Source organism: Balaenoptera physalus, assembly GCF_965194825.1.
Source record: "Balaenoptera physalus genome assembly, chromosome: 3".
In the NCBI taxonomy this organism is placed as follows: domain Eukaryota; kingdom Metazoa; phylum Chordata; class Mammalia; order Artiodactyla; family Balaenopteridae; genus Balaenoptera; species Balaenoptera physalus.
This window is the reverse complement of record NC_138890.1, coordinates 164,458,520-164,602,698: the sequence shown is the minus strand read 5'-3', so window position 1 is coordinate 164,602,698 and position 144,179 is coordinate 164,458,520.

Genomic DNA, 144,179 nt, shown 5'->3' with positions numbered 1-144,179 from the left:
TTTATAGGGCTGTTGTGATGAGTGAATATGGTAAAGCACATGATACAATTCCTAGTGCACAGTAAGTGCTCAAGCAGTACTAGTTATTATACACACAGACGTGCCCTTTACTTTATCATAACGTTTACAGTACCTTTTCTAACTGCTTCTTTAGTTACATCTTTCTTTCTTGACCATAAGCCTCATAAAAGCAGAAGTCACATCTTTTCTCATTGTAGTAATTCTAGCATCTGGTACTGAGCTTGGCATATATGAGGGTAGTCAGTAAATATTTGCTGAATATATGAATGAATAATTTTGGACAAAATCTCTCAATTATTTTTAACATGGTATGGATCAAATAAAACACATATGAGGTCTACATTTGGCCTATGGACATCCAATTTGTGATTTCTGCAAAGAGTACGGCCATGATAATTTAGCATAGACGTTTTTCAGACATGTGTTATCAATCTTCTATATAACTCTAGAAGACTCAACAAACATCCACAGTTTGTCTAATTTTGAACAATAAAGATGCTGTTGAAACCGTGATATTTCATTAGCTCAGATGATTTCAAATGTTTCTCTCCCAAAGTGAAAGAATGATAAAGTTTTTATTCCATCTCCCTTTAAATTAAAAACAATTCTCCCTGTTTTAAAAAATGGCATGTGTCTTGATCGCTCCATTGTTATGGCTTATAGCACTTTGCTCTTTCTTAGGGATGTGGTTCCTCTGTTATTTCTTTTTTTTTGAATTTTATTTTATTTATTTTTTTATACAGCAGGTTCTTATTAGTTATCCATTTTATACATATTAGTGTATACATGTCAATCCCAATCTCCCAATTCATCCCACCACCACCCCCCTCCACTTTCCCCCGTTGGTGTCCATATATTTGTTCTCTGCATCTGTGTCTCAATTTCTGCTCTGCAAACTGGTTCATCTGTACCATTTTTCGAGGTTCCACATATATGCGTTAATATACGATATTTGTTTTTCTCTTTCTGACTTACTTCACTCTGTATGACAGTCTTTAGATCCATCCATGTCTCTAAAAATGACCCAATTTCATTCCTTTTTATGGCTGAGGAATATTCCATTGTATGTATGTACCACATCTTCTTTATCCATTCATCTGATGATGGGCATTTAGGTTGCTTCCATGTCCTGGCTATTGTAAATAGTGCTGCAAAGAACATTGGGGTGCGTGTGTCTTTTTGAATTACGGTTTTCTCTGGGTATATGCCCAGTAGTGGGATTGCTGGGTCATATGGTAATTCTATTTTTAGTTTTTTAAGGAACCTCCATACTGTTCTCCATAGTGGCTGTATCAATTAACATTCCCACCAACAGTGCAAGAGGGTTCCCTTTTCTCCACACCCTCTCCAGCATTTGTTGTTTGTAGATTTTCTGATGATGCCCATTCTAACTGGTGTGAGGTGATACCTCATTGTAGTTTTGATTTGTATTTCTCTACTAATTAGTGATTTTTTTTTTTTTTAATTAATTAATTTAATTATTTATTTATTTATTTTTGGCTGTGTTGGGTCTTCGCTTCTGTGCGAGGGCCCTCTCCAGTTGCGGCGAGCGGGGGCCACTCCTCATCGCGGTGCGCGGGCCTTTCACTGTCGCGGCCTCTCTTGTTGCAGAGCACAGGCTCCAGACGCGCAGGCTCAGTAATTGTGGCTCACGGGCCCAGTTGCTCCGCGGCATGTGGGATCTTCCCAGACCAGGAATTGAACCCGTGTCCCCTGCATCGGCAGGCAGACTCTCAACCACTGCGCCACCAGGGAAGCCCTAATTAGTGATATTGAGCAGCTTTTCATGTGCTTCTTGGCCATCTGTATGTCTTCTTTGGAGAAATGTCTGTTTAGGTCTTCTGCCCATTTTTGGATTGGCTTGTTTGTTTTTTTAATATTGAGCTGTTTATATATTTTGGAGATTAACCCTTTGTCCGTTGATTCGTTTGCAAATATTTTCTCCAATTTTGAGGGTTGTCTTTTCGTCTTGTTTGTAGTTTCCTTTGCTGTGCAAAAACTTTTAAATTTCAATAGGTCCTATTTGTTTATTTTTGTTTTTATTTCCATTACTCTAGGAGGTGGATCAAAAAAGATCTTGCTGTGATTTATGTCAAAGAGTGTTCTTCCTATGTTTTCCTCTAAGAGTTTTATAGTATCCAGTCTTACATTTAGGTCTTTAATCCATTTTGAGTTTATTTTTGTGTATGGTGTTAGGGAGTGTTCTAATTTCATTCTTTTACATGTAGCTGTCCAGTTCTCCCAGCACCAATTATTGAAAAGCCTGTCTTTTCTCCATTGTATATCGTTGCCTCCTTTGTCATAGATTAGTTGACCATAGGTGCTTGGGTTTATCTCTGAGCTTTCTATCCTGTTCCATTAATCTATATTTCTGTTTTTGTGCCAGTACCATATGGTGTTCATTACTGTAGCTTTATAGTATAGTGTGAAGTCTGGGAGCCTGATTCCTCCAGCTCCGTTTTTTTCCCTCAAGAACGCTTTGGTTATTCGGGGTCTTTTCTGTCTCCATACAAATTTTAAGATTTTTTGTTCTAGTTCTGTAAAAAATACCATTGGTAATTTGATAGGGATTGCATTGAATCTGTAGATTGCTTTGGGTAGTAGAGTCATTTTCACAATATTGTTCTTCCAATCCAAGAACATGGTATATTTCTCCATCTGTTTGTATCATCTTTAATGTCTTTCATCAGTGTCAGAGTTTTCTGCATACAGGTTTTTTGTCTCCCTAGGTAGGTTTATTCCTAGGTATTTTATTCTTTTTGCTGCAATGGTAAATGGGAGTGTTTCCTTAATTTCTCTTTCAGATTTTTCATCATTAGTGTATAGGAATGCAAGAGATTACTGTGCATTAATTTTGTATTCTGCAACTTTACCAAATTCATTGATTAGCTCTAGTAGTTTTCTGGTGGTATCTTTAGGATTCTCTATGTATAGTATCATGTCATCTGCAAACAGTGACAGTTTTACTTCTTCTTTTCCAATTTGTATTCCTTTTATTTTTTTTTCTTATCTGATTGCCATGGCTATTACATCCAAAATTCTGTTGAATAATAGTGGTGAGAGTGGACATCCTTGTCTTTTTCCTGATTTTAGAGGAAATGCTTTCAGTTTTTCACCATTGAGAATGATGTTTGCTGTGGGATTTGTTGTAAATGGCTATTATTATGTTGAGGTGGGTTCCCTCTATGTCCACTTTCTGGAGAGTTTTTATCATAAATGGGTGTTGAATTTTGTCCACAGCTTTTTCTGCATCTATTGAGATGATCATATGGTTTTTCTCCTTCAATTTGTTAATATGGTGTTTCATATTGATTCATTTGCATATATTGAAGAATCCTTGCATCCCTGGGATAAATCCCACTTGATCTTGGTTTATGATCCTTTTAATGTGTTGTTGGATTCTGTTCGCTAGTATTTTGTTGAGGGTTTTTGCATCTATGTTCATCAGTGATATTGGTCTGTAATTTTCTTTTTTTGTAGTATCTTTGTCTGGTTTTGGTATCAGGATGATGGTGGCCTCATAGAATGAGTTTGGGAGTGTTCCTTCCTCTGCAATTTTTTGGAAGAGTTTGAGAAGGATGGGTGTTAGCTCTTCTCTAAATGTTTGATATAATTCACCTGTGAAGCCATCTGGTCCTGGACTTTTGTTTGTTGGTATATTTTTAATCACAGTTTAAATTTCATTGCTTGTGATTGGTCTGTTCATATTTTCTATTTCTTCCTGGTTCAGTCTTGGAAGGTTATACCTTTCTAAGAACTTGTCCATTTCTTCCAGGTTGTCCATTTTATTGGCATAAAGTTGCTTGTAGTAGTCTCTTAGGATGCTTTTTATTTCTGCAGTGTCTGTTGTAACTTCTCCTTTTTCATTTTTAATTGTAATGATTTGAGTCCTCTCCCTCTTTTTCTTGATGAGTCTGGCTAATGGCTTATCAATTTTGTTTATCTTCTCAAAGAACCAACTTTTAGTTTTATTGATCTTTGCTATTGTTTTCTTTGTTTCTATTTCATTTATTTCTGCTCTGATCTTTATGATTTCTTTCCTTCTACTAACTTTGGGTTTTGTTTGTTCTTCTTTCTCCAGCTCTTTTAGGTGTAAGGTTAGATTGTTTATTTGAGATGTTTGTTGTTTCTTGAGGTAGGATTGTATAGCTATAAACTTCCCTCTTAAAACTGCTTTTGCTGCATCCCATAGGTTTTGGATTGTCGTGTTTTCATTGTCATCTCTCTCTAGGTATGTTTTGATTTCCTCTTTGATTTCTTCAGTGATCTCTTGGTTATTTAGTAACGTATTGTTTAGCCTCTATGTGTTTGTGTTTTTTAAGTTTTTTTCCCTGTAGTTCATTTCTAATCTCATAGCATTGTGGTCAGAAAAGATGCTTGATATGATTTCAATTTTCTTAAATTTACTGAGGCTTGATTTGTGACCCAAGATGTGATCTATCCTGCAGAATGTTTCGTACGCACTTGAGAAGAAAGTGTAATCTGCTGTTTTGGGATGGAATGTCCTATAAATATCAATTAAATCTATCTGGTCTATTGTGTCATTTAAAGCTTCTGTTTCCTTATTTATTTTCATTTTGGATTATCTGTCCACTGGTGTAAGTGAGGTGTTAAAGTCCCCCACTATTATTGTGTTACTGTTGATTTCCTGTTTTATAGCTGTTAGCAGTTGCCTTATGTATTGAGGTGCTCCTATGTTGGGTGCATATATATTTATAATTGTTATATCTTCTTCTTGGATTGATCCCTTGATCATTATCTAGTATCCTTCCTTGTCTCTTGTAACATTCTTTATTTTAAAGTCTGTTTTATCTGATATGAGTATTGCTACTCCAGCTTTCTTTTGATTTCCATTTGCATGGAATATCTTTTTCCATCCCCTCACTTTCAGTCTGTATGTGTCCCTAGGTCTGAAGTGGGTATCTTGTAGACAGCATATATATGGGTCTTGATTTTGTATCCATTCAGCAAGCCTGTGTGTTTTGGTTGGAGTATTTAATCCATTCACGTTTAAGGTAATTATCGATATGTATGTTCCTATGATCATTTTCTTAATTGTTTTGGGTTTCTTTTTGTAGGTCCTTTTCTTCTCTTGTGTTTCTCACTTAGAGAAGTTCCTTTAGCATTTGTTGTAGAGCTGGTTTGGTGGTGCTGAATTCTCTTAGCTTTTGCTTGTCTGTAAAGCTTTTGATTTCTCCATCGATTCTGAATGAGGTCCTTGCCAGGTAGAGTAATTTTGGTTGTAGCTTCTTCCCTTTCATCACTTTAAGTATATCGTGCCACTCCCTTCTGGCTTGTAGAGTTTCTGCTGCGAAATCAGCTGTTAACCTTATGGGAGTTCCCTTGTATGTTACTTGTCATTCTTCCCTTGCTGCTTTCAATAATTTTTCTTTGTCTTTAATTTTTGCCACTTTGATTACTATGTGTCTCAGCGTGTTTCTCCTTGGGTTTATCCTGTATGGGACTCGCTGGGCTTCCTGGACTTGGGTGGCTATTTCCTTTCCATGTTAGGGAAGTTTTGACTGTAATCTCTTTAAATATTTTCTCGGGTCCTTTCTCTCTCTCTTCTCCTTCTTGGACCCCTATAATGCAATTGTTATTGCGTTTAATGTTGTCCCAGAGGCCTCTTAGGCTGTCTTCATTTCTTTTCATTCTTTTGTCTTTATTCTGTTCCAGAGAAGTGAATTCCACCATTCTGTCTTCCAGGTCACTTATCCGTTCTTCTGCCTCAGTTATTCTGCTATTGATTCCTTCTTGTGTAGTTTTCATTTCAGTTATTGTATTGTTCATCTCTGTTTGTTTGTTCTTTAATTCTTCTAGGTCTTTGTTAAACATTTCTTGCATCTTCTCGATCTTTGCCTCCATTCTTTTTCCGAGGTCTTGGATCATCTTCATTATCATTATTCTGAGTTCTTTTTCCAGAAAGTTGCATATCTCCACTTCATTTAGTTGTTTTTCTGGGGTTTTATCTTGTTCCTTCATCTGGTATATAGCCCTCTGCCTTTTCATCCTGTCTATCTTTCTGTGAATGTGGCTTTTGTTCCACAGGCTGTAAGACTGTCGTTCTTCTTGCTTCTGCTGTCTGCTCTCTGATGGATTAAGCTATCTAAGAGGATTGTGCAAGTTTCCTGATGGGAGGGACTGGTGGTGGGTGTTGCTCTGGTGGGCAGAGCTCAGTAAAACTTTAACCTGCTTGTCTGCTGATGGGTGGCGCTGGGTTCCCTCCCTGTTGGTTGTTTGGCCTGAGGCAACCCAACACTGGTGCCTACCTGGGCTCTTTGGTGGGGCTAATGGCGGACTCTGGGAGGGCTCACGCCAAGGAGTACTTCCCAGAACTTCTGCTGCCAGTGTCCTTGTCCCCACGGTGAGCCACAGCCTCCCCTGCCTCTGCAGGAGACCCTTCAACACTAGCAGGTAGGTCTGGTTCAGTCTCCCCTGGGGTCACTGCTCCTTCCCCTGGGTCCCGATGCGCACACTACTTTGTGTGTGCCCTCCAAGAGTGGAGTCTCTGTTTCCCCCAGTCCTGTCAAAGTCCTGTAATCAAATCCCACTAGCCTTCAAAGTCTGATTCTCTAGGAATTCCAACTCCCGTTGCCAGACCCCCAGGCTGGGAAGCCAGACGTGGGGCTCAGAACCTTCGCTCCAGTGGGTGGACTTCAGTGGTATAAGTGTTCTCCAGTTTGTGAATCACCTGCCCAGCAGTTATGGGATTTTATTTTATTGTGATTGCGCCCCTCCTACCACCATTTTGGCTTCTCCTTTGTCTTTGGATGTGGTGTATCCTTTCTGGTGAGTTCCAGTGTCTTCCTATTGATGATTGTTCAGCAGTTAGTTGTGATTCTGGTGCTCTCGCAAGAAGGAGTGAGAGCACGTCCTTCTACTCCACCATCTTGAACCAATATCTCTTTTTTTTAATTTATTTATTTTATTTATTTATTTTTTGCTGCACTGGGTCTTCGTTGCTGTGGGGGGCTTTCTCTAGTTGTGGCGAGTGAGGGCTACTCTTCTTTGCAGTGCACAGGCTTCTGATTGTGGTGGCATCTCATGTTGTGGAGCGTGGGCTCTAGGTGTGCGGGCTTCAGTAGTTGTGGCACATGGGCTCAGTAGTGGTAGCTTGCAGGCTCTAACGCAGGCTCAGTAGTTGTGGCGCACAGGCTTAGCTGCTCCGTGGCATGTGGGATCTTCCCGGACCAGGGCTTAAACCCATGTCCTCTGCATTGGCAGTAGGATTCTTAACCACTGTGCCACCAGGGAAGCCCCTGTTATTTCTTTATAACCCAAAGTTGCTGCCCTTGGAGGAGGACCAGAAGCTATATGGAGGGAGTCTTCTCAAATAAGTCCTTGATGTCCATGCTCTATGCTCCCTACTGGTCCTTGAAATGCAACCTTTCCATCCAGTATTTCACTTCATGTCATCTGGTACTTTGACACTATTTGAAAAGAAAAAAAAAAAAAAACTTCAGTCAAGGTAGCATTAAAAAGATTCCTTGGATTAAGAATTAGTATAGAAATGGTGAGACACATTTCCCAAGGCATCATTTAGGGTTTACTATGAACAAGTGTTAAGTGTAAAAAATTTACATAATTAAATACTGCAGTTTCAATAACCTTAACACGTTCCTTATATAATTATGTGCACAACTATTTTAATCAATATTTAGTGGCTGTCTAGACAGGCTGGTAGAGTATCTTGATCTGGAATTTAATTAAATAGAGATTAAAAAACTTTAAGAGGAAAAATGCTGTATGACTTTGGTGTCTTTTTTTTTTTTGAAGATGTGGTTTGGAGATGAATAAACATATAAAGAGGGAAAGAGAGAATGTTGGTTTTAGAAATGAGATATTGGGTAAAAAAGAGTGAGAGAAAGAAAAGGGTTAGAAGGGTTAGAAGCTGTTATATTTGTGAAACCACTATTAGGGATTATTCTGTAATTCACTGGAACTGGTCCATAATAGATTTCATGTATTTGGTGGTAAATAACATCAATGTTTGAAAAATGGCTTTTCCCTTTCCTGTTCATTGTCTCATGATTTCTGTGTTGTCTTTTCTGCTGTTCTTCCAAGGAGGTCTCTGCAATTATGCCCTATCTTTCAGTTTTTACTCTATTAGTATGTTTCTAACCCCAAATTTTACATTTTAGAATGTGGTTTAAATAATGGACCCAGTAAGGAAACAATCCCAGCTTCAACCTGGGGTCTGGAAGAATCAGACATGGTTAAGTAGTCTGCAGAGAGAAACTGGGGGAAAACCCTAATCAAAGTGTAAAGTTTTACAGTTTATGGTGGAAGGGAAAGTTTGTAACTCCTGACATGCGGCCATGAGAACATTTTCACTTCTGTCTGAATCTTCTGGAACCCATTTTCTGGAGGAAACCAGCTGTCATGGAAGGAGACTACCCTGAGCCTGCCATGCTGGGAGGAAGACCAAGCGGTCCCATCCTTTCCCATTGCTTCACCTACTGTGACAACTTCCAAGTATATACATATGCCCCCTCTCTCTGAGCCTCAGAGTCATGTGCCCACAGGTCTACTGCCCGTCTCTGCTTGGAAGTCCCATTCCACAAGCATCACAGTGTTAATTTTGGAGACTGCATACTTGATTTCTAGTCCCCCCAAATCTCTCCCTTCTCCAATTTCTCACCTTGGAAAAAATTGGTTCCAACATCTACCCAGTGCTCTAGGCAAAATCTGAGTCAGCCTTCATTTCACCTTCTTTCAAACCCCATAACTAATCTATCCACAAGTACTAGTGATTCTGCATCCACCAGCGTACCTTGAATTGTTTTCAGGTTTTCTGCATCCCCACTGTCTGCATCATCATGTCTTTCAGTAACTCCTTAGCTGACTCCTGTCTCCTTTCCTGCTACCCTTCTATCCATTCTACCCTCACCAACTACAATCACATTTAAAAATGTTAGGTGGATCTTCCTGGGTCCCTGCATCAACACTTGAATGCTTTGCTAAGGCATTTGAGTACAATCCCAGTCACAGAATGTGACATGTGTGGCCCTACATGGTCTTCTACTTAGTCTTGTTTCCCTTCCCCTCGCTCAGTTATTCCAGCACATAAGCCCTTTCTGAACTAAGGACCTTGGTAATGATTGTCCTTTGCCTGGACCATGCCATAGCTTGTCACATTCTCAGCTTAAATGTCAGGGAGGCCTCTCATGATGGCCCCATCTAAAGTGGGTTCCCCCAGTATCTTCGATCATGGCATCCTATTTATTTACCATAATGTTTGTACCCACTGTAATTATTATTTTTTAATTATTTATTTTTATTGAAGTATAGTTGATGTATTATGTAAGTTACAGGTGTACAATATAGTGATTCACAATTTTTAAAGGTTATACTCCATTTATAGTTATCATAAAACATTGGCTATATTCCCTGTGTTGTACAATATATCCTTGTAGTTTATTTTATACATAATATTTTGTACATCTTAATCCCTAACCTTTATAGTGTCCTTCCCTGTTTCCCTCTTCCCACAGTAACTATTTTGTGTTTTTACATTTAATATCTATTGCCTAGCTCTTTATAGTATCCTTTAAGCACCACACCCTCATGGCCCATGTCTATTTTCTATACACCATTTTGTCCTTGGTACTCAGCATAATGCCTGGCACATATGAGGTGCTCAATTAACTATTTTGTTGAATAAATTAACAAATACAAAAGGCTTGGGAAATCTCAAGACAACCATGTACTTGGTTTAGGGGAGAGATTGTGAGTAAGTATGCACTTCCACAGTGAGAAAGAGTGGAGAACTAGAAACAGAAGACCTGTTTTGAAGTGTATCACCTCAGCATTATACCAGGGAGACCTAGTCCCCACACATCTCCTGTTATACCTCTTGGACTAGTTGCCCAGCCTTTTATCACTCAGGTTCCCATCTTTCCCCTCATCCTAGAGATCCAGATCCCAGGTCTCATTCTCAGCAGCCCTGCCCTCTTCTCTCTCATCTCCACCTGTGACTCCACCCTACCTAAGATCTGTCCCCACACCAAAAATGCCCCTACCAGCAGCTTGAAACCACAAGTCTCCAGTTCCACAACTCAGTGAATGGGGGGGGGGGTCTGGGGGGGGCCCATAATCCTCAGTTCCTACGTCCTACAACTGTGCTCCCAGCTCCCAAATTGACTGAGGTAGAGATGACTGTGGAACTTTCAAGCAAATATGCCAAGTAAACAGGAGGATACATGACTCTGAGGCTCAGAGGAGAGTTTTAGGCCAAATGTATACTTCTGTGAGTCATCACAATAGGTAAAACCTTGGGAAAAGATAAGACCCATAGGAAAAGGCATTTGAAGGAGGAGGAAAGAGGATGGTTGACGGAAATAATAAAAAAATAACTGGATAACTGCTGTTACTGAACACCAAGTTCATGTGCCTGATGCACAGTGAGGCCAAACAAATTGAAATGTCAGAGTTTGGAGCAGAGAAAGGCTTATTGCAGGGCCATGCAAGAAGAACAGGTGGCTCGTGCTCCCAGATCCCTGACCTCCCTGAAGGGTTTCAGCAAAGCATTTTTAAAGGCCAGGTGAGGGAGGGGCATGGTTGGTTGTTGAAAACTTCTTAGTGTCAGAATCCTTTGTTCTTGCAGCTCTCCAGGTAGGTCAGGTCATGATGCTCTTGTAAACCTGCAACAAGACAAATGTTATTCTGTGTTCTGCAACTTTTTATCTCTATATGAATGGAAAAGTGTCATACCTTTAAAGGTCAGAGCCTTGAGAATGGGCTATCCTATATACTTCAGGCTCTAGGCAATATTTTTAACTCAAAGCAAAAGCAGTAGAAAAACAAAGGTTAAAGTAAAAGAAACAGATCTAATATGGAGTCAGATTTGTTCTTCCCTATTACACTGGGAGGAAAATAAAGGTTCTTCTTCTCCTCTGACACTTGGTCAGGATGGGAAGAGACTGTCTACAAAACATATCAGCTCCTGATATAATCTCTGCTTCTCAGACATCGACCTGGGGAAGCAAGGTGAAGGGACCTTAATGTATTTTTCTGGCTTTTGCTCCTAATATTACAATATCCCCAGTCTCCTACAATTTTACCCATTTCTTCCATGAAGCCCATGAAGGTTTTGAGAAGTGCTTGGGAACTGGTCCTTTTTGCTATACCATGTGGAGCTCACCGTTTCACAATGCCCTCACTTGGCTGCCTGGGCTCCTGTAGCCGGAGTGAAAATAGAGTTACTCCCCAGCCACAGGCCACCTTCTGCCAGCTCCAGGCCTGCGAGCAAAGCCCTGGGCCTTCCTGTGATGCCCCAGACTATCCAAAGGTTTTCATACCCTTTTCCTCATGGGTATGGCTTGTTGTGTCTACAGGAGGGAACGGAATGGGAACAACCAGGAGAAAATGTAATCTTGGGCTAGGGTGAGCAACCTTATCTGTAGAATTTTTGTGCCCCTTTTTTCAGCCAGGCCTAAGGTGAGCCCCACTCCTCTTTCAAGATGTCCTAGACATTACAAAGCCAATAAAATCTCCTGAGATTCTGTGAGCCACGTTGATCCCTGTTGCCTCTTTATGATAGTGTGTCCTCTGAAGGACCATGGTGACTGCATAAAAGAAGAGAATGGCACTAATGATGTAGTTTAACCTCAGTTTTGTGTTTTAGACCCTCTTGAAGGATACCGCCACTGCCAATACTGATCCAGACATTTACTACTGTCAATTGACCGGTCTCCAGAAAATTACTTTTAAGTTATAGGGGAAAGCATAATATTTTCTCTTCTTTTGGTGAATTTTAGCTTGTCAAGAGTTAGCCAAGCTACTGAGGAAGAGTGAGCTGGATTAACTCACAGAACAATACTTTACAGTGTAAAGAAAAATTAAAGAGGAAGAGACAAACATATAAGTATGTCATAAATCTTTTGCCAAGAATTATAAATCTAATTTATTTATGCATTAAGAAAGAACTGTCATTAGTAAAAATGGTGATGTTAGCCTAGATGATAAGAAATAATGCAATGAATAATCTGCATAGCAACTAGGAACCAAATAATAATCTCTGAGGCATATTATCAGGTTGCACTGGTTGCAAAATCGATATGACACTGGACTGCTGTGAAAGCTGCAATGACTCTGGAATTACGGAATTTGGGCGTTGTGAGTAGGAGTGGTATTTACTTGGTTTTCAGCTCTTGAAAGAGGCAGTTTGATTGGGAGGTGGGTGGCTTTGTGTACAGCATATGTGGCATATTTAATTCTACACAACATGGATAGAATACAATTGTTATATTGACTACTTTGTATTCCAATGCGTCCTCTCTCATCATATTTCTGTTTTGACTCTTGTTGCTGCCTTTACCTTCTATCCTAAAAATTTTACACCCCTTGGAAGCATGAAGAACCCTGATTGTTAGACTTAATAAGAGGATGTGCCACGTGCTATGTCAAAGCAGGTCCTGATTTTATTAAGTTGCATTAAACTTGACAATTGTTGGCCCTGAGCACATTCAACCTCTGTCTCCCTGTGGTCAGGAATAATGTAGGAATTTTAATATGATTCTCTGCGGTGGCTGATTTGAATTTCTAGGGCAGTAATTAGGGAAGAGGAAATGTTCTCCATTGAAGACTGCCTCTCCCAGGTGTTAGCTCAAATGAAACAGCTTCGGGGTGTATTTAAAATGCCCACTGCTGTAGTCTGTGAGAGCCTACAAAGAGACGAGTTTATTAGACTTGGCGTCCTTCTTTGCTAAGTCAAGAACTGTGCAACATACTGGCTTGCCTTCAGAAGTTGAAGGAAATCTACCAGCCTGGCCTTACCCTCTTGTAACACACAGTTGTGGGGCTTGTTCTTCTAAACCCCAGCTGGCAGTCTTTGAAAAGAAACCTATTTGACTCGCAGTCGTGCAAATCTGCAATTTCCTGCACTATCCCGATCAGAAATTCAAGTGGAATGAGCAGAAATAGCCACCTTTTTTTTTTTTTTTTTTTTTTTGAGAGTCAGAGTTAATGAGTACCTATCAACTGCTTATATAGATGATAATTTGACATGGTGAAGAGACTTAGGACAGAAATGTATGGGCTGGTGATATTTAAAAGTCAAAACTTCTAGATTAGAATCTGGGCTATACATATGCTATTATCTTGGTGTCTGTTTCAAAAATTGTATTTAGTTTCATTTGAAAGTTTAGTTCTAAGTTCCAGTGACCTGATATATAATAAACTACGTATGTATGTGTATCTATCCATATATACTTACATATATGATGTATATACACATATATACATAAAAGGATATAGATATAAAAAGAATATATAAAAATGATCCATATATGCCATTTTATATCTATATCCTTTCTCTCTCTCTCTCTCTGTAGACGTATGTATGTATACATATATAGTTTTTTCCTTCTTATATATATTCTTTTCTTTAGGGAGAAAACAATCTTTCCATTGGAAAGAAACATTGTTCATTTGTAAAGGCAACTGAAAAAGAAACAGAAACATTGGACTCCTGCGGTAGCTGCATCAATTTGCTGAAATTTCAGTCTTCTCTCCGCAAATTGGACTCTTGTTGGCCTTGAGGAATATGTGGGTAAATACCAGACACAGAAGAATGTCAACTTGGCCTTTTTTATGAAGATAATGTCTTGTAACTGCTTTCAGTGCTAAGAAAGTAGCTTAAAAGGATAACAGAATTACACCTGGTATTTCTTTTTCTTTCTACTATTTAAACAAAAAACTTCCTCTTTGGAGGAAGTGAAGGTTCCTGAGACCTATATTTACTGCTGATTTTTAACCATGACGTTTACTTCTTCATTCTCATGTTACATCTTGGTCATCAAAACAGTCTCATGTTGTACAGCCTCAAAAGGGCCCCCTTCATGCTCAGTGACCACTCTGTTCTCCCTCCCAGGATAAGACGTGTCCCTAGGGCCATCTGGGAAAAGATGGGCTCTCAGTTTCCTCCTCAGCAGTGGAAAGATTTGATCATTTTTCTAGTGTTCCACCATTCTGGTAACTTGGCCACTGTTTTTTAGTTTCTTCTGCTCCTACTGTAACAGGACAAACCTGACTCCATATTGGATCTTTTCCTTTAGCTCTAACCCTTGTGCTCTGTTGCCTGTGCTTAGTCATGCTGGCTCTGCACCTTCTGTAAAAGAATGTTGCCTCTAGCCTGAAATATACATGATAGCCCATTCTCAAGACTCTGACCTTTAAGGTATAACACTTTTCCTGTTCATATAGAGACAGAAAGTTGCAGAACAGAAAATAACAATCTTCTTGGAGGTTTATAGGAACATTGTGACCAGAGCTGCTGGGACAGCTGCAAGAACAAAAGATTCCTGCACCAAGAAGTTTGCAACAATGAGCCACACCCCTTCCCCTTTTAGTATAAAAGAAGCCTGAATTCTAACTCGAATAAGATGGTTCTTTGGGACACTAGCCCACCATCTTCTCAGTCTTCTGGCTTTCCCAAAAAGTCATTATTCCTTGCCCCGACACCTTTCCTCTCAATTTATTGGCCTGTCTGCAGTGAGCAGTACAAACTTGGACTCTGTACACTACTGCCACCTGCTGACCGACTCTCTCTCTCTCTCTCTCTCTCTCTCTCTCTCTCTCTCTCTCTCTCTCTCAAAGTCTCAAGTTCACATTCCCCAAGGAAGACCTGATCCTGTTAGCCAGTCACTACCTGGCCGCTGCACACGTGCCTGTTGGCATTGGATGAGACCTCCATGCCTGATCTAACCTAGATGGGATCAGAGCAGTGGGGTCACGTGGCAAAGCACAAAGTCACTTGTGCCTCCTGTATTGAGGGCAGGTTTCTCTCAGGAGGGGTTTGGACATTTCTCTGGACTGTACCTGACTCTGGCCCCATGTAGGAGGTGATAACCCTGCCTCACAGGGTGACTGTCAGGCCTGAAAGAGATTGCCAAGTGCCCAGCATGGTGGAGGCTTAGCAAAGCAACAGGCTTTCCCTGTGAAATTTCTCATAATTTCTTGTTTGCTTTTGCCTTTTTTATTTGTGTGTCTCAAGAGTGATGCAGATGAGTCATATTTAGGACACAGCAGTAAAATAACATATTTTATTTTTGTGTGACGATGGCGTTGATGATGTGATGATGATCAAGGCCACCCACACTGAATGTGGCCCATGTGCCAGGCACTGTGTTAAGTGCTTTGCATGAATTATCTTATTTCATCCTCATCTTAACACTACGGGGTAGGTTCTGTTTTTGTCCCTATTATATTGAGGGGGCCACAGAGACACTCGGGAAGATTAGGTAACCTTCCCAAAGTCACATGCTTGTGGACTTGGTTTTGAACTCCACTGAAGAACTGAACCTTCAAACAAGTAGGTTGAATTTTTAGTTTCTGGAAAGTTATTTTGGTGACTGTCTTGCTGTTAGAGGATCATTAGTAGTTTGTTAATTTATAATATTATACATCCCCAAAGTGGTTGGAATATAATGGTGCACATGAAACTGACTTTTAAAAATTACTAACCATCAGTTTAAATGTTAAGGATATCAGACAAATCAATGTTAAACTGAGACAAGAGTACTTTCTACAAGTGACTTCTGGGTATGTACATATAATAGAGAAATTGATAAAGTTATATTTTAAGAAAGCAATCAAACATAAAATCTGTAAGCCATACTTTTCTCACGGTGGTTATAGAAACGGATGCTCCGAATTTACTGCTAATTTGGATTGATGTATATTCCACTAGCAGCTCATGAAAAAAATGTTCTCCATGTTTTATTTTTAAAAATAAGATGTACAACCATTGCAACCAGCACATTTGATACCTTATCTTAAATATGGAGTAATTTTGAATAAACAACCTATTTTCATTATTTGATTCTGTCATCAATGGCATAAACACACTTTGTTTATTTCAATGTCTGGAGCTTCTGCTCTAAGGACATCTGTGAACAATTATATCACCCTACCATCTTGATCCACCTTTTTTTAAATAAAAAAAAAGAATAATTTGCTTTTTTCTCTCCTCTCTACCTACTGTTAATGTACTTATATTTATTACTTCTAAATGAGATGACAAACATATCAATAGTTCTTCTCTTTGAGAAGGTCAAAGAGTGTGACATTTGGATATTTTTTGAGGATATTTGAAGTGGATCTTTTAACATATTGGATAACAGCTTTCTCAGCTTTCATTGAAAGAAAACCATAAATCATTCTCTACATTTAGTAATTTAGGTAAACTTACAGCAAAGAAGTAAAAGAAGCATCAGTTTAGTAGTTCTGGAAATAGATGAAGAATGAAACTCTCTACTAAGGCTTAGTGTAGGTAATAAAAATCAAAAAGACAAGGGACAGAATTTTCATAATATTAAAATATGATCAGTGTGAAATATGCTGCTGTACCTTCTTATAATAAACTGCCATGGCAAGCATTATAAATCAAACCCATAAAGTTGTATAAGTAGAATTTACATACCTGTGTATACAGGCTTAAGTGATAAGTGCATATGGAGTGAATGAATGAATCTTAGAGATGGTACAGGATAGTGTTTAATTGCACAGACTCCACTACTTGGATTCAAATCCTAGTTTTGTCACTTCCCAGCTATGTACTCTTGAGCAAACTGCTTAATTTCTCAGGTTTTTTTCTTATATGTATAATATAAATAGTAGTGGTACCTACCTCATAGTATTGTTACATGGATTAAATGATTTAACATATAAAGGATTTAGACCTTCTCTGGCACATGTGTGCTTATATGTGTTAGCTCTTGTTATGCGATTGTTTTTCATTCTCCTTCTTCTAGAAAGAATAAAGTCGAAGCTAATAATAATAGGACTAATCCATACTGAGATGATGAAAAACACTCAAACATCACAAGGATAGACTTCTGAAGTGGGTCCAATCCTAATGAGTTAATGAAAATCTCTGATACTCAGAACAAGAGTGACCTACAAGCAGAAAACAGAACGTCAACTTGTCTGTCCGCTCCCATCAGTTGATGGTGAGGACTTGAAATGATGAACTGAGAAGTTGACGAGGTCAGTGTGAACGGAGCGGAGGAGCAAGGTGTGACTGAGTGAGGTTGCCAAGCACCCTGGAGCTGGGAGTGCCTCACATGCACCGCATATTTGCCTTCCTCCACCAACTGCAAGATCATGCACCCAGACCTGCTGATGGAGCCAAACCACTTCTGGAAGAATTCAGAGTGAGAGAGACAGTTTATCTCTGTCATTTTAGCCAGGACATAGGTCTCCATGCTTCTATCAGCTGAGGCCAAATGTTCAGCCAAGCACAGACAGGAAATCCTGCAGCTGCTGGCCAAATAGTCCTTTATCATGTGAGGTGGAACCACTTTACTAAAATTTCCTCTTCCTTGGCAAAGGCCTCTGTTAAATGCTCCTGGACAATATATTTGTGATGTCCTTTTAATTTTTTATCACAAAGTAAAAATTTTTATCATCTATGAAGAATTTCTGCACCACTACCTTCAAATTCCCAAAGGAGTCCCACAGAGTCTCTACCCACTGCCGTGTGGCTGACAGGGTCTTGGTGCTCCGACCGGGTGTCAGGTCTGTGGCTCTGAGGTGGGAGAGCCGAGTTCAGGACATTGGTCCACCAGAGACCTCCCTGCTCCACGTAATATCAAACAGCGAAAGCTCTCCCAGAGATCTCCATCTCAATGCTAAGACTCATCTACACTCAATGACCAGCAAGCTACAGTGCTGGACACCCTATGCCAAACAACTAGCAACACAGGAACACAAACCAACCCATTAGCAGAGAGGCTGCCTAAAATCGTAATAAGGTCACAGACACCCCAAAACACACCACAAGACGCAGTCCTGCCCACCAGAAAGACAAGATCCAGCCTCACCCACCAGAACACAGACACCAGTCCCCTCCACCAGAAAGCCTACACAACACACTGAACCAAACTTACCCACTGGGGGCAGACACCAAAAACAATGGAAACTACGAACCTGCAGCCTGCGAAAAGGAAACCCCAAACACAGTAAGTTAAGCAAAAGAGAAGACAGAGAAACACACAGCAGATGAAGGAGCAAGGTAAAGACCCACCAGACCAAACAAATGAAGAGGAAATAGGCAGTCTACATGAAAAAGAATTCAGAGTAATGATAGTAAAGATGATCCAAAATCTTGGAAATAGAATGGAGAAAATACAAGAAACGTTTAACAAGGACCTAGAAGAACTAAAGGGCAAACAAACAATGATGAACAACAAAATAAATGAAATGAAAAATTCTGTAGAAGGAATCAGTAGCAGAATAACTGAGGCAGAAGAATGGACAAGTGACCTGAAAGATAAAATAGTGGAAATAACTACCACAGAGCAGAATAAAGAAAAATGAATGAAAAGAATTTTGGACAATTTCAGAGACCTCTGGGACAACACTAAAGGCACCAACATTCAAATTATAGGGGTCCCAGAATAAGAAGAGAAAAAGAAAGGGTCTGAGAAAATATTTGAAGAGATTATAGTTGAAAACTTCCCTAACATGGGAAAGGAAATAGTTAATCAAGTCCACGAAGCACAAGAGTTCCATACAGGATAAATCCAAGGAGAAACACGTCAAGACACATATTAATCAAACTATCAAATATTAAATACAAAGAAAAAATATTAAAAGCAGCAAGGGCAAAACAACAAATAATATACAATGGAATCCCCATAAGGTTAACAGCTGATCTTTCAGCAAAAACTCTGAAAGCCAGAAGGGAATGGCAGGACATATTTAAAGTGATGAAAGGGAAAAACCTACCACCAAGATTACTCTAACCAGCAAGGCTCTCATTCAGATATGACAGAGATATTAAAACCTTTACAGACAAGCAAAAGCTGAAGAATTCAGCACCACCAAACCAGCTTTACAACAAATACTAAAGGAACTTCTCTAGGCAGGAAACACAAGAAGAGGAAAAGACCTACAATAACAAACACAAAACAATTAAGAAAATGGTAATAGGAGCATACATATTGATAATTACCTTAAATGTAAATGGATTAAATGCTCCAAACAAAACACATAGACTGGCTGAATGGATACAAAAACAAGACCGATATATATGCTGTCTACAAGAGACCCACTTCAGACCTAGGGACACATACAGGCTGAAAGTGAGGGGATGGATAAAGATATTCCATGCAAAGGGAAATCAAAAGAAAGCTGGAGTAGCAATTCTCATATCAGACAAAATAGACTTTAAAAATAAAGACTATTACAAGTGACAAAGAAGGACACTACATAATGATCAAGGGGTCAATCCAAGAAGAAGATATAACAATTGTAAATATTTATGCACCCAACATGGGAGCACCTCAATACATAAGGCAAATACTAAGAGCCATACAAGGGGAAATCGACAGTAACACAATCACAGTATGGGACTTTAAGAGCCCACTTTCACCAATGGACAGATCATCCAAAATGAAAATAAATAAGGAAACACAAGCTTTAAATGATACATTAATCAAGATGGACTTAATTGATATTTATAGGACATTCCACCCAAAAACAACAGAATACACTTTCTTCTCAAGTGCTCATGGAACATCCTCCAGGAGAGATCACATGTTGGATCACAAATCAAGCCTTGGTAAATTTTAGAAATTTGAAATTGTATCAACTATCTTTTCTGACTACAACACTATGAGACTAGATATCAATTACAGGAAAATATCTGTAAAAAATACCAACACATAGAGGCTAAAGAATACACTATTTAATAATGAAGAGATCACTGAAGAAATCAAAGAGGAAATAAAAAAATACCTAGAAACAAATGACAATGAAAACATGATGACCCCAAACCTATGGGATGCAGCAAAAGCAAATCTAAGAGGGAAGTTTATAGCAATACAATCCTACCTCAAGAAACAAGAAACATCTCAAAAAACAACCTAACCTTACACCTAAAGCAATTAGAGAAAGAAGAACAAAAAATCCCCAAAGTTAGAAGAAGGAAAGAAATAAAGATCAGAAATAAATGAAAAAGAAATGAAGGAAACGATAGCAAAGATCAATAAAACTAAAAGCTGGTTCTTTGAGAAGATAAACAAAATTGATAAACCATTAGCCAGAGTCATCAAGAAAAAAAGGGAGAAGACTCAAGTCAATAGAATTAGGAATGTAAGAGGAGAAGTAACAACTGACACTGCAGAAATAAAAAGGATCAGGAAAGATTACTACAAGCAACTATATGCCAATAAAATGGACAACCTGGAAGAAAAGGACAAATTCTTAGAAATGCACAACCTTCCAAGACAGAACCAGGAAGAAACAGAAAATATAAACAGACAAATCACAAGCACTGAAATTGAAACTGTTTAAAAATCTTCCAACAAACAAAAGCCCAGGACCAGATGACTTCACAGGTGAATTCTTTAAAACATTTAGAGAAGAGCTAACACCTATCCTTCTCAAACTCTTCCAAAATATAGCAGAGGGAGGAACACTCCCAAACTCATTCTACGAGGCCACCATCACCCTGATACCAAAACCAGACAAAGATGTCACAAAGAAAGAAAAGTACTGGCCAATATCACTGATGAACATAGATGCAAAAATCCTCAACAAAATACTAGCAAACAGAATCCAATAGCACATTAAAAGGATCATACACTATGATCAAGTGAGGTTTATCCCAGGAATGCAAGGATTCTTCAATATACGCAAATCAATCAATGTGATAGAGTATATTAACAAATTGAAGGATGAAAACCATATGATCATCTCAATAGATGCAGAGAAAGCTTTCGACAAAATTCAACACCATTTATGATATAAACCCTCCAGAAAGTAGGCATAGAGGGAACTTACCTCAACATAATAAAGGCCATATATGACAAACCCACAGCCAACATCATTCTCAATGGTGAAAAACTGAAACCATTTCCACTAAGATCAGGAACAAGACAAGGTTGCCCACTCTCACCACTATTATTCAACATAGTTTTGGAAGTTTGAGCCACAGCAATCAGAGAAGAAAAAGAAATAAAAGGAATCCAAATTAGAAAGGAAGAAGTGAAACTGTCACTGTTTGCAGATGACATGATACTATACATAGAGAATCCTAAAGACTCTACCAGAAAACTACTAGAGCTAATCAATGAATTTGGTAGAGTAACAGGACACAAAATTAATGCACAGAAATCTCTTGCATTCCTATACACTAAGGAGGAAAAATCTGAAAGAGAAATTAAGGAAACACTCCATTTACCATTGCCACAAAAAGAATAAAATACCTAGGAATAAACCTACCTAAGGAGACAAAAGACCTGTATGCAGAACACTATAAGACACTAATTAAAGAAATTAAAGATGATATCAACAGATGGAGAGATATACCATGTTCTTGGATTGGAAGAATCAACATTGTGAAAATGATTATACTACCCAAAGCAATCTACAGATTCAATGCAATCCCTATCAAACTACCAATGGCATTTTTCACAGAACTAGAACAAAAAATTTCACAATTTGTATGGAAACACAAAAGACCCCGAATAGCCAAAACAATCTTGAGAAGGAAAAACGGAGCTGGAGGTCAGGCTCCTGGACTTTAGACTGTACTACAAAGCTACAGTAATCAAGACAGTATGGCACTGGCACAAAAATAGGAATATAGATCAATGGAACAGAATACAAAGCCCAGAGATAAACCCACACAGATATGGTCACATTATTTTAGATAAAGGAGGCAAGAATATACATGGAAAAAAGACAACCTCTTCAATAAGTGATGCTGGGAAAACTGGACAGCTACATGTAAAACAATGGAATTAGACCACTCCCTAACACCATACAGAAAAATAAACTCCAAATGTATTAAGGACCTAAATATAAGGCCAGACACTATAAAACCCTTAGAAGAACACATAGGCAGGACAGTCTATGACATAAATCACAGCAAGATCCTTTTTGACCCACCTCCTAGAGAAATGGAAATAAAAACAAAAATAAACAAATAGGACCTAATGAAACTTAAAAGCTTTTGCACAGCAAGGAAAACCATAAACAAGATGAAAAGACAACTCTCAGAATGGGAGAAAATATTTGCAAACGAAGCAACTGACAAAGCATTAATCTCCAAAATATACAGGCAACTCATGCAGCTCAATATCAAAGAAAAAACAACCCAATCCAAAAATGGGCAGGAGACCTAAATACACATGTCTCCAAAGAAGACATACAGATTGCCAACAAATACATGAAAGAATGCTCAACATCACTAATCATTAGAGAAATGCAAATCAAAACTACAATGCAGTATCACCTCACACCGGTCAGAATGGCCATCATCAAAAAATCTACAAACAATAAATGCTGGAGAGGGTGTGGAGAAAAGGGAACCCTCTTGCACTGTTGGTGGGAATTTAAATTGATAGAGCCACTATGGAGAACAGTATGGAGGTTCCTTAAAAAACTAAAAATAGAACTACCATATGACCCAGCAATCCCACTACTCGGCATATACCCTGAGAAAACCATAATTCAAAAAGAGGCATGTACCACAATGTTCATTGCAACTCTATTTACAATAGCCAGGACATGGAAGCAACCTAAGTGTCCATCGACAGATGAATGGATAAAGAAGATGTGGCACATATATGCAATGGAATATTACTCAGCCATTAAAAGAAATGAAATTGAGTTATTTGTAGTGAGGTGGATAGACCTAGAGACTTTCATACAAAGTTAAGTAAGTCAGAAAGAGAAAAACAAATACCATATGCTAACACATATATGGAGAATCTAAAAAAAAAAAAAAAAAAGAAAGGTTCTGACGAACCTAGGGGCAGGAAAGGAATAAAGACACAGACGTAGAGAATGGACTTGAGGACACGGGGAGGGGGAAGGGTAAGCTGGGACGAAGTGAGAGAGTGGCATGGAGAAACGTAAAATAGGTAGCTAATGGGAAGCAGCCGCATAGCACCAGGAGATCAGCTAGGTGCTTTGTGATCACCTAGAGAGGTGGGATAGGGAGGGTGGGAGGGAGACCCAAGAGGGAGGAGATATGGGGATATATGTATATGTATAGCTGATTCACTTTGTTATAAAGCAGAAACTAACACACCATTGTAAAGCAATTATGCTCCAATAAAGATGTTTAAAAAAAAAAAAAGAAAAGAGGCTAAGCTTTTAATTTCTGCTTGTGTAGATGTGGCAGAATAGAGCCTCTGAGAGTAACTGCCAATCAGCAGAACTGTTCTCCACTGCCCCACCCACTCTGAAAACCCCAGAACTCTGAAAACCCCAGGACCCCTTGAGATTTGACAAAGACAGGCAAGTTGTTTAATGAGATATCTCCTGGTTCCTCCCAGAGGGACTCCAGTGCCCATCCTAGAAACGCACAGAAAAAAATTGTTTCATCTTTAATGAAAATGAGAGATGTAAGAGAGGGTGACATCAGCGAACATTGTCCTCTGAAATCAAAATATACGAACAAATTCAGAATGTTGAAAACAATATAGAAAATTGTCTGGGCTCTCCAGACACTTCAATGTCATGAACAACAAAAATGGTGATGGGGAGGAGCGATCTTAGATGGAAAGAGGCTGAAGAGACAGAATAATCCAATATAGCATGTGAACCTTGAATGGATCTTAGATCAGGGGAAAAAAAGGTGTGAAAGATGTTTTGGGGAACAACTGAAAATAATTGAAATATGGACTCTGTATTACATAATGTTATTGATTTGAGGTTAATCTTCTTCAGTGTGACATTGATATCCTCGTCATAGAGAAGACCCTTATTCTTGGAACATAAATGGTAAAATTTTCAAGCTGAGGTCTAATGATGACTTCAACTTGATGTCCAATCATTCAGAAGAAAACAAGTAGGTTGAAGTAGATAAAACAGCCAAATATTAACAGCTGGTGAATCTATGGGACAGGAATACAGGTGTTTCATGATATTATGTATTGAGGTTTTTTGAGGATTTGAAAATTTTCCAAATAAATTGTTGGGGGGACATGGTCCCTAATACAGTCCCTTTTTTCTGGAATGCCACGTACAAAGTTCATCTCACAAATCAGTAGTCGTCCTCTGAGTGTCCTCTGTGTGCAGGGGTCTTCTTGAGACATATTTTACTGTTTCTTTTTCTCAATAACTGCAGAAACAATGTGGGGGCAGTGCTGACATTGCTCAAATTATTTTATTTTTCTTTAACTGTTTCTTTCTTTGATGCTATTTTGTTTTTCCCAGAATGGTGCCTTGGCTGTGTACACAGCACTCTGGAAATAACTGTTATAATTGTTTAAAGTTAATTCTATTTTAAATAACTGTCACTTGTACAGTGAATCACCTTGGGTATGCTACTTCACATTTTGGGGGGTGTTATCTTCCCCATCCCCAAAATGCCCTTTTTTGAACACTCAATCTCCCAGATTTCCTCTCTTGGGTGATGGGTGTCTGAGGTGCCCAGGGCTCATGCTCTCTCTGGGAGTGGCCACAAGATGGCAGTGTTTCAGACATTGTTCTACTAGGACGGAAGATCTGAGAGTGTGGCTGAGGGCTGAAGGGGGCATCCGTGGCAGAAGGTTGGCAGATCTGATGCTGTGCTCATCATCCAAAAGGTTTAAAACAAAGACTTGGATGGTGTATTGGGGAAAAGACAATAAGAATTGTCTTTGTTGCATTCTTTGCCTAGAGCTCAAGCAGTTTATATAGCAATAATCCCATGAAACTCCAGGAAGTATTTTCTTGTCTGTACCAATGCTAAGTTTGTCGTTTCCTCTAGCTATCTATGTGGCAATGTACTATTGCAAGGGTGCCACCTAGCAGTTCTCTCTGTTAGCACATGACCTATTCAGTTCACTACTTAAGAACTGTAAACTACGTTCAACTCTCTTTTTGTGGCATGAATTCTAAACACAATTAGAATGTTCTTCCCTCCTAGGGGTATCCATAGAATTATGGGTGGATGAGTGTTTCCATTACACTTCCATGAACCTCAAAATCAAAGAAGAAAATGTTTCTCAATGAGAACCTTTATATAAGATATAAGCTTTAGTAAGTTCAGTCTTTAAAATATTGGGCTTTCATATAATAGTCCGTGAGGAGCTAATGATTGAAATGTATGATTCCTATGTTCCTGTGACAAAGAAAACCAAGGTCATTTTTGTCCGAAGTCCAGTGCAGACTCAGTAAATTCCAGAGGAGCCTCGTAGACATAAAAGTTGATGGCTCTGCAGTTATCTTTGGATGAGCTTCAAACTGAGGCTCTAGATCACTGTAAATGTCTAGGAGAGTTTGGGGTTGGTGAAGCCAAACCGAAAACTTGTGAAGAATTGAGGAGGCTGCCATGGGACCCTCTCAGCGAGTGTGGTCTCCCTGCTCCATAGATCTGCTTGTAGGCTCATCTCCGGTGTGGGTCTTTGGCACGGTCCCTTCTCAAATCTGCAGAGTGAGATCAACGTCTGGAGAAGCATCATTTGAGTTCTTTTCCTCTGACAGCCTCCTGATGAATTCTTCCCCCAAATGGACACTTGACCAACCATGCTTAATGGATTATCTTGTTAGAGCAGTATAACCTTAGGATTATCCAAGGCTGAATGAAGTGCAAACGTTTGTCTTTCACTTGATGGACCCACAAACTGAACGAGCCTCAGCTCATTGATCAGGTCAACTGACAAAATGGCTTTCTGGTGTGTAAGGATACAGTGATGTGCATGGCAAAGCCCATGCCTGGGATTATATCTATGAACCCAAATAATCATAGTCTGCCTAGTGGACAGAGTATATTTTGCTATTTCAAAATTATGGATCACCTTTTGTTTCTGGTTTCTAAAAAGCCCAGGGGTTAATTGTGGGGTCTGTTATTTTGCTTATAAACACCCTAAGTCAGTACTTTGCCTCCGATGACAGGACACACTATTGTTATCAAGATTTGATTCCTAAGATCTGCATTGATTGTAGGTTAGTATCTCCTCCCGATTGGAACTCACTTTATCACCCTGTAAAATAATGACTAGAGCTCAAGTTTTCATAACAGATCTTGTCTTTTCCAGTTTCTAGTAGAACTTTAACATCAGGAAAGGACCAGAGTAATTTAGAAATGCATTCAGGCAGCTATTTCTCGATTAGTTGCATGAAGTTACCACAGCTTCTAACATTTGTTCATTTCAATATGTTAGCAAATTGCACCATGGTAGATCATTAGGGCAGAAGCTGTCCAGGGCATCCCATTTTGTTTCTTCTGTTTTTTCTTAACATCTTTATTGGAGTATAATTGCTTTACAATGTTGTGTTAGTTGCTGATGTATAACAATGTGAATCAGCTATATGGCTATACATATACATATATCCCCATAACCCATCCATCTCACGTCTCCCTCAAAGCCTCCTTATCCCACCCTCTACGTGGTCCTGGAGCACCAAGCTGATTTCCCTGTGCTATGCAGCTGCTTCTCACTAGCTATCTATTTTACATTTGGTAGTGTAAATATCTCCATGCCCCTCTCTCTTTAGGTACCAGCTTACCATTCCCCCTCCCCGTGTCCTCAAGTCCATTCTCTACATCTGTGCCTTTATTCCTGTCCTGCCCCTAGGTTTGTCAGAACCTTTTTTTTTTCCTTTAGATTCCATATATATGTGTTAGCATACAGTATTTGTTTTTCTCTTTCTGACTTACTTCACTCTATATGACAGTCTCTAGGTCCATCCACCGCACTACAAATAACTCAATTTCATTTCTTTTAATGGCTGAGTAATATTCTATTGTATATAAGTGCCACATCTTCTTTATCCATTCATCTGTCGATGGACACTTAGGTGACTTCCATGTCCTGGCTACTGTAAATAGAGTTGCAATGAACATTGTGGTACATGCCTCTTTTTGAATTATGGTTTTCTCAGGGTATATGCTGGGTAGTGCTGGGTCATATGGTAGTTCGATTTTTAGCTTTTTAAGGGACCTCCATACTGTTCTCCATAGTGGCTGTATCAATTTACATTTCCACCAACAGTGCAAGAGGGTTCCCTTTTCTCCACACCCTCTACAGCATTTATTGTTTGTAGATTTTTGATGATGGCCATTCTGACCGGTGTGAGGTGATACGGCATTATAGTTTTGATTTGCATTTCTCTAATGATTAGTGATGTTGAGCATTCTTTCATGTGTTTGCAATCTGTATATCTTCTTTGGAGAAATGTCTGTTTAGGTCTTCTGCCCATTTTTGGATTGGGTTGTTCGTTTTTTTGATATTGAGCTGCATAAGCTGCATGTAAATTTTGGAGATGAATCCTTTGTCTGTTGCTTCATTTGCAAATATTTTCTCCCATTCTGAGGCTTGCCTTTTCATCTTGTTTATGGATTCCTTTGTTGTGCAAAAGCTTTTAAGTTTCATTAGGTCCCATTTGTTTATTTTTGTTTTTATTTCCATTTCTCTAGAAGGTGGGTCAAAAAGGATCTTGCTGTGATTTATGTCATAGAGTGTCCTGCCTATGTTTTCCTCTAAGGGTTTTATAGTGTCTGGCCTTCCATTTAGGTCTTTAATCCATTTGGAGTTTTTTTTATGTATGGTGTTGGGGAGTGTTCTATTTTCATTCCTTTACATGTAGCTGTCCAGTTTTCCCAGCATCACTTATTGAAGAGGCTGTCTTTTCTCCATTGTATATTCTTGCCTCCTTTATCAAAGATAAGGTGACCATATGTGCATGGGTTTATCTCTGGGCTTTCTATCCTGTTCCATTGATCTATATTTCTGTTTTTGTGCCAGTACCATACTGTCTTGATTACTGTAGCTTTGTAGTATAGTCTGAAGTCAGGGAGCCTGATTCCTCTAGCTCCATTTTTCTTTCTCAAGATTGCTTTGGTTATTCGGGGTCTTTTGTGTTTCCATACAAATTGTGAAATTTTTTGTTCTAGTTCTATGAAAAATGCCATTGGTAGTTTGATAGGGATTGCATTGAATCTGTAGATTGCTTTGGGTAGTATAGTCATTTTCACAATGTTGATTCTTCCAATCCAAGAACATGGTGTATCTTTCCATCTGTTTGTATCATCTTTAGTCTCTTTCATCAGTGTCTTATAGTTTTCTGCATACAGGTCTTTTGTCTCCTTAGGTAGGTTTATTCCTAGGTATTTTATTCTTTTTGTGGCAATGGTAAATGGGAGTGTTTCCTTAATTTCTCTTTCAGATTTTTCCTCCTTAGTGTATAGGAATGCAAGAGATTTCTGTGCATTAATTTTGTATCCTGTTACTCTACCAAATTCATTGATTAGCTGTAGTAGTTTTCTGGTAGAGTCTTTAGGATTCTCTATGTATAGTATCATGTCATCTGCAAACAGTGACAATTTCACTTCTTCTTTTCTGATTTGGATTCCTTTTATTTCTTTTTCTTCTCTGATTGCTGTGGCTCAAACTTCCAAAACTATGTTGAATAATAGTGGTGAGAGTGGGCAAACTTGTCTTGTTCTTGATCTTAGTGGAAATGGTTTCAGTTTTTCACCACTGAGAACAATGTTGGCCGTGGGTTTGTCATATATCGCTTTTATTATGTTAAGTTCCCTCTATGCCTACTTTCTGGAGGGTTTATATCATAAATGGCGTTGAATTTGGTCGAAAGCTTTCTCTGCATCATGATCATATGGTTTTCATCCTTCAATTTGTTAATATAGTGTATCACATTGATTGACTTGTGTATATTGAAGAATCCTTGCATTCCTGGGATAAACCCCACTTGAACATGGTGTATGATCCTTTTAATGTGCTGTTGGGTTCTGTTAGCTAGTATTTTGTTAAGGATTTTTGCATCTATGTTCATCAGTGATATTGGCCAGTAGTTTTCTTTCTTTGTGACATCTTTGTCTGGTTTTGGTATCAGGGTGTTGGTGGCCTCGTAGAATGAGTTTGAGAGTGTTCCTCCCTCTCTATGTTTTGGAAGAGTTTGAGAAGGATAGGTGTTAGCTCTTCTCTAAATGTTTTAAAGAATTCACCTGTGAAGCCATCTGGTCCTGGGCTTTTGTTTGTTGGAAGATTTTTAAACAGTTTCAATTTCAGTGCTTGTGATTGTTCTGTTTATATTTTCTGTTTCTTCCTGGTTCAGTCTCAGAAGGTTGTGCTTTTCTAAGAATTTGTCCATTTCTTCCAGGTAGTCCAATTTTTGAAACATGGTTGCTTGTAGTAAGTGCTCATTATCCATTGTATTTCTGCAGTGTCAGTTGTTACTTCCCCTTTTTCTTTCTAATTCTGTTAATTTGAGTCTTCTCCCTTTTTTTCTTGATGAGTCTGGCCAATGGTTTATCAATTTTTTAAATCTTCTCAAAGAACCAGCTTTTAGTTTTATGGATCTTTGCTATCATTTCCTTCATTTCTTTTTCATTTATTTCTGATCTGATCTTTATGATTTCTTTCCTTCTGCTAACTTTGGGGTTTTTTTGTTCTTCTTTCTCTAATTGCTTTAGGTGTAAGGTTAGGTTGTTTATTTGAGATGTTTCTTGTTTCTTGAGGTAGGATTGTATTGCTATAAACTTCCCTCTCAGAACTGCTTTTGCTACATCCCATAGGTTTGGGGTCATCGTGTTTTCAGTGTCATTTGTTTCTAGGTATTTTTTTATTTCCTCTTTGATTTCTTCAGTGATCTCTTGGTTATTAAGTAGTGTACTGTTTAGCTTCCATGTGTTTGTATTTTTTACGTTTTTTTTCCTGTAATTGATATCTAGTCTCATAGTGTTGTGGTCAGAAAAGATACTGGACATGATTTCAATTCTCTTAAATTTACCAAGGCTTCATTTGTGACCCAAGATATGATCTCTCCTGGAGGATGTTCCATGAGCACTTGAGAAGAAAGCGTATTCTGTTGTTTTTGGATGGAATGTCCTATAAATATCAATTAAGTCCATCTTGTTTAATGTATCATTTAAAGCTTGTGTTTCCTAATTTATTTTCATTTTGGTTTGTCTGTCCATTGGTGAAAGTAGGGTGTTAGAAGTCCCATACTATTATTGTGTTACTGTCGATTTCTCCTTTTATGGCTGTTAGCATTTGCCTTATGTATTGAGGTTCTCCTATGTTTGGTGCATAAATATTTACAATTGTTATATTTTCTTCTTGGATTGATCCCTTGATCATTATGTAGTGTCCTTCTTTGTCTCTTGTAATAGTCTTTATTTTAAAGTCTATTTTGTCTGATATGAGAATTGCTACTTGAGCTTTCTTTTGATTTCCATTTGCATGGAATATCTTTTTCCATCCCCTCACTTTCAGTCTGTATGTGTCCCTAGGTCTGAAGTGGGTCTCTTGTAGACGGTCTTGTTTTTGTATCCATTCAGCCAGTCTATGTGTTTTGTTTGGAGCATTTAATCCATTTACATTTAAGGTAATTATCAATATGTATGCTCCTATTACCATTTTCTTAATTGTTTTGTGTTTGTTATTGTAGGTCTTTTCCTCTTCTTGTGTTTCCTGCCTAGAGAAGTTCCTTTAGTATTTGTTGTAAAGCTGGTTTGGTGGTGCTGAATTCTTCAGCTTTTGCTTGTCTGTAAAGGTTTTAATATCTCTGTCATCTCTGAATGAGATCCTTGCTGGGTAGAGTAATCTTGGTTGTAGGTTTTTCCCTTTCATCACTTTAAATATGTCCTGCCATTCCCTTCTGGCTTTCAGAGTTTCTGCTGAAAGATCAACTGTTAACCTTATGAGGATTCCCTGGTATGTTAATTGTTGCTTTTCCCTTGCTGCTTTTAATATTTTTTCTTTGTATTTAATTTTTGATAGTTTGATTAATATGTGTCTTGGCATGTTTCTCCTTGGATTTATCCTGTATGGGACTCTCTGCGCTTCCTGGACTTGATTGACTATTTCCTTTCCCATATTTGGGAAATTTTAAACTATAATCTCTTCAAATATTTTCTCAGACCCTTTCTTTTTCTCTTCTTCTGCAGGGACCCTTATGATTCGAATGTTGGTGCATTTAATGTTGTCCCAGAGTTCTCTGAAATTGTCCAAAATTCTTTTCATTCTTTTTTCTTTATTCTGGTCTGTGGTAGTTATTTCCACTATTTTATCTTCCAGGTCACTTATCCATTCTTCTACCTCAGTTATTCTGCTATTGTTTCCTTCTAGAGGATTTTAAATTTCTTTTACTGTGTTGTTCATCATTCTTTGTTTGCTCTTTAGTTCTTCTAGGTCCTTGTTAAACGTTGCTTGTATTTCCTCCATTCTGTTTCCAAAATTTTGGATCATCTTTATTATCGTTACCCTGAATTCTTTTTCAGGTAGACTGCCTATTTCCTCTTCATTTGTTTGGCCTGGTGGGTTTTTACCTTGCTCCTTCATCTCCTGTGTATTTCTCTGTCTTCTCTTTTTGTTTAACTTATTGTGTTTGGGGTCTCCTTTTCGCAGGTTGCAGGTTCATAGTTCCCTTTTGTTTTGGTGTCTGCCCCCAGTGGCTAAGGTTGGTTCAGTGGGTTGTGTACGCTTCCTGTTGGAGGGGACTAGTGCCTGTGATCTGGTGGATGAGGCTGGATCTTGTCTGTCTGGTGGGCAAGTCCACGTCTGGTGGTGTGTTTTGGGGTGTCTGTGACCTCATTATGATTTTAGGCAGCCTCTCTGCCAATGGGTGGGGCTGTGTTCCTGTCTTGTTAGTTGTCCATCACTGTAGCCTGCTGGTTGTTGAGTGGAGCTGGGTCCTAGCATTGATATGGAGATCTCTGAAAGAGCTTTCGCTGTTTGATATTACGTGGGGCCAGGAGGTCTCTCGAGGACCAATGTTCTGACCTCGGCTTTCCGACCTCAGAGGCTCTGGCCTGACACCCGGCTAGAGCACCAAGACCCTGTCAGCCACACAGCCCAGAAGAAAAGGGAGAAAAAAGAAGAAAGAATGTTATTAAAATAAAAAATAAAAAAATAATGAAAAGAAAAAGAAAGAAAGAAAGAAGAGAGCAGCTGAACCAAAACACAAATCCACCAATGATAACAAGCACTAAAAACTATACTAAAAAAAAACCAAAGAAAAACGGACAGACAGAACCCTAAGACAAATGGCAAAAGCAAAGCTGTAGACTCAAAATCACGAAAAGAAGCATACACATACACACTCACAAAAAGAGAGAAAGGAAAAACAATATATATCTATGTATAAAGAAAAGGAAGAGAACAACTAAATCAGTAAACAAATCTACCAATGAAAATAAACTCTAAATACTAAACTAAGATGAATATAAAACCAGAAACAAATTAGATGCAGAAAGCAAACCCCAAGTCTACAGTTTCTCCCAAAGTCCTCTGCCTCAATTTTGGAATGATTCATTGTCTATTCAGATATTCCACAGATACAGGGTACATCAAGTTGATTGTGGAGATTTAATCTGTTGCTCTTGAGGCTGCTGGCAGAAATTTCCCTTTATCTTCTTTGTTCACACAGCTCCTGGGGTTCAGCTTTGGGTGTGGCCCCGCCTCTGCGTGTAGGTCGCCGGAGGGCGTCTGTTCTTCACTCAGACAGGACGGGGTTAAAGGAGCGGCTGATTAGGGGGCTCTGGCTCACTCAGGCTGGGGGGAGGGAGGGGTACAGATGTGGGGCGAGCCTGCGGCGGCAGAGGCCGGCGTGACATTACAACAGCCTGAGGTGTGCCGTGTGTTCTCCTGGGGAAGTTGTCCCTGGATCACGGGACCCTGGCAGTGGCGGGCTGCACAGGCTTCCAGGAGGGGAGGTGTGTATAGTGGTCTGTTCTTGCACACAAGGTTCTTGGTGGCGGCAGCAGCAACCTTAGCATCCCATGCCCGTCTCTGTGGTCCGCGCTGATAGCTGCGGTTCGAGCCCGTCTCTGGAGCTCGTTTAGGCGGTGCTCTGAATCCCCTCTCCTCATGTACCCTGAAACAATGGTCTCTTGCCTCTTAGGCAGGTCCAGACTTTTTCCTGTACTCCTTCTGGGTTAGCTGTGGCTCACTAGCTCCCTTCAGGCTGTGTTCATGCAACCAACCCCAGTTCTCTCCCTGGGGTCTGACCTCCAAAGCCCAAGCCTCAGCTCCCAGACCCCACCTGTCCCAGCAGGTGAGCAGACAAGCCTCTCGGGCTGGTGAGTGCTGGTTGGCACCCATCCTCTGTGCGGGAGTCTCTCTGCTTTGCCCTCTGCACCCCTGTTGCTGCGCTCTCCTCCTTGGCTCCAAAGCTTCCCCCCACCCACCCACCATCTCCGCCAGTGAAGGGGCTTCCTAGTGTGTGGCAACTTTTTCTCCTTCACAGCTCCCTCCCAGAAGTGCAGGTCCCATCCCTATTCTTTTGTCTCTGTTTTTTCTTTTTTCTTTTGCCCTACCCAGGTACATGGGGAGTTTCTTGCCTTTTGGGAAGTCTGAGGTCTTCTGCCAGTGTTCAGTAGGTGTTCTGTAGGAGTTGTTCCACAGGTATATGTATTTTTGATGTATTTGTGGGGAGGAAGGTGATCTCCACCTCTTACTCCTCCACCACCTTGAAGAACCCCTCCCCATTTTGTTTTTGAAGTGATTCCAGTGTCCTGCAAGATTTAAAGATTCCAACGTTTAATAAAAGCTGGTGATTACCTAGACTTTCAGAAACAAAGATTTCAAGACAACAGTTTAAGTGAGAAGACGTCCTCTCTTATGGTTCAAAGAATGTAAATTCTAAGATGGTTTAAATACCAAATGCATCAGAGTTGCCTTCATTTGAGTGGAAATTCAGCACTAAATCCCTCAACAGAGATTAGTTTAGTGTTGGAGATTTGATTTCGTCCCGATTGCTACGTCTTTCAAGGCACGGGTCCCCACTGCTGTTAGATGTGTTACCATCTTCTCTCCTTAGAATGTTAACTATTTCAGATTTTAGAAGACAGAACAGCTCCATGGGTCATCTTCTGTTTCTTTCTGTTACTTCTGATATTTAAAGAGAAAAATCCTTGGCATGTTCCCCCTTTAAGATCAGAAACATCACAGAGTAGGATCTGGGACAATTTTGGCAACTCACCCCTGTACTGCTAAGCCCTCTCTCCCCATCCTCCCCAACTCTGAGAATATAAGTGAATGTGGCAATGTCTGTAATAAAGTGACAGAGAGCCAGAAAAACATAGTGGATGAGACAATTTTTCCAAATGGGCTTACCCGGACTCTAATTCTGGATGACAGGCCATTTGATGCAGGCCTTGAAGGGTATGCAGTATTTTAAAAGGCACTTTGGCGAAAGTGGACCTTTAGTCAGCAGTGGCGTAAGAACAGATGTGAAGAATGTTTGGCAAATTTGATGAATGCCAGGTAGCCCGATACACCTGGACAAGAGTGTGCATGTGCCTGAAGCATAGAATACAAGGGAAACCTGGAAAGTTAGGTTAGGTCTAGAGCAAGGATGACCCAGAATGTCATGCTGAGGGGCTTGATTTCCAGTCTTTAAGCAACATGAGCCACTGGCAGTATTTGAAAAAAGGAGTGACTTGAAACCTACTCAGATAGTCAGTAATAAGGCACGTCCCCTGTGCAGGCACTGTTCCAATGCTTCTCATATACTAATGCATTGCATTTTCTCAACAATCCCATGGAATAAATACAATTGCCCTCACTTAGATGGAAGCACAGGGAATTTGAGCAATTTGCTCAAGGTCACATAGCAAGAAGTGGCAGAGCCAGAACTGTACCTGTAGCCTGGCTCCTGAACCTGGGCTCTAAACCTTTACATTGTTTGGGGACAGGATCAGCCTGGAGAGAAGCCAGAGGGAAGGAGAAGGTGTTGCAATAACCGCAAGAGACAAGGGGGGCTCAAACTAGGGAGTTCAAGGGGCAGAGTGGAGATGACAAAAGAGACAGATGCAAATGATCTTGCAGAGGAAACAGTAACTTTGGCCTTGGTAGAAAAGTAAATCGGGACTTCCCTAGCAGTCCAGGTCCAGTGGTTAAAACTTTGTGTTTCAAATGCAGTGGGTGCTGGTTTGATCCCTCGTCGGGGATGTTGCATGGTGTGGCAAAAAAGAAAACACAGTCAGAAGGCACAAGATATGAAGTCCCAGAATATTAATACAAGAAAATAGAGAAGCCCTCAAAAGAGTGAAAACGAATAAAATATAATCTTATTTTAAAAAAAAGAAAAGAAAAATAAAAGTCAACTGTTCACATGTCATGGTTTCAAATCCACCCACTGTTCTCTTAACGCCTCCTCCCATACTACTCACTTTGCACTTACCTACGACCTTCCATTTTCCAGGTAAGGTCTCACCTGGGCAGAGTCAAGGAAGGTCACTACTTAGTTCATTCTAAACACTCAACATTTGTGTTGATGTATCACTTTTCTGGAAGCTACATCACCTTGTTTGGTGAAACTTGTAAGTCTATTCCCCATGATAACTGTGATGTGTCTAGAGATGTGTCTAGAGAGAGATGTACTTGTCTTTTTTTTTTTTTTTTTTAATCCAAAGGAAAGACCTTATATTTAACCCAGACCTTAAGTGTTTTTAGAAAATATCTGAATAGAATAGAATGAAAATGTCATCTCATTCAGTTTTGGAACTCTCTACTCTCAACTTTGGACCACCCATTTGCCGTATGTGGGTTATTAATCAATCAGAACAACCTCGCTGGTTTCCTTACCGCGTCTTGCTTTCATGAGAAACCTTGGCTGGAAAAGGCCTCTCTCAAGCTAGGAATTCTTATGACAGAGGTTCTTGTTAAAAACATTGAATTGTGATATTAATGTGGTATCTTAATTTATTAAATTTACCTTAGTAAGGGAATTGATATCCTTGTAACAATATTGTTGATGGCATGTTTTGGGTTTATAAAGAAACTTTTTACCTAACTGATTGGGAACCATCAGGGGAAGACAGGAAACCCAATATTGTAAATAAATTCAACATTAATAATTTCTATACATTTCTTGAGTCAGCCATGTAAAAAAGTAGAAAGTGCCATGATACTAGTGCAGGTATTGCACAATGAGCTGAAAAAAAGACTGTATTCAACAAGCTTGGAGAAGCAATAGTCTAGGAAGAACTATAAAGAATGTCTGGATGGGCACCAGTCCTGGGAAGTTGAGAAGAAACCATAGAATTGGGGTGTGCGGCGTGTGGCACTAGACGGGCCTCCATGCGGCAGATTCTAGCAGGATGAAAAGTTACATTTATTGAGTGTCTATCGACAGCTGTGCCTATTCCAATGGTGTTAAGCCTGACCATATTCTGGGTATTTTTTGTCCCAGAGAAGGCTATTTTCCATGGTCCTATACAAGTAGTAAGTGATGGAGTGAAGCTTATGATTCCGGTCTGCCCGACTCTGTCACCAAGCCTTCTGCCTCAAGTGACTGAAGGTAGCAGTCATCCTTAGTAGCTCAACAGGGTCTTTAGCTGTGGAAGAGACTCTATCAATCATTTTAACATCACTGCTCATCAGCGATACAGAAACTTTCTCTCCTTAGGGATATTTATGTGAAAACATAATCATAAATAATAAAACATAAGTAATAAAAATCTTTGTTTCTTAACAAAGTTACAGGAGCGTCTGTGACTTGATTTCTCCCTTAATCCTGAAATGGTGCCGGTGGAATCTAGAGATAGATAGAATTTATGATCAATGGTAATTGTGAACAATGTAATCATCATGACAGCAGTGACTTAGACTTCCATGTACATTCCTATCCAATAACTCAAAGGGAAATTCATGTAACCCATGATTTACAGAAATGTGATGTCAACATATTCAATACTTTTCTTGGGTTAGTAATATAAAAATAATTGTATAGGGGCCAGGAAATTCAAAATGGGACATGGAATCATAGATTTCAGATTCTTGCCAAGTAACTGATTATCTAGAATGGCTAAAGTATTAGGTCATGAGTATCATGTAATGCACTGCCACATGTATTACCATATACTACCATGTTGAGTGCCATCCAAACTCCATGGCAGTGCTTTCTTATCTGGCCAGTCAAAAAAATTCACTTGCTTTTCTCTAGAGAGGGAGAGGTTGGCCAGAGAGGAGAAAAATTCCTATAAGCAAAAGGCAAGCAATTTTCAACATTTCTTGGTTTGTTTACCTTCACGATGCCTTCTGTTCTGCTTACCCAAGGTTCCATGTTACTCCAAGAGTAGGATGAAGTTTAAGTCGATATTGATAATTTTTGTGGCTTTACTGAGAAAGAGAGAAGTTGCTCGTCCAAGTGCATCACATGGAACTACTGTCCTGCCAAGAAGAGAATGGTGATATCCAGCAACTTCCACCTTCCTGGCTGTGCTTACATAACCCACTAATTATGCAGAATAAACCTGTTCCATGTCATCTCCCTGTAGCTTTGATGCCCCCCATTTTTCTTTCTCTCCTTAAGGATATTTACATGAAAACATCTTTGTTTCTAGAGAGTTTGTTTTTCCTTCTCTTTTTGAGGGCTACCCTCCCTTTGAAAATACTGACTTTTGTCTCCCACCTCAGAAGGATGGGTTCGTACTGCTCTGCTTTTAACAACACAGGTCAGTTGCTAGGGAAACATGTAACTTCAATGGAAGGCTCTGAGTTAGAATAGACAAGCTTTTAGTGTAACTGGAACCAACGATATGCATGAACAGTAACGTTTGCTGATAAATTCTGTATTAATGAATTAGACTTAGCATCCTCCCAAAGGGCCACTGTTAGCCTTCTAGCAGAAGCTGATGGTTTTGAAAAAATCTTGTAAAAAGGCTTCTTAAAAAAAGACTTCTTGCATCCTGACAAATTATAAAAGATCTTTTGAAAGACCTCTTTAAAGGATCTTGCATCCTTACAAATTATTTAAGGATTCTTAATAATATTAACCGTATTATAGCTAAATTTTGAGCCCTTGCTTTAAGTTAGACACTGTGCTGAGCGCTTGGCAAGCATTAACAGGCTGAAGGTGAATTATTACTTACTATGGTAGTTTCAGATAGGGGTTTTTATTTCTGCATTTTACAGATGAAGAACTCGAGTAACAGAGAGGCTAAATAGCTCAGCGAAGCACATCTGGGCAGTAAAGTGGGGGAGTGGTGACCTGAACTCAGGGCACCTGACGTTATGGTGGTAGATGTCCTTAGCTGTTAAGTTATACTACCACCCAATCATGATCACGTTGGTTGTTCATACATAAAGTCAAATTTTAAAAATTGATAGTTAGGAGCTTCCTTGGTGGCACAGTGGTTGAGAATCTGCCTGCCAATGCAGGGCACACGGGTTCGAGCCCTGGTCTGGGAAGATCCCACATGCCGCAGAGCAGCTGGGCCCGTGAGCCACAACTACTGAGCCTGCACGTCTGGAGCCTGTGCTCCGCAACAAGAGAGGCCGCGATAGTGAGAGGCCCGCGTACCACGATGAAGAGTGGCCCCTGCTTGCCGCAGCTAGAGGAAGCCCTCGTACAGAAACGAAGACCCAACACAGCCAAAATTAATTAATTAATTAATTAATTAAAAACTTAAAAAAAAAAATTGATAGTTAAAGAACCAGAAAGTAAGAATTCCATTGGATAATCAAAAATTTCCCACAATGGACTTTTTTTTCTTACTTTGTCAGTTGTAAAGTAAATAAGAGTCTGGGTTATACAGTAGGTCCTTGTTGGTTATCTATTTTAAATATAGCAGTGTGCAGGGAACTCTGCTTGGTATTCTGTAATAACCTAAATGAGAAAAGAATTTGATAAAGAATAGATACACGTATATGTATAACAGAATCACTTTGCTGTACACCTGAAACTAACACAACACTGTTAATCAACCACACTCTAATATAAAATAAAAATTAAAAAAAAAAAGAGTCTGGGTTTTTTTTTGGTGGGGGAGGGGTGGTTTCTTCTTCATGCACAGACAGAGGGCTAACCTCCAGAACATCATTTATTTTTAAAGTAACTTCAGTCATATCAATCCTTAGCAAAATGGCAGTCGTAGGGCTGGAGGTGACATGGTTCAGCCCACAGGAAACAGATCTGCTCTCACTTGTTTCTTACCGTCTCCTTTGCACTGAATTATTTCTTAAGCTATTTATTGGACAAGGCTCATTCAATGATGAGACAGAATCAAGATCTGGTGGGTGACGAACAGCTGCCTAGAAGAGGTGTGTGTATGGAATTAAACAGAGAGACAAGCCGTTCTTCCTCGGCTGTGCTCTTAAGGAACGGCATCATTTTTTTCTGCAAAAGAAATAGTCTTTCCTCAGAGAGCTGCTACAACGAGTAAGTGTTCTTGAGATCAAGTGGGCTGTCTCCTTAGTGGTGCTTTTCTGTATATACATAGAGTGATGTAGGAGTCCTTTCAAAATGGAAAAGTAACTTGAACTTGCAGTGAACTGAAATAATAAATTAAACTAATATAAACAACAATGAACCTTTTCGACTTTTCAAAATTTTTAAATCAGGAACAATTTTTAGGAAGAACAGAATGTTGCTCTCCTGTGGTTCATGTTGTCCAGTGAAAAAGTCTCAGGATTAATCACAGGCTTATCACCGATGTCTTTACAAACACAGCTCTCAGTTTGGCTGGATTAGATTTGGTCTCTTCCCTCACTGTCTCCACTATTTCAAAGAACACCGTATATTTTAACTTTTGTGAAAACTCCCTTTAATGAAAACAAAACTAATAATTAATGGTCTCAGTAGCTTGGTTGCCAAGAGTCCCTGTGGCTCTTTCCTGCTTATATATCTGCAGGGATGGACACTGCAGACCAACAAGTCTTTCGACACATTTTCTGTTTCCTCTTCTCTGTGTACCTTGTAACCAGCTAGTGTCCAATAGCAAGGTTAAAAATTATTTTTTATTATTATGATAGAAAATCGGTAGATCAAATGTGTCCCTTAAGTGTAAAACATACTTTTGAGTAAGAGGCAAATTGGTGGGATGCTTTAGATCAGGAGTTTGTCATCACATTGGCTTTGGGATGGTCTGGACCGGTGTGTGTGTGTGTGTGTGTGTGTGTGTGTGTGTGTGTGTGTGTGTGTGTGGTAAGCTTCGTCCTGGCCCTGTTGTGGATTCTCTAATAAGAAGGGGTGAGGGATGGAGAAATTGTTGGCTTGGTTCTCCGTCCCCTTGTGCATAGTGAGGCCTGGGACGCCACACTTGGGTAAGATCTGTGAGCTGGGCTGGATGTGGCCAGGCTCTCACCTCTCCCAAGATATTTAAAGCGAAAAAAGCTAAAGCAGAGTTGCAAAATTTGTGGTGAGTTTAAAATGCTCGCAATTTAACTCACCAGGGCTTCGAATACACCCCAAACAAAATGTATTATAGTTGTGTTATTCAAAATTAATGTTATGATTTATAAAAATATGAATTCATGGTAGACTCTAGGTGGTACAGTTTATTAGAGGCCTTCGTGTTTAAAGCTGTCAGATGAACGTATTCTTTCAAATCTGCCGGTGTATCTTTCTGACTGCATGAATCCAGTCATTTGTGGATGAGGCCAGGCGTCTACATTTGAGACCCTCCATCGATGTGGGGCTTGAGGCACGTGGTCCCGTCCTCCTCTGTGTAGGTCCCATATTGGAGGATAAAACTGGCAAACAGCTGTGGGCAGTCAGTGTTGAGAAATAAACGCCCAGTCCCAACAGCGTCTTGCTCAAAATGGCTCTGCAGAGAAGCAAAGCCATGGGTGATTCCTGAGAATAAGCAGTGGAAGGAAACTTCAAGATGAAAAGGAGAGATGGACCAAGGCATTCACCCTGAGAAACAGAGACCTTCGGATCAAGCAGTGACTCCCCACCAGCTCTGCGTTAGAACTTTCCGGAAAGCTTTAAAAAAATACTAATGCCCGGGAACCTCCTTAGACCCATGAGTTCAGAATCTCTGAGATGGGTTGGACGTTTCTATTTTTACGAAACTTTCTCGAATGTGCAGCTGTGTTGTCAGGTATCTTATGAGGAGCTAGTAGTGGTTGACCAAGTGCCTTTACCAGTTCTTTCTACTAGAAATTTGTGTGACCTCTGTTTGTTGGGGGCAGGGAGGGATGGCTCTAAAGGGCAAGGAGAATAGAGAGTTCCTAGAAAAGGTGTCATTTCTTGGCTCCTACTGCCTGGGGAGATAAGAGCCATCATTTGGGAGTGAATGGGACATCCATTAACCCTGTCAATGAGAAATGGATAGAGAAATGACACCATTCTCCCTAGTTTCATTTCAGACCCCCTAACTTCTCACCTACAGCTGCAACCATTTCTGAATCTTGTGCCCCAAAGATGTATGAGGACAGAGAACAGCTAATGAAGTTCTTATTCCTGATAATCCAAGGCAGCTATAATGATTTCACTTCCATTCAAGGCCTAGTGGCCAAAGAGATGCTGGTTCTCAAATGAGAGAGATCAAGTTGACTGGAGTTGAGGTTGCTTCTTTCCATGGTTTAAAACTTCAACCCATCTCTCTAGCTTGAGTGATGCAAAAAATAAAGACAAAAAACAAACCAGAGGATTGCATCATCTATTCTGGAAACCTATGAAGCATTTAGGTTGAACCTGAAAAATACAGTAAAATTTTCCAAACATAACTGGAAACTTTCCCCGTTGGTTTTCTCAGGGGACTGAATTCAAATGTCCGTGGCGGGTCTGTGGTTAATATAAATGTTAGGAGTGGGCTTGTCTTCAGATGCTAAGTTTCTGGAACTGTGACCAACGGTGGCAACCTAGGTGCTTTGCCTTTTAAAATACTGTGTAAGCATATTTAAAACAGCCGAAGGAAACCCCTACTCAGGCGTAAATGCCAGCAAGTGGCTAGTTGGAACTCTCTTCTTTAGATGCATAGTCACATTTTCTCCTTCCAAAAAATTCTATATTAGGCATTTTTTTTTTTTCCAGGAAAGCATTGATCGGCATGGGCTTTTGTGCTGCAGAAAAGCAATTCTTCATGTGTATATAATGGGTATATGCAGGAACCTAGTGGAAAGAACATAAACTTGATATATACTTAATTTCATGTCTGACTGGGCTGTGTACCAGCTGTGACTGTGGGTAAGTTACTGATTCTCTCACCTCTAAGATGCAGATAAGAAGATCTTCCTGGCACATGGTAGTCAATCAACACAAGCTATTTCTATTTTTCCTCTACCATTAAATGAGACACATGTACAATGTTTAGCTCAGGACCCAGCACATAGTAGGTGCTCAATAAATTATTGTGTTCTGGCATCAAAAGCATTGTCTAGCCTATAATATATGCTGAAAAATTCTTTCCACAAATGAATAAATATCTGTATCCTAATGTCTAATTCTTATATCATGGTTCCTATGTGCTAGACCCTGTTCCAACTGCTCAACTTATGTTGACTAATTTGATCTTCTTACTAATCCTATGAAATAGGTAATATGAATAAAATATTTTATGGTTTTGGGACACTGGGGCAACAAAGACTCAAGTAGAATTGCCCAAGGAATGATCTCTGCTATTGTGTCTACATATACCAGGTATTTCTGTAGTATTTATCTTCTGGCGACGACAAACCCGTACTCACTAACACAATGGAGAGAGTTTCACGAGAGAGATTCAAACCAGGGTGTAGAAAAATGAGGCACCAGGATGGGTGGGTGGCAAGTTTCATTCAAGGACCCAAAGTCGTAGACAGGGGCTTGAACTACTGCGTCTGGAAGACTTTGTTCTAAGCATCTTGTAGACCTTCTACTGAGGTCTTCCCCCCACCCCCATACAAATATTTAAGACTTTCCACAATTCAAAGTCAAGTCAACAAATAATGGAAGAACTATTAGCAGTGACATGGAGGGTGTGGGTTTCCCCAGGTCAATGTACTTCTGTTGGCCCCTTGTCTCCATCCTGGCAGCCTCTTTTATCCTGACTTGGTGATAGGCTACTTCCTGGCTGCTTGGCCCAATCCAGAGGGACGTGGCATTTAGCTAAATCTCTCTGAGGTCAGAATCCTCGTTTTGTGAAGAGCAAGTATCCTGTATAAGGACATTCACAGAATAAATGAAGTCCCGTGTCATGTACTGCCTTTGTAAAGTACCTTGAGGTGGTAGCAAGAGGGACTGTCTTTTTAATAAAGCTCATTCCTTACTGCTCCCACGACTTATCTATTTGGACTCTGTGCTTCTCATTATCAGTAAATGGAACTGTTATGGGTAGATTTGGGTCATTGTGGAAAAAAAATCATAACTGTCACTGCCTTCTGCAATCTAGTCTTTCATTATACAGATTTAAACCCTTATCTTTTTTCCTCCTCAGTAAAGTGCTTTGTGTATATGCGAGTGTGTGTTTATTTTAAGTCTCAGCCAATAAAGACAAAGTATGAGGAGGAAAATCCTATAAATTTAGAGTTCCAACTGTGAGAAAAGGAAAAAGGGTCACTTTGATTAGGACATCATGTGTGGCAAATGGAAACTTCTGAATTTTTCATAAATCCTCACTCATCAGAAGAAACACCATGGTTCTTTTGTTCCTTCCTGCCCTAATCCAGGGAATTACATTTTCTTGGTTTGATCATTTTTTTTTATCAATGACAGATGCATTTCCCCTCTTCCTTCAGCAAATAGCATTTTAATTCAAAAGTCAGTTTTTTCAACTACATTTTGCTAATGAGTCATCACACAAGGGGAAGTGATGCGTTTTTAATTTTTTTTTTTCAAAAGCAAACACATGGAGCAGCCTGTAGGGCATCTTTAGCTCACATGTAACTTGTTAAATGTTCATTAAGGGACTCTGAAATTGAATTTGTTTGTGTAACCAGTGTTTACATTTCTCTAGTTGATGATTTATCACTTATGTTACAGTAGCACTCTCCCTAAGACATAGGCAGCCTGTGGATTGTGACTCAGACTTGCCCATGTTTCTCTGTGTCCTGGTTTTCAGGTCACCTGGAAGTGGACCATCCCATTTGCTTGGAAGTTTCCTGGCTGTCATTCCAGAAGGAAATGTCCTCATAAAGGCAGACTCTGTAATATAAAGCAGCTTAAAGCACAGAGATTTAAGAGCAAATTAGTGGCTTACTTTGTCTAAATAAAGAAACTAAAATGTCATGATATTATTTCGTATGATGTGCTTAGCAGATTTGGGAAACCTGGGCAGTTTAGATGTTTGAAAACTGGAGAAATGCAATTTGCCTGGCACTATTGCAGTTTGTCAAGCACTTGCATGCACAATATTTTTTGGACCCTCCAAACAACTCTGTGAGGCGAGTAGCGTGGGGACTATTATTTCTTTATGTAAAAGTGCCAACAAGGTTCCCAGAGGTTAGAGGCTAGACTTTCATTCACTTAATAGTTGCAGACAGAGCTTCTGAATGGCTGAAACAAAGTTTGGAAAAAACTCTCTACTTCAACTCTTCTCTACTACTCTCTACTAGTTCTTTCCCCATTTTCTCATTTTTATCTAATAATTTCTGCTCCCTTGATTACGGATGCCAATATTAGAATTGAAAATTCTACTAGTAAATGGTAGTCACCTGTGGGTGTGAAGGTGGCAACGCCTTTTCCCTTTACTTTGTTTCCATGTGAAGGGACTTCCATTAGAGCAAGGTTCCTGGCCTAATACTTTGACCTTCACTATAAAGGTGTTTCATGAATTTGGGGGAGGTCACTTGGTGTGCTTGTACTGGTTTTTGTGTTTTTGTTTTTGGTGTTTTTTTTGATCAGTATTAAAGCTGATATCTGTCTCCTGGACCTGGTGTTTATACTCCACAATTCTTAATTTAGTTAGGGAAGTTATGGTGCCTGATTTTTATTAGAACTCCCATCTCCATTCCTTAACCTTGACCCGCAAAACTGTTAACAAAACAGTTTTTCCCCCTAAGCAAATTGCTGACTTGGTATCCATTTGCTTTTCAGATTTTGATGGTTGGGGGAGTGTGGTGGATCTTTAAGATGCCTTTAAGATATGTCATTGATATGCTAGGTTGTAACCAACCCAGGGATTTTTTTTGGCAGGAGTAGCAGCAATGTCTTATTCTTCTTTGTAGTTTCCTGGATATAGTTTAGTCTTCATTGTTGAGTAGGTTGAACTGGATTGAATAGGAGTTGTAGTTATTGCTATGACTGCCTCTCTTTGTCTGTAACTATTTGAACTGAAATTGATACTATCTGTCCTTCTATATTGCTTAAATAAATTATATATATCATATTTTCGATTACTTAATTTAGAGCTGCTTGTTGCAACATGCAAAATATTAAAGAGTGTGACTAAAGAAAATTATCAACAGACATTAGGGCCAGTGCATGAATTGGATTCAGTTTGTCATTCTTCCCTCAAACCATGGATAGACTGGCTTTGGAAAGAAGAGATGGTTGAAGAACCCCTCACTGAAGTTTTAAAAATCACTTTCAGTGCTATTTAAAAATTTTTAAATTTTGTTTATCCATTCATCCACCAATAGATACTTTGGCTCTTGTAAATAATACTGCTATGAACATGAAGGTACAAATATCTTTTAGAGACCCTACTTTCAATTCTTTTGGGTATATGTCCAGAAGTGAAATTGCTAGATCATATGGTAATTTTATTTTTAGGTTTTTAAAAAACTGCCATACTGTTTTCTACAGTGGCTGTACCCCTTTGCAGTCCCACCAGCAGTGCACAAGGATCCCAATTTCTCCACATCCTCACCAACGCTCATTATTCTCTGTCTTTTGTTTTGTTTTGCTTTGTTTTGTTTTGCTTTTTGATAGCAGTCATGCTAATGAGTGTGAGGTGGTTATCTCATTGTGGTTTTGATTTCTATTTCCCTAATGATTAGTGATTTTGAGCATCTTTTCATATGCTTATTGGCCATTTTTATGTCTTTGGAGAAATATCTATTGAAGTCCTTTGCCATTTTTGAATTTTTTGTTGTTATTGTGGTTGATGAGTTGTAGAAGTTCTCTATATATTCTGAATGTTAACCTCTTATCAAATATATGATTTGCATGTATTTTCTCCCATTTGGTGGTTGTTTTTTCACTCTGTTGATGCCAGCATCACACTGGTTTGATTAGCTTTGTAATAAGTTTTGAAATCAAGAATTGTGAGTCCTCCAACTTTGTTCTTCTTTCCCAAGTTTTGGCTTAACTTTATTTTAAAATAAAATGTATACTAATTTATATCATAGTGGTTTTTATGCCTTACTTAACAGAAACAATTTCCCACTGAAATGGCTTTTCCAGCAATAAATTACTACAAATCTGTTGGCTATTTTAGGTACATTGTTTCTTCGAAATTATTTCCTTGTCCTCATGGCGTATTGGAAGGAATGCTGCATTAAGAGTCGGGGACTGGGTTTCCAGGCCTCAGGCTGCTACCAATAAGTGACTGTATCTTCAGACAGTTCACCTAACTTGATAAAGATCTTAGTTTCCCCTCCCAGTGAAACTTCAGGGAAATGTGAAGATATGACAAGATGAGCCTTAGGTTCTCTTTCAGCTCTCAAAGTCCAAGTCTTTATAAAGCAGATCAGCATTCTGATGTTTGCTGAAGGATTATTGCTTTTGATTTAATATAAATGCTCTACACTATTTTGAATCTTCCCACTTGTTTATCATGGCATGTACACAGTGATCTGCAAAATCCTTTCCTCTTACAAGCTCAACTGAGAACCTCAAACACGGAACCAACTGGGCTCCTAAGGTGCAAAGACAAAACAACTTTATTCTTTCTCATCCAGTCCCATTGAACTTCATCTATGAAAGAGCTCTTTCTCAACTTTGGATAAAATCTTGGGCATCTCAGTAGATCTTGTTTTTTCCTAGGTAATTTAAAGTTCACTCTGGTTGAAAAATCATATGATGCCATCTTTTCAGTTCTACTTTAGAGCTCCTCCTCTCTTCTGGCCCAGGTCAACCTCTGATTCAGATGCCTCTGGCGGGCGTGGTGGAGGGAAAAGCTGACACTGACACTGGCTGCTTCTCTCTTTCCAGTCTCCACCCCCTTCCTCACCCACTAGCTGCTGTTTGGAGACGTGGAGGAAGAGGGACTAAAAGGAAAGGTAGGGAATGCTTTACTTTCCTGGTAGAATTGTCATCTGCCAGGATTACAGAACTGTAATCTGCTGTTGGCTCTGTCCAGTGTGGTAGAGTGCAAATTCTCTTTTTTGTTGCATACATCTTTGTCCCTGTAAACTCTGGAAGTTCATTCAGTTCATTACCTCACAGCCCACCTTCTCATCTTTAGACAGGTGGGAATCAGGTTGCTATCTCCTTGTCTCCCAAATGCTAGAGGATACGGTCAGTCTATCTATGGAAATCTCTTAAAACCTTTCTCAGTTGGCTTACAGGGAAGGAAAAACAAGCAGAGCAAATCAGAGCACTGTCTGCAAAGGAGGTCCTCATGAGTGGATTCGTCAAAAACCCAGGGGCTTCCCTGGTGGCGCAGTGGTTAAGAGTCCTCCTGCCAATGCAGGCAGACACGGGTTCAAGCCCTCATCCGGGAAGATCCCACATGCCACGGAGCAGCTAAGCCCGTGCACCACAACTACTGAGCCTGCGCTCTAGAACCCACGAGCCACAACTACTGAGCCTGAGTGCCGCAACCACTGAAGCCTGCATGCCTAGAGCCCGTGCTCCGCAACAAGAGAAGCCACCGCAATGAGAAGCCTGCGCACCACAACGAAGAGTAACCCCCGCTCGCTGCAACTAGAGAAAGCCCGTGCACAGCAATGAAGACCCAACGCAGCCAGAAATAAAATAAATAAATTTTTTTTAAAAAAATCCAGGGAATGCTCTGTTTTCTGCTATGCAGCCTGGAGGGAAGCAAAGGGGCCATACCTGCAAAGCTGTTTCTTCTCTTGCTCCATCCTTCCTAGATGCTCTAGATTCTTGCTATTCAAAGTGTAGTCCTTGGACCACAGGCACTGACTTCACCTGGGAGCTCGGTAAGTACGCAAACATTGAGCCCCAGTCCCACCCTTCAGAACCGGCATTGCAACAAGATTCCCAGGTGACTTTTACACTTATTAAAAATTGAGAGGTAACAACCCAGAACTTAGAATGGTTGGTGCTTATAAAAGTGCTTAGGAGCCCCTGCTGAGACCAGGAAATGTCACATTTAGCATCTGGTACATACACATGCACCACAAGATTTTTTATTTTTTGCAGTGTTTTATTTATTTTTATTTTTTTATTTTGCATTTTTATTGGAGTATAATTGCTTTACAATGGTGTGTTAGTTTCTGCTGTACAGCAAAGTGAATCAGCTATATGTATATATATGCTCCCATGTCCCCTCCCTCTTGAGCCTCCCTCCCACCCTCCCTATCCCACCCCTCTAGGTGGTCACAAAGCATCGAGCTGATCTCCCTGTGCTATGCGGCAGCTTCCCACTAGCCATCCGTTTTACATTTGGTATTGTATATATGTCAGTGCTGCCCTCTCACTTCGTCCCAGCTTCCCCATCTGCCCCAAGTCGGTTCATAAGGTTCTAAATAATGAAATACTGAGACAGGAAATAAGTGAATTGAAAGAAAAGATAAGGTGGCACATTTTTAACACTAATTAAGTCACATGGAATACGTTTTAGAGTTAGCAAGTGTTGCATCTGATGCCATCACATAAGCATGTGTAGAAGTTTTATTTTCAGCCGTGTCTCAGTTGCATGCTCTTTTTCCCCATCTTTTCTTAATTGCTTTTTCCTACCATGTCTTAATCTTCACCCTCTTAAACCCCTGATGCTAAGTCAGCAGTTTGGGTTCTTTATTTGTTTAGTTCATATGAGTCAGGGATTTCTTTTTGTAAACTTGGTAAACTTTTCCATATTTCCAGTTATATTGTTAGTGGGTTTGGAGGATTTCTTCCATTTATAGAACCCTTGTTGAAGTTCTTGAGTCTTGGAATTGTTAACTATTCAGTTATGTGTCGTAAAAATGCAGTGTGTGTGTGTGTGTGTGTGTTTAATGAGAGTCAGTTAAAATAATTACAAAGAAATTCCCTGAATTAGGATTTTTGTTCTTGAGGCTGAATAAAACTGCAATTTGTTGTTTTGTCAGTAGGCCAGTGTGCACTGCTTACACATGAAAAGCACACACAGTTCAACGTTTTTGTTTCCTTTAATTTTAACTGACTTATCTGAAAAGCTTTGGGCCAGTCTTCATTTCTGTACACCATCTGTTACCACTGCATCTTAGACCTTTCCGTTTGGCTCAGGCACATAGAGTACAGTTCATTTACCCATCACTAGTCTGAATGCAACTATTTATATTGCATTTTGTCATGTTAAACTTATTTTGATATTTCTCCCTCCCCCTCCCTCCCCCCCCCCAACCTCCTCCTCCTTATTTTGGCAAGTCAAACCTTTACCTTTGCTTGGAATTTTTAATAGTTGAGGAATTTTAAGGTAAGCAAACAAAGACTTTTTTCGACCCTTCTTTCTATTTCCCTGTTTTACACCCACTTACGCACCCCTCCAATGTCTCTAACATTTAAATATCACGATTCTCACTTTATTTCTCTTATTATCCCTTCTCCCATCCCAGGGCTAGCCTGAAGCAGATTTATGTAGTTGGCCTTTGGTAATGCAGCCTTTTCAAAAGCTATGCTTTTTATTTTGGAACAATTTTAGATTTACGGAAAAGTGGCAGAGAGTTCCCATACATGCCTCACCCAGTTTCTTCTATTGTTAACATTCGAGGTAACTGTGGTGTATTTATCACAACTAGGAAATTGACACTGGTACGTAACTATTAACTGAACTCTGTACTTTACTTGGATTTCACTAGTTTTTCCACTAATGTCTCTTTTCTCTCTCGGGATCCCATTCGGGATATCCTATTGCATTCAGTTGTCATTCCTCCTTAGTCTGTGGCAGTTTCTTAGTCTTCCCTTGTTTTTCATGACCTTGTTAGTTTAGGGATTTTGTAGAATGTCCTTTTACTTGGGTGTGTCTGCCGTTTTTCACATGGTTGGACAGGAGTTATGAAGTTTTGAGAAGAACACTACAAAGGGCAGGTGAACTGCCCTTCTCATTGGCTTCACTCATCATTGGTGAAGTTAACCTTGACCACTTGCCTCAGGTCCTGTCTGCCAGGCAGCCCTTATTTTAGTCCCTTACATCCCACTGTCTACACCATGACCTCCTTCCTCTTACTCAGGGTGGATTCCCTTTCTCAACTTAATGTAGGTCTCTCAGAAAAATATTTGAACGAATTATATGCAACCAAGAAAGTATTTAAATATTGTTTCCTCTCCAGAGATGCTTAGAATCTCAGCTTTATCCCTAATGATGAAATCATGAGAGAGAAGCTTTTTATCCTGTTAAAATTATTTGGTCATCAAGAATGCTGACAGGCAGCTTGGCAAGGGTTCAGTATTTCCTTGGGTCATCATGCAGGCCTAGGGGAGGAGGGAGAGCTGGGAGGATTGTGTTCTTTTTCCAGAACCTTTGACACTGTTGTAATTAATCTGCTGCCTTCCTTACTAAGCAATAAGTCCTGCCCATTTGTAATACTCTTTTTAAAAAGGTAGGAAACCATGGCCTGGGGCTGGGTCTAAGTGAGGTCATGTTCCCATTTGAAAGAGGAGCAGGCTGGGTGTGTGGGTGCAGGGTTGGGTTTCCCAGCAGGACAACTGGGTAGTACAGACTTTACTTGGCATGTGGCTCTTTTCTGAGATAGTTGCTCATTTTCTTTCTTCCTTTCTTCCTTTCTCCCTCCCTTCCTTCCTCCCTTCCTTCCTTCCTTCCTTCCTTCCTTCATCTCTCCTTCTCTTTTTTCCTCCTTCTGCCTTTCTATCTTTAGTCTTCCTCCTCCTCCTCTACTTTTTTTGTTTAACAGGCTTTCTTTTCTAAGTCTTCTTTGTGTCTCTCATGGTTTCTGCCTCCCATCTGTTTTGGATGCAACTGTAGCAGGTACCTGATGCCCCACACATATCCCTGCAGCCATTCCAGAGGTTACCTGTCGGTAAGATCTGTACATTTATGTGGCTCTGTGTAGCTCTCAGCCTGAGAGTGGTCTCTGGTAGAGGGAGCAAACCAGAGGGCAAGGTAACTAAGGCTCCACGAATGACCCTTATCCAGTAAGGGATGAGAGTTGGTAGATAATTACTTCAGCTTCCTTACCCATTGCATGGGACATTTCTGTGCTGGGGCTGACACCAGCGCTGCCCAATAGAACTTTCTGTGATGGTGGAAATGTTCTGTCTTCTGCCTTGTCTAATAGGGTAGCCATTAGCCGCACGTGGCTACTGAGCACTTGGAGTATGGTTAGGGAGACTAAAGAACTGAATTTTAAATTATAGTTACTTTAAATTCAAATTTAAATAGCCACAATGACTAGTGGTTACCATGTTGGACATGCTTTCACACCGTCCCTCAGAGAGTCCTGGGGAAGGCTGAGCATCAGTTGCCCATGGTGGTTACCCACTCATCAATAAATCTGCCTTTCCTGCCCTATGTCCTCTCTCCTTCCTGGAATTACCTCCTATAATGGTTGGTTTTATGTGTCAACTTGATTGGGCTAAGGGATGCCCTGATAGCTGGTAAAATATTATTTCTGGGGTGTCTGTGAGGGTGTTTCTGAAAGAAATGGGCATTTGAATCCATAGACTGAGGAAAGAAGATTACTCACGCCAATGCAAGTGGGCATCATCCAATCTGTTGAGGGCCTGATTAGAACCAAGAGGTGGAGGAAGGGTGAATTTGCTTGTTGCTTAAGCTGGGGCATCCATCTTCCTCTGCCCTAAGTTCTGTGCTGTGTTCTTGGTCCTCCAGACTTGGACTGGGACTTGCACCACTGACCCCACTAGTTCTCAGGCCTTTGGTTTGGACTGGAAATCTACCATCACCGTTCCTGGACATATAGCTTGCACATGGCAGACCATCAGATTTTTCAGTCTCCACAGTCATTTGAACTAATCTCTCATAATAAAATATATCTCTCTCTACATATGTCCTATTTTTTTATGTTTCTCTGGAACAGCCTGCCCATCTCCCCCCGAAACAACTGGCTTAGAATTTCATTCCTCAGGGACTGTTCTGAGGGGACCCCAACCTAAGAAGCATCTGTCCTCAGCCTCTCCAAGTTCCACTCTGTCTGTCTGCTAATGTCTCTGAAGTTCTTCATACGCTTCTGCCTCTGAGGCCCTGCAATCAGAGTGTTGATGTGGGACTTTCCCCATGCACAGCATAGGCATAAATACAGTGCTGTGATGAGTGGAAACAAGCTTCAGGTGTTTGCTTACATTCTCAAGGGCCCCTTTCTGAGATTGCTGTGTACTACAGAGGAAATACAAAAGAAATAATTTTCTTCACTCCTCCTGACTTTTATTTTGTTACTATAGAAATACATAGAAATCAAATCACCTACGTATGCTCTGGGGCTTTTGCTGTAGGTCAGATTTATCTCTTGTAGGGAAATAAAAAGAAAACAAGGAATAGAAATGGCTATTGCATATTCAAAGAAAGATATTTTTCAAAAGACTAAAACAGTCTACTTGTGAAGAAAGACATATTACCTTGTTCAAACTATCCATTTCTCAGCTCTCCACTTGCTTAAGGTTGACATTTGCCGTAGAGAAGGCAAAGGCACAGGTGCAGGGGACTTGAACTTTGAACACATTTGATGCTCCCTCCCCTGCATAACTCTGGGTGCCGCTCCAATCTCACTGTGCAAGTAGTTTTGCTCTGCCTGTACTCACTTCTTGGTCTGTTGGGTATTTGTATTAATTCACAGCAGATTTACTGAGAGCAAGAATTCTTAAACCAACATTCACTATAGCATCCCTGTAACCATGCAAGATGATGAGAGGAGAACTCTTGAATTAAACACAGGTGATGCTCGACTAGCCAAGAAAAGTACTTTGCTTTCAGGAAGCAATATGCTGTTTGTCACTCTAGGATGCTAACATTAAAATAAGCATAAAGACACATTACTCTTGAATATGTTTGGAATTTCCTGTTATCTGTTATCTTTTTATAATTTTTCCTGTTACCTTTATTCTTTATATATTTTAATCCTGGAATTGGTAAGAAGGAAGCATTATGGGCAATAATGTGACATTATTCCCAGATGACATAACTGTGTATGTAGAAATTCCTAAAGAATGTACAAACTGTTAGAATTCACAAATGAACTTAGCAAGCCTTCTCAATTATATTTCTTTTTAAAATACATATATATATATTTATTAAGGTATAATTGACATACAATATTATATTAGTTTCAGGTGTACAACATAGTGATGTGATCAATTATATTTCTATACATCAGCAGCAAACAAAGAGAAATTAAATAAGACTTTATAAATGGAAAGGTATGGACTGGAAAACTCAATACTATTAAGACACCAATTATCCCCAAATTGATTCTTAAAGTAATGCAATATCATTCTAAATCCAAGTAAAAATTTTTGTGTGCATGCACAACTTGACAAGATGATTACAAAATTTATTTGGAAATGCCAAATGCCAAGAACACACAAGGCAATCTTGAAGAAGGGTAACAAGACTGGAGTACTTAAACTAAAGCTATGGAAATTACAGCTGTGGTGTTGGAATCAAGAAGAGACAAACTGACCAATAGGAGAGAAGAGAGTCCACAAACAGACCCAGATGTACAATTTTATCTGATTTATGGCAAATTCAACACTGCAGTGCCACCAAAAAAGGATGGTCAATTGAATAGCGATATGGAAAAGAAATGTATGTGGCCCCTACCTCACACCATACAATAAGTAAATTCCAGATGCTTTGTAGATCTGAGTGTGAAAGGCAAAACAATAAAGCTTTTAAAGGCAAAACATTTAAGTTACATTTTCCTGACCTTGGTGTTGGTAAACATTTCTTTGAAAAAAGTATTCACCATCAAGTAAAACCTGATATATTAGACCATATTAAAATCAAAAACTTCTGTTTATGAAAGTCATCACTGAAAGGTGAAATAGTCAACCCACAGAGTGGGAAAAAAACATTTGAAATACATATATTCAGAATATATACATTCAGAAAGAATGCAACAAATAACAAAGAAAACTAGGGACAACCGGTAGAAAAGTGGGTAAGAGACATCACAAAAGAGGGTATCTGAATGGCCAATAAGCATATGAAATGGTGCTCAATCTCATTAGTCATTGAGGAAAAGCAAAATAAAATCACAATGAGATGCTACAGCACACCTATCAGGATGGCTAAAATGAACAAAGAATGGAAATGCCAAGTGTTGGCTTTTTGTGTGTAATGTTGGAAGTTTATAGACTATTTCAGTTATCTCTATGATCTCATTTTTTGTCAGGGATAATAAGTTAGTTGGTGCTAACTATGGCTTTTTGTTTGTTTGTTTTAACAGACGAAAACAGGACAGTACCCATTGTTGGCGTCCACACCCTCCATGTGTATTTTAGTTAGGTTTTCATCTGAAATGTTAATTGTAGGCATGTGATTTCTGTTAAATCCATGGAGGAACAGAATTCTGAAATTATTCAAAAGCTTGTTTCTGCCAGACATTTAAAGTTGACAAAAGAATCTATTTAATCCCTTTTGTTGAGATCAATGACACATTAATTTGATATTTTATTCTCTCAAGGTCCACTTCAGACATATTTCAACAAAAATAAATAATATGTCATATACACAGTTCGAATTCTTCATAAGAAATTTTTTTTTTTCATTTTCTTCTTTCCTTTCTCCCCCTCTCCCTTTTTTGAGTTTTTTCTCTCTCCTTTCTTTCTTAAAGTCACTTGAATGGAGGGAGAAAAATAATCTCCTGGTTGTATCCTATCCATTAGGTTTTCTCTCTTGTTAGAACACTTATTCTTCCATTTGTTCTTATTTTCTTCACAGGAAAAATGTTGGATACATTTTGTTTTCCCCTACCCCATATTCATCACTGAATTTTCCTAAAATATGCTGTTGTCAATTTAATCCAAACCCAGTTTGGGTTTATGCAAATCTTTTCTCACGATCTGTGCTTTAATCATGTCGTATTGCTTGAGATGTCCCAAACTTGCTTGGTCTCTGTATCTCCCCTACCTTTGCTTATGATGCTTCCTTCCTTTGCTGGGAATGGCTCGCACCATCTCCCTCCCTTCCACTTGCCACAGGTAGATTCTTTCCTCAGGGCCCAATTTACATTCTCAAAAGTTTTCTTCACTGTTTTCTCTGTAGTTCTGCCCTAGCACATTTTAGTGCATTCTTAAAGCATTTACCACTCAGCCTGTGTTTGAATTAATTGCATATTTTAAAAATCAGTTTCTCCCACAGTAAGAATAACATCTTTTATTGATGTTGATGATTCCTTAGTATCTAGCATGGTGCCTTCCTCATAGCAGGTGCCTAAAATATATTTATTGTTGCCATTTACTGATTTATTTCAAGACACTTAAATCAATAAAGTGTGTGCTAGGGACTTCCCTAGCAGTCCAGTGGTTAAGACTCCGTGTTCCCAATGCAGGAAGCAAGGGTTTGATGCCTGGTGGGGGAAGATCCCTCATGCCGTGTGGTGTGGCCAAAAAAATAAAAATAAAGTGCATGCTATTAATTTTCTCAAAGTTTTAATCATTTGAGGAAATATTGTGGTTGAAGGGGCTTCTAGGGTGTCTGTTAAAGGCATTCTGAACCAGAATATGTTGGAATTAATGTGGCTGAATCACAAAGTGGTACACCCTTGACTCTGATAATCTGTTTGAATTTAAAAATGTCTAACACCAGAAAATCCACATCACTAATTCAGGTAAATAAGAGAGAAATGGCCAACCCAAATGACAGATTAATTAAATGTTATATTTTGTGACTATCAAGTACACACAACTATTAGATTTAGGTATCCTAAATTTTTTTCCTTTATTTTATTATATTTTATTTTTATTGAAGTATAGTTGATGTACAATATTATATAAGCTATAGGTGTACAATAAAATGATTCACAATTTTTAAAGGTTATACTCCATTTATAGTTATTATAAAATATTGGCTATACTCCCTGTACTGTACAATATACCCTTACTTAGCATATTTATTTTATACATAGTAGTTTGTACCTCTTAATCCCATACCCTTATCTTGCCCCTCTCCTCTTCCCTTTCCCCACTGGTAACCACTAGTTTGTCCTCTATATCTGTGAGTCTGTTTCTTTGTTGTTATATTCACTAGCTTGTTTTATATTTTAGATTCCATGTATAAGTGATAACACAGATTACTTGTCTTTCTCTGTCTTACTTCACTTAGCATAATACCCTCCAGCTCCATCCATGTTGTTGCAACTGGCAAAGTTTCATTCTTTTTTATGGTTGGGTAGTATTCCTTTGTGTGATATATATAATGGAATATATATATATTCCATTGTGTGATATATATATATATATACCTATATCTATCTATCTATCTATCTATCTATCTATCTATCTATCTATCTATATATCTCACATCTTCTTTATCTATTCATCTGTTGATGAACACTTAGGTTGCTTCCATATCTTGGGTATTGTAAATAATGCTGCTATGAACATTGGTGTGCATGTATCTTTTTGAATTAATATATATATATATATTTTTGGATATATACCCAGGAGTGGAATTGCTGGGTCATATGGTAATTCTACTTTTAGTTTTTTGAGAAACCTCCATAATGTTTTCCACAGTGGCTGCACCAATTTACATTCCCACCAACAGTGTATGAATGTTCCCTTTTCTCCACATCCTCACCAACATTTGTTATTTGTGTTCTTTTTGATAATAGCCATTCTGACAGGTGTGAGGTGATATGTCACTGTGGTTTTGATTTGCATTTCCCTGATGATTAGCAATGTTGAGCATTTTTTCATGTGCCTATTGGCCATCTGCATTTCCTCTTTGAAAAAACATCTATTCTGTACTGCCCATTTTTCAATTGAGTTGTTTGTTTTTCTGATGGTGAGTTGTATGAGCTGTTTATATATGTTGGATATTAACCCCTTATCAGTCATATCATTTGCACATATTTTCTTCTATTCAGTAGTTTGTCTTTTGGTTTTGTCGATGGTTTCCTTTGCTGTGCAAAAGCTTTTAAGCTTGTCTCATTTGCTTATTTTTGCATCTATTTCCTTTGCTTTAGGAGACAAATAAAAATATTGCTACGATTTCTGTCAAAGAGTATTTTGCCTATGTTTTCCTCTGGGAGTTCTATAGTATCCAGTCTTACATTTAGGTCTTTAATCCATTTTGAGTTTATTTTTGTTAGATTTAGGTATATTAAATTTTGACAAGTGAAATATTTTTATAACTTTCTTCAGTAAAATAGCTATGTATAATGAGTACATATTGTTTGTGTGAAAAGAAGTCCTCATCACTTTAAAGAAGTTTGTTGTCACAGGTGAAATAAGAGTCGACCCAACTCTTTTTTATATGTAAATTTGTTTCCAAATCCCTTTCTACAGTTGAATTATGAGTAAACTTTACGCCAAATCAATAATTCCAAATTAACACCATGTGAATTAATGAAGATTTTGCCAACAGCACTTCAGAGTTGACACACACTCAAACTGAAATCAAGCCATGCATCATAACTCAAAATCAGCTACATTCACTTTTGAAAATGTTTCCATTAAAAAAAAGAATAAATATGCAATTCTATTGAATGACTAACTATTGCCTCAAGTAAAAGGACTATGCTGTTCTAAAATACTGTGGACTATGTTTATAAAAATAACTATTTATTGGCCCAAGATGCCATTAATTCTGCTTTGGGTAGAGTAAATTGGAGGAGTCACCTAGCGAGTTTTGCACAGGTTGGATGAACATAAACTTTCTTGAACTCTTGTTTTATCTAAGCCTCAAAGTTTCTTACTTCTAAATCCTGTTTACTTTCAGCAAAATGTGACTCCTTTGCTTCAAAGTAAACAGGCTATAAAAAATCTCATAAGTCATCTTGGGATTTAGAAAGCCCTTACAAAACAAAAATCTTAATGGGTTCAGTGTCCATGATGCAGAAACATACGGATTGAATTTCCCTTTAAAATACACATGAGCTTGAAAGTTACGGGTGAAAGTGGTTGGGCAATTGCACTTGGGGTTTTCTGGGAGCCAAGACCTTCAGAAAGGCACTTGAGACATGTTTCTATATCCTCAGATTCAACCAGGTTTTCCAGTTCAGACAGACCTCCTTGTAATTACAAATTCTGTGTGTACGTAGCTTTCAATGGTCCCACAGAGGCTGTGCAGCCATTGTAAAGACCAAGGGCATATGGCACATTATGTAGTCAAGATAATGTGCTTCCTTTTTAGAAAGATATCAACATACATCACTCATTGCCTTTTATCTCCAAGATGAAACAGCTTAGTCTTGGACGTTCCAAGCATAACAAAATTATGAACCCTAGTAAGTAATTTAATGTAGGTGATACATATCACTAGTTTAGACAGTTTTGTGAGTTGCCATGACATCTATTCTTTCCTCTTTTAAAGAGGGAGAATGTATAAAGTCTTTTGTTTTCCCAGAATACACACAACCAAAGTCTTTGCTTATGAGTGTATATGACAGATTTCTCCTCAATAGCATATGTACAAGATACTGAGACAAATTTTGGTAAGGGATGTGAGCACTTGGTACATTTTTTAGCCATTCTTGGTACACATTTGAATTGATGGAAAGAATTGTCCAGCACAGACAGCCAGTCTTAATTTATATATACATATATATATAATATATATATTATATAATTATAATTATATATATTAATTTATATATATATATGTATAGCTTTTGGAGGTTTTAGGCTCTTTGGAATCTGGAGGGTGGTTTCTTCACTGCTAGGAAAGGGAAAACACTAATTACATTTTCTAGCTTTAAGATGAGATCATTTATTTCAATGAAACTTTTAATGTGGTGGTCCTTTGCAACTGTTTTGGCTCTTTAAACTTTGCTTGCAATTTGATATTTGGTTTGGTATGGAATCATTTAAAGAATGTATTTTAAAAATCTTTGAATGTGATACGGCATGGTACATATTTAATCTGGTAGGACGCCATGCAGACGAAGAAGAGCTCTGCCTGGTGACTCCCAGCTGGTTAGTGGACCAGGCCCAGAAACATTTACTCTTTCCAAATGAACCAAGATGGTCCAGTCTTTCTTCTTCAGTGTAAACAGCCAAAAGGTGGTCAGCTTGATGACATAAGGGTTAGAAAGTTTTGCTTTGTAAAACCTAAATGAGGTGTTGTTCTGATACACATTTTCTTTCTCGTTGGAGATTGAACTGTAGGATGAGATATGTTCTTTACAAGAGGATTTCTGTGTAATTTTTGATGGGCTAAGTGAAATCACTTCTTTAAAATCTCCTTTATTAAATTCTATGGCTTCAAACGCTTCAGAAAAGAGAAAATTTATTTGAGGGATCTGGACAGAGACAGGAAATATTTTCACACAAAATGTTTCTATATCACTTCTAAAGATAACCATGTGAATGAGGTTATGCTGAGATAAAAAGCAATCCCCAAATCTCAGTGATTTAGAATAACAAAGGTTTATTTCCTGCCCCATTGAGGGATGTTTGGGGGTTCTGCCCCCACACTGACACAGTCCTTCCTCTCTGAGCCAGGCTGGACTTGCACATACCAATTCTTCTGCTCAGATTTCAGGTCACAAGGCTGTACTTCAAGTAGCTGGTGCAGTTCCACATGTGCCTGGAAGGCGAGAGCTAGGATAATTGTGCAAAGTCCCAAATGGCTCTGACACTATTTTGTATATTTACAAGCCATAAAAATTAATTTAATTTTCTCTAAGGGTTTTATTCGTTTGTGTATCTCTTGGGAATTATCAGAAGTGAGAGATTTGGGACCCTTGGAGACCATGCATTGTTCCTTCTTACCACAGGTAGAAAATCATGGCTTGTCACAAATAATAGAGTAATTGACGAGAGGAAGCCATTTTCACACCTGGAAAAGGACACTTCATTTAGATACTTAGGAGCTTGGCTGTGTGTCCTGACACTTTCTTCAAAGAAGAAAGAAAATCTACGGGCAAGTTTAGAGCATCCATATTGAAATGTGTTTTGTTATGTAGGTTGAAATGAAATAATAATAGCAATTATTTTAGTGAATGGAGAGAGTATTACTCTAGTACCCATGAAATTATTTATGATTAGACATTGCTATAGAAAATATTGGTTCGATTTAAATATATTTCACTTGAATTTTTATTTAAATAATTAAATTATTTTAAATTCATTCAAAATAGTAAATATTAATATTTAGTAGTATTTGCTTAAAACATTAATAATTTAAACTATTAAAATTTGCTTTACATAGATTTCAAAAGTCTAATTAAACTTTATTTAATTTTAACTTGGCTAACTCCAGATTTTGTGATCTCTTCATTTGCCTTCACTTGATGTCTGTTTCATCTTGCTGTTCACGTATCAATTGACTTAAAGCTACGTGTTTCAAAATAACTGTCACAGTCACAAGTGGGTCATACAGTCATTTTCATGTGTTATAACTAGGGAATTTTTCTAAATAGAATATAAAATATTAGAATTCATTACATGGTGTACAGTTTCAGGTGTATGACATCATGATTCTATGTTTTATAGGTTATACTCCGTTTAAAGTTATTACCAAACATTGGCTATATTCCCTGTGCTGTACGCCACATCCTTGTATCTTAGTTATTTTGTGCCTAGTAGTTTGTACCTCTTAATCGCCTTCCCCTGTCTTGCCCCTCCCCCACCCCTCTCCCCACTCATAACCGCTAGTCTGTTCTCAGTGTCTTTGAGTCTGTTTCTGTTTTGTTACATTTGTTCATTTGTTTTATTCTTTAGATTCCACATATAAGTGAAAAGAGTCAGAATTTGTCTTTTGCTGTCTGACTTATTTCACTAAGGGTGATATCCTGTATATCCATCCATACTGCTGCAAATTTCATTTTTTTACGACTAATATTCCATTGAATATGTATATCACATCTTCTTTATCCATTTATCTGTTGATGGACACTTAGGTTACTTCCATACTTTGGTTATTGTAAATAATGCTGCTACGAACATTGGGATGCATGTATCTTTTCCAATTTCTTCAAATATATGCCCAAATGGAATTGCTGAATCATATAGTAATTCTATTTTTAATATTTTGAGGACTCTCCATACTGTCTTCCATAGTGTATGCATCAATTTACCTTCCCACCAACAGTATACTAGGGTTCGCTTTTCCCCATATCCTTGCCAACATTTGTTATTTGTTGTCTTTTTGATGATAGCCCTTCTGACAGGTGTGAGGTGATATTTCATTGTAGTTTTGATTTGCATTTCCCTGATGATTAGTGATGTTGAGCATCATTTCATGTGTCTGTTGGCCTTCTGTATGTCTTCTTTGGAAAAATGTCTATTCAGGTGCTCTGCTCACTTTTTAATTGAGTTTTTTTTTAATATTGAGTTGTGTGAGCTCTTCATATGTTTTGGATATTAATCACTTATCAGTTATACCTTTTGCAAATATCTTCTCCCATTCGGTAGGTTGCTTTTTCGTTTTGTTGATGGTTTTTGCTGTGCAAAAGATTTTAAGTTTGATCGGGTCCTGTTTGTTTATCTTTGCTTTCATTTCCCTTGCCTGGATCATGGTTTGTGATCTTTATATATATTGTTGTATTGTTTGCTAATATTTTGTTAAGGATTTTTGCATCTGTGTTCATTAGAGGTATTGTTCTGTAATTTTCTTTTTTTGTTGTGTCTTTGTCTGTTTTTGGTATCAGGGTGATGCTGGTCTCATAGAATGGGTTTGAGATGGTTCCTCCCTCCTCAATGTTTTTGGAATAGTTTGGGAAGGATAGGTATCAGCTCTTCCTTATATATTTGGTAGAATTCCCATGTGAAGCTGTCTGTTCCTGGACTTTTGTTTGCTGGGAGTTTTTTTTAAATTACCAATTCATATTCTCTACTAGTGATCAGACTGTTCAGATTGTCTACTTCTTCCTGATTCAGTCTTGGAAGATTGTATGTTTCTAGAAATGTATCCATTTCTTCTAGGCTGTCCAATTTGTTTGCATATAACTGTTTGCAATTTTCTCTTATAATTTTTTGTGTCTCTGTGATATCAGTTTAATTTCTCTTCTTTCATTTCTTATTTTATTTATTTGGGGCCTCTCTTTTTTTCTTGATGAGCCTGGACAAAGGCTTATCAATTTTATTTATCTATCAAAAACCAGCTCTTGCTTTCATTGATTTTTTCTATTGTTTTTTTGTCTCTATTTTATTTGTTTCCTCTCTGATCTTTAATATTTCCTTACTTATGCTGACTTTGGCTTTGTTCTTTGGTTTTTAATTCCTTCAGATGGTAGTTTAGTTGAGATTTTCTTGTTTCTTGAGGTTTCTTGTTTCTGTATTGCTGTAAACTTCCTTCTTAGAGCTGCTTTTGCTGCATCCCGTTGATTTTAGAATGTTGTGCTTCCATTTTCACTTGTCTTGAGGTATTTTCTGATTTCCTCTTTGATTTCTTCATCGACCCATTGGTTTTTTAAGAGCACGTTGTTTAGTCTTCAAGTGTTTGTGCTTTTCTCTTTTTTCTTCCTGTAACTGATTTTTAGTTTCATATTGTTGTGGTTGGAAAAAATGCTTGATATAATTCCTACCCTCTTAAATTTGTTGAGACATGTTTTGTGGCCTATTGTGTTCTATCCTGGAGATCATTCTATGTGCACTTGAAAAGAATGTGTATTCTCCTGGTTTTGGATGGAATGTCTTGTAGTCCAAATGGTCTAATGTGTCATTTAAGACCGCTCTTTCCTTATTAATTTTCTGCCTGGATGATCTGTCCATTGATGTGAGTCAACTGTTAAAGTCCTCTACTTTTATTGTAATACTGTCTGTTTCTCCCTTTATATCTGTTAATATTTCCTTAATATATTTAGGTATTCTTGTATTAGGTGCATATATGTTAATGAGTGTTATATTCTTTTCTTGTATTGATCTCTTCATCCATATTATTATGCCCTTATTTGTCTTTCATATTTATTTTAAGGTCTATTTTGTCTGATGTGAATATTGCTACCCCTGCTCTCTTGTTATTGCTGTTTGCATGAGATATTTTTCCATTTCCTGATTTTCAGTCTGTTTATGTCTTTAGCTCTGAAGTGAGTCTTGTGTAACCAGCAAACAGATAGGTCTTGTTTTACATATACAATAAACCACCCTATGTCTTTTGATTGGAGCATTTAGTCTGCTGTAATTACGTGATTATTGATAGGTATGCACTTATTGCCATTTTGTTCCTTTTTTTCTGGTTGTTTTTGTAGTTCTTCTCTGTTTTTTCTGTTTCTTTAGTTTCTTCCCTGTGGTTTGATGATTTTCTTTAGTGGTATACTTGTGTTTCTTTCTCTCTAGTTTTTGTGTATCTATTGTAGGTTTTTGATTTGTGGTTACCATGTGGTTCATATATGTTGACCTATAACTATATGTATTTGTTTAAACTGGTAGTCATTTAAGTTCAAACACATTCTAAAAGATCCACATCTTTTACTCCCCTCCCCCTCATTTTGTGTTTTTGATGCCATATTTTTACATCTTCATGTTTATCCTTTTACTGATTATTGTAGTTACAGGTGATTTTACAATTTTTTGTCCTTAATCTTTATAGTAGCTTATTTAAGTGGTTGATCATCAGCCTTTACTATATATTTACCTTTATCAGTGGGATTTTTACTTTCTCATAGATACTTACTTCTTGTTATAGCCTTTTCTTTTTCACTTAGAGAAGACCCTTTAATATTTCTTTTAGGATAGGTTTTGTATTGATGAATTCTTTTAATTTTTGCTTTTCTGAGAAGTTTTTTATCTCTCCTTCAATTCTAAATGATAATCTTGCTGGGTAGAGTATCCTAAGTTGCAGGTTTTTCCCTTTCAGTACTTTAAATATATTATGCCACTCCTTTCTGGCCTGCAAAATTTCTGCAGAGAAATCAGCTGATAGCTTTATGGGGGTTTCCTTGTATATGACTCTTTGCTTTTCTCTTGTCGCCTTTAGACTTCTCTTTTTATCTTTAACTTTTACCATTTGAATTATGCTATATCTTGGCATGGGTCTCTTTGGGTTCATCTTTTTTGGGACCCTCTGTTATTCCTGTACCTGGATATCTGTTTCCTTCTCCAGGTTCAGAAAGTTTTCATCCATAATTTTATAAAATACATTTTCAACCCTTTTCTCTCTGTCTTCTCCTTCTGGGACCCCTATAATGTGAATGTTGGTACACTTGATATTGTTCTAGAGGTCTCTTAAACTGTTCTCATTTTTAAAATTTGTTTTTCTTTTTGCTGTTCGAATTTTGTGATTTCCATTTTTCACTCTGGGTCTCAGCCGCCTTTGTCCTTCACAACTGAGCTCTACCCTCAGCCACTGCAGCCCTCGCCCAATGTGGAGCTACGCTGTGAAGCTAGAAGGGCCAGAGTTGGCACTCAGTTCAGGCTGGGGTTCACAGCAGGGTAGTCTCAGGAAACTCATGCAGTTTCAATCTGCCCTCTCCATCCTGTTTCAGGGGTAAGCAAGCATGTGTGCACTCCTCATGAGTGGAGACTAGGTTTCCCTATTAGTCCCACTGGCCCTTTAACCAGCCAAGGGGACTTGTCTTCCTGATGTTGGGCCCAAGGTCTGGGACGCCCAATATAGGGCTTGAACCACTCACTCCCAGGGAGGGTCTCTGCCCATGTAATCCCCCTCCTCTTCTGAGTCCCCTCCCAGGGGCACAAGTCCCAACCTGATCACTTCTCTTCCTTTTGTACCTGATGCCTTGCAGATATTTCTTACAGCCTTGGTTGTACAGTAGCCTTTCTGCCTCTCCAGTTAGTTTTCAGTGAGGATTGGTCCACATGTAGATGTATTTTTGATGTATTTTTAGGGGCAGGTGAGTTTGGTGTCCTCCTACTCTGCTATCTTGACCTCATCCCTTGATTAAGTCAGAATTTATAGTATGCTGCCAAAATTGGAAATAAAAAGTGATCCTGCTAATTCCACACATCGAAACTTCTATGGCACTTCATTGCCCTCAAAATATAACCTTCACACATTATCTAGCTGCTTAAATGCCTTTTTACTCTTGCCCTAATCTGGGTGCTTTTCATGTGGAGTTATATATTTTGTTTTATTCTCCTTCATCTCCATCCCCCAGATCTTAATTGCCCTATTTTCATTTATATATTTTCTCTGGTTCTGATTTTAAATTTCTGTCTATATATATAACCATGTATAGTTATGGTAGTATAAAGAAATGGATTGTTTAGGAAGCACATTGTTATACTTAAGACATTTTTTGATATTTAGTTAGTTATGTCTGTGAGCAACCCGAAGACAGGGATTTTGACGTTACATTTTTGTACAACCAGAGCCTGGTACGTAATAAATGCTCCAAAGAAAATGCTCACATAATTACTCTACAAATTGGCATTTTGCATATGTGCCATTGAATGGTATGAGCCAAACATTACAGAATGTTACATATTCTGGGACTGAGTTCTTAAGCTGAGAAGCTCAAGAAAAATGTTAAAGAAAGTATAAATATTGAGATGGTCTTTGGGCCATCAGGACTTTGATAAATGGTGATGGGGAAAAGCTTCTTTCTTTGGCCTTTTTCCACATTCAGTTTCCTCTCACTTACAATATCCTAATGCAGAGAAGACAAGTTTTCTTGCCAGATCTGAATCAAAATAGTAGCTTCCAGGAGCATGATGTTGAGAAGGATGCTGAGGTTCAGTCTGGTCAGGCCAGACTTGTCTTCATAGGTGCTGAGCAATTGGATAGGGTGGACATAATAGCTCATTTTAAGGAGCAGAAATAGACTTTTGACTACATTTTGTAATACAAGGAATGGCAAGGTAGTTCTGTGGGAAAACACCCCCACTGTGATCTCTCAATTCTACTTCAAGAATTTATTGCTTTATGATAAAGTTTTTCTACATCTAAGATGAATCCTGATAGTCAAGGTACCCCACCCATGATTTCAGAGGCCGGAATAACATACTAGGGCTTTCTAGGTAAAATGATAATCCCCAGGGTGTTCTGTAGACACTTTTGTACATCTCAGGGTTTTGAATTAAATGATTATGCATAATCATGGGTATTTACATGGGCCCTTCGTTTGATTCCAAGTTCCTGTGATATATTGCAAATTAATGTTTCCTCCAAATGGTTTGACAGAGGTCTTGGGGGAAGAGCAAGGCAGTGTGCCAACTCTATGGCTTGGGCTGCCTTCTTGGGTGGAAGTCTGCCTTGGTCCTACCAGCCTCAAGGCATATCGTGTGTCCAGGCTGTCATAATATTTATTCACAACAGCTGGCATATGACAGAGTGAGGTCTGTGCCTTCATTCAAATTAGACTCATGACTTGGTTTATTTGAACTGGTACAGAAGAAGAACAATCTTTATACAAAATGACATCTGGGAAGAGATGTACTTGCTGTTCAAAACATTAATGATATCATAAATGCATGGGTTTCTAAGACCACTGCAGATGTCTGAATGGGAAATAACACAAAGAGAGAAAAATGAAAAGTAAAATGGGTTTGAAGGGCATCGTACTCTGGCTCTTCAGTTGTTTCCTGCCAAAACCTGAAATAACTACCGATATTCTCTCATTAGTCATGCAGGGGCAGAGGGGATGGTGTGGCATAGTGACTAACTGTGGAGTGTCACCTGCTTAACGACTGTGGTCATGACCATCGATAAGACAGTTGAGCTTTTGGGAAGTGGTTGGCTGGACAGGAGGGTAGGAAGGAGACATCTCTCACCGGAAGTTGAGTTTCCAGGGTGATGCCATGACAGATGTGCGATCATTTGTAGACTGAGTTCTGCTGGGAGGGTGGCTGGAGTGTACCTGTGGTGTCCACTCCAGGTCACTGATGGCCGTAATGTTGCAAAAGCCATGGAGTCTTTCCTATTCCTGCTAAACCTCATTGCTCAGATACATGGCAGGTTTTCATCCCTGACTAGGAGGGGATGTGGGTCACAGGGAGAACTAGTCTTTTGGGTCATATTTCAAGTGCCAAGGATCCTTCTTATCCTTCATTACCGAGCACTTTTAGGCAAATAATATTTCATGATGCTAACTGACACACTTTTCTTTTTCATATTTTGTTATACTTGACCCTCTCCCAATTCAGCCAGAGACTTCCACTGCACATGGGAGATTATGATTATAGCAAAAATGCAAAGAGAATGAGTTAAAAGTTTTACAATTCCAAAATAGACTCAAAGTCAATTTCAGAGACAATAGTTGTGAAAGAGAAAGGCAAAGCCTGTTTTCACGAGCTTTTTGAGAGAAATATTGAGTGTGGTTTTTTGTTTGTTTGTTTGTTTTTAGAATATAAAGTCAGAGTGCTTAACCATTTTTTATGCCATGGACCCCCCTTGGCAGTCTGGAGAAGACCATGGACAACTTCTAAGAATACTTTTAAAGCATAAAATGTAATACATTTATTATAAAATTACAACTTTCTTGAAATACAGTTACCAAAAGTGTAAGGAATGACATATGCCTTACAGAAGCGTATGTATGCTTCTTTATTAATGAATTAGATGACAAGATCTAATGGTGGGTCTAGTGACATTGTCATTTTAAAATAGTGATGAGCACAGATATTGATATTGAGATATCTGTAACATCTATAAAGTGATATAAAAGCATATGTGATCGGTTATTTTTGGTAACAAAGTCACACATTTTTCAAATACGACTGTGGTTTGTTTCCTGCATTTATCCTGCAGGAAATGTTAGATTCCAGTTAAACGTTGGTGAAAATAAAGATCTATTTTCCCACATTTAAATTCATAGAATCCCTGAATTCTTTAAATCTGCAGACCCAGGTTAAAAATTCTTTTTTTTTTAAATTAAAAAAAAAAAAGAAACATTTTTAATTGGGTTTTTGCTTTTTTCATTTTTTGGGGTTTTTTTTTTTTTTGAAGTATGGTTGATTTACAATATTGTATTAGTTTCAGGTGTGCAGCCAACAGTGATTTGGTTTTTGTTTTTTTTTTTAATTAATTATTTATTTATTTATTTATTTTTTCTGGCTGTGTTGGGCCTTCGTTTCTGTGCGAGGGCTTCCTCTAGTTGCGGCAAGCGGGGGCCACTCTTCATTGCGGTGCGCAGGCCTCTCACTATCGCGGCCTCTCTTGTTGCAGAGCACAGGCTCCAGACGCGCAGGCTCAGTAGTTCTGGCTCACGGGCCTAGTTGCTCCGCGGCATGTGGGATCTTCCCAGACCAAGGCTCGAACCCGTGTCTCCTGCATTGGCAGGCAGATTCTCAACCACTATGCCACCAGGGAAGCCCCAGTGATTTGGTTTTTTATATATATTATTTTAAAAAATTATTTTCCATTATAGGTTACTGCAAGATATTGAATATAGTTCCCTATGCTATACAGTAAATCCTTGTTTACCTATTTTATACGTGGTCGTGTGTATCTGTAAGAACTCTTGATCTAAAGGCAAAATTTTAGTGGAACAGGACATAAAGTTAATTTACGTACAATAGAGGGTGGGTAGAAAACCGGACCTTTCTGCTTTGTGGGAGGGGATCAGGGCTTGAGGAATTCAATGACAGAGAATGGTATTAAGGGTTTCAGCACCTGGAGCTGCCCTGCCTCTGCCGAAGGAGCTCTGTCCGGCATCCTCAGGAGCTGCGGGGTGTCCAGCCAATGCCAACAGACGTCCCTCACCACACAACAAACAGGGCATAGTTTCTCAGATAGAGATACAGGAACTCAGAGGAGTAAAACTAGTACCAATGTATGTGTCCCACTCACACAGCACTCACTCATTCATTCAATATTCAGTCAACAATAATGTCTTGAGCATCTGTCATGTACCAGGCACTGTGCTGGATGCTGGGGATGCAGTGGCGGGGAAGACTGTCATGGTGCTTGCTCTCATGGAGGTGGCACTCTGGCGGAGGATGGAGGTAAGTAATTATCAGTTAAGAGAGAATGAGAAGTGCTGAGAGAGTGTTGTCGCCATGTTAGGGCACACCAGCGGGGCACACGCCCAGAGTGTAGGGATTAGGAATAAACCCCGGAGGAAGAAGATGGTAGGAGCAAGGGTAGAAAATGATTCCTCCTGGAAGAAATAAAGCAGGAGAGAGAATAGCATACTCTGGAAACCGGAGAATGGCTGGTGTTTAGACTATGGGAAGGACAACAAGGCAAGGAGTAAAGCTGGAAAGGTAAGGGGTGGGAAGGGAAATCAGATCACCAGAGACCCTGAGAGCTGTGTGACGTTTCCTGTGAGAGCAGTGGGGAGGTGCTGAAGTGTTTCAAGCAGTGCAGTGACAGAGCCAGATTTGCACTTTAGAAAGATGGATCAGTCTTCAGAGAGGATAATAGGTTTGTGGGAAGGGAAGAGAAGAGGTAAGAACAGAGGCAGCAGCGAGGCCTGAGGGGGGACTGGTATTTGACTATGCACCAGGATGGTGATGGCCTGGATGGTGGTGGTGGTGGCATTTAGAAGGGAAATAAATAGGCAGACCGAGGAGATATTTTGGAAGTAGGCGTCACAAAACTTGGTAAATGATTAGTTTCAAGGAACGAGGAAGAGGATAGAATCAAGCATAACTTTCAGGGTTCTGGCCCAAGCCATCACCCCAGAATATCATCGTTTCAGGGAAGAACAGAGAATGAAAGGTCCAAAAACTTTACAAAGAGAGAATTATCAGCGAAGAAAAATAAAAGCCTACGGAGCATATTTCCATAGGACAGAGTGGTCAAAAGCTGCTGAAATATCAAGCAAAATGAGTTTGAGCGGTGACCATTGCACCAAGAATAGAGGTATTTAGGGAATTTGACAGCAGCAGTGCCTCTGGAAGGGTGGGGAGGGCCTCAGACCCCACTGAGCTAAGAATGTGTGAAAGCGTAGGAAAATGGAGCAAAGTTTTCCAGCCACTGGCTGCAAAGGGAAATAGAGAGAGAAAGGATAACTGCTGGAAGAGATTTGTTCAGTAGGAATCTGTTATTCCAAGAAAGGGAAAACCTAAATCAAAGTGGCATAAACGCAAATGGAGTTTATTGCTCCATGTGGCTGAAATTAGATGGTAATGTCATCTGAAACTGAAGGGGACACGGTGAGACTGTATGTTTCTGAGGGGAGCAGGGGGGCTGCTAAAGATGATGGGAAGGGGAACCAGCTAGGGAAAAGGAGTCACAGCTAACAGGAGGGCTCAGTGGAGGCAGGGCATACAGGAGATCAAGGTGTGACTTATCAACTACTGTTTCCTTTTGCGTCAAGGTGTTTTAAGATACAAATCATTTACTAATTTTTGAAGGGCTTCTGTAATTTTGATAAATGTTACTATGCCATGCCCATTGAGTTCATAATGTCTTTTTGTATTAAAGTTCTATTGCTGCATAATGAATTATTACAAACTTAGCAGCTTAAAACAACAGCCATTTACTATCTCACAGTCTCCATGCATCAGAAGGCTGGGTGCAGGTTAAACTGGGTCCTCGGCTTGGTATCTAAACAGGCTTAAATCAAGGTGCTGGCTGGAGCTGCAAACTTGTGTGAGGTGCGGGTTCTTCTTCTAAGCTCATGAGTTGTTGGTAGAATTCAGCTTCTTGCAGCTGTAGGGTTGAGGTCCTGGTTTTTCAGCTGGTTATTGATGGGGACCACTCTCAAGTCATTGCCATGTGGACCTCTCCCACATGGCCACTTACTTCTTCAAAGCCAGCAGGACAATCTCTCTGAGTTCCTCTTGTTAGGACTCACTTGTTTAGGTCAGGAGCATCCAGGATAATCTGCCTTTTGATTAACTCAAAGTCACTGATTAGCAACCTAATCATGGAAATGAAATCCCATCACATTCAAAAGTCCTGACAGCACTTAAAGGGCAGGGGATGCTTCAGGGTGTGTATATCAGGAGGTGGGAATCTTGGGGGTGTTTCTGGATTCTGCCTACAACGCTTTTTTATAATTGCCTTTCTTTTTTTAAACATAACACCTTCATTTTGTTACTGTAGTAAATTGAACAATTGGTTCCCACGTTTCATTCCCCTGTTGGAGCATTACACATCTGCATACCTGACATGGCTTTACGGTGGAGAGAAGTTAATTTTCCATCCCTTGCTTTTGGCATTGACCAGGTGACATGCTTGGAAGAATAAGGGGTATGGAGCTGAGAAGGTGGGAAGTTTGTAGACCCAAGTGCAGACCTGGCTGAAGCAGGAGAGGGAGAAAGAAGAAGGTTGGAGAGGAGATGGACTGCAGGGCAGTCCAAGGAGAGTTTTGGCCAGACTCATGGGAAATCCTCAAGCCAAAGTCACCCAGTTAAGGAGTGCTGCATCTTGCAGGAATGGACCTGCCTTGGCACACTTTATTACTGATCTCAGTCATTGGCCGGGAGTAGCCCAAGGGAAATGTGGCCCCATCATGAATATGGAGGTGAATACACAACAGCAACGACTGACACCTTCAGTCGGTTAATTTCCCTGCAGCAAGATATCTGAGCAGTGCATTCTTATGCCTCCCCTGGGCAGAGACATGTTATTAAATATGATGTGGACAGAGGCTTACAAAATGCTTGCTTGGTGGACTTGCCATCTGATATTGCTGCCATTGCCAACCCCTTGTAGCCAGCATGAGACAGGTGGAGCCGAACCAGCCCCGCCAACCAGCAGAGTCAAGAGTGTACACCTCTGAGATTTTGTGGTTGTTTCTCACACGGCAATAGCTGGCTGATACAATGGCTTAATACAAAATGCCTTATAAGGCATTCCAGAGCATCATAAACTAAAAAATATTAGATTTCTATTCTTAGGGCAATAAGGGAAAGTAAAATGTAGACAGAATCATAAAATTAAAGGAACACAGTATTTCTTATATAGATGAGTAAACTGGGATCTAGAGAGGTTAAATGAAAGGTCCCAGTTCACACATTAATTTAGAAATGAAAAACGAAGTTAGTCTAGACTGGGTCACCACATATACCTCTCTTGTCAATAAAGCAGATACTGGGAAGTAACTATTGTTTTTTACACATGAAATAGATTTAAAATCTCTTGAATAATACTTGATCATAATTCTTTTTAATTAGAACCAGAAATGGAATAACTTTAAAATGGAACATCAATTTTATTAGAGTTGAGTCTGATTTTCTAGTATTTTGACTTTCTGAGATAGGAAGTTTGGAAAGAATTAAAAGCAGGAGGGAGAAAATATGGGTATGTTAGAAAAGACCTAGAATTATAGAGGTTGTAATGCAGAAGCTCAGACCCTCTGCAGATGTGTTTTGTTTGGCAGAGAATTTTTCTAAGTTGAATGTGATGCTTTTAGGAGGGGTGGGTATCTCTCAATCTCATCATTTTCTATTGTTTTATACCTGGCCTACTTCACTCATGGATTGCATCTCCCTGCACCCTGAAGGTATTTGAGTTCACAATCCCCCATCCAGAATGATCTAATAGGATGTTATCCTTGTATCCATAGGGCCTCCATTAGTGGCTGCTACATTGTAATTCCTTAATTCACTAATTCATTTATATATTCATTCAAGGATATCAAGTCAGTGCCAATCTGGACAGATGCTCTTCTAGGTGCTTGAACAAAACTGACAAGGATTCCTTTTCTCATGGAGCTTGCTTAAAATATAATATCTAATATGCATAATAAGTAAATTATATAGAATATTAGAAGATGATAAATAGTATAGCAAAAGAGAGAGCATGGTGAGGGAGAGGAATCGGTTTTGTAATTTTAAATCAAATGGTCAGTGTAGACCTCATTGAGAAGATAACATGTGGATATTTGAGCAAACACTTGATGGAAGTGAGGGAGGGGATTTTAAAAACAATTTTATTGGATTATAGTTGATTTACAATGTTGTGTTAGTTTCAGGTGTACAGCAAAGTGAATCAGTTATGCATATACATATATCCACTCTTTTTTTTTTAGATTCTTTTCCCATATAGGCCATTACAGAGTATTGAGTAGAGTTCCCTGTGCTATAGAGTAGGTCCTTATTAGTTATTTATTTTATATATAGTAGGAGGAGAGGATTTTGGAAATGAGGAGAGGAATTATTCCTGTGAATTGAAATGTTTTTATCTAAAACATCTCACAAAGATAATATCTTTTCTGCTTCTGAAAGAATAGCAGGAACGTGACACTTGTTGCTTACATTTTTAAAGTTCAAGTCTTCTCTGTTTCTGCACTTTCCTAATATTTCAGGCACCATCATGAGAAGTCAGCTTGCATCTGCCTTTTCCTAGGGTTTCAGTGTCACCTGGCTTATCCTAGCACTCAACAATGATGCATAACTTCCTTTTGTAGAGAGAAAGTGGGATGATTGGCTTTACTTTAAGAGAGGAATCTGCCGGTAGAAAGAGGGGTACGGGCACAGCACCATTCGGAAGGCATGAACGGCTCTGTTGTGCAAGGGGCACATTTTACCCACATGGATGGCTTCCATGGAACAGAGCTGGAGCTGAGCCACAGACAGAAAACAATTTATGTCAAAGGTGGCAGAATAAACCATGGACAGCCCACTGAATCACAATCGCAGGCTTTGACTGGTGTAGCTGAGTCCAGTTGAAGCTTCCATTTCACTACTGGGAGGAACTTTCTTGGGAGACGCTGAGGTATGCATTAACAAAACAAACCTGATCCAGAGCTCAGAATTTCAGAGCTGCAGAACTTGTTACATTGGAAAAAAATGCTTCCCCTTCAGACACCTATACTGTACTGTACTGAAAGACCACAGGGATTACAGCCGGTATCTGATCTAGCATTTAATACTGGAACACAGTATTTGTACCCAGACCCTATGGCCTAATTCTTGAGATTCAAAGAGATGGTTACAATGTTTATGCTTCAGAGAAGGAGACTATGAGAATGGGCACCATTTCAAAAATGCTGATTTTGGAGAAGTAATCCTCAATAAAAGCCCTTTTGTTTCTGTCCCTCAAGAAGAAATGGTACTATCCAGCCCCAGCTAGCCTGAGGCTGAATTATTGCAAGGACTGTTTTGTGTGCATTTTCTCTCAGTTGTCAACACCAAAGCAAAATATAAAGAAAGCCTTGTCACTCCTCAGGAATTTCTGGGGTATACCTCACATTTAACTTTTCCGGGCCTGTTCATGGGCTTTGGGTAATATTTTGGTAATTTCTATCTAACAAACTTATTGGCAAAGCAGACAAATTGCTTTCTTTGAATCTGGTGGTGGGTTGAAAAGGAGAATGGGGAATTGTCAACTGGATGTGGAAATATGCTGAGCATTAAACTTGGTCTCATGTCTCTTTTGTGAAAGAATCATGGCCCTCATCCAGTAGCAGAGGGAATCTAAGAAAGACGGCCCCACATCCAGCTGAATCTTAGAGGAATGAGCTCAGGTTGAAGGCAATGAGTTGGTTTGAGTTTCCCCCAAAGCAGACCCCGACATAAGGATTCTAGTGCAAGTAATTTACTTGGAACAAGTAAAGATGTGGCCAATGAAGGGAAGGCAGCCAATAAGACAAGCTACCACTGTGGGTGACAGGTTTATTTTTTCTGGGAGATTCTGGGAAATGACATAAAACAGAGCCAATCCAGTTTTCTCCCAGCACACTAAGATACTCATCGATCCATTTATTCAACAAATATTTCTGAGGGTCACTAAGTCCAGACACTCTTCCAGGCACAGGGGGGATACATTAGTAAACAAAACAAAAAACTATGTCCTTAGGTAACTTTCATTCTGGGAAGAGAGAAAGACAAATGCAGGAAAATTAAGTAAAGTCTAGACCTGTACTGTTCAATATGGTAGCATCTAGCCACATATGCCTATCGAGCACTTTAAATGTGGCCAGTCCAAATTGAAATGAAATGATAAAAATAATTAAGGTATATGGGGTTAGCTAAAATATGTTACTAAAATTAATGTCTCTGATTTATTTTTTCAATGCAGCTACTAGAAAATTTAAACTCACACTGTGTGGCCTACATTCTAGCAACATTAGCTTCAGCTGGAAGCTTCTTAGAAGTGAAGAATATCTGATTCCACCCAGTCCTGCTGAATCAAAATCTTCAATTTAGCAATTGTAGGCAATTTGTAGGCATATCAGTGTCTGAGATTTATTGATCTACAGTGTGCACTTGTTAGGTGCTAAGGTGAAAAGCAAAGCAGGGAAAGAGGATGTGACATCTATGTAGCTGATGGTTTTGTTTCATCCGATTTTAGATGTGGTGAAAACGTCCTCTCTCAGTCTGGGTAAGTCCTCACTAGGAACATAATAAGTAAAATCTAAAGGAAGGGATGGAACAGCCATGCAAGCATATTTGGAAATAGAAAGCCATGGGCAGATTTTGAGCAGAGGTATGACATGATTTGACTTTCAATAGGAAGGCTCTGGCTGCTGTGTTGATAAGAGATTATAGTGGGTCAAGAGGAAAAACAAAATTGATAGATTTTGATTGATATTGATATTAAAATAATCTAGTCAAGAAATCATGATGGCTTGAACTTGAGTGGTAGCAACAGAGGTAATGAAAAGTGAACAGATATATTGATTATTTTGAAGGCAGATTCAGCAGGATTCTTAGAGTAATCAAGCTGTCAATTTCTGGGATAGTGGAGAGTGGGGAAAGAGCAGATTTAGGGGAAATATCAATATTAGAAGCTTGGTTTGAACAAGTAAAGACTGAGATGCTTATTGAGGTTTAAGTAAAGTTTAGGTAAGAAGGTAGATATATGAATCTGGGATTCAAAGGAGTGATCTAAATTACAGATATAAATTGGAAAGATTTTGCACATAGATAATAATTCCACAAGATTGGAAGAGAATCACGAGAGATTGAGAGTATATAGATATGAGAAAAGGTGAAGGATTCAACACTGGGATAGATGACAGGCAGAAGGGAAGAACCAGTAAAGGGTGGTCTGAGAGGCAGCAGGAAAATCAGTTGAGTGTAGAGACCTGGAAATCTAGTGAAGACAGTGTTTGGGGGAGTAAAAAGTTATCAGGTAGATCATAGAATGTTGATGGTCAAGCAAGATGAGGATTGAGAACAAGTGTAGAATTTAGTATTATGGAATTGCTTAGTGATCCTGAGAAGAGAAGTTTTTGTGCAGTGTAGTGAGAGCCAGGCTGGACTTGATTCAAATGAGAATGGGAAGAGAGAAATTGGTGGTATAATTATAGGTAACATTTTTGCTGTAAAATGAAGGACAGAAATTTGATGGTACTTGGAAGAGGAAAGTGGATATCAAAGGAACTTTGATATTATGGGAGAAATAATAGCATGCTTGGTAATGATCTAGAAGAGGGGAAAGCTGATGATGTGGGGGAGAGAGATGGGACCATGGTTGGACTGATGTCCTTGAGTAGGTGATAGAGCATGGTGTCTGGTGGAAAGTGGAACAATTTTTCATTAGCTGGGAATACAAATCATTCATGCAGGAGAGAAGCTAGTGACTTGGGGGCAGACATGAAGATAGGTGTGCAGATGCAACAGCGGGAGCCTTAGCAAATTCCTTTCTGACTACTTCAAATTTCTCAGTAGAGTAGGAAGCAAGCCCATGAGTTGAGAGTGAGTGTCCATTTGTGATGAGAGGATGAAGGTGTGACATAATGGTCCAAAACAGTGGGAGAGAAAATGCAGGCTTGCTGGGCAACACAGAGGATCCATTTGAGGTTAATAATTGTGGCAATGACTAACAACTGTCAATCAAAACAGTTTCTCACTTTCCTCCATAGTCACAGAATCTTATCTAAGGACTTGGCTACCCAGCCAGGTCTATGTTCATGGCTTCCTTCCTAGTTTTATATGGCTATTTTACTAAGTTCTTAGAAACAAACTCTGAGAAGAGATGTGTACCACAGCCAAGCCTGGGCCTGAAACATTGGACATGCACTTGTCCACACTCTTTTCCCCTGTTTTCCAGCTGGACTTTTGACATGGAAGCTTCCCAGCTTTGTCAACACAGACAACAAGAAGACCCCAGGGGGTGTCAGAACAAGATGGGGGGTAGGTGAGTGTCTAAATGACCATATGAGGCAGTGACACTCCGCCAAACTGGATTGAGAGAACGCCTTTCTGTGATACTTAATCCAACGATTACTGTGTTTCTTGGTTATAGCAGCTTAGCTTGATGCATGATACTGTGATTGTGAGTTGAAAGTGAGACCAGTCAGCACAGTTGTGGGTTTTTTCTCCAGTTGTATGGATGCCGCTGTGGTTGCAGACTTGGAACATGCAGAGATTTGGATTTAATGAGAATTGGAGTTTAGCTCAATGATTACATCAAATGCAAGGGTGATAAGGTAGTAGATAGTAGAAAAAAAAGAGACATTTGTAATAATTGATCATTATATTAAAGAGTCATTCCACTCTGATACAGCTTCTATTGATTCTCTTCTGAAGCATCAATAGACCATTAGTCTAACTATTTCTCCTTTAAAAATAATGCATCTTTTTCCTTTGGGCTGTTTTTAAGATATGGAAATAGATATAACTATAGGTAAGCTCTCTCTCTTTATATATATATACATATACATATATGTATATATAAAATGTATTTCTACCATAAAAAAGCCGTACATTTCTTGGGATGTTACATCTTGGAATCCAACCACCATATTGTGAGGAAGCCCAAGTGGTCTGTGGAGAGGCCCATGTGGAGAAGAACTGAAAACACTGGCCCATAGTGCTGACTGAGCTGCCAACTTGCCAGTTATTGAATAAGCCATCTTGAAAGTGGATCCTACATCCCCCAGTTGAGCCTTGCTAGCTGGTTCTGTGTGGAATAGAGACAAGCCATCCCTGTCAAGCTATAACCAAATATCAGATTCATGAGTAAAATAAATGACAATTGTTTTTTTAAGCCACTAAGTTTTGAGGTGGTTATACAAAAATTGAAAACTGCAACATATACCTAGGAGTGAAGTACATCCATAAAAATCCTGAAAATTTTGATATTGGCTTTGGGACTGAGTAATATGCAGAAGTTGGAAAAGCTTTAGGAAGACTGTTGTTTTTTTTTAACATTATAATTTTTAAAGGTTTTTTTTTTTTATCAAAAATCATTTTATTTTAAATATAGCAGTGGGTACATGTCAATACCAAACCCTCAATCTATCCCTACCCTCAACCTTCCCCCCGGTAACCATAAGTTCATTCTCAAAGTCTGTGAGTCTGTTTCTGTTTTATAAATAAGTTCATCTGTATCATTTTTTTAGATTCTGCATACAAGCGATATCATATGATATTTGTCTTTCCCTGGCTGACTTATTTCACTTAGTATGATAATCTCCAGGTCCATCCAAGTTGCTTCAAATGGCATTATTTCATTCTTTTTAGTGGCTGAGTAATATTCCATTGTATATATATACCACATCTTCTTTATTCATTCATCTGTTGATGGTCATTTAGGTTGCTTCCATGCCTTGGCTATTGTAAATGGTGCTGCAATGAACGTTGGGATGCATGTATATCCTTTTGAACCATGTTTTTCTCTGGATATATGCCAAAGAGTGGGACTGATGAATCATATGGTAGCTCTATTTTTAGTTTTTTAAGGAACCTCCATACTGTTTTCCATAGGGAGACTCTTAATGAGAGCCCAGAAGACCTCAGGAGAATGTCAATAGAAGCCTAAAGTGAGGCTGACAGTGAGGGCTTAGAGGGATATGAGAAAAATGTTATTGGAAGTTGGAGGAAGGGAAATCCTTGGTAATTAGTGGTGGGAAGTTTCACAGTACTGTCATCTGCAATAATATGGAAAATAATAAATACACCTAATGAACTCAAAGACTTAGATAAGTAGATTTCCAGGTACAATATTGAAATGTTTCCCTCTTGTTGTCTATGAAAAAAGTCAAGAGGAGAGAGACAAGCTAAAGACCAAACAGCCGGTGGAGAGTCCTGTGTTAGAGGAACCTGCCTACTGTGTGAGTGAGCAACACTGTAGGTAGATCAGCCCCCAGTTGAGAACCCTTGTCTGATGCTTCATGGGACAGAGATGAGACATTCCTGCCACACCCTGCCCAAATCACAGATTCTGGAGTACAATGAATGACCATTGTTGTTCTAAGTCAGTAGCTTTTGAGTTGGTTTGTTCTCCAACAATAAATAACTGAAACTTGATTATATTAACACATTATATGACTCTATTCTAGCTTCTACTGTTACTTTTCAGAAGCCATCTGTCAATTTAAGTAATGTTCTTATTCTCTGTCTTTGTGCTTCTATTAAGAGTATACTTTGCCTTTTGTGTTTTTCAGTTGCATTCTGATGTATCTAGGTGTCAATTTATTTATATCTACCTTGCTTGGGATTCATTTGGCTTCTTGAAACTACCCTTAGATCTTTCACCATATCTGGAAAACCTTCAAATATTGACTGTATTCCATCCTCTGTCCTCTTCCTCTGGAACTATGTATATTTGGATGTTAGTGAATATTTGCTAGTTACAAAAATCAAACATTTAGAGTTTCAGGAAAGGAGAAGAATGGAACACAGGAATCATTTCAAGTGATAATGGTTGAAAATTTTCCAGATATGCTAATTTCCATGTCTCCTCAGTTGTATCCAATATGCTATTAAACCTGTCCATTGACATTTTACTTTCAATTACATTTTGTATTTCTATATAAAAGCTTTATTTTCTTCTGGCAGAAATTTACATTGTAATTCTTTGTAGTTTCCTTTACTTTGCAGATATTTTCAAACTTACCTTTCAATTTTTACTCTGAGTTTTTGGTTATTGTTCATGGTTCCTAATTCCTTGGAGAATTAATTGTGAGAATTTTCTGAGGTCTAGAGTGAGGGCAAATTCCTCCAGATAGAATTTTCCAGGTCCCTGGGAGCCATCCCAATTGGAATACTCTTTAAACTAAATGCACTGCTTGAATTTGCTTATGTGAATTTGGACAAAAATTTGGAAAAAAAGCTTGTCGTTACCATTTCTCCCTCCCTCTCTCTTTCTCTCTCCTTCCCACCCTCCCTCCTTTTCTTTCTCTTCCTTCCTTCCTTCCCTCCTTCTTTCCTTCTTTCCTTCCTCCCTCCCTCTCTTTCTTCCTTTCTCTCTCTCTCTTTCTTTTTTTTCCCCTCTGCTTTTCTTATTGCCAGAGCAACAAAGCAACTTTCCTTGCAGTCTTCAGTGAGGAAGGTGATAAATTTTCTTCCAGTTAGTCCTTAAACCAAAAATGGAATCCTTTGGGGTCCCAACTTCATGAGAAGAAGGCTTGTTATTAGACCACCCACTTTGCTTCTGTTCTATATGTCCAAATGAGACCTTGAAAATCACCTCTCAAGTTTCCACTTTGGCAAATGCCCTTACCCCAAAGAGGCTAAGGCACAGATTTCCTGTTATAGCTTCTAGCTTTCACTTAGATTTTGGCCTCAGACTTTCTTACGACCTTGCAGCTCAGCAATGCTTTTAGGAAGATATATTTTTTTGGTTTATTTTTACCTGCATTTTAAATTATTTTTCATGAGAAAACTTATTCTAATACCCAGGCCATCACATTAACAGAAATGCCTCTCACCCTGTATGGCACAGTCAGGCCTTCTCCATGCTTTCAGGCACGATTTAAGTCCTTTGGGCCTTGTTCCATGTGGATTTTACAAACATGAATTTAATCCAATGGCCAAACATGGAGTATGGACTAAAGATTCCCTAGTCCCATTGACAGAACAGATGGGATCTGCTTCTATCACCACCCCACGATGGGAGAAATGGAATTCGGCAAAATAATTTTGGAAATTGAGGGAGTTTCTAGCAGAGTAACCAACATTATGTTGTCTTCTTTTACACACACGGTATGTTTAATCAGAAAGTAGAATTTAAATGCCATATGAATAGCCTTCAGTAGTCTTCAGCTTTTGATTAGAGATTGAAAGAATAGGTCCCCAACTGTGGCTATTTGTTCATTTGCTGGCATAAGAATTCTGAATGCTATGTAGGGCATTTGTTCACTTGTGGTAGGATGGCCCACTAAAAGTACAGATGGCTTGTTAGATGGACTTTATCTGTTAAATTTAAACCCATAAGGGATTGCCAACAGATAAGAAAATTAGATGGTAAGTTAAAATATTGTAAAGAAAATTAGATTTGTTTTAGAGTACAAGTGTTTAAAGAAATATCCAGGCACAAATTTACCTTAATTTTTACAATTTCTCACAATTGTACATCTCACTCTGGAGTCAGTGTTCATGATTTTGAAGAATGCTTATGTGTATTTTACAGTCTTAAGAAATACACATTTCCCAGGGGTATAATTTCACAAGAAAAAATACTGCCCACAAAATTAGAATTTACTAATAGATAAAAGAAATCTTATAATGACATTTGCAAAAAACCTTCAGTTACCTTGAATATAATTGTAGATACTTTGGGCTAGGGACAGAAAGGACTTAGACTAGGTCTGTACTGCATGGTTTATTCTTTCCCAGGAGCCTGCCACATTCACTCTCTGTTTCTGAGCAAAGAAGCAATAACCTGTTTTCTATCTAGATTTCCACGCTTTAGATTAAAAATAATCATATATTTGGCTACTACTGATGGGACCAGGGAAAATGTCTGGGCATGAGAAAGGTGAATGGTTTAAAATATGGTTTTGCATGAGCAAATGACAATTGTAGGGTCATTCTTCTCCTGTTGGTGGTAACTTTAACAAATCAATTATATCTTCTCTTTTGAGAAATTTGAAAGTAATATAAGAAAGACCAAAATAGGTAGTAGAATAAAACAGAATTCAAGAGATGCTGAAAGAGTAGGATACAAGCAGAAAGCAACGAGGCAGTAGAAGCTGCAAACTGGCAGAAACCAGGAGGTAGAGTGGCAAGTAGAGAGAGGCAATTAGAGTGGCCCCAGGAAAAAGGAAGAAAGGGAAGGCCAAAAAGAAAGTTGTTGGGTAATAGTGTATGGTGGGGATGCTGGTCTTGTTTTAGTTTCATGGAAAGTATCCAGCTCTGCATGATGGCTCTTTGCTTACTGCATGTGTTATCTTAAATTGCTTATGTATCATTTCAATAAACTCTCATTACCTTAAGAAAATATGTTTCTGTTTCTTAATAATGGAAATCTATTAATCAAACCAACTCTGAGGGAAAACAGACAATGACCAAATTGGCTTTTTAGTAAATTTGTCAAGAGCAAATTAGTCAGGCTGGCACAGTAGTTGTGTGTATATTATGAGACTCTTTCTTCTTCAAATAAAAGCAATGATAGAATATAAATTGATACATATATAATTGATATTTATATATAATTGATGTATATAATATATATGTATATATATCAATGAGAGTTAAACATTTAAAAAGAGAAAAAAAAATCAAAGTCATAGCCACACTCTAAAATCAAGTTATGCATCTCTAGAAATGACGCTGAGCTGAACGTAAGTGACAATGCAGCACTCACAGAACTACCGTGGGATGGAGCTGTTGACTCCAAGCAAGGAAATGGGCAGAGGTGCCTGGGAGTTCTACTCCTGTGTGTTAATGGAAAATAAAAGTGCTCTGTGTGAGGTGGGTGACTGTGGTCAGTTTACTGCTATAAAGCCTGTGAAAGGAAGATGAAAAACCTGTGACTAGCTTCTGGCTGTGGCCCACATCTTAGGGAAAGAGAGAGAGGCAACGCCTGCCTCACCAGCAGGATGTGGGCCAAACTGCCATTGGCTCAGATTCCATGAAAATAATGCCCTCGATATCACCTCAAGACAGATCCTTGAGTAGCTGGATAGAGGCAAAACTGCTCCATGGAAAAGGATGAGCTCAGAGCCAGAGATAAAAAACAATCAAAGAAGTGAACAATATCCTACTCAAACAGAAGAAGCAATTCGGACTTGAGACTCCAACATGAACTGTCACCTGAGCTGCCAACCTGCTGACCAGCCCAGGTTTCAGACCTGCCAGCTCCCATAATCAGGTAGATTTATTTTATTATATAAATATATTATAATATATTATCTATTATTATATATAATATTTAGTATATATTATTATATAAATATCTTATAGTGATTGAAGAATCACTATTTGAAAACAAAAGGTCAAAGAAACTTCCAGAAATGAAGAAACTCTATGGGCCCTCAGATTCAAAGTATAAACTGAATGCTGAGCAGGATAAATAAAAATCAATTCACACCAGACACATCAAAATGATATTATAAACATTAGGGGGAAATCCTAAGACCCACCAAAGGAAAATAAGCAATCTTAAAATCTTAAACTGATTTGACAAGAAATACAGATTACCTGCAAATGAACAACAGTTAGACTGACAGCAATTTTCTCCATGATAAAAATAAATGATAAAAAGGTAGTGGAGGACTGATGAGAGAGGTGAGGAGAAGACTGAGAAGACCCGAGCATGGGAGGAGGGTCTTGGTGCTCTGGCCAGGTGTCAGGCCTGAGCCTCTAAGGTGGGAGAGCTGAGTCCACAACATTGGGCCACCAGAAACCTCCCGGCCCCAAGTAAAATCAATTGGTGAGAGCTATCCCAAAGATCTCCAACTAAACAGTAAGACCCAGCTCCACCCAATGGCCAGCAAGCTCCAGTGCTGGACGCCCCATGCCAGGCAACTAGCATGACAGGAACACAACCCCACCCATTAGAGGAGCAACTGCCTAAAGTCATAAGTTCACAGACACCCCAAAACACAACACCAGACGTGGTTCTGGCCACCAGAAAGACAAGATCCAGCCTCACCCACCAGAACACAGACACCAGTCCCCTCCACCAGAAAGCCTTCACAACACACTGAACCAACCTTACCCACTGGGGGCAGACACCAAAACAAAAGGGAACTACAAACTTGCAGCCTGCAAAAAGGAGACCCCAAACACAGTAAGTTAAACAAAATGAGAAGACAGAGACATACACAGCAGATGAAGGAGCAAGGTAAAAACCCACCAGACCAAACAAATGAAGAGGAAATGGGCAGCCTACCTGAAAAAGAATTCAGAGTAATGATAGTAAAGATGATGCAAAATCCTGGAAATAGAATGGAGAAAATACAAGAAACTTTTAACAAAGACCTAAAAGAACTAAAGAGCAAACAGACAATGATGAACAACACAATAAATGAAATTAAAAATTCTCTAGAAGGAACCAATAGCAGAATAACTGAGGCAGAAGAACAGATAAGTGACCTGGAAGATAAAATAGTGGAAAAAACGACTGCAGACCAGAATAAGGAAAAAAGAATGAAAAGGATTGAGGACAGTCTTAGAGCCCTCTGGGACAACATTCGAATTATAGGGGTCCCAGAAGAAGAGAAAAAGAAAGGGACTGAGAAAATATTTGAAGAGATTATAGTTGAAAACTTCCCTAATATGGGAAAGGAAATAGTCAATCAGGTCCAGGAAGGGCAGAGAGCCCCACACAGAATAAATCCAAGGAGAAACACGCAAAGACACATATTAATCAAACTATCAAAAATTAAATAAAAAGAAAAAATATTAAAAGCAACAAAGGAAAAACAACAAATAACATACAAGGGAATCCCCATAAGGTAAGCAGCTTATCTTTCAGCTGAAACTCTGTAAGCCAGAAGGGAGTGGCAGGATATATTTAAAGTGATGAAAGGGAAAAACCTACAACCAAGATTACTCTACCCGGCAAGGATCTCATTCAGATTCGATGGAGAAATTAAAACCTTTACAGACAAGCAAGAGCTAAGAGAATTCAGCATCACCAAACCAGCTTTACAACAAATGCTAAAGGAACTTCTCTAGGCAGGAAACACAAGAGAAGGAAAAGACCTACAATAACAAAACCAAAACAATTAAGAAAATGGTAATAGGAACATACATCTCGACACCTACCTTAAATGTAATTGGATTAAATGCCAAACAAAAGACATAGACTGGCTGAATGGATACAAAAACAAGACCCATATATATGCTGTCTACAAGAGACCCACTTCAGACTTAAGGACACATATGAATGAAAGTGAGGGGATGGAAAAAGATATTCCATGCAAATGGAAATCAAAAGAAAGCTGGAGTAGCAATTCTCATATCAGACAAAATAGACTTTAAAATAAAGACTATTACAAGAGACAAAGAAGAACACTACATAATGATCAAGGGATCAATCCAAGAAGAAGATAAAACAATTGTAAATATTTATGCACCCAACATAGGAGCACCTCAATACATAAGGCAAACGCTAACAGCCATAAAAGTTGAAATCAACAGTAACACAATGATAGTAGGGGATTTTAACAGCCCACTTTCACCAATGGACAGATCATCCAAAATGAAAATAAATAAGGAAACACAAGCTCTAAATGACAGATTAATCAAGATGGACTTAATTGATATTTTTAGGACATTCCATCAAAAACAACAGAATACACTTTCTTCTCAAGTGCTCATGGAACATCCTCCAGGACAGATCATATCTTGGGTCACAAATCAAGCCTTGGTAAATTTAAGAATTTTGAAATTGTATCAAGTTTCATTTCTGACCACAACACTATGAGACTAGGTATCAATTACAGGAAAAACTCTGTAAAAAATACCAACACATGGAGGCTAAACAATACACTATTTAATAACGAAAAGATCACTGAAGAAATCAAAGAGGAAATAAAAAAATACCTAGAAACAAATGACAATGAAAACATGACGACCCCAAACCTATGGGATGCAGCAAAAGCAGATGTAAGAGGGAAGTTTATAGCAATACAATCCTACCTCAAGAAACAAGAAACATCTCAAATAAACAACCTAACCTTACACCTAAAGCAAATAGAGAAAGAAGAACAAAAAAACCCAAAGTTAGCAGAACGAAAGAAATCATAAAGATCAGATCAGAAATAAATGAAAAAGAAATGAAGGAAATGATAGCAAAGATCGATAAAACTAAAAGCTGGTTCTTTGAGAAGATAAACAAAATTGATAAACCATTAGCCAGAATCATCAAGAAAAAAAGGGAGAAGACTCAAATCAATAGAATTAGAAATGAAAGAGGAGAAGTAACAACTGACACTGCCAAAATACAAAGGATCATGAGAGATTACTACAAGCAACTATGTGTCAATAAAATGGACAACCTGGAAGATACTGACAAAATCTTAGAAAAGCACAACCTTCCAAGCCTGAACCAGGAAGAAATAGAAAATATGAAGAGACGAATCACAAGCACTGATATTGAAACTATGATTAAAAATCTTCCAAAAAACAAGAGCCAAGAACCAGATGGCTTTGCAGGTGAATTCTATCAAACATTTAGAGAAGAGCTAACACCTATCCTTCTCAAAATCTTCCAAATTATAGCAGAGGGAGGAACACCCCCAAACTCATTCTACAAGGCCACCATCACCCTGACACCAAAACCAGACAAGAAAGTCACACACAAAAAAGAAAACTACAGGCCAATATCACTGATGAACATAGATGCAAAAGTCCTCAAGAAAATACTAGCAAACAGAATCCAACAGCACATTAGAAGGATCATACACCATGATCAAGTGGGGTTTATCCCAGGCATTCAATGATTCTTCAGTATACACAAATCAATCAATGTGATAAACCATATTAACAAATTGAAGGATAAAAACCATATGATTATCTCAATAGATTCAGAAAAACCTTTTGACAAACTCCAACACCCATTTGTGATAAAAACTCTCCAGAAAGTAGGCATAGAGGGAACCTACCTCCACATAATAAAGGCCATATATGACAAACCCACAGCCAACATCATTCTCAGTGTTCAAAAACTGAAACCATTTTCACTAAGATCAGGAACAAGACAAGGGTGCCCACTCTCTTCGCTAGTATTCAAAATAGTTTTGGAAGTTTTAGCCACAGCAATCAGAGAAGAAAAAAGAAATAAAAAGAATCCAAATCAGAAAAAAAGAAGTAAAACTGTCACTGTTTGCAGGTGACATAATACTATACATAGAGAATCCTAAAGATGTTACCAGAAAACTACTAGAGCTAATCAATGAATTTGGTAAAGTAGCAGGATACAAAATTAATGCACAGAAATCTCTTGCATTCCTATACACTAATGATGAAAAATCTGAAAGAGAAATTAAGGAAACACTCCCATTTACCATTGCAATAAAAAGAATAAAATACCTAGGAATAAACCTACCTAAGGAGATAAAAGACCTTTATGCGGAAAACTATAAGACACTGATGAAAGAAATTAAAGATGATACCAACAGATGGAGAGATATATCATGTTCTTGGATTGGAAGAATCAATATTGTGAAAATGACTATAACTACCCAAAGCAATCTACAGATTCAATGCAATTCCTATCTAACTAACAATGGCATTTTTCACAGAACTAGAACAAAAAATTTCACAATTTGTATGGAAACACAAAAGATCCCAAATAGCCAAAACAATCTTGAGAAGGAAAAGCGGAGCTTGAGGAATCAGGTTCCCTCACTTCAGACTATACTAAAAAGCTACAGTAATCAAGACAATATGGTACTGGCACAAAAACAGAAACATAGATCAATGGAACAAGATAGAAAGTGCAGAGGTAAACCCATGCACCTATGGTCAACTAATCTATGACAAAGGAGGCAAGGATATACAATGGAGAAAAGACAGTCTCTTCAATAAGTGGTGCTGGGAAAACTGGACAGCTACATGTAAAAGAATGAAAATAGAACACTCCCTAACACGATACACAAAAATAAACTCCAAATGGATTAAAGACCTAAATGTAAGGCCAGACACTATAAAACTCTTAGAGGAAAACATAGGCAGAACACTCTATGACATAATCACAGCAAGATCCTTTTTGACCCACCTCCTAGAGAAATGGAAATAAAAAAAAAAAAATGAGACCTAATGAAACTTAAAAGCTTTTGCACAGCAAAGGAAGCCATAAACAAGACAAAAAGACAACCCTCAGAATGAGAGAAAATATTTGCAATTTAAGCAACGGACAAAGGTTTAGTCTCCAAAATATACAAGCAGCTCAATAAAAAAAAAAAAAAAAAAAAAACCCAATCCAGAAGACTTAAATAGACATTTCTCCAAAGAAGATAAACAGATTGCCAACAAACACACGATAATATGCTCAACATCACTAATCATTAGAGAAATGCAAATCAAAACCACAATGAGGTATCACCTCACACAGGTCAGAATGGCCATCAGCAAAAAATCTGCAAACAATGAATGCTGGAGAGGGTGTGGAGAAAAGGAAACCCTCTTACACTGTTGGTGGGAATGTAAATTGATACAGCCACTATGTAGAACAGTATGGAGGTTCCTTAAAAAACAAAAAATAGAACTACCATATGACCCAGCAATCCCACTACTCAGCATATACCCTGAGAAAAACCATAATTAAAAAAGAGACATGTACCACAATGTTCATTGCAACACTGTTTACAATAGCCAGGACATGGAAGCAACCTAAGTGTCCGTCGACAGATCAATGGATAAAGAAGATGTGGCACATATATACAATGGAATATTACTCAACCATAAAAAGAAATGAAATTGAACTATTTGTAGTGAGGTGGATGGACCTAGAGTCCGTCATACAGAGTGAAGTAAGTCAGAAAGAGAAAAACAAATACCGTATGCTAACACATATATATGGAATCTAAAAAAAAAAAAATGGTTCTAATGAACCTAGGAGCAGGACAGGAATAAAGACTCAGACGTAGAGAATGGACTTGAGGACACGGGGAGAGGGAAGGGTAAGCTAGGAGAAAGTGAGAGAGTGGCATTGACATATATACACTACCAAATGTGAAATAGATAGCTATTAGGAAGCAGCTGCATAGCACAGGGAGATCAGCTCGGTGCTTTGTGATGACGTAGATGGGTGGGATAGGGAGGGTGGGAGGGAGAGGCAAGAGGGAGGGGATATGGGGTTATATGTATACATATGCTAATTCACTTTGTCATACAGCAGAAACTAACACAACATTGTAAAGCAATTATACTCCAATAAAGATGTAAAAAAAAAAAAAAAAGATAGTGGAATAATATCCTCAGAGTGTTGAGGGTAAATATGTCTTGACCTGGATTACTATATTCTATTAAGATATGCTTTGCACATCAGGGTTAAATGAAGACATTCCCAAGAATCTAGAGTGTGCCTGCCAGAGTTCTCCACTGGAAGAACTAATTAAGGGCATAAGGTAACTCAGAAAAGAAGTAGGATGTAAAGCAAAGCAAACACTCATAAACACAAAATTCTAGGTAAATTAAATTAAGTTTTGACTGCAAAAACAACTACTAATTTTTCTGTTTAAAAAAGCGACAGAAAAGAGTTCTATATGAAATAAAATATATGATGGCAGGCATGCAATAACTCAACGAATTGTGTGTATTTGTCTCGAATTTAGTGGGGAAGAATAGAGACACCAATTAACTTGAAATGACACTGATTTACACTGAATTTGTTTTCAGTGTATTTCAATATACTAATGCTCATTTACAGCCGTGCTAGATAACGTAAAGAAATAAACAGCTGCTTGCCCCTACAGAGAATTATATGAGTGCTACTGCTACAAAGGCAGAGTGATATTGGTGTGTTTTTCTGGTGACTCAAATATGATTAGCAGTGTTGCCTTCAGTAACGTGAGTTCCAAAATATTGACAAACTTTTGGTAAAATCCTGAGCCAAAGTGTCATTTTCCTTTGGTTTTCATTGTGCATTTCTGAAAAATTCTGTGTAAATTAAAACTGTGCAAAAATACTTTGTATATACCGTCAATCCTCATTATTCATGGATTCTGTATTTGCGAATTTTTCTACTTGCCAGAATTTATTTGTTACCTTGAAATTGATACTGGCATTACTCTTGCCATCTTTGTTGGGAATGTGCAGAACAGAAAAAAATCTGAGTCACCAGTGTGCATGTCCCCAGCGGGGGTGGGACAACATGGCCTTGTCTTGCTCCTTCAGCTCTCGTACTGAAAACAGGGGTCCTTTTGTGGTCTATTTAGTGCAATGCTTTTCACATTTTTGTGCTTTTTGTTGGTGATTGTGTTGTTTAAGATGCCCTCAAAGCACAGTGCTGAAGTCTTGTCTAGTGGTCTTAAGCACAAGGAGGCTGTGATGTGCCTTATGGAGAGAATATGTGGGTTCGTAAGCTTCGTTCACTATATGAGTTATAGTGCTGTTGGCTGTAAGTTTGATGTTAACAAATCAACAATGAATGCCTTTAAACAGAAATAGACATAAAACAAGGTTATGTATCGATGGGTTGATGAAAATGTTGTGACCAGAGGCTCGCAGCAACCTAACTCTGTATTTCCCTTAGGAGCAATGGCTTAGGAGTTGCAAATTCAGTCTTTATGCTGACTGTATAGAACACAACTACCACAAATTATGAGAATCAACTATATAGGTAAAACGGAGATGTCCAGAATAAAGAGGAATTTTGCCTCATAACTGTCTGGTAGGACTTTTGAAAATCGTGTGCAATTTGGGACAATTCTTGCTGTGCAGGACTGTCCCACAAATTGCAGGCCATCTAGCATCCTTGGTCCCGTCCCACGAATTGCAGGCCATCTAGCATCCTTGTTCCCACCCACTAAATGCCAATAGCATCTCCTTCTCACAGAGATTCCCACGACCAAAGACTTCATCTATAATTTCCATAATGCTGCCTGATAGAGAACCACTTCCATAGAAAAATGCCTTGGATATAAAGTGGGCCTTGAGTTCCAGTGAGTTTGTGCCATACATTGAATTCTAATTTCTACTCAACTCTGATGCCCAAAGTCTCTAGTACCTGGTATGTTAGCACATTTTCTCCAGAAAAATCAGATTCCCCATAAAGGTGTTCTCAGGTCAGTTCACTTGCTGGGAGTTTCTTTAACTTGAATTTCAGTCTATGCTCAAAACAGCCACTCCAGTTCTCTTGTTGATGGAGCAGTAGAATATTCCAGGAGACTCTGGTCTTGAGAGGAGAAGAGCTTGTGGAATCTTCAAGCCAAAAAGGATCATCAGTTGGGATTAGCATTAAATGGAAATCCAGGAGGTCTCAAAAGTCAGTGCTCATCAGATTAATACTGTGATGTTTGTTTTCATTTTTCTTCTTCAATTTCTACTTTCACCCTTTTTCCCCTCTCCAAATGGAGAAGGATTGCAAAAGCACACAGTGAGCACTACCAGGCCTTGTATTTATTCAAAGGACCATACTACCCTGCATACCTGTAAGTCAGGTCTTGTCAATGGTGTAGGTTTAGGAGTTGCATCAAGAACATACTTTTTTTTTTTTTTTTAAAGATTTTTACAAATTTCATGTAATGTCTGAAACATTTATATTAACGTATTTCCATACAAATAACCCAAAGAAAGTTTAGTATTAGTTGTTTTTCTTTTTTTGTTTGTTTGTTTTTTTATACTGCAGGCTCTTATTGGTCATTAATTTTATACACATCAGTGTATACATGTCAATCCCAATCGCCCAATTCAGCACACCACCATCCCCATCCCACCGCGGTTTTCCCGCCTTGGTGTCCATACATTTGTTCTCTACATCTGTGTCTCAACTTCTGCCCTGCAACCGGTTAATCTGTACCATTTTTCTAGATTCCACATACATGTGTTAATATATGATATTTGTTTTTCTCTTTCTGACTTACTTCACTCTGTATGACAGTCTCTAGATCCATCCACGTCTCAACAAATGACTCAATTTCATTCTTTTTTAATGGCTGAGTAATATTCCATTGTATATATGTACCACAACTTCTTTATCCATTCGTCTGTCGATGGGCATTTAGGTTACTTCCATGACCTGGCTATTGTAAATAGTGCTGCAATGAACATTGGGGTGCATGTGTCTTTTTGAATTATGGTTTTCTCTGGGTATATGCCCAGTAGTGGGATTGCTGGATCATATGGTAATTCTATTTTTAGTTTTTTAAGGAACCTCCATACTGTTCTCCATAGTGGCTGTATCAATTTACATTCCCACCAACAGTGCAAGAGGGTTCCCTTCTCTCCACATCCTCTCCAGCATTTGTTGTTTGTAGATTTTCTGATGATGCCCATTCTAACTGGTGTGAGGTGATACCTCATTGTAGTTTTGATTTGCATTTCTCTAATAATTAGTGATGCTGAGCAGCTTTTCATGTGCTTCTTGGCCATCTGTATGTCTTCTTTGGAGAAATGACTATTTAGGTCTTCTGCCCATTTTTGGATTGGGTTGTTTGTTTCTTTAATATTGAGCTGCATGAGCTGTTTATATATTTTGGACATTAATCCTTTGTCCGTTGATTCATTTGCAAATATTTTCTCCCATTCTGAGGGTTGTCTTTTCGTCTTGTTTATGGTTTCCTTTGCTGTGCAAAAGCTTTGAAGTTTCATTAGGTCCCATTTGTTTATTTTTGTTTTTATTTCCATTACTCTAGGAGGTGGATCAAAAAAGCTCTTGCTGTGATTTATGTCAAAGAGTGTTCTTCCTATGTTTTCCTCTAAGAGTTTTATAGTGTCCGGTCTTACATTCAGGTCTCTAATCCATTTTGAGTTTATTTTTGTGTATGGTGTTAAGGAGTGTTCTAATTTCATTCTTTTATATGTAGCTGTCCAGTCTTCCCAGCACCACTTATTGAAGAGACTGTCTTTTCTCCATTGTATATCTTTGCCTCCTTTGTCATAGATTAGTTGACCATAGGTGCATGGGTTTATCTCTGGGCTTTCTGTCTTGTTCCATTGATCTATGTTTCTGTTTTTGTGCCAGTACCATATTGTATTGATTACTGTAGCTTTGTAGTATAGTCTGAAGTCAGGGAATCTGATTCCTTCAGCTCCGTTTTTTTCCCTCAAGATTGCTTTGGCTATTCGGAGTCTTTTGTGTCTCCATACAAATTTTAAGATGATTTGTTCTAGTTCCACAAAAAATGCCATTGGTGTTTTGTTAGGGATTGCATTGAATCTGTAGATTGCTTTGGGTAGTAGAGTCATTTTCACAATACTGATTCTTCCAATCTAAGAACATGGTATATCTCTCCATCTGTTGGTATCATCTTTAATTTCTTTCATCAGTGTCTTATAGTTTTCTGCATACTGGTCTTTTATCTCCCTAGGTAGGTTTATTCCTAGGTATTTTATTCTTTTTGTTGCAATGGTATATGGGAGTGTTTCCATAATTTCTCTTTCAGGTATTTCATCATTAGTGTATAGGAATGCAAGAGATTTCTGGGCATTAATTTTGTATCCTGCAACTTTACCAAATTCATTGATTAGCTCTAGTAGTTTTCTGGTGGCATTTTTAGGATTCTCTATGTATAGTATCATGTCATCTGCAAACAGTGACAGTTTTACTTCTTATTTTCCAATTTGGATTCCTTTTATTTCTTTTTCTTCTCTAATTGCCGTGGCTAGGACTTCCAAAACTATGTTGAATAATAGTGACGAGAGTGGACATCCTTATCTTGTTCCTGATCTTAGAGGAAATGCTTTCAGTTTTTCACCGTTGAGAATGATGTTTGCTGTGGGTTTGTCATATATGGCCTTTATTATGTTGAGGTAGGTTCCCTCTATGCCCACTTTCTGGAGAGTTTTTATCATAAATATGTGTTGAATTTTGTCCACAGCTTTTTCTGCATCTATTGAGATGATCATATGGTTTTTCTTCTTCAGTTTGTTAATATGGGGTATCACATTGATTGATTTGCGTATCTTGAAGAATCCTTGCATCCATGGGATAAATCCCACTTGATCATGGTGTATGATCCTTTTAGTGTACTGTTGGATTCTGTTTGCTAGTATTTTGTTGAGGATTTTTGCATCTATATTCATCAGGGATATTGGTCTGTAATTTTCTTTTTTTGTAGTATCTTTGTCTGGTTTTGGTATCAGGGTGATGGTGGCCTCATAGAATGAGTTTGGGAGTGTTCCTTGCTCTGCAATTTTTTGGAAGAATTTGAGAAGGATGGGTGTTAGCTCTTCTCTAAATGTTTGACAGAATTCACCTGTGAAGCCATCTGGTCCTGGACTTCTGTTTGTTGGAAGATTTTTAATCACAGTTTCAATTTCATTACTTGTGATTGGTCTGTTCATATTTTCTGTTTCTCCCTGGTTCAGTCTTGGAAGGTTATACCTTTCTAAGAATTTGTCCATTTCTTCCACGTTGTCCATTTTATTGGCATAGAGCTGCTTGTAATAGTCTCTTAGGCTGCTTTGTATTTCTGCGGTGTCTGTTGTAACGTCTCCTTTTTCATTTCTAATTTTATTTGTTTGAGTCCTCTCCCTATTTTTCTTGATGAGTCTGGCTAATGGTTTATCAATTTTGTTTATCTTCTCAAAGAACCAGCTTTTAGTTTTATTGATCTTTACTGTTGTTTTCTTTGTTTCTATTTCATTTATTTCTTCTCTGATCTTTATGATTTCTTTCCTACTGTTAACTTTGGGTTTGGTTTGCTCTTCATTCTCTAGTTCCTTTAGGTGTAAGGTTAGATTGTTTACTTGAGATTTTTTTTGTTTCTTTAGGTAAGCTTGTATAGCTATAAACTTCCCTCTTAGAACTGCTTTTGCTGCATCCCATAGGTTTTGGATCGTTGTGTTTTCATTGTCATTTGTCTCTAGGTATTTTTAAATTTCCTCTTTGATTTCTTCAGTGATCTCTTGGTTATTTAGTAATGTATTGTTTAGCCTACATGTGTTTGTGTTTTTTACGTTTTTTTTCCCTGTAATTCATTTCTAATCTCATAACGTTGTGGTCAGAAAAGATGCTTGATATGATTTCAATTTTCTTAAATTTACTGAGGCTTGAGTTGTGACCCAAGACATGATCTATCCTGGAGAATGTTCCGTGCACACTTGAGAAGAAAGTGTAACCTGCTGCTGTCGGATGGAATGTTCTATAAATATCAATTAAATCTCTCTGGTCTATTGTGTCATTTAAAGCTTCTGTTTCTTTATTTATTTTCATTTTGGATGATCTGTCCATTGGTGTAAGTGAGGTGTTAAAGTCCCCCACTATTATTGTGTTACTGTCAATTTCCTCTTTCATAGCTGTTAGCAGTTGCCTTATGTATTGAGGTGCTCCTATGTTGGGTGCATATATATTTATAATTGTTATATCTTCTTCTTGGATTGATCCCTTGATCATTATGTAGTGTCCTTCCTTGTCTCTTGTAACATTCTTTATTTTAAAGTCTATTTTATCTGATATGAGTATAGCTACTCCAGCTTTCTTTTGATTTCCATTTGCATGGAATATCTTTTTCCATCCCCTCACTTTCAGTCTGTATGTGTCCCCAGGTCTGTAGTGGGTCTCTTGTAGACAGCATATATATGGGTCTTGTTTTTGTATCCATTCAGCAAGCCTGTGTCCTTTGGTTGGAGCATTTAATCCATTCACGGTTAAGGTAATTGTCGATATGTATGTTCTTGTGTATCTTTTTGTGAATGTGGTTTTTCTTCCACAGGCTGCAGGATTGTAGTTCTTCTTTCTTCTGCTGTCTGCCCTCTGGTCAAGAACATACTTTTATGAAGACTCACAGTGGTGCTAGATTAGCCACTGGGGCTGGAAAGACGTTGAATCACTCCTGCCTTGTGAAGCTTGCAGTCCTTTAAGGAAGACACCAAAGAACAACACATTTCAATATATTGAGATGACACGGCAGGTAGCCCCAAGGAGAGGCCCATAACTCATCCCTGGGGAGGGAGTGAGGATGGGTCTGTAAGACTGTCTGGAAGAGGTGTTACAGTTGAGCTGATTCCTCAAGGAAGTCTAAGAGATTCCCAGACTACCTTATGCCAGTTTCCTTAAGGTTAAGGATCACTTTTAAGTCACCTGAAACTCTTTCCAACCACTCTTGGGCCAGATTTATTCCATCCACAAATTCAACAGCTATATCATAACAGTGAATTGTGTAGTTGGAACAGTTGAACACTTTGCTTCCAACACATTAAGTTAGTCATGAAAACTCCCAAACAGTTCTAGCACATTTGCTGGATTTATTGAACATCTTTATTTTAGGGAGGTCTAAGCTTTATAGACTGTTTCATTTATTCTTATATCAAATATCACTGAAAGGTTAAATTTGGTGTTCAGTGACATTCTCCAGGCAACCTTTCCAAAGCTAAAACTGAAAATAATGGATGTGACATTTCTTTCAGGAAATCTTCTCCACCAAGTCCAGTGTTGAACCCTTAGAAGATTTAGCAGTTTTGGACTGTATCAAATCTGCCAGTTTCTTGTGATTGGAACTCCAAATAGTTCAACTGGACAAAGTGTCAGGAGACATGGGTTCTTTTAGCTGGAAAGAATTCAAAAAAGGGAGGAAGGAAGGGAGATAGAGAAAGGGAGAAGGAAGAAGGAATGGAGGGAGGGAGGAAGAGGAGAGAGAGAGATAGAGAGACAGAGACAGAGAGAGAAAGAAAGTAGTTGAACATCAAGAGAAGCCTCATCCCCATCACTGATGAAAAAGAAATTAAAGGAATTAAACAGTTGATCCTTTTCTAAAGAGGCATTGTGGTATAGCAGGAAAAGCTGGGAATAAAATCTGAATTCAAAGCCGTTTCCATCAGGTATTAACTGTGCAGTCACATGAAATTAAATTGAGCTTTGGTCTAGTTTAGTGAAGAAAACTGGCTTGATAAGAGCACCTAATTTATAGCATTGCTGTGAGGGTTAAATGATGTAAAAGATGTAGAGTACTTAGAAGAATTGCCACTTAATAAATATGTTATAATAATAAAAATAGTTATCGTTATTTATGATATAATATTATAATTATTAGTAGTGATAGTACAATTTTGACTTTATTGAAAAACACAGAAGGAAAAGTGAGTGCAGTATGTCCATTTGGATTAGATATCTACTGCCAATCTGAAATCTGTTGGGATAACTTGAAGGACAAATACATATTCATTTCCTAGGGCTGCGGTAACAAATGAAAACAAACTGGGTGACTTAAAGCAATGGAACTTTATTCTAAAGTTCTGGAGGCCACAGATCAGAAATCAACATGCCAGCAGAGCTGTGCTCTCTCCCAAGGCTGTAGGGGAGATTCTGTTCTTTGTCTCTTCCAGCTTTTCATGGCTTCAGGTATTCTTTGACTTGTGGCCTCATCATTCCAATCGCTGCCTCTCTGGCCACATCCTTCCTCCTCATCTCTGTCTTTTCCTCTGTGTGCCTCTTATGAGGACACTTGTCTTTGGATTTAGGGCCAATCTGATAATCCAAGATGATCTCCTCATCGCAAAATGATTAACTTAATTATGTCCACAAAGATCCTTTTTCCAAATAAAGTAACATTCACAGGTTCCAGGGTTTAGGACATGGATATATCTTCTGGTAAGGGGCTACTATACACATATGTTTTTATATGTATATTTTAATCACATGATACTTGGGGTGTAAGCAACATTTTTGTTTTCAGAGAACGAATGTGTGCAGTTAAAATGTAAAATAGATAGCTAGTGGGAAGCAGCCGCATAGCACAGAGAGATCAGCTAGGTGCTTTGTGACCACCTAGAAGGGTGGGATAGGGAGGGTGGGAGAGAGACGCAAGAGGGAGGGGATATGGTGATATATGTATACATATAGCTGGTTCACTTTGTTGTACAGCAGAAGGTAGCACAACATTGTAAAGCAATTATACTCCAATAAAGATGTTAAAAAAAAAAAAGTTGGAGACCGTCCCAGGCAGTGAGTAACGTACGATGGTTGTTAGCTGTAAGAACAACAGACTGAGGTGACTGGGGACATGGAGAACACACAGGCATCAAGACTTGGAATGTACTTCAGGGTCTATCACTTACCAGTTGCTTGCCTTTACCTGCTTTCCTTTCCTGAGTGTCAACAGTCTTTAAAATGAGATGATTTGCTCTTGATACCCAGGATGTTGTAAGTATCAAAATAGACACTCTACATGAAAATGCTTCGATAACCCCAAGAAATATCTTCCTTTTCAACACTGCACTCCTCCTCCTTCTCCACTGAAGTGTCACAGGTAGGCTTCCCTGCTCTCTGCTCACTCCAGGCTCCTGGCACCCTCTCTCAGGGCACACTGCACTTACTCAACACACAGTGTGAATGTGTAGATGTACCATGTCAGCAGCCTAACCTCTGTTTCCCCCGAGCCCTGAGCTTCCTGCAGTAGAGACTGCAATAACCCAGGACCCAGGATAGCACTTGGTACACAGTAGTCATTCAGTCATTGGAGTGTTAAAAGGAATAAATGCTTCTCAAGTGCATGCACCTCAGTGATGCTCATCTGTGAAAAAATGAAACAGACACACTATGAAACTTGCTGATGCAATAAGTATAGGCCTGGAATATTTAAGTTGTTGAAAAAATGAAGGACGGAATGAATGAATAACCAGCCTGATGAGTTAGTATAATAAATGAATAATAAAATAAGATGCTTGACGGAAATGTACTTACTGAATAATTTAATATGTAAATAAGATGTCTATTTTTTTAATAATTAAGCATTCTTAAGGCACAATAGTAACATAATGTTAAATGTTAAATGACGTTTATAAAGCTCCTTATATTTCCTCAAAGATTTCTCATATTTTTGCTATGTATATTTGTCAAAGGATGATGAGACCACCACTTAATATCTGAAGTTAAAAAAAGACTTATTGCTTATTGCTGACTATAGGGAAAGAGAGCTATGCTGGTCAGATACAGTCTCTCTTTCTGGGATTGGTGACTTTCAGAGGTATAAGTGGGCTCTTGTCACCAGCAGAAGTGTGGTTACTCAGGAGACCCTGTTGTTGATTGGTGGGCATTTAGGGGCGTGGCCATTGGAAGAGTGCATCTCTGACTGGCTAAACTTTTTCAGAAGCAACGGGTTGATGATGATTGGTTGATGTGCAAAAGTGTGTTTATGGGAGGTAAGTGGTCCTTGATCAATTAAGCAGGTTTAAAAATGATTCCTATGGTTATTTATTATCATGACTACAAGAACATCAGTCTTTGCCTAAGCTAGGAAACTTTAAAAAACTCTCACTTTACGCTTGCTCAGATTCATTTATTTATTTTTTCAATAGCTATTTATTGAGTGCCTATTATGCTTCCAGAAAATAAAAGTGGATAGGGCAGTGTTCCTGTTCTTATAGTCAAGTGAGGGAAACAGATAAATAGAGAATATATTGTGATGATAAGCGCTACAGAGACTAATAAGGCAGATGATGTGGAGGCCACTCTGACTGATGCATTGAGGATATTCTGCAGGTTGGTGTTACGGGGTAAATTGTGTCTCCCCTCCTAAAAGATATACTGAAGATCTAAGCCCAATACCTGCGAATATGACATTTGGAAATTGGGTCTTTGCAGAGGTAATCAAGGTAAGATAATGTCATTGGATTTAGCCCTTTTGGATTAGATCCAATATGCCTGGTGTTCTATGTGAAGATGGAAACATGGGCAAAGACACACAGGGAGAATGCCATGTGAGGACAGAGACAGAGACAGGAGTGATGCCGCTATAAGCCAAGGAATTCTAAGGATTGCAGGCAACCAACCAGAAGCTAGGAAGAGGCAAGGAAGGATTCTACTCAGAGCCTCAGAGGGAACATGGCCCTGCTGATACCTTGAGTTTGGACTTCTAGCCTCTGGAACTGCGAGTCAATAAATTTCTATTGTGTCTAGCCACTCAGCTGGTGGTACTTTGTTAGGCAACCACAGGAAACAGATAAGGTTGGCAAGGGCAAAAGAGGGCAGACCAGTCAGCCGACTCCTGCAAGAACCACATGAGAGATGCTGATGGCTCAAACCAGACTGCTAGAAATGGAGTTGGTGAGAAGTGGTTGGATTCTGTATGTATTATGAAGCTAGAACCAACCAGATTTTCTGATGGATAGAATGTGAAGTGTAAGAAGACAGGAGTCCAGGATGACTCTAGGTTTTTGGTCCAAGCAACTGGAGTTACTATGTACTAAAATATTGATAAAAGCTATTCCAGGTAGGAGGGAAAGGTTTGATCCAGAAATTTAGTTTTTAAATTTGAGATGTCTAATAAACATCAATACAGAGATGTCAACCTCAGAATCAGATATATGTGTTTGGAGGACAAGGAAAACTCCAGGTGGGAAAATAAAGTTTTGAGTTGTTAGCCTATAGATGGCATTTAAAAGCATGAAACTCAGTAAGATCGCTTAGGTGACAAATACATAATGAAAACAAAAGTAAGTCCAGAATTGAGCCTTGCGAGGTAGACAAGACAGGTATCACATGTTAAAAACAAGAAAACTGAGACTCAGAAAAATTAAGAAACTTGCCCAAAGAGAAGTAATTAGAAATCATGCCAGAATTTCAAATTGGGTTTTTTTTACTTCCAAATTCTTTCTTGTTTCTAATACATGAAGTGTCTCCCATGTAAAATTTTCTGTAATAGGAAGAGTTTGATCAATACAAACGGATTCTAACCTGTTCTCTTTCTTACTGTACCCCTTTGAAAGATGTAGTAACTAAAATAGATCTAATTTTTAATTATTTTATAGACACATGACTTCTTCTCTGACCTTCCATAATAGCCTACATTGTCACTTCAACCCTATGTTGAACATCAGAAATAAGTTTTCACTTGAGATAATCAAAGTTAACTTCATTAGTTACAGACCAATTTCTGTACTTCATTAAAATGGAGTTACACTTTGAAAGTTTTATCTAATGGTGTCTTATTGATGTTCTTCCTATTTCCATTTTGGGAATGGATAACTTATGATTGGCTTATTGTATATTGTCTTATGCAGTTGCTATTCTAAAATATTTTTGGTTAGGTGGTTGACAAAGTTTTGTTGAATCAAATACATTTCATATTCCTACTTGGTACAGTAATTATACAGTTTTTAAAGTGGGACACTACCCAGTACTATTAAAACAAAAACTAAAAACAATCTTTCTTTCAAAGATGAAAAGAGTGGATTCCAAAAGCACTACTCTGTGAATGTGAGAATGGAAAGAGACTTTATAAATCATGGATTTTAACCCCTTCCCTTTAGAGCTAACAAGATCTTCACTTTAGAGAAGGCTAAGGTCTAGAGCAGTTTGGATGACCTACTCAAGGTAACAGCTGGCTGCCACAGGCTGGCCTAGAATTCCAGCCTTCTTCCCAATGCTGGGGTCGTAGTCGCCAGCTGAGAAAAGAGAAAAGGAAGACAGATCAATGCCCACGGCTGATAACCTTCATGATAGCGTAGATTTAGAGAAGAGATAATCAGGAAAGAAAGGAACAAGGCCAATTTTCTGCAGTATGTGGTAGTAAAAGTGTTTCAATAAGCAGCATGGCCAAAGCATGTGAAGCAAACCCCATCTTCATCACTGAACATGTTACTTTAACTCCCCCTGCCTCTGTTTCCTTTTCTGCAAGATAAGGATAAAAGTAATGGGCTTGTTTTGAGGATTGCGTGTAATCACACACAGGAAGTGTTTCGAATAGTGCTTGGCAAGGAGGAAGAGCTTAATGTATGCTAGATATTTTTATTAGTAATTTTTAATAATAAAGCCAGAACCCAGGCTGATGTCCTAGCTCTTCCTCTAGCCCTATAAACTTAGCAAGTCACTGAACTTTTCTGAGTTTCAGTTTCTTCACTATAAACTGGGGTCATAATACTTTACCTGCTGACTTTATGGTGATAATGTGCATGAAGATTAGATGAGAAAAATAAGTGCGAAAATTCTGAAAGTGAGAATTGCTTTTCATAAATTCTTATTTCCATGTCCTGTCTGTATTCTTCTTTCCTCAAATTCCTTATCTGAATACATTTTTAATCTCAATGTTTGCATGGTTATTGCTACATTAGCTGAAAGAATTAAGAGAGAGTAGCTTGTTTTGATATGGAAGGAAAGGAAAAAAGATGCTATTAAAGACCAAATACTAAAAGTCTAAAGAATGTGACCTAACAAATTATTTTATATCAAACGAGACCTTCCTAAAATAATTAGGAAAAAGTACCCATTCAGGTAGTTTTCCTGGTACACTGATGGATTTAATCAGTTTGCTTTTCTTAAGTGGTTGGATGGATTTTTTTTTTTTAATGTTAAAATTAAACATTCTGAAAGAGTCTAGTAATTGTGAAACTCTTCCTTGTGGTTACATTTTAAAATGAAAAAATGGAACAGGAAATGATCTTTGGTAACTAGTGGATAGTTAAGAATCAGAAGCCATGACACTTGCTTTTCAGCTCCATTCAAATTTTCTCCAGGCACTTTATTCATTTATGCCTCATTTATTCCAACTTTTAAGGTACTACTGATTTTCACCTCTTCAACCCACACCATAGAATTATAAGGCTTGGTTTCTAATAGTTCCCCTGAGCTAGTAACAGAATGTTAGCTGTTTTGGGATTATTATCCCTGTGAAAATGCTATTTTAATTGAACAAAGGAAATATGTTTAAAATTACAAAGTGCAGAATATAGTATGGCATCCTTTTATATATTTATAGTCTTAGTTTTCAGTGATACGTTCATTATCTTTTTGTGTGTGCTGTTGACAATTTTAAAAACTTAGTAGCTTTATAAATCAGGTTACTGGTGCCTAACAAAAATTTGCACAAGAAAGTTTGAATTAAGAGAAGTAAATATCAGTTTTCTTCTATCGTGTCAAACATCAGACACATTACATTGCTGTATCAGTTTTCAATGAAAGATGCTCTAACAGGAGGGCTGATATAAATGATAATAAAACAGCTTGCTTTGTGGGTTGTTCCCAAGGTTAAATTGTGAGGCAAGTAAGTTGTCTTTGTTACAGAAAGTTGGGTCCGGCTGCTCGCTGCTCCTCGAAAGCCAATACTTGAGAGGCAAGGTTGGTGGAAAGGAAAGTTTGCTTTATTTTGGAGACTGGCAACCAGGGGAGAGGGCAGACTCGTGTCCAAAGGCCACCTCCCCCCTGACAATCAGTGCGCAAGAGCTTTTAAAGGGGAGTTTCAGGGCTGAATAGACAGAGGGAGGGAGCTACAGGCAGAAATAACACAGTCAGCTCTGACAGTCATCTTGATTGTTTTAAGTACAGTTAATATTCAGTTCCAGGGTCAGTTTGTTCCCATTTCTTTCAGGCCAGTTCTCGGAATTGTGGCAGCTTATGTCATGGCCACACTCTGGTCATCAAGTAGGTAACTTCCTCCACCCAGTGAGGGTTTCAGTATCTACAAAACAGCTCAAAGGATGTGACTCAGAAAATCCTCTCTAGCCCTTGAGGAGGAACTAAAGGTCCTTGACTTTGTTTAATTACTAAACTATTATTATGTGGTCTTGTTTGACTGTTTTCCTTTGCTTCTGCATTTTCTCACTTCTCTGATTCAATTTATTTGTTGACTAAAGTTTTCCTACAGACAAAAGTTAGGTGGAGAACACGGAGGGGAAGGACCATAGCGTCCTGCTCCATTTCATCTCGGCATCAGCCCATTTCTGTTTCTGGATTGTTTCCCATTTTCTTGGTTTATTCCTCAACTCCCCTTTGGCAGGTGGAATTTTCCTTTCCTCCCTGTGTGTTTTATCAAAGCATGCGCTAAGGAAGGGATTTGATTTCATTCAATTTTTCTCTAAGTGAATTGAAACCAGAGAATCATTCTCCCACGGTTATTTGCATTTTAAGTCTTAGCAATAAATGCCAAAGAAAATGCTTTCTTCCTGGTAACGTACATTTCAATTCTTAACAGGAGGGGGAAGTATATTTTAAAGCAGAAAAGCAAGTCTCTAGTCCTTCAGTGATTATACATTTAATGCTTAAGATGGGTCATGATGACCAGGACAGGAACAAACATTCCAATTCAAAAACACCTGTGGGATAAAGAGAGTAGATATGTGAAGAATTTTGCCTTTGAGAAACCAGAGGCATATTTGAAAAATCTTTGAGAAATCAGCTTATTTAGCCTGGTTGCAACTCTCAAGCTTCCTCTGAGGTCTTGTTCTCTTTTGAATTTTATCCTTCTTTTGACAGAAAAAAACCCAAGGTCTGCATTCTTATTAGTTGCTTATTTTATTGAAAAAGTCATACTTACATGCTCATTTTTCCCAGAGACCAAAACGCTGGATGAGATTTAGATAATATGTAAATGAGAAACATTCAAAAACAAGAATGAAACTGTAAATACAGACCATTTGTTTCTAAGGCACAACTATTATCTCATTAACTAGACTGTTTCTGATAGACAAATATGTTTCAGTGGAAAGGTAAAACATTCTACACAGGAAATGATTGTTGTAAATCAAATCTGAAACCTGAACTATTTGCAAACCAGGAAGTACAGAATCTGTGTTCTCACCACTAGTTTAACTCTGCCCTCTTGTGTGTACAGGATGCATTGAAATGAGGCCAATAAACTTCATAGGAAACAAGGCAGGAATATATCACAAACTGCATTAAAATCATATTTAGGAAGGGGATACCCCTCTAAAATCAGTATAAACTTTATGCTCTGTGGTAAAAATCATATCCTAAGAATCAACCAGTACAACAGACCAAATGATGGAAAAGTGACATGTTACTCTACACCCATGTGATCCTTAGAATAACTCCCTGTTTTACCTCTATTACATTCTTAGTTAAGACTGTACTTACTAAAAAAGAAAACATAGTTTTGACCTCAAATTCCAACTTATCAAAAGAATATTGGTTTTCTTCTAATATATTCACTACAGTTACTTTAAATACCAAACAACTCAAATTCTTATAAAGTCAATTGACTTTTTACAGCAAAAATATTAACAGTGTACTGAGGGGCTTGTGATATTGTAGAAATAAAATATACAACAATAATAGCACAAAGATGCAAGAGGGTTATGGAATTAAACTGTTAAGAGATCTGTAAATTATATGGGAAGTCATGTAGTATTAATTCAAAGTTGACTGTGTTAAGTTAAAGATGCATAGTACCATCCTTGGAGCAATCACTAAAAATCACATATATATATATATATATATATATAGAGAGAGAGAGAGAGAGAGAGAGAGAGAGAGGTGTCAATACAAGTTCAATAGAAGAAATAGAATGGAATACTTAAAAAACACTTAACAATCCAAAAGAAAACAGAGATGAGGATCAAAAAATAAAACAATGACACAAACAGAAAGAATGACTAGAAGACATCTAGCAAAAGGATAAATTAAACACAATTCTATCAATAATTGTGTTAAACCTAAATATGCTAAAAATTCTATGTAAAAGGAAGATTGTCAAACTAGATAAAAAAGCAATATTCAACCTCTGTTTATAAGAGATTCCCAATAGATACAAACAGACAGATTGAATGGAAAATGACCTACCAGACAAGATCTAAGCATGAACTGTGCCATATATCACCATACAAAGTAGACGTCAAGGCAAGGTGTGTGTTACTGGAAGTAGAGAAGGTGATTTCATAGTGAAAAAAGGGTCGATTCATCAAAAACATAAAGCAATACTAAATGTGTACTCATTATGGCAGAGCTTCAAAATACATGGAGTAAAAATTACAGAACTAAGAAAGAAATTTAAAAGTCCACAGTACTAATTGGAGATATCAACACCACATTCTGAATAATAAATAGAACACATAATCAAAAAAAAAAAAAATTCAGATTGACTGAAAAATTTTAACACCCAAAACACAATCATTTAGAACATTATACCCAACAACTATAGAATACATACTCTTTCCAAATACACATGAAACATTTACCAAAATAGGTATAAAGCATATCTTGATAAATATCAAAGGATTGAAATACCCAGTGTGTTATTCTTAAGAGAATTAAGTTAGGAATCAACAATGTAGTATATCCAGAAAATCACCAAATATTGGGAAATAATGCATCTACAAACAACTAATGGATTAAAGAAAGAAATTACAGGATGAATTAGAAAATTTCTTCTAATTAAATAATTGTTTATTATAGATTTTATCTTTTTAATGGTAGACAATCATCATTTGCCCCAACAGCCATCTGAAGCTAATAGTCTTAATTTTAAAAATCATGAAGTTGTGTAAATGTTCTCTTCCTTTTTGAAAACCATGTTCATTTTCTCCCCATGAACAGGTCTGTCTGGAAAGCCTTGAACCACAACATAACCCACAACGTTAACTTTGGCTCATCAAAGCAGTGACACAGCTGTTGCAATAGGAGATGCCTTCTCTAGAAGTATGAAGCCAGTGATTAGTATATACAAATCAGCTTTGGCCAACATCGTCCTTGGCTGAGGACAGCAGTTATTTGATATGACATTATTAGACTCATTATTTTAAATTTTAAGGTATATATCTCATATATATATGGTATATACCATATATATATGATATATTTGCCAGAATACTGAGATGCATGACCTTGAAGTCCAGTTGCTTCATAAGTTTCTTTGTCCAGTGATAATATTGATTTCCCACTTGGCAGAAGGGCAACAGTATTATCTTCATCAATATTTGTGTTGTAAGCTGGTGCAAGTCACAAATCTGGGAATTGGGGTTCTCCTCTGCTCTCAGCAGATCCTGGGTAAACCAGTAATTGACCTCACAGATGCCTCAGCTTCCATAGCCTGTAATGTAATATTGTGTCTCCCTGAGATGTCAGGGTTATGAATAGTCATGGCAAAGTTAAGGTTGGTGGGCCTTTTTTTTGGAAACTACTGATGTCAGTAAATTTTTGCTCTTCCCATTACAGGACCAAAAAGTGCCCCAGTGCCCCTTGCAGCCTGCCCTGCCCTGGGTGTGAATTAAATAATTTTTAAACACATCAAAATTTATGCAGTGCAGCCAAAGCACAGCTTAGAGGCAAATTCATGGCTATAAATATTTACATTTAAAAAACTATAAAAAGAAGCTATAAAGGGAAGAAAAATATCTTAAAAATAAGAAATTAAAAGCAAAGTTATAGGAGAAAAGAAATAATAAACATAAATGTAGAAATAAATAAAATGGAAAACAATGAAGCTAATCAATAAATTCCATATGAAAAGAATAGTGAAAGTTATAATCTCCTAGCTATATTCACTCTTCACCCCCCCCAAAAAATCCCACAAAACAAAGAGAGAGAGAATACAAATTACCAATATCAGGAATAAAGAGGTTACCTCACAACTAATCCTACAACCAATACAAAAAGAATAAATGAGTATTATGAATACCTTTGTGAAGTAAGTTCAAAAACTTAAATGAAGTGCGAAAATTTCCAAAACAAATACAAGAAAATTTTATAGCTCTGTTTATTAAAGAAATTGAATTTTTAATTAAAAATAATTCTAGAAAAATTGCCAGGCCCATATAGCATTACTGATCAATTCTATAAAATATTTAAGGAAGAAATAATACTTACCTTACACAAATTATTTTAGAAAACAGAGGAGAAAGAACATTCCTTAACTCTTTTTATGAGGTTAGTGTATCCTTGTTACCAAAACCTGACAAAGACGTTACAGGAAAACAAAATTTTAAACCAGTCTCTCTCTTGAAGTCAGACTAAAAACTTCTCACTAAGTTACAAGTCAAATCCAGCAATGTTAGCAAATATTCATTATCACCAAGTGAGTTTTACCCCAGTAATGCAAGGTTTGTTTAATATATGAAAAATCATTAAATATAATTTATCACATTAATAAATATAGAAAAATGAAAACATACAAAAATGTTTATATACACAATGAAAGTGTGACAAAATTCAATACACATTTAGAATTACAACAACAAAACCTCTCAGCAAGGCAGGAATTGAAGAGAACTATCTTAATCCAATAGAGCACATACATGTAATACCTATAAATGACATTATACATAGTACATGTATGTACTATATGATACATATACATTTGTATTATACATAATTGTGAAAGAATGGGAAGGGTAAATACGTAAATTTACTGACATTAGTAGATTCCCAACAATAGGCCCACCAACATCACTCTACAATAATGTTCCAGGTTGACAAGCTCCATCTACATGTTCAGGGATTCCAAGTACAATTTCATTTCCCCACTGTGAATCAGGAGCAAACAACCAATCATGAGCAGACATCTAAGGAAGGCCACTAAAGGTAGAGATCCAACAATAAAATAGAAAACAAAAGCAACCTAGAGATACAGAAAATAAAAAAGAAAACTTCAAACCAACTTTAACCTTAACATCCTGAGGGGTGAGAGAATATCCTGCATCCACAAAATAAGAACAGGATGCATTAAAAATAAAAATAAAAACAAGAAAAAAAAACAGATAACAAAACATTGCTCTTGGTAATTGAAAACTTGACAGCAGAAATAAAAAATATTTGGAAGAGTTAAAAGATGAAGTTGAGAGACTCTTACAGAAAGTAGAGAAAAGAGACGGACAGTAGGAGAGAAAAGGTGAGAAAATTTGAGAACCAGCCAAGGAGGCTTAACATTTGAATAAGAGTAGTTCTAGAAGGGAGGATATGTATGGGGAAGAAATCACCAAAAATTAATTCAAGAACATTTCAGAAAGTGAAGGACATGTCTTCACTTCTAGTCTCATGCTACAAACCCTAAGAGATATTATCCATTTTTTATGGTTTGTCTTCTATTGGTTTTATATGGCTCTTCAGCCCATACTTCTCTCTTATATGTCAAAATGCAATTTTATTGCTACCAGACATCTTGCACTGGAGGCATAATTGTAAAACAAGGAGATATATACATGGTACTTTAAAGAAAGCTGTGCAGAACATGTTAGCGTGCTTGGGTAGAACTTCCAAGGAAGTGAGACTTGAATTGAACCTTGGAGCCTTATGTATTAGTTTCCCATTGCTGCTGTAACAAATTACCACAAACTTAGAGGCTTAAAACACAAATTTATTCTTATAGCTCTGGAGGGCAGAAATCCAAAATGGGCTAACATCAAAGTGTCAGCAGGATTGTACATCTTCTGTAGGCTCTAAGGGAGAATCCATCTCCCTGCCTTTTCCAGCCTCTAGGAGCTGCCGGCTTTCCTTGGCTCATGGCCCCCTTCCATCTTCAAAGTCAGAAATCACATTGTTCTGATCTCTGCATCTGTCTGTACGTCTCTTTCTTTGACTCTGCTTCTCCTGTCCTCCTCTTTCACTAATAAGGACCCTTATGATTACAGAGGCCTATCAAGATTATCCAGAATAGTCTTCCTGTCTCAAGATAATGAATTTAACAACAACTACAAAAGCCCTTTAGCCATGTCAAGTAAATTAATAACAGCTTCCAGGAATTGGGGGTATTATTCTGCTTATTACAGCTGGGTATAATTGGGATAGCTAGAGAGGAATCATTTTCCATATCACAAAAAAAATGAATGCAATATGTTTCAGGGCAGTGAAGAAGCTGTCTGGCTGGTTTAGAGTCTTATGTTAGGAGGTACTGAGAGAATGGATAGCTGAGAGGTGCAGTGGGGAAACCATATTATGAAGACTCTTGGTTGCAGGGATCAGCATCTTTTGACTTTTCTGAAGTCAATGGGAGAATTTTGAAATTGTTAAAGTATAGAATAAAGGGTTCTACAGCTGTACAGACTCTTAGGGGAAGTTCTGACACCATGCCCTGCCTTCAGGAATGTAAAGTGAGATGATGCCCATTTTGAAGATAAGACCACAAAAGTCCAGCTGTTGTCTTACCTGAGGCATGGATTTGGAGTATTAGCAAGCTGTCTCCTCTTACTTATTGAAGGGTAATTCTGCTTTGGGAGTGGTAATACAAATTCTCTATGCATTACCTTGCAGAGTCATTGATTTACTAACTTTTCCTTTGGCCACATGGAGAAGAACTGGTATGTGTCTGAGCTCTACTGCCAATCAAACTTTTTGGAGTTACAGATGCCAATTTCAATATGGGTACCATGATAATCAATTAGCATATAATATTTTTACATTCCATGGGAGATAACATTGAACCTTTGAAATCCACCTGGATTCAAGGGGGATTTTTATAGACAAATTTAAAAGAATGCATGCTTGGTTATCAAACCTGAAAAGAATTTAATTCTTGTGAATATTCACAGCCTTCAACCTTATCTATCAATACCAAATTTCTTCTAAACCATTTTACTCTTTGGAATTCTCTTTCTTATACCTACTTAAACACCCCATCCCGTATTTTCAGAATTCCTTATACCAACATATCTTATTAGGAAGACCTGTATATCCGTGGCTATAGACAGATTTCATTTGGTAAAAATGGAATCAGAAATACAGGTTCTAAAGGAAACTGACACTTAACAAAAGACTACAGAAATCAGTCTTTAGGAAAAGTTAAGGAAGTTTAATATTCTTCTATAGTTATCCTTCTTGATGCCTCTTTTGGCACCATATAATTTCAAAGTTAGATCTGAATAAGATCTACTTTCAGATTTTAAAATCCTTTCACCCCTAAATTTGTATACATGTATTGTATTTAATATCTTAGAGATATCTGCCATTTTTAAAAGGCGCAACTTTTTTTTTTAAACATCTTTATTGGAGTATAATTGCTTTACAATGGTGTGTTCGTTTCTGCTTTATAACAAAGTGAATCAGCTATACATATACATATATCCCCATATCTCTTCCCTCTTGTGTCCCCCTCCCACCCTCCCTATCCCACCCTTCTAGATGATCACAAAGCACCGGGCTGATCTCCCTGTGCTATGTGACTGCTTCCCACTAGCTATCTATTTTACATTTGGTAGTGTATATATGTCTATGCCACTCTCTCAACTTTAACATCATTTATCAATATCACTCTTAGATCTAACAAGATTTTAATCCTCAGTATTATCAGAATACCTGAAGCAACTTATACCTCTTCGTTTCATAATAAGTACCATATCTATCATATCTTCTTTCATAAAACTACATTTTTTTTCTTCAGAGTGATCTTACCCCTTGAAAATGTTACTTTTTGAGCACAGCCTAAGATACAATTTCTAAGATACCAGTATCATTATTGGAATAGCATAGTAATCTAGGGACTAGAGTTGTTAATTGAAGGATAAGTGCCTCTGTCCTTTTTCCACTGTGAGAGTGTGGGGAAATTCCAGATTTTTAAAGTAAGGTTTTGCCATATGCAGAAACTTCGGGGAGATTTTCATCCCTTGATGTTTAATTGTTATACGTTTCAATCCAGGTGAAATGATATCTCTTCAGTGTTGAGTGGCACATGAAAGAAGTTCAGCATGTAGAAACCTACATGTCCTTCATATCTTGAAATAACAGATGAAAGACCGTATTGTTCTTAGGTCCTTGTGCTCCAATAGACAAAATGTAGTAGCAGAAAAATACAGGCCCACACTTTTCAGCAGGGGCCATTTTTAATTAGCCCATGACAATGAATCCTCTTTATCCTACAGTTTAGACTTTTGACCACATCAGAGAGATTAGAAGCAGGAGAATGATAAGCGGCTCCTGGGGTGTATGCTCACTGCTCTACACATTATCCTTAGTTATGGACTTTCTTTAATGGATAAGGGACAACTAGCCATGGTGCTGTGACAATGGCTAGCAACGGGTGGTGTGGCAGACCCAGAGTAGGGATGGATCACGCATTGAGAAAAGTGATTAAATCACATCTTGCAGAGAATAGAATATCAGTGCATCAGTTCCGTCTCCAAATTTGCTGTCCCTTGATCTTGTCTAAAGGTAGCCAACAATAAAATTATTTTAAGATGACAATGATCACCTATAACATATATGAGATATTCAAACTTAGATGGAAACAGTTTTATTGTTGACACAAGTCAAGTGGAAATCCTTTGGAGATTATTTTCTGTATCACTTGAGGGGCTGAGTCCCCTTGGAGCAGTCAAGGGCATTGATTGATTGACAACTCTTGCCCCAGGGGGTAGATTTTACTGTCTACAAATTATAGCGGAAACTCAAGAGTTACCAGCTAGGTTTGTGTGGCTTGAGTCTACAAGGTGTCCTCGTGGACTGACACAGGACTGGTTTATCAGCTCCTGAATCCAAGAGCTAAGAAGCTGGTAAATAGATGTGGGCAAAGTTGTAGAGAGTTTAGACCCATTAGCAATCAGTGAGTTTTGGTAATGTCCCTGGCAGTGGGGTTCAAGAGCATCTTTCTTTTCTGTAAATGCTCATCTCACACATATCTGCATGACTGTCTTATCTCCAAGTTTTTGCTTAACTGTCACCTTTTCTTAACGGCTATCCTATGTGAAAATTGCAATATGACTCCTTCTACCCCCTTCACCCTCCTTACCTTCTATGCTACACTATTTCCTCTGTTTTTTCATAGTACGTTTTACCTTCTTATGTACTGTATTTTTTATTTATTTATTTTGTTTATTTTAAAATTGTTTGTCTTGATGATAAGCTTCAAAGAGCAGGGATTATTGTTTTTTTCAGTGCTAAAACCCCAGGACAGAGCCTTTTATATAATAGGTGTGCAACAAATACTTCTTGAATGAATTAATGAAAAGAGCAGATTCTGATACATTTCAATAATACTTTAAAATAATTGTAACCCAACATTATGCAACACACAGTTACATCAACCACACAAATTCCAGGGCCAATACGGAGTCTAGAATCAGCAGAAAACTTAAATCTTGATAAAATCCTGCCACTGGAGGGCCCTACGTAATAGAAAATCTCGACAACCTACCCATTAATATTTTATCTGGTGCAAATTCCAAACTTTAACTTGTTGAAGAGCTCAAGCTCTTCAAAGTTATGGGCGGTGCATCTAGCAACTTCATGCATTTGCGATACATACTTTTTAAATAAATATTTTATCCTTCAATTGAGTTTTTAAATTCTCCACTTGGAAGGCATAGTTTCTAGGAGAAAATTGTATTCGTACCAGGTCTTCTGCTTGCTAATATATTTAATATATTTATATCAATTACTAAGTTTAAATAACAAGCTTCAATGGAGGAAAATCCTTACTTACAAAATCCATGAAGATCAGTACACTTTGGCTATCATGGGAGGTGAAGTTAATGAAAATTTAACTTTTCTGGGAATTCTGAGTTTGTATTGGCAGATTTTAGATGATTAAAGATTCTGTTGTATTTAGTTAAACATGTGTCAACAATTTCCAGCTCTTTCCTAAAAACTCATATATGTATTTAGATATGATATATGAACATACACACACCCATATATGTGTAATATACACATGTGCATGCATATTTAATATTAGGGATTTTATTGAGATTTAAGTTTTCTGATAATTCTAGACTCCGTATTGACCCTGGAATTTGTGTGGTTGATGTAATGAGATCATTTTCTTCCATGACTGAACATCCCTTTAAAGGGGATATTAAATGTAAAGCTTTAGAAGTGCTGTCTTTATATTTTTTCAAGAGTTTTAACAAATCTCTAATTCTATAATGGAAGTCTTTAAGACCCTTGACTCAGGAACCTCTCGCTTAGGAGAAAAAAGCAAAAGTCAAAGATTTTAAGTAGCAGAAGAAACGAGAAATTTTATCATAGCTTTCTGTGAGCCAGCCCAGGTTGGGTGAGTTGAGACTGGTGGTAGGATGGCCCCAAGTAAGCAGATAAGGATCTGCATATTTCTGCTTATGCCCAGGATGCAAGAGACACGTCACCAACAGAAAAGCCTTAGCTTCCAGGAGAGAAAAGAACATTACAAAGAAAGAAACCCTTTAGCTGCGCATGTACCCTCCAAGGTTGCAAGGACACTTCTGTGGAGAGGAGGTTAGGGCCAGAATGGCAGGTTTCACCTCTGATAGCCCTGGATACCATTTCAAATCACTCATGCTGTTCTCCATGCCTGGGCATTTTCATATACCTCTCTTCACTTTGGGGTGCCTACATTATTGTAATCATTTTGCTGGTGGAGGGTCTTGCCTTGATGTTGATGGCTGCTGACTGATCATTCCAGCTGAAGCCTTATCTCTTAAAATAAGACAACGTTTCCTTTCAGCAATGAATTCTCTGTAGCATACAATGCGTTTTGACAGCATTTTACCCACAGAAGAACTTCTTTCAAAACTGGAGTTAATCCTCTCATACCCTCCTGTTGCTTTATCAACTAAGATTATGTAATATTCTAAATCCTTTGTGGTTATGTGGCACATATATACAATGGAATATTACTCAGCCATAAGAAGAAACAAAATTGAGTTATCTGTAGTAAAGTGGATGGACCTAGAGTCTGTCATACAGAGTGAAATAAGTCAGAAAGAGAAAAATAAATACTGTATGCTAACACATGTATGTGGAATCTAAAAAAAAAGGTTCTGAAGAACCTAGGGGCAGGACAGGAATAAAGATGCAGATGTAGAGAATGGACTTGAGGACATGGGGAGGGGGAAGGGTAAGCTGGGACGAAGTGAGAGAGTGGCATAGAGATATTTACTCTACCAAATGTAAAATAGATAGCTAGGGAAGCAGCCGCATAGCACAGGGAGATCAGCTCATGTTTTGTGACCACCTAGAGGGGTAGGATAGGGAGGGTGGGAGGGAGATGCAAGAGGGAGGAGATATGGGGATGTATGTATATGTATAACTGATTCACTTTGTTATACAGCAGAAACTAACACACCATTGTAAAGCAATTATACTCCAATAAAGATGTTTAAAAAAAACAATCATCACAGCATTTTCACCAGGAGTAGATTCCTTCTCAAGCAACGACTTGCTTTGCTCATCCATAAGAAGCAATTCCTCATCTGCTTAATAATGAGATTGCAGCGATTCATTTACATCTTAGGCTCCACTTCTAGCTTTATTGCTATTTCCATCACATCTGCAGTTGCTTCCTCCTCTGAAGTCTTGAACCCCTCAGTGTTATCCATGAGAATTGGAATTAACTTCTTACAAACTCCTGTTAATGTTGGTATTTTGACCCCGTCCCATAAATCACAAATGTTCTTAATGGCATCTAGAATGTTGAGTCCTTTCCAGAAGGTTTTCAATTTACTTTGCTCAGATCCATGAGAGGAGTCATTATCTACAACAGCTATAGCCTTACAAAATGTATTAAATAATAAGATTTGAAAGTCAAAATTACTTCTTGATTCATGGGCTGCAGAATGGATGTTGTGTTAGCAGTCACGAAAACAACATTAATCTCATTGTATATCTCTGTCAGTGCATTGACAATTAGCAGTAATATTTTGAAAGGAATCTTTTTTCTGAGAAGTAGGTCTCAACAGTGGGCTGAAAATATTCAGTAAACCATGTTGTAAACAGATGTGCCACTATCCAGGCTTTGTTGTTCCATTTAGAGAGCACAGGCAGAGTAGATTTAGCATAATTTTTAAGGACCCTAGGATTTTCAGAATGGTAAATGAGCATTGGCTTTAACTTAATGTCACCAGCTGCATTAGCCCCTAATAAAACAGTCAGGCTATCCTTTGAAGTCTTGAAGCCAGATACTGACTTCTCCTCTCTAGCTATGAAAGTCCTAGGTGACATCTTCCAATAGAAGGCTGTTTCATCTACATTGCAAATCTGTTGTTTAGTGTAGCCACCTTCATTATCTTAGTTAGAACTTCTGGATAACTTGTTGCAGCTTCTAAATCAGCACTTTCTACTCCTTGCATTTTTACATTATGGAGACAACTTCTTTCCTTAAACCTCATGAACCAACCTCTGCCAGCTTCAGACTTTTCGTCTACATCTTCCTTACCTCTCTCAGCCTTCACAGAATTGAAGAGAGGTAGGGCCTTGTTCTGGATTGGCTTTGGCTTAACGGAATGTTGTGGCTCATTTTTATCTCCTATTCAGACCACTAAAACTTTCTCTACATCAGCAGCAAGGCTGTTTTGTTTTCTTATCATTCATGTGTCCACTGGGGTAGTAGCATTTTTACTTTCTTTCAAGCACTGTTCTTTTTTTTGGCTGCATTGGGTTTTCATTGCTGGACGCGGGCTTTCTCTAGTTGTGGCGAGCGGGGGCTACTCTTCGTTGAGGTGCACAGGCTTCTCATTGAGGTGGCTTCTCTTGTTGCGGAGCACGGGCTCTAGGTGCGCGGGCTTCAGTAGTTGTGATGCACGGGCTTCGTTCCTCCGCAGCATGTGGGATCTTCACAGACCAGGGCTCGAACCCGTGTCCCCTGCCTTGGCAGGCGGATTCTTAACTGCTGCGCCACCAGGGAAGTCCCAAGCACTGTTCTTTTGCATCCACAATTTGGCTAACTGTTGGGTGCAAGAGGCCTAGCTTTTAGCCTATATTGACTTTCGACATGCCTTCCTCATTAAGGTGAAATAAAGTTTGAAATATTGTGAGAATTACCAAAATGTGACACAGAGACACAAAGTGAGGAAATGCTGTTGGAAAATGGTGCTCATAAACTTGCTTGATGCTGGGTTGCCATAAACCTTCAATTTGTAGAAAACACAGTATCTGTGAAGTGCAATAAAATAAGGTATGCCTGTACATAGAACTACTGTGTCATTACTAGGTCTGAGACATGATGACTTAAAAAATGAGTTTAATGATTCTCTGTTTGGCTTTATTTCAATTTGCTCTCATCCCTGCCCTGGGCATATGGCCATGATAGCTGATTAGAATTTCAAAATGTTTTATTTCCTTCTGAGATTTGTAGTAAAGGAAAGGGACAAGCAAGCAGGAGCGCTATTTTGAAATCTACTCAGAGATCAAATCTGAAGAAGACTTGTGTGATATAGATGGTTTAAATTGGAAAGGAAGGGTTAGGGGAAATTGTCAGCATCTCCAGATTCTTTTAACACTGCAGAACTTTGTCAGTTTCTTCTTTTAGTCTCCACCATGTAAAGCTTACACTTCTAAATCCTGGTGCATGATTGAAACAAAGTAAATATGAATACGATCCATCTTGGGATTAATTTGTATAAGAATCTGTGCTGCATAAAAGTGGGTGTATGTCTACTGAGCTGACTACATATTTATCCTAAGGTGTCTAAAAACACAAAATGTTAAGTGTAATTACTGTGCACATCACTCACATATCCAGAATTGTCTGAGATGCTCTAGAGCAGTGGTTCTGGGGTAGAGGTTCTTCTTTGAAATTTCCAACGTGTCCACATCTGATACGTGGTCATACTGCACATGACTAGTGGGCAGCTCATGCCACACAGGATTCATCACAAGAGTCTGACCATCCCCAAAATACTCCATACCTGTTCACAAGGTGATCTCACTGATCACGTACTTGGATGATCTGGCAATGGAAAATTGCTATAAAAATTTCTAAGTACTTACCCTTGATTTCTGTGCTTATCTCACTGCAGTGACAAATAGATCACAGACTGGCAACAACAAAAGAAAAGATATGCTCTGCACCAGCGGAACTGATCATCTTGTGGGGAGGGTAACAATTGAGGAAGGGAAGTCATTATTCTAAGACAGCATATAAGAAAGTATGAGTGCTGTTGTTTCTGCTGTATCTCCAATGAACAGACTTGTAGACAAGAATTTAAGTGGAGGTCGGTCATGGGGAAATGATCTCAGGGAGTACTTTTACAGGTGTGGGGGTATGAGGAAGGGAAAGGAAAGATGCCAGTACAGGGTGTCTTCGTGAGCAGGTTGTTGCTATGGAGACTGAGATGAATCTTGCTGGAGCCCTTAGGTTGTGCAGGGACTGAGTTGTCTTACACAAGCCAGTGAGAAACTGGGAGAATTTAACTTCCAAAGGTCACTGGTTGAAGGTTGCTTTGTTTCTGGGGCATTCTGGCCCTTTCTCCTGCTCCACACACATGCTGGTGAGTATCTTCTGTTGACCAGAGAAAGCCTTCAGGCAGAGTCACAGGTTCTTGTAACACAAAGCCAAAAGTGTGTAAGGGAATGGTGAGGGATAAAAGGGTATGGGTGGGGCATGGACAGCGTCTGCTGCTGTCATGTATAAATACATAAATAACCCTAGATAATTAATAACCATAAATATAAATAAGCCCTAGAGACAGGAGGCTACCAAGCAGTATTCAAGGAAGTTTTCTTGGAGGAAGTTTATTCTGAATGGGGCTATAAAGGATGGGTACAAATAAAATGTCAGAGAGAAGGGGGCCTAGCACCTGTCAACAAAAAATTAATCCATCGATCTAAGAAAGAAATGGAAAATTTTATTCAAGCCAAACTTGAGGATTATGACCTGGGAAGAGCATCTCAGAAAGCTCTGAGAACTGTTTCACCCATTAGAAGTCAAGGCACAGTTATATAAGTATTTTGAGACAGAGGGCTGTACATCAAATGATGTATTATTGACAGTTTACACAATCCAGTTCTAAGTGCCATGTGACCCCTTACCAAGAAGGAATGCTACCTTTAAGGAGCTGTCTTATTGATGTTAGGAGAATGTTGCTCTTTATGGTTAAGCAGGTATTCCTGTCGATGGGGGAGGTTTGGGCGATGCATAACGCAGATACACAATGCACAGTGTGGGGAGAGAGGTCAAAGGGCAGAGAAAATGTTTATGTTTAAGCTTTTCTTGTCTTGCCATAAAATATGAGTTTTATTTCACATATCCTAGGCAGCGGTAGTGAAATCAATAAGGACAAAGACCCTCTAGTGAATAAACACAGTGTGGCATCTACAAAGGAGAGCTTGCCTGGAAGAGAGGTGCCATATTGGGGAACCGGTGGGGCTTGCTTGGTACTGTTGACCTAAAACAAACAGACTGCCAGATACTTCTCCAGCGAAGATGGGTTGATTTGAGATCAGCAGGGAATTGCAGTTTTGGGGTCTGTAACCATGGTGAGCCATGTGCAAGTCCCTGTGGCAAAGGAAGAATGCTTTTACAGAGGAGCAAAGGAATTTGGGAGGGCCATAGTAAACAAAGAGTCCGTGGCTTTTCATTGGCTGCATCCTTGCCAGGAAAGGTCTTTCTTCTTCTTATTGGGCTCTGCAGGGTGTGAGAGCTCCCCCTTCTGGCCACCTAGCTGTATTTAATTGAAGTTTCCGTTTATTAATTTTTTACAGTACTGATTGAAGATGTCCTGAATGAAAGATAAATAATAAAATATGATTAAAATTGCAGACATGTAGTAGGAATTTATATATGTTTATTACTGTGCTGAGCACTGTATTTTCATTTTATTATCTTTTATTATGTAACATGCATGAAACTTTATTCCATAACATCCTGGTATAAGAAATTCCAGGTTTAAAAAAAAAAAAACAAACTCCAAATCAATTTAAATTTGTTCCTGTGATATTGTGATTTATAATAAAAAATGTATATTTGATTTTTTTTTCCTGGCACAGAGCTTCTAAAACTCTTGGAATTTCCTAATTGATAAGAGACCTAAAGGCATATTTATGAGGTGACTTTTGGACCCCACCTAAGGATTGGGGCTGGTTGCCAGGAAAACCAACCCTGTGATTAGAGGGTTAGAACTTTCAGTCTCACTCCTCCCCCGACCTCCGGCGAGAGGAGAGGAGATGGAGCTGCCAATGGCCAATGATTTAATCAATCATGTCTATGTAATTAAGTCTTCATAAAAAACCGAAAGGACTGGGTTCAAAGAGCTTTCAGGCTGGTGAACACGTGGAGGTGTTGGGAGAGTGGTAGTGCCTGGAGAGAGCCTGGAAGCTCTGCACTCTTTCTTCACAGTTTGCCCTGTGCATCTCCTCCATCTGGCTGTTCCTGAGTTATATCCTTTTATATTAATAATCAATCAGTAATCAGTAAGCAAAATGTTTCTCCAAGTTCTGTGCGCTGCTCTAGCAAATTAATCAAACCCAAGGAGGGGGTTTGGGGAACCTCTGATTTATAGCTATTCATTCCGAAGTACAGGTGACAACCTGGGCTTGTGACTGGTGTGTGAAGTCCAAGGAGGGCATTCCTGGAACCTCTAATCTACAGTCAGTGGCTCAGAAGCACCTGGGCTTACGATTGGCATCCAAAGTATGGAGGATGGGGCAGTCTTGTAGGACTGAACCCTTAACCTGTGGCACCTAATGCTATCTCAGGATAGAACTGAGTTGAACTGGAAGACACCCAGCTGGTATCTGAGAATTGCTTGGAGATGTGAGGAAACTGCTCCCCTCAACAGTGGAATTAGTACCAGAACACTCAAGTTAGTTCTCCATTGCTACTCACTCAGCTGACGGGATATTCTCTCTTGATTGTGTTTAATGGGGACTGTTTCTCTCCATTAGACCATGCTGAGTCCCAGGCCAGAACATTTTAGCGATGCGGCCACTGGCTCTGATTTTACCTTGGTGTGCTTAGTTTCGAAGTTCGTGGGGTTCCTTGAAGGCAAGTGGCTCTGTGTCATGTATGGGCACATAAGTAAGCACCTAGCAGCTCTTCCCACTTAAAGTTGTAAGGCTTCCTCAAGCCACCTGGGGAAACCAGGCACTGGTCCCGCTGTTCATGAACCTGAAACGTCCCAGTTAACTACCTTCTATGTCTATGGAAGGGCTCTCAAAATCTCTCATTTCTAAGCTGGTCTACTTCTGCCCTCTGAGACAATGAGACCATTCTGGTCCGGGGATATTAGGGGGTGCTTGGAAATTTCTATTTTCTTCTCTATGATTCAAACTCCTGAGGCAAGAAATTCAGAGCTCAAAACACAATGTCTGTCTAGCTTCCTGGGACATGAGAAGACTTTTATTCCTTTTGGTGCTCTAGGTCTATGAGCACAAAAACCTAAGTTGATATTTCAATTGATTATCTTGGCACATTTCACTGTCATAACAACCCTATGAGGTAATATTATAATGCTCAGTAAGGAGGAGGAAGTTGAGGCTTAGTGAGGTTTTAGAAATACACCCAAGATTACATTGTTAGTGGGGAGTCTGCCTAACTTCATGGTTATAGCATCCTAAGACTGTGTATGCGGTTATTTAAATTTGATTTGATAGTCGACTGCAGATCTTTGCAAATTCTGAAGCTCTTGTGCAAGTTTGAGAACGCAGTCTTTTGAATGTTTTGGAGAACTGAGAGAATGGAGATGTGGAGACTTCTGAAGAAGCTGCATCAGCAATCCACAGCCTGAGGATCAAAACCATCTTTGAGGATGATTCATTGATTATTTAGAAGGAGAGAAGAAAGGGAAGTTGAGAAGAGACAAAGATGAGGCTAGGTTTCCACATCTGTTCTCCCTATACTCCTGAATGTCTCATTAAAATATTCAAATTTTACCTTACATAATTTTAACATAAATGGCTACATGGGGCAGTTAAAATCTAAGAATCCTGTCATCATGGTCCCAAAGCAATTTGCTTACAGTTATCATTGAATCTGAATATTAAATCTTTCTGATGAACTTTAAGTTCAATTTGCCAATGGAAAAAATCCTTTGGAACTTTGATTAATATTGTATTAAATTTATAGAATACATTTTAGATGAGTTGGCAAGGTCATATTATTAAGATTGTCCAGGTTGGAACATGATATGCTTGTCTATCTTTTCCATTTTTCTTTTACGGCCTTCAATAAAGTTAAATTTTTTTCTTTATATCAAGCTTGCACATTTCTTGTAAAGTTAATTCCTATACATTTTATATTAACTGTTGCTAATATAAATGGATTTTTTTCATTATATTATGGAACAGGTTATTGCTAATATAAAAGAAAACTATTATTTTGATGTATTTATCTTGTATTAGACAATTATTATATAGATCTTAGGGGTTTCAACAGTTTTCATTATTTGGGGGAGTATTCTAGATGGATAAATCATACAATTTGCAAATAATTACTTTCCAAGAATAATACCCTTCCCCTTTTGCTTAGTGTATTGGCAGGAAATACAGACAATATTGACAGATAGTGATAGTTTTAAAACTTTTAAACCTTTATAGCAAGCGGTACGAGTCTGTTGAAACCAACTATAAATCATTTAATACTCCAAATTATTGTTTTGGATTAGAATTGTTGAATAAAAGGCTGTAGCTGTGTTTATTCAACAAACCATAATTCTGAGGCAAATCACTTCTTTAAAAGGAAACTCATCATGAATGGGAAATTGCTGAATTCCATAAGACACTAATATCTTCGTGAGGCAAGATCTCGGTACCTGAAATATTAAATATATGACATATGGTTGAGTGGTTCGTTTCCAGAGCATTTTTGGCTCACTCAAATGCAACTCTACTACTTTTGAAAATGTCTCCTTTGGGTGAAGGGCACATGGGGAAGTTTATACTCTCGAAAGCAGCAGTAAATACAACATATACTTTGTTGTTACAGGGACGTGGAAATTTATTCATTTTAAGTGCTTATTTCAAGCATGGGTGTATGACGGTTCACTTTTACTCTTTGCCATGTACTAAAATAAAATGACATCATTAAAAATCATCTGAAAATAATTAGGATTGTGTCTCTACTTGGATTCTGAGTGGGAAGAAATAGGCACATTGGCAGGGAAAGTGATCAGAGGTAGTGCTAGGGAAACATTGAACATTGGAAGAGACAAAGATCTTGCAATATTGCCTGAAGTGGAGTCATGTGCCCAGGGGAGGATGCTGGAGAACTGAACCCAGTGGAGGAGATTACTGACCCTAGCCAGGAAATAAAACAGGTATCCAAAAAAAAAAAAACAAACAGTTGGCTGTTAGGTTGCAACAGGGGTCAAATCCCACAACGGAAAAAAAGGTGTCATAACCACCAAGACCAAACCTCCAAAGCTAATGTAAAATGGATAATTGGAACAATTTTGCCTGTTGTCTTTTCTTTATTCTGCCAAGCACATGTTCTAGTGATGATCTTACAAAGTTACAAATACCTCAGAATAAGCACCCATGGGTTCTTATCTGATTGATTCTAGATGCTTAAATAAATCTTTTCTTTGGTTTTAGATATGAACTCCTGAATAGGAGAGTAGCAATTGAAAGCAAAGTCTAGCTATGAGTCTACACTGACACAATCCGTTGCTTTTCTCCAAATTTTTTCTCCAAATTTTTCTCCAATTTTCCTTTAAAAAGAGGTGTGTTTGGAGAAAAATTGGCATGAGCAAGTTAAGACAAAAGGGGTGGATTTTCCAATAGAACAACAACAACAAATGAATTAAGTACACATAGTAGATACTAGAGAAATAGTGAATGCATGGAATTGAATTAATGATGTCATATGACATACAATCCTGCCTTCTTCACACTGAACAGATGCTGTCCAGTACTTGGATAATGTCTATGAAATCTACATTTTCTGATCTGTAGGATCAAATGTGCACCTCACTCAGGTTTGGCTAATAAAAATCTGTTGAGTAGACAGTGCATTCTGTGCTCTATACAAATGTTTCCACCATTTTGGTCCTTGATAAGACGTTTACTTGTTGTTATATAGTAACGTTTCTTTAACAGACAATATAATACAACAAAAAGAATGGTATTAAGTGTATTTAAATAAAAGTATAGAAAAATTTCACTTATCCAGAACATTAAATTTAACTGGTAAACCAATTATTTTGGTTGTTTGAGTATTATGCATTCGGAATGCATACATCAAATAAAAATAGCATGATTTAGTCAATTTCTGATAGTCCACAAGGATTGTCTCATTCCTTAAGTTCCTTATTTTTCAGTAATAAATACTGTATGGCACCATGTACAAAATCTGGTCATTTGTTATTTGATTTAACTGTCATTTAAATTCTAGGTAACTAGAAGTTTCAATACATAATTCTGAATGAATTTCCAGAGTGTCAAGAAATGTCCTTGAAAGAGAGATAATCTTCAAGTGGCTTTGCTGTAAAGGCAGTATATTTCCTGGAAGGTGCATGTGTCAGGGAACTCTGTAGCACTGAGAACTTATTTATGATCTGACCAATAAACCTTACTTTAATTTTGGAAAGCAAAAGGAGAACCCTGCAGTGGGGAGAGTGGACACCCAGTCTCTGTGGACTTGAAAGTCTTTCCAGCATCATGGTACCTTAAAATGAAATTTGCATGGGTCTGGTACAACTGAGCAAAAGAGACCAGATTCAACTTTCATGATATTAAGAGCATATTATAACAGAAATTAATGATGATTGTACAAGGTTCTAAACACATTCCACATACTAATAAACACCAGAGCTGAAAGAAAATATGTAATTAATGCCAAAGCAGCTGCTGACTACTGCCGAACTCTGCCACCCATAAAAAAAGTTCCAACATTGCTGCAGTATTATTACATTCTATGCTCTATGCAAATATTTCTTTTTCAATAAAAAGACCCATATGTAGCAAAAATACTTAGCTTACTTTTGAAAATCCTCTGGCATGACTCTAGGAGAAGCAGTAAAGGAGAAACATTCAAATACAAGGTCCCAAAGCACTTACTAGGAAATTTTGTGGAAGCAGCTTATGGTTCTCCTACTGTAGATGGGCCAGAGGAAGTGCCATATGACTAAAGCACTTCTCCTCATTTTTTAAAAATGGGCACTTGTTGAATTTCCCAGCATCCTTTTCTTCTCCTTTTGAGGATAACTCAGCTATTTTAGGGGAACTGCTTACTCTTTGGTCAGTGATAGTACCCTGTCTGCCAAAACTACCCCTCTTCTGCTGAAGACACAAAGGAGGGCACAAATAAAAATTTGGCCAGTTAGTCTTTCCTTTAGGGTTTTCCAGCTGTGACCTAGAGAAGAGTAACTCTTACTCTCAAGTGGCAAAACCAAGGCATGAGTCAGGGAGCTGCTAGCAGCCTTTTGGTGAAAGCCAGTCTGCCATAGGAGATAATAAAGCTGACAGTCAGTACAAAGCAGCAGCCAGATGCAGGGATGGCTCACAGCCTCAAGACCCTAATTCCCGCTATATGCAGCTCTACTTGGTCTTTCCCAGTGGTGTGAGCCAACGAGTTCCCCTTTTTGCCTAAGTTGACTTGAAATGTGTCTTGACATATTCTCTCCCTTTCAAGAATAGAATGATGCTAGCTTTTATTTACTGCCTCGTGACCTTGCACAATCTACCTAATCTCTCTGAACTGTTTCCACATCTATAAAATTGGAACCATATTGTTGTTGAGAGGATTAAATGAGCAAATAGGGATGTAGCTTGTATTTATTTGTTTATCATCAGTCTCTTTCACTAAAAGAATGAGGACAGGTACTACGGTGATTTTAAAATATGGTCCCAAATTATTTGACATTCCATCCAATCAAGAGATATAACTTTATCTTAGTCCCGTGGATCTGGGTCAGTTTGTGACCATTTTAACCAATAGAATGCTGTGTGTGTGTGTGTGTGTATAAGTATAAATATAATACATTTATAATTTATGTATATATATAATTTATGATGAGTAAAAAATTATACACTTGCTATTTCATTTTTTAACCAAAGTTATCATGTTCCTTTAGTTTTTCCAGTTCTTTTTAGATTTTCCAAACTTTCAAACATGCTAATTAATCAAACTGAAAAACAAAGCAAAACAAAACTTATTTATTTACATCACTCAGCCTGCAAAATTTTATTGTTCTTTGAGTCTCCATTCAGGTGTCATGTCCTTCATGAAAACACATATATCATTTCATGTACATCTGCCAGAAATTCTGTGTAATAGATACTCTATGTAAGATAATTGAATCAAAGGGATTATGCATTTCAATGTTGATTCACTCTGCCATATTGCCCTCCCAAAAGGTTAGACCAATTTGCATTCCTACCAAAAGTATATAAGACTAACTGTGTACACCATGGTCAACATATTACCAAATTTAAAAATAAATGCCAATTATGAGCAAGAATGATCTCATTGTTTCAATTTCTAATTTCTGATTTTAGTTAGGTAATACTTTTGCAAGTATTTTTTTTAATTAATTTATTTATTTATTTATTTATTTTTGGCTGTGTTGGGTCTTCGTTTCTGTGCCAGGGCTTTCTCTAGTTGCGGCGAGTGGGGGCCACTCTTCATTGCGGTGCGCGGGCCTCTCTTGTTGCGGAGCACAGGCTCCAGACGCGCAGGCTCAGTAATTGTGGCTCACGGGCCCAGTTGCTCCACGGCATGTGGGATCTTCCCAGACCAGGGCTCGAACCCGTGTCCCCTGCATTGGCAGGCAGATTCTCAACCACTGCGCCACCAGGGAAGACCCTTTGCAAGTATTTTAACACATTTTTTTCCTCTTTTTCTATTGAAGTATAGTTGATTTACCCTGTTGTGCCAGTTTCTGGTATACAGCAAAGTGATTCAGCTATATATATATATATATATATATATATATATATATATATATTCAGTTATATATATATATTTTAAGATTCTTTTCCATTATAGGTTGTTACAAGATATTAAATGTAGTTCCCTGTGCTATACAGTAGGTCCCTGTTGGTTATCTATTTTATATATAGTAGTGTGCATCTGCTAATCCCAAACTCCTAATTTATCCCTCCCCCCACTTTCCCCTTTGGTAACCATAAACTTTTCTGTCTGTGAGTCTATTTCTGTATTTTAGCACATTTACCTGAAGTCTTAAAATGAGTTTGGGCAAAAAATACATCAGCAAAAATATTTTTTATCAACAGTAAAATTATCCATTATTGAAAATGTATTAGCACAAACAAAATAATTTTTAAGGTGTCTGGATATAAGAGCAATATGCAATCAATGGTTTTTAATTTGTTAGAATGATATTAGCTAAGCAGTAACAAAACTATTTCTATTTTATTCAACTTATATAATGAATAATAATTCGTAGATATAGGCATGAAATACAGACAGTAAACCACACATAGTAAAATTTAGATCTGATATATTTGACTCAGGAAATTCTTACTTGGTATAAACAGTGGTTGTAAAAATAAACTTACAATGGCATCAGCTCCAATATGTAAAATGGTTCTTAAACTTCAGAACACAAGCTTACTTCAACTTCCAAAGAGAATCTGATAAAAGTTACAAATATTCTCTGAGCAAATGAACACACACACACGTACACAACTTCATATACATTATCACATAGAATATTAGAGAAGTCTTTGATTAAGAACCCTGGGTTGGTAGAAAATATGCACACTGGATTATTAATGATTCTTATTATTCCACTTGGTATTCTTGAGAGATGAGTAAAAGATATTCCCAGATGGTTGCTTTATGTCCTATACAAGTTTGTTACTTCTGCATTAATTTATCATTGTGAATAGACTATTTTAAATGTATATAATACTGAATTTGTGACTCCCTAGCATGTAGATGTCATTTTGAACCACAAAAGAAAATTATATTACATATAAGGACAAAGTAGATTGACAACAAAAAAGTTTTTGGAACCAGGCCCAGGCTATTCTAGCATCTCTAGATCTTTCAGAGGAGGAGAAATCATCAAAGGAGACTGAAAAAGAAGAAGCTTTTTTTGGTAGATGAAAAACTAGGAAATTAAGGGAGTGTGATGTCATTAAGTTAAAGGAAGAAAGAATTTTGTGGCCAATGGAGTGGGTCAACTGTGATGAATTTGCTGAGATGTTAAGTAAAATGAGGGTGGATAACCAACCATTGGATTTGGAGCACTGAGGTTATTGATGATCTTGACAAGAGTAATGTCACTGAAGTAATGACTGTAGTAGCTACATTGCAGTGGATTGAGGAGAGAATGGGAGATGAGGGATTAGAAACAGTGACAAAAGACAAATCTTTTGAGGAGTTTTGTTTAAAAGGACATGGCTTAATGGTGGGTAGAAATGGAGATAGTTGGAAAGACATGTAAAGACAAAGAAGGAATCTGTTTTTAGATTGGATTTACTAGGGCTTGATTGTATACTGATGAGAATTGTTCAGGAGCAAGGCAAAACTTGGTGGGGCAGAATTGAAGTCCTTGGGAAGGTGAGAGATGATGGAATCCATAGCATAGTTGGAGGGAATTGGCCTGGGATAGAAGTGGAGACATTCCTTCTGCTTCTAACAAGAGAGCAGGCAACAAGTCAGGCCCATATTATGGAAGATTAGTACATTTGGAAGGAGGAATGAGGAAGTTTCCAGTTTTTTTTTAATAGTTTCTCTGTACAATATGAGGTATGGTCATCAGTTGAGAGGTATGAGTGGAAATAAGTGGCAAAGAGTCTTTGAAGTGGAAGAAGAAAGTGAGAAATAGCCATTTTGGAAAGCGAGAAAACAAGCATAATTAGCAAATGCAGTAGGAGTGATGAGTCATGGTAAACTGCTACTTGAGATTTGTGGTAATAAATTTAAAGTGAGACCAGGTAGCATAGTTTTGACATTTTCTTTAGTTAACATTCAGCTACTCATGTTCATGGAAGGAATCAGCAGATTTGGGGGTTTTCCAGGTGAATATGAGTGAAAGGAGTGGAGTCAGGGGAGTTAAGAATGTTTGCAAGAAAAAGATTATAATGCTTGACTGTGAAGTTTAAGTTGAGTAAAAGGAGAGATGAAGACACTCATATGAATATGGATAGGGAAAAGGTTGTACGGCCAACATTTTGTTTAGAAGAATGAAATGATGGTATTAAGTAATGAGCTGGAATAATAGAATGTGGTTATTGCTGAGTGAGAAGCTTGAAACTGAGGATTTCAACATAATGCAAGAATGAAAGATCATGAAGTCAAGTAAATGACTGTGAGATTGTTAATGGGAGGTGAAAAATAAGATCCCTGAAGGTGAGGAGTTCAAAGGCAGAGAGGTGAATTTTGGGGGGATCATTTATGTAGAAGCTGTAGCCAAATAAAATGATAAAGGAGTAGGAGTGAAAATAAAGGCAGTGATGCAGGTGCTATAGTCATCATCAGAGAATGAAGGATGCGATTGGGATATCGGTAGATGATGACTGAAGAAAGTTTATTGAGTGGCAAAATCATTTGGCATGAACTTCCCGGAAAGTACAAAGTTTGAAATAAGAAGTGAGATGACTTGGAAGTGGCAGTGAAGAGCATGGAAGAAATTTACCCCACCTCCAGGACTTGAAAGACACAAACTGCTATGGAACAGCAGCCACTGAAGAAGGCAACAGGAATCGGGATTATAGGCAAGAAGGTGAAGGAAATTTTCAGAGAAGTTGAAGGTCATAGGGGTTTGTGGATGACAGAGTGTTCAGATGGCACAATTCAAGGGCCAAAAGTAAGGGAGGTTAGAAAGATGGTTCAGGTTCAGGGAGGTACAGAGGCCCTGGGGATAAGGAAGGACCTGGGAGACTCAAGCTTCTTTGACTGATGGGATGCAGGTAGGTTTGATCCGGACACCTTGGGGGAAGGCAGGAAATCCATTCAACCTGGAAGGTCTGGAGCCACAGATGTAATGACTGCAGGTTCCTGTTGCGTGCAGGGGCAGCTTGGGAGATGGGTGCAAAACTCTGCACAGGGCTGACTCTTAGGGAGCCAAGAACATGGGACTGTTGGGGTCTCTTGTTTTCTATAGAGGAGTGGTGTCACAGACCCTGGATTGACTATCTCACCTGGCATAAGTAGCTTTGAAAGGGTCTCTGCTCTCTTCCTCTCCATGTATTTCCAGAGCACCAAATGACAAAAGTTATTGACAAATCTTGAGAAATTTGAACCTCTGGAAAGACAGAGCTTCACTCTCTCCAGATCTCCATACATGGAGCTTTCTGTCAGGTCCCTCCCTCTACACAACCTCACTCCAGAATTCCCTGCGAAATATCACTCTCACAGAGATCCTCTCCCTGAGGAAACAAGGGCCTCTTCAGTCAAGTTTATTTACATCTTAACCTCTTTCAGACAGAGGCTGGGGTAAAACATTTTTTGCTCAAGGCCAACAAGAATCAGTGAAAGAAAGTGTTAAAAAAGCAGAGGCAAGTCAGCCGGGAAGATAATCTCTGGGTGGAGAATTCCTTCCTGGTCTGGGAGAAGTAAAGAAATGGTAATGGAAGGGAAATGACAAAACCCTAGGAGCTGGTCTTGAAACCGGCAGTAACCTTGCTGGCGTTGCTTCCGTGCTGCTAATCTCATATCACACAGTCCTAGGGCGCATGGCCAAGTGGTGTAGCTGGGCAAACTTTCTTCTGTGTGTTTCAGGAGAGGAAAATCTTATACTATCATGTGTGTCTTGAAAAGGCCATGCCCCTGACCTGTGAGCATAATCCTGAAGCTCAATGTCCTTGAGTTCCCAGCGGTGCTACTCAAAGGACCCAACCGCATTTGCTCAGTTTCTCAAAGAGCTGCTATTTGTTTTTTTTGTTTTGGGTTTTTTTTTTAATTAATTAATTAATTTATTTATTTTTGGCTGCATTGGGTCTTCGTTGCAGTGCGTGGGCTTTCTCTAGTTGCAGCGAGCGGGGCCTACTCTTCATTACGGTGCACAGGCTTCTCATTGTGGTGGTTTCTATTGTTGCAGAGCACGGGCTCTAGGCACATGGGCTTCAGTAGTTGTGGTATGCAGGCTCAGTAGTTGTGGTATGCGGGCTCAGTAGTTGTGACTCGTGGGCTCTAGAGCGCAGGCTCAGTAGTTGTGGCGCACGGGCCTAGTTGCTCCACGGCATGTGGACCTTCCTGGACCAGGGTTCGAACCCGTGTCCCCTGCATTGGCAGGCGGATTCTTAACCACTGCGCCACCAGGGAAGTCCAAAGAGCTGCTATGTGTAAGGACCCTGACTAGTACTGCAAGTATTTTCTAAGCCATTCTCCCATTATGAGAACTTTACAATAATAGCCCCTTTTCAATTGGTGTGACGCCCAGAGAGCCGCTCTTGGGACAGGTCCCTCCTTATTCTGGACTCAGTCCTGGTACAGATTAGGAGGGTGACTTAGGGAAAGACATTTCACCTTGCTGGCCTCAATCTTCTGCTCTGTAAATGGGAGAATCAACCTCTTGCCAGTTCTAACATCCTGTGAACCATAAAATAGAATTCTAAGAGAATTCTAAGAGCGGGGTGTGTAATGTCCCTTTTAGCCAGGAAAGTTGTACCCCACTGGTCATCAAGGAAATGAAAATTTCAAAGCAACGTTATTTTAATTTTTGCTCGTTGAGATAATGAAGGTAGAAGAAATGAATGTCTGGTGCTGCTGTGAGTGTAGAAAAATAGACTCTCTCAAGTATTGCTGGTGAGGGGGTCAAGTGGCACAGTAGATCAGAAAGTGATCTACCAATAGTATCAATAAATTTAAAAGCATACAAGTTCAACAAGTCAACGTCTGGAATACCTGTTTATATTTCCTATAATAAATATCTACTTATTAACTATAAGGAAAGAAAAAGGACATGGAGGAAGGAAGGAAATAGGAAAGGTAAGAGGGAAGGAAGGAAGAAGGAAGAGGAAGAATGAAAAAGGATGTTGTTTTTTATTTAGTGAGATAAGAAAGAATGTAAGTTTTTTTTTTTTTCCTTTTTTTTTTTTTTTTTGCCAGAGAGAATCAGGAGTTCAATTTTTGACATGTTGAGTTTGAGATGGATATTAGACCTAAAAGTGGAGTAATTGAATAGGTTTTTTGGATATAAATGAATTAGATATACTCCATTCTTTTACTCCAGTATTTCTTTTGCTTAATGGCAGGCATGGCTTGTGACTTGGTTGGGATTGGAATTTGGTTTCGGATTATGTAGCAGAATTTAAATACTGAATATAATAGTATAGACCTAGGCCCTATGGGATTCAGCCTTCAATTGGTAGTTGGTAATTTCCTGGTAAAATCAGCATCCTTTACATGTTTAAGATTGACATATTTTGGTACAAATAAAATTTTTCATTGCACGCGCTCCTCCTTGTTTGAGAAAGTCTATACTTCTATAGGCTTTCTTCTAGAAGAAGCATTCTTACTTCAAAGGTCCCTTTAGTGAAGGACTGGGGAATCTACTATGTGCCAAGGAGTGTTTGCTCTATATTCAGAGAAGACTCCACAGATACTCACAGAACGTTGCAGAGTTGAGGGTAAAAGGTGTCCGCCAACATTTACCTGATTCAAGAAATGTGTTCATTCCACCATGGTAAGGAGCAGGAGAAACACATCTAATTTCCATCCTGAAGCATTTTCCTGAAAATGTGTCCCATCTTTGATTCAAGTCAATCCAAACTGAAGCATTTTTCTTAAAATAAGAAAAAGAGCTTCACCACTTTAATAAGAAGTTGGTTAAGTCACCAGTGAGAGAGAAACGATGATGGTTTTATTTTGCAGTCTTAGCTCATCTTTGACATTTCCTTTCAGAAAACCGAGCAGCCTCACCCTTTTTTATGCCACTCAGAGGAAGCAGCTGCAAGAAAGGTAGTGCTGCTACTGGGAATATACCCTGAGAAAACCATAATTCAAAAAGAGTCATGTACCACAATGTTCACTGCAGCTCTATTTACAATAGCCAGGACATGGAAGCAACCTAAGTGTCCATCGACAGATGAATGGATAAAGAGGATGTGGCACATATATACAATGGAATATTACTCAGCCATAAAAAGAAACAAAATTGAGTTATTTGTAGTGAGGTGGATGGACCTAGAGTCTGTCATACAGAGTGAAGTAAGTCAGAAAGAGAAAAACAAATACCGTATGCTAACACATATATATGGAATCTAAAAAAAAAAAATGGTTCTGAAGAACCTAGGGGCAGGACAGGAATAAAGACGCAGACATAGAGCAAGGACTTGAGGACACGGGGAGGGTGAAGTGTAAGCTGGGACGAAGTGAGAGAGTGACACTGACATATATACACTACCAAATGTAAAATAGATAGCTAGTGGGAAGCAGCCGCATAGCACAGGGAGATCAGCTAGTGTTTTGTGACCACCTAGAGGGGTAGGATAGGGAGGGTGGGAGGGAGACACAAGAGGGAGGGGATATGGGTATATATGTATACGTATAGCTGATTCATTTTGTTATAAAACAGAAATTAATACAACATTGTAAAGCAACTATACTCCAATAAAGATGTTAAAAAAAAAAGAAAGAAAGGTGATGCTGGAGGCTGATGAACTCTGACACGTGATCAGAGGATTTCTGGGAAATTGAGCACATCATCTTTAGAATGTGTTGTGTTTTCATGAATAGGATAGTTATACCATATTTTAGGCAAAACACTTGTTATTCCATGAGCGATTTTAAAAGCAAATGTTTACAATAAATTTTAAAGAATTTTTAACTTAAAGGCATGTCATTGCTAGAAATATTTAAATAACATAGAGCTGCATATCTAGAAGAGTATCAAGTCATAGTTAAACATTTACTGGTAAGATAAGACTCAGGTCCCTGCTTTTGTCAGGATTTTTTCAGTGGTGTGTGAAGGAAAGTTAACCCCAAGGGGCTTAACTGTGGGAGGGGCTTTGCTGGCTCACAGAACACCAGGGCTAGGATAGATAATACCAGGCAAGGCCAAAGAGAGGCACTCACACAATGATGTCTGACACCTGTCTCTCCCCATCTCCTGGCCCTGCTTTTTCTGTGTTGGCTTTATTCTCAAACACCCCTTTCCTTCATGGGACAAGATGAATCCCAGCAGCCCCAGGTCTACATTCCATCAGCTAAGCAACCTCAGAGGAGAAAAGAATGTCCCTTTGCCCAGAGTTCCAGCACCCAACCTCAGGCTCAATCTGATTGGTCTGGCTTGGGTGGAATGCTTGACCCTGAGCCAATTTCTGAGATCTGGAGTGGAACTTTGTGATTGGATGGGCTCAGGTCACCTGCCCACAATTGGAATTGCAGGGGTAAGGGGAGGATCATTGCTACCTGAACCCTAGGAGCAGAGTTGTGTATTAGTTTGCTAGCGCTGCTATAACAAGATACCACAGAATGGGTGTCTTAAACAACAGAAATATATTTTCCCACAGTCTGGAGACAGGAAGTCCAAGATCAAAGCTATGGCAGATTTAGTTTCTCCAGAAGCGTCTCTCCTTGGCTTGCAGATGGGTGTCTTCTCACTGTGTCCTCATGTGGCCTTTTTTCTGTGCATGCATCTCATATCTATTTCTCTTCTTATAAGGACACCAGTCCTATTGATTAGGATTCCAAACTTCTATGTGTGTCCTTATATCCACAGTGAATCTCTTATAGACAGCGTATAATTAAATCCTGTTTTTTTTTTTAAATCCATTCTGCTAATCTATGTATTTTGATTGGGGAGTTTAATCCATTTACATTTAAATTAATTATGATAGGAAAAGACTTAACTATTGCCATTTTGTTATTTGCTTTCTGTTTGTCTTGTAGCTTTTTTCCCCTCATTTCCTCTTACTGACTTCCTTTGTGTTTAGTCAGTTTTTTATAGTGACAATTTTGATTCCCTTCTCATTTTTTTGTGTGTATATTCTACAGATATTCTTTTTGTGGTTACTATGGAATGACATCAAATATTATAATGTTATAGCAATCTATTTTAAACTGATACCAGCTTAATTTCAGTTGCATACAAAAACTCTACTCCTTTACAGTTCTGTACCCCTCTTGGTGTTATTGATGTCATGATTACATCTTTATATATTATGTACACATTAACATAGATTTATAATAATTTTTTATGCTTTTGTCTTTTAAATCTTATAGAAGAATAAAAAGTGGAGTTATGAACCAAAATTAAAATAATACTGATTTTTGTATTCATCCACATATTTTCTTTTACCAGAACTCTGTATTTTTGTATGGCTTTCAGTTACCATCTGGTGTCTTTTAATGTCTACTTGAAGGACTCTCTTTAGTACTTCTTGTGGGGCAGGTCTAGTGGTAATGAACTACCTCAGTTTTTGGTTTATCTGGGATATCTTAATTTCTTCCTCATTTTTGAAGAACAATTTTGCCAGTTATAGACTCTTCAGTTGACAGAATTTTGCTTTTCTTTTAGCTCTTTAAATATATCTTTCCACTGCCTTCTGGCCTGTAAGATTTCTGCTGAGAAATATACTGATAATGTTTTTGAGGAGTCCTTGTATGTGACCATTTCCTTTTCTCTTCTACTTTCAAGATTCTATCTTTGTCTTTGGCATTCAACAGTTTGATTATAAGGTATCTCAGTGTGACTCTCCTTGGGTTCCTCCTCTATGGAGTGTGTTGGTCTTCTTTTATTTGTATATCCATGTATTTCCTCAAATTTGGGAGGTTTTTGGCCACTCTTTCTTCAAGTAAATTCTCTGCTTCTTTCTCTCTTCTCCTCCTGGGACTCCTCTCCCTCACCCCCACTCACAATGTAATATGTATATTGGTCTGTCTGATGGAGTCCCATAAGCCCTTTAGGCTCTCTTCATTTTTCTTCATTCTTTTTCCTTTTTGCTCCCCAGACTCAATAATTTAAATTAACCTTCTCTAAGTTTATTGATTTTTCTGCCTGTTCAAGTCTGCTGTTGAACCCCTCTAGTGAATTTTTCAGTTCCAGAATTTCTGTTTGGTGTTTTATTACCTCTATCTCTGTTGATATTCTCATTTTTTTTACCTATCATTTTCCCAATTTCCTTTAGTTCTTTGTTCATGTTTTCCTTTAGCTCTTTGAGAATATATGAGACAGTTGCTTTAAAGTCTTTGTCAAATAAATCTAAGGCCTTTGTTTTTTCAGAGATGGTTTCTGTAGATTTGTTTTGTTCCTTTGATTGAGCCATGTTTTCCTGTTTCTCTGTATGCTTTGTGATTTTTTTTTAAATTGGGCATTTGAAAAAATAGCTACCTTTCCCAGTTTTTACAGACTGGCTCTGTGCAGGGAAAAACCTTCACTAATCAGCCCAGCATAAATACTTAAGGTCTTCTTAAGACTTTTCATGATGTGCATCTTTTCTGGGCTTGTATGTGTGTGTGTGTGTGTGTGTGTGTGTGTGTGTGTGTGTGTGTGTTTTCCATTTCTCCCATATGCACAGCTGTTTTTAAGTGTCTTGATTTCCCTTAGAGTCTCACCCCTGTTTCTTCTTGGGGCCTTAGCTGTTCTATTTCATTCCTCAGTCAGAAATGTCTTACCATAGGCATCTAGGGTTGGTCATCTTCTTACAGTTTTCATAAGCTGTGCCTGATATGTCCCAGTTTCCCTTAGTTTGTTTGAGATCTCAGCTGCTTTTGAGCATCTGAACTCAAAGTTAGATGACTCAGAAACCAATCTCTCAGGCAGCATGCAGACAGGTTAGCACATTGAAAATTCACTCTGCTCTGTTCTCTCTCTGGCTACTGGAAAGTAAATGGGAATCAAGCCACTGCTTCCCCCAAACTGTGCTGTGCCATGCCAGGTAGGAGGTGGGGAAAGGGCAAATAAAATTTCATGAAATTTCCTACCATTTTGAATGTGACTTTTTCTTGACTGGGCATTTGTTTGGTTTTTGTAGCTCTTTTACTGATTTCCAGAGCACCTATAAAGTTATGTTAGTCAGTTTCTAGTTTATTTAATGTTTCAAAAATGAGGGCCTGGAATTTCTTAGTCTGCCATCTTGCTGATATGACTCTTCTCTCCCTTTTAAAAATATAATGGGAACTTGGACCACAACATGTGCCATCTGAGAACTGATATGCATTCTTGCCAAAGTGAGCTCTCACCTGGGCTAGAAACTGGAACGGACGCTCAGCACATTAGTGGGATGCTGCAATTCCTCCTTTGAATTAATATGCATTCCCATAGGAGCCTCTGAGAATTGGAAGGGCAGAGGCAACCAGTTTCAAGCCTTTCTTTGTCAGTAAGGAGGACTTCTTCAAAGTATAAGTCTTGGAAGACTACAGGTCAGGCACTCTATTTTCCCAATTAACATTTACTTCAGACTTCCTGCCAAAGATGGAAAGATTAGACAAAGTTGGCTGCCATTGCAATCGTCCCTTTGACCTTTTCCTGAACACAGGAAGTAGAACCATCGGTTCAGATTTATGTCAATTTACAAACCAGAGTGGATTATTGCCTACTAGGTGTATTGCAGAGGAATTAACTTTTAATTGAGGTGACCCCAAAAGGGAAGCTGTTTCAGCAGAGACCTTCTGCCCCAAGAAATTGGCTTTTAATGACCAATTTCTTTTCATGTCAATTCACTAGAGGCAGTTATGTTCAGGAATCTTCTTTTATTTAACCCACCTCTGATGCTTTTATTCACCTCTGAGAAAGGATAGACATTAATTTGCTTTTGTGACAGGGAACTGAGAATGCCATAAGTCTGCTAAAGAATGTCGGAAAAGGAAGACAACATTGTGTGTTGTTAACTAATGGAACATCTAAACAATTAAGCTCTTGACCTTGAAGTTCCCTTATTGCAGATTAGCTTACACTGCTCAGACTTATAAAATGACTGTGTACAGAGGCTCATTAGAAATAATAATCACTGATTACCAGTGTTATATGCCTTCTATTTCTCCTGCTTTTGCACAATTGGTCTCCTCTTCCTGTTCATGGATTCTGGTAAAAACTAACACTTGTATAGTAGTCCATTTGAAACCTGATGTTAATTTAAAATTTTTGTTTCTGGTTTCTATCTTTCCATTTAGTATTTTTCTAGGGTACTCAGTGAGAATGTGTCATCATGATAAAGTTGTGGAACTATTTTCTTATATGATTTAAAGAAATCTTGCACACTATTTTATAGTTACTACCCATGTTGTGGGACTTTATCTAATGACTCTTTATATTTAAGGAAAGAAAGAGGCAGGTTTATTGCTTTTGAAACAGGCTAAACAGCACGGGATTATTAAATTATAATCATGTTCTTATACTGACCCCCTGTGTGACCTAAAGAAAGTAAAGGGACACACAAATTGGAAAAAGGGGACAGCCTGATAAATAAAACAACTGATATTTAAATGCACTCATCAAACAAACACGCTTTCTGAAGGAGGTACTATGTATAAATACATATGGTGGTAATCTTGCTTTGACAACCTTTTAATTGAAATGGGAGTATTGTTTTCTTCTCACTAACACTTACTTTCTTAAAGGAGTGGGTGGAATAAGGGATGAAAGAAGTACAATGAATAATTTCTTTATTTTTAATGAGCTTTTAAAATAGAAATTTCTAAATGCTACATATTAGTCATAGTGAAACACATTATAAATCAGAGCTTTCTTTGGAAATATTGTTTTTTAAAACTACTATACAGATAAAAATAAATATCCTTTTACATCAGTCATGCATAACAATCTCGGATTATAATCAGAAATCTCTTTGTTTGAAAGGAACCCTGAACACATGCAGCTGTTGGCGGACAGAAAGTGTTGCGAGTGTCAGTTTTAGGACAAACCATATTAACCCCAACCACCTCTTGAAAAATTGTTTTATTTTGATATCCCTAAGGGCAAGCCCTTTTTGCTGGTGAGTGCACTGCAATAGCTAAACATGCAGGGAACACATCAGAGTGAAAAAATAAACAACAGTTTCCTTGCAAAAATCAGTAAGACTGTCTCTTCCATTTTGCAAAGGGAAGTCAGTGACCTTTAGCAGGGAGTGTTTCACTCCTGATTGTAACTACTTCATTATTTCAATCATATTCTAAACTTTTAGGTTTGGAAAAAGGAACATATGAGAAAAAGAAACTGTGATTCAAAGTTGGCTAGTGTCTTGAAACCTGGGGACATCAGAAGACCCAAGTGGACTGACCGTGATAACATGGCGAACATGCATTGGGATACTCTTCCATAACATCTTACGGAAAAGCCCGAATGAACTGTTTGGCCAACCCAATAGGATACTCAATAATCCTTCCACCTCCCCTCCCCAGGCAGTTTCCTGGGGCTGAAGGATAAGGAAGACTTACAATACTATTAATCCAAACATATTTGCTTCCCCCAAAAGAAGTTTTCATAGCAAGTTTCCCAAGCCCTGTTAACTGCCCGAAGTACGAACGTCTGTTAAAGGAAATTTATCTTTAGTTAATAAACCTTCATCGTTTCCTATCAATACTCAGATCCATCTACCCTAAGAATTTTTCCCATTTCTTTCTTTGAAGATCAGTGTTTTGTTCCTCATATTCAGAGAAGCAGTATAGGAAAAGTAATGCTATTTTACATGTCCTAGGTGAGTTATTTTAAAACGAGAAGGTTATGTGCAGGAAACCCCCTAGTGGGAACCTTAACTTGGACGTTGCACGGTCTTTGATCTCTCTCCTCACTGCTCTGTAGGAGGAGAGGCTGCTCCCAACTCCTGCTGACCCAGCTATGTTCTCAGCCATAGCAATGTTTTGATACCTGTGGTTTCCTGGTCTCTAGAGGTTGTGTGTTTGGCGGTGGGGAGGGTGAAGGAGCAGGCAGCAGACCAAGGAGTTTTGCTTGAGATATGGGATTGCAGTCTAGGAGTAAAGCCTGAAAAGTCTAGAAGTCCTAGCCCCAGATTTCTGACCTCTTGTCTCTACAACCTAGTGAGCCTCCAGCACTACTAGTTTGGTGCCTGTTTTCTGATGAAAACTCAGACCATGGTGAACCAGAACATACAGTTCAATGAGAGAGAATGATAAAGTGAATCATCTTAAAAGTATTTAAATAGTAATAAATAATTAAATACATTTAAACCAGACTCAATCAATCAAGCTTTTGAAAAGATTGTCAAGTACCTACAGTTCCATTTGTTTATCTCTCTACCCATTTGTAAAACTCAAACCTGTTTGAAGAATGTGTTGCTAAAAAGTTAATAACTAATCTTAAATGAAGTCACACAAAATAATACTAGGAGACAATTTTCACAGTAAGTCAAGTAATATCTTCAGTCCTTATTTATATGTGATTCACTTGGAGTGAGTTTTCTCAATGTTGCAACCCGAGTAAGTTAATAGGGGCCAAGTGGAGAGAGAAATCCTGCCCAAGGGAAGAGGGGAGAATTCTTAATTACTTCCCATGCCCAGGAAGAGTTATGGAAATCAAGGCCTAGAAGGTGAGATGGTCACCTCACATTAAGATGAATGACATCTTGGAAATAGAGAGAAGGTGGTTGCTCTTCGGTTTCATTTGTGTAAGATAAGTAGTATTCCCAGAATATTCAAAATAATGTCATGTACCACTGCAGTGATTTCCAGAAGACACAGCTTCAGTTAGCCATCTTTTTTATTGAGGTATAGCTGATTTACAGTATTATATTAGTTTCAGGTATATGCCTTAGTGGTTCAAAATTTTTATAGATTATATGCCATTTAAAGTTATTATAAAATATTGGTTACATTCCCTGTGCTGTACAACATATCATTGTAGCTTAGTTATTTTATACATAGTAATTTGAACCTCTTAATCCCCTACCCTTATCTTGCCCTCCCCCTTTCCCTCTCCCCACTGGTAACCACTAGTTTGTTCTCCATATCTGTGAGTCTGATTTGGTTTTGTTATATTCATTCATTTGTTTTATTTTTTTAGATTCCACATGTAAGTGATAACATACAGTATTTGTCTTTCTCTGTCTGACTTATTTCACTAAGCATAATACCCTCCAAGTCAATTCATGTTGTCGCAAATGGCAAAATTTCATTCTTTTCTATGGCTGAGCAGTATTTCATTGTGTGTATATATATATATATATATATATATATATATATATATATATACGTTGCTTAGGTTGTAACTTATCTTGGCTATTGTAAATAATGCTGCTATGAACATCAGGGTGCAGACCATTGAACTGACAGTGTATTTCTCAGTGAATATTCACTGGCATAGACTATAAATTAAAAATAAGTTAATAGAACAATAGATTTGCAACAGATTTCTGTATATTAATTTTGTACCCTGCAACTTTACTGAATTCATATATGAGCTATACTGGTTTTCTGGTTCAGTGTTTAGGATTTTTTGTGCGTAGTTTCATGTCATCTGCAAACAGTGACACTTTTACTCCTTCCTTCCCAATTTGGATTCCTTTTATTTCTTTTTCCTGTCTGATTGCTGTGGCAGTTAGGTATCTTTTGAACATATTAGAGGTTCTGTTAATTTTACAACTTTGGAAATGCACCCACACAAGAAAATATTTGCTAAGGAGAGCCAGAAGCACTCTAGATGGTTACATAGCATAATATGGAAAGAAGAATGCACGCAAAGCTATTTGTTAAGCATATATTGTTTAGGTTCAGGCAAGTTTGTTGGTTGCAAGGTTTTATTTACCAAGTCAATTTAAGCTTCTTTCACTGGCAATAAACTATGCTTAACTTTTTAGCTTTATTCTTAGAATTTCTAATATTGATTTTTGAATGGTCTTTGGTATACAATATATTGTATAGCAGGCTCAATTTTTCATTAGTTCATCCATTCATTCTTTTCCTTGTATTCTGCCCTTGGATAGAACAAAGACCATCCTATCCCTGCTGTTGAGAAGCCCACTGTTTAGAAAGATTGTTGATGAATGAATTACTATAATACATATATAAATAACACTAAAAGGGTTTGAAACACACACTTAAGGTCAGAAGGATTAGCACAGTAAATCAAGGAGGAAAATAAAAATGTAAATAAATCCTGAAGTGATTTTTAAAAATAAATTTATTTGTTTTATTTATTTTATTTTTGGCTGTGTTGGGTCTTCTTTGTGGTGCATGGGCTTCTCATTGCGGTGACTTCTCTTGTTGCAGAGCACAGGCTCTAGGCATGCGGGCTTCAGTAGTTGTGGCATGCGGGCTTCAGTAGTTGTGGTGCACGGGCTTAGTTGCTCCGTGGCATGTGGGATCTTCCCGGATCAGGGCTCGAACCTGTGTCCCCTGCATTGGCAGGTGGATTCTTAACCAGTGTGCCACCAGGCAAGCCCGTGAAGTGATTTTTGAAGACAAAAAAAATCCCCATATTCTTATTTTGAATTCCCAAAGCAACTGGAGTATGTTTGGTGGATATTCAACTTATGCTTACTGAATGAATTCCACACAATAAAATGTTAAAAGGCAACAGACCATAAACTGCTGTCCCATAGGCTTGTTGTTGAGACATATTGAATTCAGAATGTTTTGACAGAAGGTTAAGGGCTATATGATTCTTCTGTTTCCATCCTCCATCTATTTTCAGTTATTTTCATTACTTTACCCACATTTCCCAAGAGTTCAATTCCTTCTACTTTTGTTTCATTGTTCTAGACAGGTTTTTACATGTTAGAAATGCTCAGCAGAGTGTTTTTTTAATTCACTGTTTTTTGAGTAAGATTAATTTTCACATTTCCCACAGGTTCAGTGTTTAATCTTCTACATTATATGAGTAGAAAAATATAGCAACCATGGGTAAATGAGATTTTGAATCTCAAGTCTTGGAGCCAAGTTGATGGAACCACAGAAGGGAAAAATCTCTCTCTCTCTCTCTCTCTCTCTCTCTCAACCTCTCTCTCTGTCTCTCATAAGCACCAGTAATGTGTTTTAGGAATACTTGTAGGTATCCCTCAAATTTGAACCAAAACTCAAAGAGTAAGCAAGCTAGGGAATCTACGAATAAGTAAGCAGAGGAAACCAAGCTCTACCATTCTCAGTGGGTTTGTTAAATCTGTATGTTTCCTCCAGTCTTGGGCCCAAATTTCTTTTTATTATTTTTCAAAGAATAATTTTTTGATTTTATGAAATAAAGTTGCTTATTTCCTCAGCACTGTTCTGTTTGTGATTTGGCAAAAAGATCATCTCTAGCTCTTTGGAGGAGGTTGTTGAAACCCATTTTAAAAAGCCACTTAATTGACTCATCCTAGGAGAAGCAACAACTCTTTTTACAGTACTCAGAGTGGCCTTGGGGATTTTATTTATTATAGTTCTACAGAGTACCTCTCAATCCAAAAGGCTTAAATTTAGTTATCTACACAAAAGAAAATCCCTTAAGTGGAGTATTTTCTTTTGTTAATGCTAAGTGAAGAAAATAGAAGGTGGTCAGTCTTTTTCGCTGTGGGATAAATTATAAGGTGGAAGAAAACTGTCTAAATAGATCAGCAAATTTAGTAGTCACATAGGAACTAGACCAACATAGTCAACATGGTCTTAAACAGGGACATTCTGAACTCTGAACTTGGAGGCTTGCTAGAGATGTTTTCCTTTCTAAGAAGGCTCTTTTCATGACCATGTATATCTTTCTGCCATTTTTCCTCCTTGCCTTAATGAGCATGCACCTCATTTGGTCCGCCATACTTTACAGCTACTGACAAATTATTACTTCTTCATTTCCCTAACAAAATTCCTGAAAACTCTATTCCCTCATTTCCCATTCACTCTCCATTCATTATAGTCTGACTTCTTTCACTCTTCCACCAACACATTAATCTCTGGGAAAAAACCCAACAAAAACCCAAAAGAAATTTTTAAAAAATTTCCCTTTAAGATAGATCTTAATGGCTAAATAGCTTTCCATTTTGAACAACTCCCTGCCCACTGATGTCAAGTCAAAAAGAAAATGCTTAATTAATTTCTTCCTTTTTTGAAAAAGGAAGAAAACACCTTCTGCAAGATGGAGAAAATTCCATGCCTTGAACTCTCTCTCTGTCTCAGAGAACAAGCAGTGGTATTACAGAGAGATATAATTTTATTGAAGAAGCTTAAGTCTCTTTGGCAAAGCTTAGAAAAGAGACAGTGGAAAGTGATAATCCAATGGCTTATTCTCAGATCTCATCTTACTTGATATTTCTGCATTTTCCCACACTCTTGTTCCCTACCTTTATCTGGCAGCCTTCTCCCATGCCTCTCCACCCCCATTGACTTTCTCACAGCAGGGCCTTGTTTCTGTCCACATTTTCCTTCTCAGTCTCCTTCTTAGCTCATCTAGCCTCATCTCACCTTCAATGACAGAATTCTCCAGGACCTGGTGTCAGTTGTCTCTTTGCCACAGCACATCCACCCTTATGCCCCTACTTCTGCCCACAGGCTATTGTCCCCTAACCACTCTTTCCATACCTGACCCTTCCTCTGAGCTCAAGACCCACATTTCCATTTTCCCAAGGCAAATTTCAACTTTCTTATCCTTTGAGCACCTTAAACCTAACAGGTTTTAGTCTTTTACTTTTAGTCTTTTACTCCCCTTCCCCTTCCTTCCTCAAAACTGTGTCTCCTCCTGCATAAACTGCCCAGAAAATGGAATCATGTTGCCTCAGTGTCTTCTTTCACACCATCATCCTCCATATCCAATCATCCTCAGATTCTTTGTCAGATCTACTTCTTAAATAGCTGCTCGATCTGTTTTCTTTATCTTCATGACCATTCTTCACCTGTCATTGGGCCATTGAAATTGTCTCTTGCCTACTCCTCCCTCTCTCTGGGTTCTTTCTTCTCCAAATCTTATCCAAATAAGTAATAGCCTATTTTTTAATGGAAAAATTATATTGCACCACATTATATAGCAGCACTATTTACAATAACCAAGACATGGAACCTACCTAAATGTCCATGGACAGATGAATGGATAAAGAAGATACAGTATATACCTGTACAATGGAATATTACTCAGCCATAGAAAAGAATGAAATGCCATTTGCAGCAACATGGATGGACCTAGAGATTATCATACTAAGTGAAGTAAGTCAGACAGAGAAAGAGAAATATCATATAATATCACTTATATGTGGAATCTAAAACAATGTTACAGATGAACTTATTCATAAAACAGAAACACACTCACAGACATAGAAAACAAACTGATGTTTACCAAAGGGGAAAGGTGGGGGGGAGGGATAAATTGGGAATTTGGAATTAACAGATGCACACTATTATATATAAAATAGATAAACAACAAAGACCTGCTGTATAGCACAGAGAACTATATTCAATATCTTTTAATAACTTATAATGGAGAAGAATCTATACGTGTTCTGAATCACTGAATCACTAGCTAAATCACTTTGCTGTATACCTGAAGTATTGTAAATTAACTATACTTCAATAAAAATTTTTTAAAAAGAGAATAAAATGATATTACTACCTAAAAATATTACAGTGGCTTTCAGTCACTCTAAATCCTAAGATAAAGTCAAAACTTTATCTTATGAGATAAAGACTATATGAGAACTTACAGACTCTGACTCCAGTTTACCTGGCCAGCTTTATTTTCTACAAGGTCTTCCTCTACACCAAGTCAAGTACGTCAGAATCGTTTTTGACTCCTTGGTTCTTCCT